This window comes from Beta vulgaris, chromosome 1, assembly GCF_026745355.1.
Source record: "Beta vulgaris subsp. vulgaris cultivar EL10 chromosome 1, EL10.2, whole genome shotgun sequence".
Classification (NCBI taxonomy): domain Eukaryota; kingdom Viridiplantae; phylum Streptophyta; class Magnoliopsida; order Caryophyllales; family Amaranthaceae; genus Beta; species Beta vulgaris.
In genome coordinates this window covers 60302283-60446461 of record NC_079202.1, presented here as the reverse complement: position 1 = coordinate 60446461, position 144179 = coordinate 60302283, and the positions used below count along the sequence as shown (strand labels likewise).

Below are 144179 nucleotides of genomic sequence, written 5' to 3'. Positions count from 1 at the left end.
GGTGGAGTGAGAGAGCTGCCATATACCTTCCTGAGCTAGGTTTTAAGTGGCTTATCTTTGCTTTCCTAATGGTGGCTTTAGGGGAAACTTCTTGTGAATACACAAGCAATAGTATGATATGGTATGATGGTCAAAGTCATAGTTCCTTCAGTGGATGAGGAGTGTGAGAGTTGGCAAATACCCTTCTAGGATAGTTTTTATGTACCCTAACTATGACCTTCTTACTATTGCACTTGTGATGGGCTGATGGCATCATATGGTATGATGGTTTTAGTCATATTTCCTTCGGAAGGAGGTAGAGTGAGCAAGTTGTCAAATACCCTCGTAAGATGGGTTTTATGCTGCCAAACCTATGCTTTTCCAATGGAGAACTAAATGGGTTCAATCTATGATTGACTAATTATGACTTCTGGAACTTTAAGAGCCTTTAATAAAATAGATATATATTGATCAATCTATTGATTATAATCTATTTGTTTTTCAGAGAATGCTCTAGTCTTTTCTGACGGAACTGTTGTAACATTGAGGTGTAAACCATGACAACTAAGTTGACGAAACTGTTCTATTGGCACTATGGAGTAAGTGGCTGCTAATGATATAGGAGAGATTAAGATGGACAGTTCAGACTTGCCACTGAAGCAGGAGGATTTCCCCGTGTTGGCTCCGCCAGTCATTTATGGTTCAGTTGGAGGTCAATTGCAGGGGACTTCAGATCAAAATTGTACAGATACAGTAGAAAGCAATAGTTCAGAGCAATGTGGGATAACACTCTCAGGTTTGGAGGCGCCTTGTGCCATTTCACTGTCAACTGAGCAAACAGGCCATGTGGTCAAGAATTTGAAATTTGAAACATTCACTGACCATGTCTTAGATGTAGCCAAATATTCATGTAGTAAAGATGTGAATTTAAGAAAGGGGCAGTGGCCACACTTGTATCAGATGGTTGGTGGCCCTAAGCATACAGGTTCTACAGGAGATCCACTCTCAAGAGCTAAGGATAAGCTTATAGTTAGCAATAGAGAGAATTCCAGGAGAAGTGATATTGATGCATGGAATATGAGGTGTGTGAAGACCAAAAATGTTGATGAGACAAGAAAATTGTGTGTTGATGCGATGCAGGGAAAGAATCTCAATCCGGAAAGTGCATTGCTTCCTCAGGATGCGAGGTTGAGAATGTTATCCACATCAAGTTTCTCTCATTTTTTTGGGAAAAAAAACACAAAGGGTAAAGGGGTCATCCATGAATTAGGAGATAAGATTCACAAGACAAACATGGATAGTGGTGGTAATTTGGAGAGTAATGGAAGGATTTTAACTACTGCAGGCATGAGTTCTGATGTTCATATGCAACATTGCAGCAGTGAAATTGTAAACCATGCTGGAGTCAACTTGAGAGAATGGCTCAAGCCTGGGCGTGTGAAGAACAAAGTTGAGAGCCTTAATATTTTCAGGCAAATCGCTGAGCTTGTAAGTTCGACACATTCGCAAGGTGTTGTTTTGCAACAATTACGGCCATCGTATATTATTATAATGCCATCAAACAAGTTGAAGTACATTGGTTCATCAACCCAGATTGACTTGCATGTTCCACAGTATTTGGCTGGATGTAAGAAAAGGCCTCCACAAGAAGATATTAATGCCTTTTGTTTCTCTGACATGAAGCAGCAGAAACTCATGAAAGACATGGAAGTCCAGAATCATTCATTGTCCGCGAATCATTCATTGTCCGCCACCTTTCTAACTGAAGTTAGGAATAATGCAGTTCGAGATACTGAAAATGATATAGGTAGCTCTTCTGGCTCTTATAATTCTGAGAACATGGCTTTGAGCACGGAAAGCTATCAGGCTAATAAATTGGAGAAGTCTCGTCTGACAGATATTAAGCTGGAGGAAATGTGGTATGCTTGTCCCGAGGAGCTTGATGAGAAGGCCTGCAAATTTTCATCTAATATTTATTGTCTTGGACTGCTGCTTTTTGAGGTGAGTGAACACAGTGACTAATGTTTCATTCAACTTTTTATTTGCATGTGTCATGCCCTTAATGTTATTTGTGTAATTGCTGTCCAGAGAGCATTTCTGTGTTATCTTTTCTATATATGTCTGTTAGTGTAAATAAGGTGAAGCCAAATATCGAACTACCACTTTATTTTTCCTTTTTCTGTACCAAATGTGGTAAGTCACTAGATCTTTTTTCTAGTGGTCTTACTCAGTCTAGGTGCTTTGCTATGACACTAATTCCATTTCTTAGCAATAACTATTGATTTATGCAGTGTGGTTTTGCAAAATCTAGTTTATACAGTTTTTGTCTTGCCTCTAGTACATTATTACCATGGTCAGATAACACATTTTGTTTCAATTTCTCTTGCGATATCTCCCTATTATGATAGGAGTACTCCAAATATCGTAATGAAGTCCTTTCCTTTTCGCAACAGTTATAAATAAACTAACATAGATCTACATTAAGTCACTTCCTCTTCGCAACAATAATAAAGTAACTAACAGGGCCTATCCAGGATGAGGTACCGTGTTGTATGTTATTTGTGATGTTATATTGGTGAAAGATACTAGAGATGGAATTTATTCTGAATCGGAGAAATGGCGGAAAATGTTAAAATCTCGTCGATTTAGGTTATGTTGGAGCAAAATTGAGTACATGGAATGCAGTTTTAGTAATGAGAGGGAGTCGAGACTCGACGATGTAATTGTATTATTGGATGGTACGGGGTTGCCGATAAGAGATCTATTAGATTATATTGGGTTGATTTTATTGAGAAATGGATATACTGACCAACTCAAATGGAGAGGAGCAATTTGGATATTTTGTGTGGTTGAAGTGTTCCTCTAAGTAAAGGAAAACTACATAGGATGTCTATTAGACCAACATAATTATATGGGTCAGTGTTGTTGTTGTTGGTGGTGTGTACTTTTTCTAGCTTTATTTGGGTGTATTAAACTCTATATGAGCCTTGTGTTTGATGCCCTAGAACGGAATTATGGCAATTCAATGGTGCATGGATTTAGGTGTATCTAACTTTGGATTCTTTAATTATGTTCACACTATAATCATCACTATCACTGAATTATTTTTCTTATTTTGGATGGTATGTAGTATAATTTGCAATGAACTAATATAAGGGAGAGGGGTATTTTAGGAAATAGCTTTATATTAATAGTAGCTTGAAGAAGAAGATAGTTAAGGAGATACCTTGTTAGGGTAGAAACTCTGCAAATAAGGCAGATTCGAGAGGGAAAACATGTGGACAATTAATGAGATTGAGTGAGCTTATAAGTGTTCAATTGGGGAGAATCAAGCTTCTCGAAAGCTTGAATATCCTCTGCGATTGCTGTATTTCCAGTTTATCAATCAAATACTCATCTTCTTCTTAATTTCTCCCATTAATGGTGTCCAAGCTATGTTAATTCATAGCATAATTAATAAGCCCTTTGGACTTGTTACCTTGTGTAGTGAAATATCAATGCTTTCTCATATTTGGCCTGGAGGTTTATCTTGTAGTTAAAGCTTGTGGATTATTACCAAGAATTGATGATAAAAGATGAGCATATTGTGTTCCTACAGTGTTTATGCAACCTACACTGTTTATGCAACCTAAATTTTCCTATATGTTGCTTATAGGAAGCTCCTAGAAATTGATTTTAGCCTCCCCCCCCCCCCAAAAAAAGAAAAAGAGAGAGAGAGAGAGAAGGCAATGTCATCCACTTGTCCTCATTTGGGTCTGTGGTCCACCAAGGAAAAGGCAGAAGTATTCGGGTGCAGGCATTTTCGCGATCTCGAATGCGATATCCGTTAGCTCATAAGACAAGACGACATTGGTTGTCGCGGCACAGTTGCTTAATTATGATTTATATAGGTCCTCGATAAATCAAACCAGAGTGAGGATAGTATGGAGTACTTTCCCTTGCCTCATGAAGTGCTTGTCACAGTCATGCATATGAGAGCATCAAGTTCGAAAAAGTAGGTCACTGTTGGCCAGACAGTGCCAACCACTGAGCGAGACTGTGCCAGAGTCCTAGTTCTGTTAGGATTCGTTCGTAGTGTCCTAGTTATGTTAGGATTCTATGAAATTTAATTATTTATTAGGCGTTTAATTTCAGTTGTGGGATGATAAAGGAATCCTATTATATTTAGGAGTCTAATTCCTTTTTCATTGAGTCAAGTTAGGAGTTCAAATAAGATAAGATATATTAATTCTTATCCTAAGTTGGTTCGGATTTTACTTAGGCGTGTGCTAGATTTTTAGTGTTTATCTTTTTAGCTTGTGTTTATCTTATTAGTATTAAGGTGATAAGATTTAGGGTGTGTTAGGCGTGTATATATAAGTACACGAGTTTCATTAATAAAGTTTTAGTTTTGGTTGTTTGCTTTGAGTAAAAGTTTGTCAAGTGCATGTTTGCATTGATTTTGGTCGTCGTACCAAGAACACATAGATCGTGGTTTATGTGCATCTCCTAATCGAGGTTAGGTAGAGATCCTCTAGTTCTTGAGGGAACATATAGAGCCTATCTTTTTATTGTTATTGTTTTCGTACATAAATTCATAAAAATCACAAAAAGAGTTCGAACTATCCACGGAATCACATCAAGTGGTATCAGAGCAGCGTGCATTGCGACGGCGCGTGAGGGCGCGTACGGGGGTCAAATTGTGCGATTTTTGGTTATGTGGAAAGCTAACATACAGGGCTACGTTGTGTCAAAATTTCAGCCTGTTCCGATCAGTAACGAAGTCACAGCTAGCCAAACAATCGGAGGTTATCATGGGAGACAGTGGAACGGATCCACCGAGGGATGTTATTTTGGAGAAACTGATCAAGTAGAACGAAAACTTGCAAGAAACGCTCGCTCAATTGACATTAGAGGTGTTTAAGAATAAGAAAGGAGATGAGTCACGTTCCCCAAGAGAAGAGGGCATCAAACTTGGAGGTCTTCCGGAGTTTAATGGACTAAAAGGCCCTGATTCGTTTTTGAATTGGGAGAGGCGTATGACTCGCCTATTTGATCATAAGAACATGGGGGACTACAAGCGTTTTGATCATGCTATATTGAGGTTGACGGAATATGCTAGTGATTGGCTTGATAGTTATCAAAATCGGCGTAGAAGGGAAGGGAAGGAGGAGTTAGTCACTTGGACCGATTTGCGTGCAAAGATGAGGAAACGCTTTGTACCTAGGACTTATAAGCAGGATCTCTTCATCAAGTTGAACTCTTTACAGCAAAATCAATTGAGTGTGGAGTCCTATATTTCGGAGTTTGAAAGGCTATGGCTTGCGTGTGATTGCAAGGATGAGGATGAGCAAAAATCCGCCAAGTTTCTAATTGGGCTCAAGAAGAAGATTGCTGATTTGGTGGAACTCCATCCATATGATACATTTGATGACTTATGCTTGTTGGCAAAGAAGGTTGAAAGGCAGCAAGAACCTAAGTCTAGAGAGGGAAGTGGAGTAGTGGCGCCAAGGGTGGAGAGCACAAAGGTGGGGGACGTTGCGTCTAGGGCTAGTAGTGAGGAGGTTGGTGCATCTAACTTCGGCACTCAAGGCTCAAAGAAGGCTCCAACTTTGACGCAAGGGCAGCAAACTATGAAGGAGAAGATGTGTTTCAAGTGTAAGGGCTTTGGTCATTTGCAACGAGAATGTCCCAATAGAGTCTTAGTTTCCATCAAGGATCACCAAGCCCTCATGGCGGCTATTGGGTTCGAGAGGGAGAAGGACGAATTGGAGGATGCTGTGGACGAGGGATTTTGGCAAGGAACTCCAATGTTTGAAGCTGAAGATATCCCTAAGAGCTTGATCTTGCGTCAGGCTTTGATGGCTACTCCACAACAAACTGACGAGCATGAGCAAAGGCAAAACTTGTTTCAAACCAGGTGCCTCGTCAATGGTAAGCTATTTTCCGTCATTGTGGATAGTGGTTCGTGTGCTAATATGTGTGCCTTATCTATGGTGGAAGAAGCGAAATTACCTACACAAGACCATCCTAGGCCTTATAAACTGAGTTGGTTGGATGAGAAGAGTGGCGTGTGGGTAAAGAAAAGAGCTCTTATTTCTTTTCGAATTGGTGGCTACATGGACAAGCTATGGTGTGACATGGTGCCGATGACTGCTTGTTCATTATTGTTGGGGCGTCCATGGCAATCGGATAGAAGCGTCATACATCATGGGAGGGACAATATCTATTCAGTTTTGAAGGATGGGGAGAGGATAGGATTGAAACCTTTGCCTCCAAAGAGTGTGGTGATGCCTACGGATAGTCCTAGTGCTAGTGCATCGCGGGAACTTTCGAGTGTGGCTGGCGTAAATAAGCCTCATGTGTGCTTGAGTTCTTGTAGGGAGGAAGTACTAGAGGTGGCTAGCAACAAGGAAAGGCGCGCAAAACTGCTTCACTTGCGCCATGATCCAGGTTTTGACGAGGGAGATTATGTGTGGTTGTCCTTGGCAGCACAAAAACTTCACGTAAACCATAAGTATGGCGAGCCTATGGACGAAGGGCCATTCCCCGTGGTGAAGAAGTTGGGCTATGATACGTACAAGGTGTTGTTGGGACACGGGATTTGTGCCACATTGCAGTTAGGGATGGCAACGGGTGGGATTTGGGTCGGATGAGCCATCACCCGCATCCATCACCCGGTTAGATTGACTCTCATCCATCCATCCGTCACCCGCTTTACTCATCACCCGATATCCATCCATCCATCACAACCGGGTGATTCGGGTGGGTCGGGTGATTAACGGGTGAAAAATCTAAATATCAAATTTAGATTATAAGTATTAAAAAAATAATGTACCCAACTTCCACCTACACTTTTCGAAATCATAAAAAAATACACCGATGTTTTTAGCATAAAGAAAAGGTGACGTCGCACCATACAAGTTTTAGGAAGTCGTCTTCACAATAATAAAGTCTCGACAACAATACTTCAACAATACGAGTTTCAACATACGAGTTTGAACAATGAATTAAACATTCAATCATTCATAATACTTCAACAAAAAGTGTTTTATAATTTGTTGGCGAGAATTTGAACAAGAATTTAAAATTTATTATAAAAAAATTAAACGGATGGATAATGGGTCGGGTGCTTAACCGGGTGATGGGTGAGAAATGGTCACCCGCATCCTACCCGGACCCGTCACCCGGTTCACCCGTCACCCGGTCTTCATACCGTTTATTACGATTTTTCACCCTTTTATTTAAACAGGATGGAGCGGGTTATTGGATATCCACTGGATATTGCCATCCATAATTGCAGTCAAGTGACTTGGTTCCATGCTTAGAAGACCCTTGAGGACAAGGATTGTTTTCAAGAGGGAGAGTATGATGCATATGAGAGCATCAAGTTCGAAAACGTAGGTCACTGTTGGCCAGACAGTGCCAACCACTGAGCGAGACTGTGCCAGAGTCCTAGTTCTGTTAGGATTCGTACGTAGTGTCCTAGTTATGTTAGGATTCTATGTAATTTAATTATTTATTAGGCGTTTAATTTCAGTTGTGTGATGATAAAAGGACTCCTATTATATTTAGGAGTCTAATTCCTTTTTCATTGAGTCAAGTTAGGAGTCCAAATAAGATAAGATATGGTAATTCTTATCCTAAGTTGGTTCGGATTTTACTTAGGCGTGTGCTAGATTTTTAGTGTTTATCTTTTTAGCTTGTGTTTATCTTATTAGTATTAAGGTGATAAGATTTAGGGTGTGTTAGGCGTGTATATATAAGTACACGAGTTTCATTAATAAAGTTTTAGTTTTGGTTGTTTGCTTTGAGTAAAAGTTTGTCAAGTGCATGTTTGCATTGATTTTGGTCGTCGTACCAAGAACACATAGATCGTGGTTTATGTGCATCTCCTAATCGAGGTTAGGTAGAGATCCTCTAGTTCTTGAGGGAACATATAGAGCCTATCTTTTTATTGTTATTGTTTTCGTACATAAATTCATAAAATCACAAAAAGAGTTCGAACCATCCACGGAATCACATCAGTCACCCACAAGAAAAGGAAAAAAATACAGGAGAACCTCTGCGTGCATTTTTGTAAGCTTCTTTGGCAGAAGCATTTAGCTAGGAGAAAAGATATTTACCATAGCATTTCCCATTGAATCTATATCAAAATTTATTTTTGTTCTGATTCCTTATTGTATTTCCTCTCTCTCAACAGTTGGTCTGCTCTTTTGATTCATTGGAGACACATTCTGCTGCGATGTTTGACATGCACCATCGGATACTGCCACCATTATTTTTGTCTGAAAGCCCAAAGGAAGCTGGATTTTGCCTGTGGCTTATCCATCCTCACCCAGCATCTCGTCCAACAATCAGGTACCTTGTCATGTAAACCTCATGTACTAAATCTGTTTTTGTTTTTAGAATGTTAACTTGGAATTGTGATTTTTCAATTCTTGATTGCAGTCCGGTGTCCTTTTTATGCTACCGAACTTAAAACGAGAATTTGCATCTATATCTTGTACTACCTTTGTCTCATAGTAGGCCAAGACTTTAGTAGTCAAATCGCCAACATTGACGAGAAATATCAAGATTCACGCTTAGCTATAATGTAAAAAGAACATTGCTAGTTTCATCTTAAATACTTTATGAGTTTGTAGGTTTTTTATTGTATGTTATTATTAAAGTGCTACATAGGGAGAGGGCACCCTATATAAAATTGATGGAGAAAGAAGGAGACCATAATGAGTGAAGCTAATCCCTTAAACCAAAAAAAAGAAGGGTCCTCACCACAATACTCTGGTATAAAATAAAGGATAGACTTCTACATACATGTTTGATCCAAAAGTAGTATGTAGTACAATTTTTGACATGTCTAATTCAAGAAAGTGTAGCATCTATTTAGAAGTGGAGGAGGTATTTAAGTAATGTAACATTATCTAATTTCAGTTTTTACTTACACATTTGTGGTAAGACTATTCATTTGTGGATGGAGGGAGTACTATAATGATAATGGTATAATATATCTGGATGGAGGGATTATCATTTTTTTTCTATAAAGGATGCTTTCCCTTCCATACTCTCTCATACATTTTCCCTCTGTTCCTTTGAGTTGGTTACATTTGTCTTTTCACGTGCTTCGATTCACATCTTTGACCATTTCAGCAAAAAAATAATTATTGTAAGCAATCGGCAATTAGCTATAATGTGGGTGGTTGCGACTTGCGAGTCTCTACATTGACGTAGAATGTCTTCTACTTCTTGTTTTATATATTGCCAGTATAACCCCAAAATGGCTTCAAAGTCCTTCATTTCCCTACCATATGCTCAATACAACTCATGGATATGCTTTTAAATAATCTCCTATGACCCTAGGATGCCTCCCATGAGTTTTATTGCTCGGATTCCGAAAAGGTCTCAAAAGCGTGTATTATAGTCTTCAAATTTGGCTATTTTGGGTTGATTTTGGAAATTTGTGGACTCAGTGATGTATATTATTACGGACCTCCCTATAGGTCTCAAACATTCTGGGGTGGTTGAGAGTTGAGACCTCTACATTGTCTTAGATCGCCTATTATAGCTTATAATATATATTCCTAGTTTAACCCTAAAACAACATCAAAGGCTACCATATCTGTTTTAGGCCATCTATGCTTTCAAATCATTTCCTATGACCCTTACGGCGCGTTTGGTAGTTGGTCATTAATGGTGGTAATGGAAATGAATTTGTGTGTAAATTTGTGAAAAATATCATTGTCCATTCCCATGGTAATGTTAATTTATCCTAAAGTGTCCACTTTCCTTCTTGAATTTTCATTCCCATCCAATACCACCTTGTAGGTGGTAATGAGTGGTAATGAAAATTGCTTCCCCTTGAAGACAAAAACACAAGTTTAGGGGTGAGATTGCTTGCCCATGCAGAAAAAATGCCTCCCCATGGAGATTTTAAGGGTGTTTCCCTAATAAAATTACACTTAAAATTCAGTCTCATTACCGCAACTTATTAACGACTACCAAACGGGCCTTTTTAGTGCATCTCATGCTGCCTGTGCCCTAGGATTGTCTGGAAGCGTAAGTTAAAGCCTTTAAATTTGGCTATATGGACGCCATGTCTAGACTTTTTCGAACCCAATGATGTTTTTTTTATGAGGGACATTTCCGAGGGATTTGGTATGCCTTGGAGTGGCCCCAGGGTGATTGGGACCCTAAAAATTAAAATGCCTTCTACAATCTCTTTTGAATATTCCAAATCAATCTCGAAGTAGCTCCAAAAGCAACTATGCCCGTTCATATGCATGGGTATGGTTTCAAATAGTCTCCCATCTGCCCCCCTGGATAGTCCTAAAAGCGTGTATTAGCCTTCAAAATTCAACAATTATGTGTATCATTTTCCTCTCTGTTTTTTCCTATTCATTTACGTGGAAGATAGAGCTTCAAATAGGTTCCTGTTCCTATCCCCTGGGCAGCTGGGCTATTTAGCTGCACGAGTTCCATATATGAGCATACAGTTCTTTTGTTGGAATAGAGAAATAAATGCTCAAGGGAAAAGACATTTTGCTTCTCAAGCTGAGTAAAGTACGTTGAGGGATGTCAACTTTCATACACAAGGACTAGTGCTAGGGGGGAACTTGAAAGGAGCAATAGAGAAGTACTTTTTGATGCATGTGCTTTTTTGATTGGTTGGAAATTGGAATTGATGTAATTTGTCTTTGCGTATTATTCACAAGGATTTTGACACTTTTGCTGTATATATAGTATGAATATGTACATAATACTGACTAGTAATTGACTTTTGTAACAGAGAAGTCCTTCTTTCTGACCTTTTATGCGAAGCCCAAGAGTTAAAATCAAGTGATGAGTTGGCAGTGTTTACTGATGATGTTGGTATGGCTGAGTCAGAGCTTCTGCTGCATTTTCTAGTTTCTTTGAAAGAGAAGAAGCAAGACCATGCAATGAAGTTAGTTGAGGAAATTAGATGCATGGAAGCTGATATAAAAAATTTACTAGGGAAGCCATCCCTTAAAGCATGCCCGCTTCATGCAAAAAGGGACTACAATCTTGAAGATTTTATTAAGTCGATTGCTAGATCGGGTACTAATGAGGATAGATTAAGAAACGATATCTCACAGCTTGAAAAGGCTTACTTTTCACTACGAAGCCAAAGTACTGTAACAACTGGCGCTGGTCGTGCTGATAGGGACTTGCTGAAGCAGAGGGAAACTTGGTCTCAGGTGCAAAAGCAGAACGAAATGTTAAGCAAAAACCAGAAATCTGCTAGTGGGCTGGATGCTTTTTTTGAAGGTCTGTGCAAATTTACTTGCTATAGCAAATTTGAGCTGCGTGGAACTTTAAGGAACGCTGATCTTCTGAACTCGGCCAATGTTATATGCTCTCTGAGCTTTGATCGTGAAGAAGAATACATTGCTGTTGCTGGAGCTTCCAAAAAAATAAAGATATTTGAGTATTCAGCTCTCGTAAATGACACTATTGATATCCATTATCCTGTGATTGAGATGGGAAATAAATCCAAGCTTAGCTCTATTTCATGGAACAGCTACATCAGGAACTATTTGGCTTCAACTGACTATGATGGTGTTGTCCAGGTGGTTATTTATTTTATAACAGTGCAAATATACTAATTAAAGCTAATAAACATCACATGAGGCTTAATTTCTTTGAAATCAAATTTAGGTGTGGGATGCAAGCACTGGGGTGGCTTATTCTCAACACATAGAACATCAGAAAAGGGCTTGGTCAATTGACTTCTCTCGAGTTGATCCAACAAAGTTCGCCAGTGGAAGTGATGATTGCTCTGTGAAACTCTGGTGCACTAATGAAGTATTGCCTCTAAATTTCTTTGTATGGTTATGCTATATCTAAGAGCCTACAAAATGTTGATAATCAGTATTTTTATGCAGAAGAGATCGACGTGTACCATCTGGAGTCCTGCCAACGTGTGCTGCGTACAGTTCTCCCCTTACTCTTCTCATCTTTTGATGTTTGGTTCTGCTGACCATAAGATTTATGGTTATGATCTTCGGCACATGAGAATCCCTTGGTGTACATTGGCTGGTCATGAGAAGACTGTTAGCTATGTCAAATTTATAGATTCTGAAACACTTGTCTCTGCTTCAACAGACAATACATTGAAGCTCTGGGATCTTAGCAAAACAAGCTTATCTGGGGTGTCCTCAGATGCTTGTCATTTAACCTTTAGTGGTCATACTAATAAGAAGGTTTGCTTCCATATCCTTTCTAGATCATTTTGGATCAACTCACTCACTTCTCCTTCATTTATATTCTGTCTTTTCAGCATTTTGTAGGTTTGTCTGTTTCGGATGGATACATAGCATGTGGTTCAGAAAGCAACGAGGTATGCTAGTCTGAGATATATGGTACTGATTAATGTCATTAATCTTTGATTATATATAATATCTTAATGTGGGACTGTATGTTATGAGGTGACTTTTATGAATGTACTTAATGCATAGGGATGACTTTGAATGAGAAACGGAAGACTTTTATTATCCCGTTGTATTTACCCTTCTTAATTTATCTAGATTATGTGAGAAAATAATTATACATTCCAAGAATATGGACTTTCTCATATCCTACGTCAGTTTCCTTGCAACGTCTTTACCAGCCCAATGCTGTCTCTGGACTGTTTATTTACTTTCAGTTGGAAAATTTAGGAGCTTTATAATAGATGGATGTCTCTTGGAACTTTGTGCATTATGTTTCCTTTTTCGAACTAATGCTGTTTTAGTCTGCCAGCAGCATAGTACCTCAATGTCTCTTTTTTGTTGCAGGTTTTTACTTACTACAGATCCCTGCCAATGCCAATCACCTCTTGCAAACTTAGTTCAATTTATCCAACTTCTCTTCATGACATCAAGGAGGATGATGGACTTTTTGTATCAAGCGTCTGTTGGAGAAGCAAATCGAACACTGTCCTTGCTGCTAACTCAAGCGGAAGCGTAAGGTTATTACAGCTGGTATGATCAACTTCTAAAGAAAACAAATTCGTCATCAGTGCCAATCCCCTATCGAGTATGATTACTGCTAGTCAATGGTGGATAAATATTGAATAAGCAGCAGCAAACAAATCAAGAGGACCTAGAGAAGCAAGATCTATTAGACAATCAATGGAAGAGACTCATAAAGGTCACAATTATTGAAAGGAATTTGTGCAGAGGAGTTAGGGGATAGAGATTGATTTCCTTTAGGTTTGGATGCTATTACAGAGTGAGTGATCTTCCATCGGATGAAAGACTTGTCACTGGAGACAAGTGAAATGGAGAAGTTTTACTGTTCTGGTGGCTCAAAGGAGACAAAAGAAGTGTTCTTGATTTAAGTTTCCTTTATGGTGATCCATCTATGATCCTTTCATCTCAGATAAGAACAGGATAGATCGGGAGTATATGGATGGAGTGAAAATCTCTCTAAAGTCTTCTCTTTTCCGTTAGATAAGAGTGTTTTGTGGGCTCTGTCTTCAGCTATCTGCTCCAGAAAGCTTCTCTGATGTCCAGCAATGTGGAAGGTCATCTCTTTTCTTTGTTGCCCACTAGATTTGTATATCGTCAGGCTCTCCTCCCTCGGAAGCCTGTTTGTGCAGACCCATTGAAGATTGATCATGATTAGGAGCGGGGTGGGGGTGGGGTGGACTTGTTGTGAACTTAGATTCAGAAAGCACTTAGAAAGCAACAATTAACAATGGCATATACGATGAGTTGATATATTGAGAAGGTTTACGATGCTCTATATTGTTCAGCTACTTACTTTTGCTGTTTTCAGGCCTACATGTAGCTGTAGCTTAGGTATGTATTTTCCCTTTCTTGGTAAGAATACATTATTTTGGTATTTCAATTTATGCCAATTCAGTATTCTTCTTCTTTGAATGAGCAGATGTTTTGGAAAAGTTATGAGATGGTGTACTACAGCTCTACTTGCTCATCTCACAATGCTGACCTGTATAGGGCCCTAGCATAGGTATGTATTGATTGGTTTTTTCCAAATAGGGAGGACAGATTCACCGGGTTTTCTTCTTCTTCATATATATATTTTATATATTCATATAGCAATTATTTTTAATAACAACTTTATCAAGGTTTATCTGCTATTAATAGTATTTTAGATTCTTAGTAGATAATCCGCATATGTTATTTCTGACTTGTCCTAGATGCAACTTTAAGGGTTTTTGAGTTTCGAGTTTTTGGACATCTTCTGGTGGAAGATTAGCAGGTTACCTCTGTCCTAATGTCAATCATATGGAAATTTTCTATGAAAAAACTATAAAAGATTGTATAAAGAACGTCCCAGTAGGTGCCCTGGACTTTTAAGCCCACTGTTGAAGCAAGATCACAAAGGTGAAATTGGACAAGGGTTGAATCATTGCTTCTATCGCTTGACATAAAAAAGTAAATTGTGCGATTATCTATCTGAATTCAGAATCACATTATATCATTTCTGCTTTTTGAACTTAATGAACAGTCATGCTACCATGAACTACTCTCTTCTTTTCCTATCTAATCCGTGCTTGTTCCAGCATAAAGAGCTAAAATTTTAGAAATGGCTTACTTTCATACTATATTTACAGTAAATGAACAACCGATGAGAACTAAAAGAGAGATGAACAAAACCAAACTATAATGTGTTACAACACTAGAAGTCGCTAATTGGGATGTGTTCTGTAGTTTGCATAAAGCTTATGATAGCTCAGAGTCTGATGCATGACCAGACTTCCTTCGGATCCGTGGTGGACTCGCAAGAAGCGCGTGGTTATCGGGTATTAAGTGCATGCTACGTGAACTGCGTAGAAGTTGAGGTGGCCTTGGAGATCGTCCTTTTGGTGTTCCTGCAATACCAAATACAATATGTGAGATTTTTTTACTTTTCTTTCCATGATGCCAACAGAAAATTTTAAGGTTCTACTGTCACAGAAGTGCTATCATTAGTTTATATACACAACAAAATCTCCAATCTAGTGGATGAACCCAACATCAATATGACCTGAACCAACCGGACCCGGTAGAAGCATTTGGCTAATATTGTTTGGTTGATATGTTAATTGACGATAGACCCCAATATGATCTAAAACCAAACTGACCCGGTCCAACTAACCCATTCACCACCTTCAGATGACACTATTCTTTTGTATTTCTTCAAAGAAATATGAGTGATTATAGTTACACCACTATTAACATATTGTAAATTGGTGTATGCATACCTGGATATTTATTTGCTCTTGCATCAAGTGATCTATTATTTAATGAAAGCCTCCTTTTCGTATACTCATCAGGTTTTGGATTCTTCTTTTCCACGACGGATATAAGAGTCTCATTTGCTGTCGTCATGTGCTCATCTCCAGACGTATAAGCTACTTCACTGCCAGATTCTGAGGTATCTTTGATGTATGATATACATTTTTCCCTTTCCATGACTCGATATGCAAATATCTGAAATGGGATTTCTGAAACAGGAGGATATGGTTCGCTGTTTATCCAAGAAGGAAATCTCTTTAGAAACCCTGACTCGATATCACAGTAATCAACGAGAGGAACAGGATTATTTGGGTGGCTGTACTCTGGGTTCATCATAAGAAACCGTTTTATATACCGGAGTATCCGGCAAATGGACGGGAAAGTGGGACGTTGATCCGGGTCAGAATGCCAACATCTTCTAGTTAAGTTTGTTACATATTTCGGGCAATGATGCGGGAAAAGTGGCCTTTCCCCGGCCCTAATGTTTCTGCTCATCTTGTCTCCTTGAAGATGTGCATCTTCAAAAGGGACTTTTCCTGTCAGAAGCTCAAAACATATCATACCAAAGCTATACACATCAGATTTTTCTGTGTACTTTGCCTCTGGTACACCTTTTAACTCCTCTTGCTCCGTTAATACTTCTGGGGAATGCCAGATGTATGAAACTTCTTCACTTAGGTTTTGATTCTTGCTCGTCAGTGTTGATAACCCAAATCTTGTAACCTTAACATGAACAAACCCCTCTGAAGAATTGTTTCTTGGTTTAGTAAGAATGTTTGACGGTTTCAAATCCCCATGATATATTTTCTTCGAGTGAAGATACTCCATCCCTCTTGCAATCTGAAGCATTACATCAACTGCAACAGGAAGCGAAAGTGGAAGTCGCTTCCTCGGGTTATAAAATTCCTTAACATGGATCCCGAGATTCCTGCTCATTTGCTCTGTAACCAAGAAACACTCTTTCTTTTCATCATCCACGAAACCACAAAGAAACTGTAGTATATTTGGGTGGGAAAGGGATAATAGTTGAGATATCTCGGGAATCAAAGACTCAATATCCCCTTTGATGTGTCGAAGAACAAAGGTTTCGCCTAACCAGGAGATTTCTTTGTATTCCCCTCCATTCTCCAGCCTCTTTCTAACTTGGTAGTCTTTTGAAGTTTGCAAGACTGAGCTTGGTAAAAGCTTTTCATTCAAGAACCCTGCCTCATCCAAGTTCTTCAAAAGAAGATTCATTAATTGTTGATCATACTTTGTTGATCCAGGTATTCTTTTTCCCCGGATTTTATCTAGTAAAATCCATCGATCTTCTTTCCATATTTCATCAGTCCGATTACATATTTCTGCTGTAATCAAATATTGTTTCCCGAATTTCCATTGGAAGAGTTTCTGGTCAACCCATTCATTCTGGTATTTCCTTGACCACACGAGTCTCCTTTTATTGATTTGATCCTCATCCCCACTGGATAACTGAGCTGCAGTTTCAATTGCTTCAATCACAATCGGAATGCAGGAAAACAGGTTATGAATATGGAATTCGACACAATCTCGATTTTGGTACAAAATTATGGCTTTGGCCCACCAATCCTTGTTTTCGAAGCAGTTTCGAACGTATGTCTCAGTTTCCTGGAATATCTTGTGGAGCTCCTGCAAGGGTTGTTCTAGAACTCTCCAATTTCTGTTCTTTTCTTCAAATTTTAAGTTGATTCTCATTTCATCAGCAATTGTCTCATAAGCCAAGGTAAGAATATCAAGGAGAAAACAGCATTGCCTTTGATTGATCTGAATATTCTGCTGGAATACCATCAATGCCTTTAAACCTCCGAGAACTTCGCCAACCTGCCGGAATTGCTCCATTCCTGTGAGATTCTGAAAAAATGGGGCGTGCTCTTACGACATCTGAAGGCTCGTGAATTGTTTGATCTTCGCGCCAGCATTAGAACTTGCATTAGAGTTCTTATGGGTAGAGGGAGCTAAATTATGGGTAGAGTTCTTCTGAGGATTTTGTTTCTGTAAAGCTGGCTTTGGGAGAAATCCAAAAATATTAACCAAAACTGCTTAATACCATGTACAGAAGTTTCCTGTATCTTTAACAAACGTCAAGTAAAACATGCAGGATAAATTGATGTTGCAACTGTCTTTCCAGAATAACAAGAAATTATCGATCCATATTGTTCAATTTTATCTAGCTTTCTGGGTTTCATGCAAGAACAATTTTTGAAGTTGAAATTGAATTAATTTGAGTTCATTGTAAATGTTCTTTTTCTCTCTATTTCTTTCTGGGTTTTTACCAAATTTTGTTTTCTTCCAATTCATGGGATCACCCCTTCTTTACTAATTTTAGCAAATGCACCAACTTCTTTCATCCTTGGAGCTGCTTTCATTGCTGAATTTCAGCCAAAGACATGGTGGGAAATAATTTCCATATACCTCTCTAAAGTGTATTTATGAACCATATTTGTTTATCTTCTGTGACAAAAAAATTGGGACAAAGTTAGAAATGTCAAAAGCTTGCAATTCAAACCCAAAATATGGAGTTTTTAAGGAACATTCAGATGTTTTAAAAAAATCTTAAGTGATGTCTTATTAACGTACTAAAATAATCTCATCTAAATTTATTTTAACGTACTGACAATTTATACTCACTCTGTCTTGAGTTACTCATATGAAGTAGTAATTCTTAATACATATAGGTATCTAGGCAAACATTGTAAGCTACAAAAGCACAAAAATATGAAATAAGAGCATACAATAATGGAAATTGATGTGGAAATCATTGAAGGTGGACTGATGGTTATCACTTAAAGTAGGAACCTTAAGGTCCCATACCAAGTTTTGTGGCTTAAATCTTTCACTTTCTTTTCATCTCCAATATATAATATATTTCAACCCAATACTCCTTCCAATTCAAACTCAAAAATTAAAAAAAAAAGGTTCTAGCTAATCTGTTGCGCACTTGCACAAATTCTATCTGACACTCGGATGTACCATGTTATTTTTAACTCGGGATTTTTAGACGGACCAAATAATTAGTTGCGTCATGTATGGCAGGTAAAATATAGGCCCAATTTTTTTTTCTCTCTAGGGTTTCTCCTTGGGAGAATTTTTTTCTCTCTAGGGTTTTTCCTTGGGAGGGTTTTTCTCAGGGTTTCTCCTTGGGAGGGTTTTTTCCTAGCCTCCGTCGCTAGGTTTTTTTTTTTTTTTGAATACCTTCATTCTTTCTTCTTTCTCTTTGTTTTTTCATCACTTTTCTTTTTGGTCTCAATTGTGAATCTTTGTAGGGGCTTCCACTGGTGTTCGTACCGGTGGTAAGCCCCAAAAACCTTTTTAATTGCTTCCAATAAGTATATCCCATCATTAAGATGGTATTTATTTTAGGATGTTCCATTTCTTTTTTTGTTCGTCTAATGAAGAAGGAAGATGTAACAATCACTAGTCTCTGTAAGAATCTAGGAGACCACGGAAGTATTTTCACCCAAACGACTATGCATCAGCGGAAGTTAAGCCGAATCAGGACGAACTCACATATTGTATTGCTTCAGATGAAGTTTTTTATTAAGGCTATTTTTTATCAAATCTGCGATGTATCTAGTTCTAAGATGTTATATACTTATGTTGGAATTTTTCGATTTTTCAGGAATTGATTGTAAGTGTCGTTTGGCCATCTCTTATGAATGAAATTATTTTTCTTCCTGTCAATATATATATATATATATATATATATATATATATATATATATATATATATATATATATATATATATATATATATATATATATATATATATATATATATATATATATATAGGTTTAAGTTCATATGAGAACACCCTTATGGTGAGAACCGTGAGAACCACTCATTTTTCCTCATTTTACGAAGATTTTGATCATTTCATAACATTTTTGCTCATTTTTTGTTTCACTTATTTTATGGTTTTGCTCATTTAACAATCTTGTGCTCATTTATCAACGTTTTTGCTCATTTTATGTTTTGCTCATTTTACTTTTTTTTCTCATTCAACTTTTTTATGCTTTTTTTACGTTTTTCTTCTTTTATATTTTTGTACATTTTACGTTTTTGATAACTTAATATTTCTGTTTATTTTATGTTTCTGCTCATTTGTTACTTTTTTTGTTCATTTTAGGAAGTTTTTGTTCATTTTAAGTGGTTCTCACGGTTCTCACCATAAGAGGGTTATCACTAGAACCCAACCCTCTCTCTATATATATATATAATATATATATATATTATATATATATATATATATATATATATATATATATATATGCCCAAAAAGTCTGGACTGTGTTACTAGGAGACTATTAAGACAAGGGATGTTAGTTGACTCCCCAATTTTTTTTAAAAATGAAAAATATATCTATCTTTTCATTAGACAATTAAATAAAAATTGATTTATTCCTTTAATCTTAAATTACTGCTCCTGAAGTTATAAAGTTATAACTAACACCAAAAGGTCCACAACACTAAAATCCTAGGTTTGTTTCAAAATATAAAGACATGTACGATGTTCGAGGTCGAACTTTGACCGTTAATTAGTCTCAATTTATGTTGATAAAAATTTAAAAAAATAATGTTATTATAGTATTTTTCAAGACGAATCCAACGACATAATTTTTATAATTTTTGTTTATCATATTATGAGAGATATTTGTGGTCAAATTAAATTTTCGTAAAACGTGAATGTCTTATATTTTGAAACAGAAGGAGTACTAGTGAGATTACTTACTCAGATTGTGGTCTGTCATACTTCTGGTGCACTGCTTTTGATCTCCTTGGTTTGAGCAACTCACCCGTTGCCTCATAAATTTGCTCATATTTTTTTTTTGACATATTATGGTCCCGCGTTTTTTTGTTTTAATGATGCAATTTTTTTTTTGGAAAACAATGCAGTTTTTATCTTTGCGAAATCACTCTTTGTTATATCTCGATTTACAAGTTAAAATGGCTTAAAAAATTAAGGTAGTACTAGTTGATACATTGGTGATCATAACAAGCGACAAATTGTCTACCATACTCAACCACCATTACAGTATTTTGATCATCTTAGCACCACAACATTTTTTAACAGTACTAATTAATAATTGCACGTCCATGGTCTAGCACTTTAGCTCTTCTATAATACTTTATCAAATATTCTCATAATAGAGGTCTTGTTTGGTAATTAGTTGTTGATCATTATCAACTTTTGACTAGCTCACTGGCTAAATTAATTAACGAATAGTATCGATTGTTTGTATATATAATCTGATTGAATCACTTGTTAGTATTAGATATTTAGTTAAAATAATTGTTAGTTGTCGTCTGATTGTGTGTAAAACACAAACAATTTTGAATAAGATAGTCAAAAATCAATAAAATAAGTTACTTACCCGTTCGGTATTACCGTGGTTTTCTGTTTTTTGGTTTTTTGATTTTCAAAGTCATATAATTTATGTTCTATAATGAATAAAAAATTAGTCAAACTTATTGAAAACATGATGATTTTGAAAACTGACAACTAAAAAGTGAAAATCACTTTTTCTAGTTTCCTGTTTTTGGTTTTTAGTTTTCAAAAAAAAACTGAAAACTGAAAACAAAAAACGATAACGAACGGGCCCTTAGTTGGATGATTCATTCTTTTATCTTCTAAACATCATTCACCAATGTTTGAAAAAACATAAAAATAAATATCATCGCCAAACATTATATTTATTATTTACTCCTCAAAAAGTTAGCTAAGGAAAAGTTCAAAAAAAAACAATTGCAAAAAAAGGCCACAAGCTCATCAAAAGAACCAAAATGTTAGTTACTCCTCAAAACTCAAAAGTTAGGTAGGAAATTAAATTACTTCTCAAAGGGGGTAGCAATAAAGTTGGACATCAAAATCAATATCACAAGCCTTGGTATCTCCACAAGAAATTAATTGTAGGGCTGCATAACATAATGTCCACAAAATACATACACATATTGCCTATAAAAACTAGACCTTATTATAACATGCATGTAAACCATATAGGAAGAAAGGGTTTAAGAGTGTCAAAGAAAGAAATGGAGCAAGTAGCTAGACAACATATAAGTAGTACTAGTAGTAGTGTAAATGGGCATCAAGGAGGGCAACAATGGCAGGTGAATCTCTTTCAAATGCCAGTGCACTATCCAAAGTATACTCGTGCCGACTACGAAAACATGCCTGAATGGAGGCTTGATTGCTTGCTTGCTCAGTATGGATTGCCTATTTCTGGTGATTTAGGTCATAAGAGAAAGTTTGCCATGGGAGCTTTCTTGTGGTAGATTTAGTTTTTATTCATATACTTCCTCCGTTTCATAATAAGTGAAACACTTCTCTATTTTACGTGAGAGCTTTTTTAGAGAAGTGTTTCACTTATTATATATCGGAGGAAGTATGATGTATGATCAATTAATGTGTACCTTGTAGTAGTAATCCATATGATACATTGAAGTGTTTGAGAGGTTCTTTAGATCTCATTTTGGTGATTATATGTAGAATTCCCTTGACATGTATTGGGTGTGATCCTACTGTAGCTTGAAGATTGTGGAAGTGGTAAATGAATATGCAACTACTATGTGTAGAATGTGTGCTATATAATCTATTATCTATGTGAACTATTTTGTTTTACCGGTTACTGTTTATTGACTTGCAAATTTGCAATAGGAATACTGAAGACATATTCACATATCTAAAGCACTTAACTTAAATACAAATTAAAAATCAAATCGACAACCCTAATCATAGAAATACATATAGGATGCAGCATATATATGTCATAGTGATCAGTAATTAAATAGTGAAACCGTAAAAGAGTGTCACTAGTGTTTTATATTTGGACATGACTATATGAGACTATCTACTTCTTTCTACCATTGGTCTAATAAAAGAACTTAAGCCCCCTCTTGCAACAAAAGTTGAACTAATTTGTTTATCGGAGTGAAATAAGAAGTAAAATCACTACTATGGCACACTTCTTCCGCTTCATAATAAGTGAAATATAGAGAAAGTACACACATATCAAGTAATGTGGAGAGAAAAAGTTGGGACCATAATAAAGTAGAGTGATGAAACTATAGGTAGTGATCCCCTCTTGCTTATTGGTGAGAAAGTATGGGCGCATATCTGATATGCGTCCATACCGAGGTATATAAGTAATTTGACATAAAAAGACAAAAATAGTAAAGTGGACCAAATATTAAAGTTGACTTAATGGCAATTTAGACAACTCAGATCATGTAGGAGAGAATTCAGATCACCTATTATATAAATGTCAGTTTTGAATATAATCAGATCAACTATAATGTGAATCATATCAACTATAATGTGAATGAGATTATGTATGTATGTATGTATGTATGTGAACTTGTATGTAATTCAATTTGTATAATTAGGCTTCTGTTTCAGGTCATGTGTCATACAATTCATATCACCTTTAATATGAATCACATCGATTACAATATAAATCATATCTTGTACAGTATGATAATAAGAGTAGATGAACTTTGATTATGTAGTATATGCATCATATCTAGAATTATATGTTTAAGATCTTGTTGTATATGAATTGGATCTTAATAATGCTCACTTTTTGTCATAAGTAAAAAACCAAAAAAAAGGGGGAAAATAAGCATTTATTTACAGCTTTGCCCGGTATGAACAACTCCTCCCATACCGGGTATGCTCTTATAAGGGCTTGCTTATTGGTGGCATATTGGTAATAAAAGTAATTTTTTTTACCATTTAAATATTGATTTTAATTATTGTGAATATGCTAAATAAAGTAAGTGTTGTGAAACAGAGGAAGTATATTATTTCACTACTAGTCGGATACAACAATCTGTTCTCACATTCTCTATTCCCCTTGTATATACTTACAAGACTGCGCTAGGATACTATCAACTATCAAGTCCCCATGAATCCATGATCATTATTAATCTCGCAAACTCCCTCTATCTTATGCGACATGTAGATCTTGTACAACTTAAACTTATCATATTTTGATTTTGTGAAGTTGCTGGAAAAGTAAAATGAGGGGAACACGTATTGTTTATGTGGGAGTAAAATGATAACATCCATACTAAATAAATAAATAAAAATAGAAGAGTGGAGCATTCTTTTGGGACAATTAGTAAGTATAAAGGGACAAAGAGAGTGAACTAGGAATGAATGATTGTCCCTTGTTGTCAGCCCTCCGTCTCTCTCATCATTCAATCTAGTATGAGAAGAAACATTGATTTGTATAATTGGTCATCCAGAAGCATCAAGGAACAATGGTCTATCAAAGATGTATTAGCCTAGTGGTTAAGATTGAGGTGTTGTGAACGATAGTTTATAGGTTCAAATCTCCCTCTCCTTCTTTGTACTTTATACTCCCTTCGTGGCTCATATGGATTAAAAGAAAAAAAATCAAGGAACCATGGTCTTAGACGATATAAATTGTCTGACCAAAAGTCCAATGATAGGCTAGAATTAGCCAAATTTGAAAGTTGTATTACACAACTTTCGACATTTTTAATGGTCATAGGAGATCATTTGGAATCACATTTGTGCCTAATAAGTAAGAACAAACATATGACGACCTTTGGAGTTAAATTCAAAAGATGCATAATACGCTCCATAAGGCATTTTAAGGCGATGAAAAGGGTCATAATCACTTGAGAGCCATTTTAAGGCATCTTAAGCTCCTTGTGAAGGTCTCGAATAAAAAAACATTATTTGGTTTTTTTTAAAAATATATAATTGGCCACATTTGACGGTTATAATACATGTTTTTGGATATTTTGGGTAACTGGACAATATATCCCATAGATGCATCTTAGGGCCATAGGTTACTATTTGAAGTCTCTTCCATGATTAAAGACGAGCATATGTTGGTCTTCGAAGCTGATTTGGAGGTGAATTGGAGAGGTGCATAATATGTCCCAATAAGGCATTTTAAAGGGTCATAACAACTTGAGTTTCATTCAAAGTAACAAAATCTAGAAGTAGCCCATAATAATCAATTTTGAAGGTTATAAATACGCATTTAAATATTCTTGGTGCATAGGCAACAAACCATATAAAATGCATTTTAGGGCCATTAAAAACTATTAAAAATCATATTCATGCCTACAAATAGCCATAAGGTGGCCTTTAAAACTCTGACAAAGTTTAATTGAAAAGATACGAAAAGAAAATCACAACTAACATTTTCTTGCAATGAATCTCATTCACTACAAAGATTAAAACTAGAGAGTTGTTAAAGGATGAAATTGAGCTTTATTATCACCCTAAAAGCTTGTGGCAACACCAATAGCAAAACCAACTATTAGGAAAAGTTGAAACCATTATGGGATAGAGGGAGTAGATGAGTAGCATTGTTTTGTACAGTACTCTTACAAACAGGGACGGATCTAGGGGGTGGCCTACCTGGGTCTCCGCCCACCTCATGATCCAAAATAACTATAAGTAACCTATATGCGATAGGGTGGAGTAGGTGGTTGGAGTGCCAATATACTAGGCATTAAGTCACGAGTTCGGCCCACCCTATATAAAAATCCTAGATCCGCCACTGCTTACAAAACTAACTATTGGGATTTGGGAGGTGTTAAATACTACTCCTTCCGTCTCATTTTATAGTTTTCCTATTCCATTTTGGGTGTCTCAATATGTTGTTCTTATTTCTCTTGTTTTCGTTTTTGCACATTACTTTTTACTCTCCCTCTCACCTTTTCACATGGGTTTTTGACACCTCCATTTAATGTTCTTCCACTCTCACTGATTGAGTATAATATAATACAACTCCTAATACAATTACAAAATCATTTTTTCCTTAATTTCCGTATCCAAAGTGAAACGAGGACTATAAAATGAAGCCAAAGGAGTAGTATATTGGGACGGAGAGAGTAGATGAGTAACGTTGCTTCGTAGATCGTATAGTGATTACTCCGTTACTCGCACAAACGTGAAATGATTGTCCCCTAGTGTCCACCCTTCCATCACTCTCAGTCATCATTTAACTTTTTCTCTCTCCGCAAAATTTCCCTCTCTTTTCAAAAGCTCTTCCGCGCCAGAGAGAGAAAGTGAGACTGAGACTAAGAAATCCCCCAAAAACCCTAGAAATTTTCCGGCAGAAAAAATGCCTCGAGAAATCATAACGCTTCAAGTTGGACAATGCGGGAATCAAATCGGCATGGAGTTCTGGAAACAGCTTTGTCTAGAACACGGCATCAGCAAAGATGGCATTCTCGAAGATTTCGCTACTCAGGTTTTTCCTTTTCCTTTTCTTTTTTTATCAGTTTCAGATCAATAGCGATTGTAACGAGAATTTGATTTCATTTTTCTGCGTTTTTCTTGAACTGAGAGCAAAATGCAGGGTTTTGTTGATTGACTGCCACTGCTATTCTTCATTTGTTGTTCAATTAAGGAATTGAAATTCATTTTTATCTAGATTAGAAAGATTTTTCGTGAATTTATATGCCGGAGATTGATTGATGTTTTGTTAGAGGTAGCGTTGGTAGGATGTACATTTCGCAAATTGACTGCCACTGCTTTTCTTCTTTTGTTGTTGAATTAAGGAATTGAAATTCATTTTTTATCTAGTTTAGAAAGATTTTTTGTGAATTTATATGCCGGAGATTGATTGATGTTTTGTTGGAGGTAGCGTTAATAGGATTTACATTCTGCAAATTGACTGCCACTGCGTTTCTTCATTTGTTGTTGAATTAAGGAATTGAAATTCGTTTCTATCTAGGTTAGGAATAATGTTTTTAGATTTATATGCCGGAGATTGATTGATGTTTTGTTGGAGTCGCAGATTGACTGCCACTGCTTTTCTTCTTTTGTTGTTGAGTTAAGGAATTGAAATTCATTTTTATCTAGGTTAGAAAGATTTCTTGTGAATTTATATGCCGCAGATTGATCGATGTTTTGTTGGAGGTACTGTTAATAGGATTTACATTTTGCAAATTGACTGCCACTGCTTTTCTTCATTTGTTGTTGAATTAAGGAATTGAAATTCATTTCTATCTAGGTTAGAATGAATTTTTGTGAATTCCTATGCCGAAGATTGATTGATCTCTCGTTCGACATTCATATGTTGGAGGTAGCTTTGATAGGATTTACATTTTGCAATAATGAAAATTAAGAATTTTGGAGTATTTTGACTGGGATAATGGAAGACGTAGAATATCTTGCTAGTTGATGGCCACTCCGGTAATGCATTTATAAAGACTGTGAGTTCTGCCTCTGGTCGTATCCTGGTCCCAAGTTGATTGTCAAATGCTCAATTTTTTTGTGTCGATGTTAAATTTTTCAATATAGGACATGGATATATGAAGTGGAATGAGAGTTCATTTAGTATAGATTGTGGGAAAAATTTCCTTTAGGTAGCCTTTGGCTGTTAAACATTATTTATATCTATGCCTAGTGTCTACCCCAACTTTCCAGCAATTCCTTATGTGCATACCTTTCCTTTCTTTTTTTTTGTTGGGCATATCCGCATATGTAAGTCACTGAATTTTCCTTTGAGAATTTTGGTGAAGTACACTAAATTCTAATTTGCAACATTTGTGGCTATTTGGAATAATCCACTGTTTTCTAAGTGATTTAAAGATGTAACTCACTTTTCTCTATGTATTGGTGTTAGTGCTCCTTCATCTATACCTCTCGTCAATTTGTCTTAGAATTTACTTCAATTTGAACTTGTTGCATCATATGATGGCAATATTAGTTCGTAGGCCTGTTTGAGTTTTTTGGTATGCTCCAAGGCCCCCCAAACCTGGCTTTTAGGAGTGTTCTCTATAATGGTACATGTCTTCGTGTTGGCTCTATAGTACAAGCAGTGGCGGATCCAGCGTGGGTTCAGAGTGAATTCAACTGAACCCACGCGGATCCGGAAAAAAAAACTGGAGAGTTGAAAAAAGAAAATGAAATATAAATGTAATATAAACAATACAGGCATATAATTTCATTGAAATGTACTTTGGCCCAGCGGCAATGTATGTAATCCTAAGTTCAATTCCGTCCAAAGGTCGTGGGTTCGAAATTCGCTGCAGCTATATTTCTCTTTTCCTCTTGTTTTTTTTTTCTCCTATTATGCTTTTGCTATATTTCTATGTTTTCTCTTTTCCTCTTGTTTTTTTTTCTCCCATTATGCTTTTGTTATATTATTGATCTTTGTCTTCTCTTTTCCCCTTTTTCCCCCATTCATGCTTATGTTATATTATTGGTTTTTTTCCCTTTCTTTTTGAATCCCCCCTTTATATTTAGCTTACCTTTTATCTATAAATCTCTCCCTCCCACCAAGTACAAATACAATATAAGCTAATGAATTTGGCTTCTTTTCCATCCTCTTCCCATTTTTCTTGCTTAAACAATCAATTAATCATGCAGTAAGTATTTAATTAGTTACTACTCAAATATTTATATGATATGCAATGAGAAATTTGTTAATATAAAAAGGACTAATGTTCATATATTCAAAAAAAAATTATGTGCATTTGTTAACTAAATGTGAATACCAATTTAAAAAATGGAAGAATTTGATACATCAATACTTTCTAAACAAATTTTTTGGCAGAGCTCATTATCACTCAAACTAACATAAAGTAACTTATTAATGGTGATTCGTTGCTAATTATTGTCATTTTAGCTAGATTTCATATTTGTGTGCTAGTTTTTCAGGTCTCATACTTTGTTTCATCATTTCATATCATATACTACCTCTCTTTTTTTTTACATACAACATTTGACTTTTAATCCACACACCAAAAATGCAAATGTTGCATCTAGAAAACACAAAGGAAGTATATATAGTTTAGTTTTTAACGCTTAATTGATAATTTGATTTAATGAAGAATTTCTTAATAATTGATAAGTTGATTTGATGAAAACTTTCTTAATAATTGATAAGTTGTTGAAAAATATAGTTGTTGAAAGTTCCCGGTTTCTTTGAAAAATTGTAACTAATTAATTTGGAATTTATATTCAAACTAAAATTGTAACTCATTAATTTGGAACTTTATATTCAAACTACTCCTAACCCACGTGACTCAATTCCTGGATCCGCCACTGAGTACAAGGAGGAGTATGCAAGTTTACATTGAAGTTTATTGGGTGTATCTACAAGTGAATGTAATGAAGTTTTTTTTGTATACCTTGATGGTTAGCTTCACACTTCTACCCATTAGTTATGGAACAAAACCTAAGCCTGAGCTATGTACTTGCTACTCCCCATTATTTTTGAGACAGAATGTTAGCTTATGTACTTGGGTTGGTACTCCCTTCTCTGCTTCTCCCCAGTATCTTTTGGTTCATTGGATTTCATCTCTTAATAATGTATACTCTTTCATGTAATACTTTTCAAAAATAAAATAAAATTTGAGCCATATAATATTTCATTGGCAACATTTGTCATTTGTCAATTTGTATGTGTTTTGATTGTTGGTCTGCAATTCATACTAGGATTTGAATTCTAAATTCAACTGTTTTTTTTAATTTGGGAATTAAACCCACTGCAATAAATGATGTACTTCATAAAGTGTATGAAAAGGGAGTTTTGATCTAACATGGAGGGTGTCTTCAAATCTGCTTGTTGGTGAAAATGCCATCTATGATTGCATGGTGAATTCATATTGTGTTCTTTATTGCAGTTTAAACTTCTACTTGGCTATCTGTGAGGAAAAGCTCCGTAATATTTTAGTGTGAAGATCCATGCAGATTATTAAAAACTTTCTGTTGGTTGACTTTAACAGGGAGGTGACAGGAAAGACGTCTTTTTCTACCAAGCTGATGACCAGCACTACATACCACGAGCATTACTCATTGACTTGGAGCCTAGAGTAATTAATGGTATACAAAACAGTGAATACCGGAATCTCTACAATCATGAAAACATTTTTGTATCAGATCATGGAGGAGGTGCTGGAAACAATTGGGCCAGTGGATATCATCAGGTTTTCCTCTTATATCCAAACCTCTTGTATTGTTTTTCATGCTACACATGAACTCCAGTTTCATTAAAATTTTCTTTTCAATAGATTACTCGAAGGCTTTTGTTCTTAGATGTTAAATTTTTAAAGTGTGCTCCTAGAACAATGTAGACATGTTAAGAGCTTCCTTTTCCCTGTCTGCAGGATTAAGATCTCTAATATGTTTTCATGAGTTGGACTTCTGTTGAAGCATCTTTAGCTGTAGCTGATATTGTGTATATTTTCTAAAGCTGGATATGTCTTAAAAGCTCCCCCCGCCGAAGTTTAAAGCATCAACCTTCTAGCAACTTCAATCACATTTCCCATTCTGAAGATCTGAAAAAACAGATTCATTTTATCAACATTGTGTCAATCTATATGGTTGAGCATCTTAACTTTAGGCACTTAAGCAAATGTATACGGCTACAATCTGCATTCAGAGTTTTCTTAATATTTTTTTCATGAGTTTGATTTCCTGATGAAGCATCTATGGCTGATTTTTGCATTGGCTTTGTTTGTTCTATTTCCTGAAACTTATGAAACAAGGTGCAAACATTGAGTCAGTTGATGTGTAGGATCTGTCATTCCTTTGGATCTATTGACGCTTGCTACTTTGCTAGTTTGTCATTACTCATTAATCTTCTCGAAAATTTATTTTTTTCTGCTTTCAAACTTCTTTTACCTTTTTCATTAGTATAATAGATTTTTCTGATCTATAGTTTTTCAATTTTGGATTAGTTAAATTACAACCATCATTTTCTAATAAGTCTTACTAAATTTACTCAAAGCCTTTTCTTGTACAGGTCATAGGTGTAAATAAAGCGCGCATGCGAAATCTTCCCTTCACTAGCTTTCCCATTACGTTGACATGATATTTTGAGATTTTCTTTTCCTTCTGAAAATTTTATTGCCACTTTAATCTACTTTTCCATGTAGCCTTTCCTGGTCTTTTCATTGTATTAGAGCTGTGAGGATTCTAATGTTTCTGCCTTCGGTAAATAAGGCAATCGCACTTGATGGAGGATATGATTAGGTTGAGGGCAAGATATCTTGCTCATAATCAGGGATATGATAAATAACATAGTATTTTAGTCAAAGCTTGAGTCTAAGATATGCCATCAAACTTGACACTAACTGGGCAGCAAATTCTAAGGTAGACGTGAGCGAGCTCAAGTGAATACTAATCATATCTTGATAATTGCTTGTAGCATATGATATTGAATTTAATGCAAAGGTTTTGTAAATTCATGTGGGAATTACATTAACTTTGTCACGTTATATTAGGTTTAGGATACGAATCCTTATGTTATTATTATCTTGGTCTTTGTTTGATGTAGACTTCTTGTACATTCAGGGAAAGAACGTTGAAGAGGACATCATGGACATGATTGATAGAGAAGCTGATGGAAGTGATAGTCTTGAAGGCTTTGTTCTTTGCCATTCAATTGCTGGAGGAACTGGGTCAGGTCAGTATTACCTAATGCTGTATTTATAGATTTGGCACTCTGCTATCTTCTGTGAGCTTTGATATAGAGATATAAATTGGAAGGTTCTTTGGATTAATTTAGAGACTAAAATACGTATAAAACAATAGTATAATGAGCATTGATGTGCTTTGAAATGTGGCTGATTGCAGATCTGATTCAGCTCATGCACATGAATGGTGTTTTGTGATTTAATCTGTTGCATGTTTGCAATACTATATTTTGCAGGTATGGGTTCATATCTCCTCGAAACCCTGAATGATCGCTACAGCAAAAAACTAGTACAGACGTATAGTGTGTTTCCTAATCAGATGGAAACAAGTGATGTTGTGGTGCAACCTTATAACTCTTTGTTGACGCTTAAGCGTTTGACCCTCAATGCGGACTGTGTTGTTGTTCTGGATAATACTGCTTTAAACAGAATTGCAGTGGAACGGCTTCATCTATCAAATCCTACTTTTGCTCAAACCAATTCACTGGTCTCTACTGTAATGTCAGCCAGCACAACCACATTGCGGTATCCAGGATATATGAACAATGATTTGGTTGGTCTTCTTGCTTCTTTGATTCCTACACCCAGATGTCATTTTCTTATGACTGGATATACTCCGCTTACGGTTGAGCGCCAGGTAATTAAGTATCTGTAGATCTGGTTTATTCTTTTTCTTCCATGGAAAAAATTATATCACGCATATATTTGTTTTTGTGGAAGTTACTAAATTTGTTGAAAGATTGGTCTTGCACTCTTGCTTGTTTCTCATCACAATTCGAACCAATATGTTGAGCTTGGAAAAACTAATACGGATGAAATACTAGTCGTTTTTTGTGGCTTCTGCAATGTGCTCTCTGTTGATTCACATTGCGACATAAGAGTGAAATATTTGTCCTTTCTGTTGCTCATGTTCTGGTTTTCAGATTTACTTTTTCTTGATACTCTTGCTGACAGTACTGTCTTATTTCTTATGACATTGTATTTGAGCCTTGCATTTTGTTTTGGAAAAATATTGCTCCGTGATGCTGTTGTTTCTGTCATCGTCTTCAAAATGAAAATATTGGAATTAGACATTCATCTACTCGGCTAGCCGGCTACGCCTGAAAATTTAATTGATGGCTTATATTATTTCTGACTTCTTGCAGGCAAATTTAATTCGAAAAACTACTGTCCTCGATGTCATGAGAAGACTTCTTCAGGCATGTGATGCTTGACATTTGTATTCAATTTCTATAGTAAATGGTGTGTTCCTGACAATAATTTGTTCTGCAGACCAAGAATATTATGGTTTCTTCTTATGCTCGAACTAAAGAAGCTAGTCAAGCAAAGTACATATCAATCTTAAACATCATCCAAGGGGAGGTGGACCCTACCCAGGTAACATTATGGTTGGCTTGGTTGCTGCTTATATATTTTGCCTGCGTTATGCAGAGTGGGTTAAGGGTTTCCTGGTCCATATTCTTCTGCTTGGTTGAGAACTTGCACAGCTTGTTCATTTGGTAATGCTGAAGTTATTGCTTTATTGTACAACTTGGGACAGTGTTGTCTAATTAGCTATCTAATTCGCCTTTTGAATTCACATTTCGCCCAAAATGTGCCTTTAATAAACTAAAATTGATCATAATTTGCTTGTCTCAATTCGCAATTCACAATTCACAATTCACAGGGGGATTAGCGAATTAAGTAACATTGACTTGGGACTGCGCATTTTTTCATAAATAAACCAAAATTTACCATAATTCGCTTGTCTTTCTTGGAATGGAAAGCTTGAGTGTTTTGAGGAATGTATGTATTCGTTCTATACCTAGTTTTGTATAGGTTTGACACCTCCTTGGTGTTACTTTTAATACAATACCTTATAAACTATCAAAAAAAATAGCACTTGGTAGAAGTTGCGATTTCTTTTTGGATGCATGTATTGATGGACGAAAAAGAGACCTATACTTTGGGGTGGGATTTATTATTAGAAACTTTCAATCAGCTGAATATAAGATAGAACTTCTGAAGTACATTGAATTCTGATTTTTGGTTTCGTCTTGATCAGGTTCATGAGAGTTTGCAGCGTATTCGTGAAAGAAAACTGGTCAATTTCATTGAGTGGGGTCCTGCTAGCATTCAGGTTTTTTTCCCCTCGTTTCTTAATAAAGAAATAACTGATTAAGCGTTGCAGTAAAACCTCCTTTATCTTTTTGTAATATTCTTATTTATTTTGTCCTGCAACTTCTTTTACTTTCAGGTTGCTCTGTCTAGGAAATCACCATACGTCCAGACTGCACACAGGGTAAGCCTACAAATTTTGTTGAATTATATGTTTTTCTGTCACCCATTTGATCCATTGCGTTTTACACACTATATTTTTCTAGCTTTGCACTGTCTCTTTTTGCTTCAGATTTGAGCAATAACAATATTATAGAAGCTTTATATATCTTCTTATGTAAGTGATAAGTAGCAATTCTCTGTATTATACTTGTAGGTTAGTGGTCTCATGTTGGCCAGTCACACTAGCATCCGTCATCTCTTTAGCAAGTGCTTAAGTCAATACGAGAAGTTGAGGAAGAAGCAAGCTTTTCTGGACAACTACCGGAAGTTCCCAATGTTTGCTGTAAGAAGCTATGGTTTACTATTAATCTGATAGAAACATTGTTGACTTACCGTGGCTTTAAATATTTTACTCTAGCTTGCCATTTTATTGTTTTTGCTTTGTGAAGTAGCATCCAGGATTGTCTGTCCGAGTCTTCATATTTTTTCATGTGTATATTAATCTTTTTCATTCTCTTTTGCAATCTATTATTTCTTTACCAAATTATTGAATTGCAAACTTATGTGATTGTTATTGTATGACAATAAACTTGTTCTTAATGACCTCATGCGGTCATGCCTTTTCTCTCCAAAACCTCTGTGCTAACTACCAGAATAAGCAACCTGGAACTTGAGGAGTCATGATTGAAACTAAATCTTGGTCATCCTGATTTCTGATACCCAGTACATGATTATTCTTATTATTTTCATTTTAAAATCTTGGTCGTCATGATTTGACACTGTTTGATTCTATCTGATACATACATGGCAACATCTTTGGCTACTGTATTTTATAGGCAATGCTTTGTGTATTGTTTTTTGTATATGAGATGGTCGTTGTTTAATTAGTTTCCGCATACTGATATGTGATAATGTGATGCTAGCATGTTTCGAAGTCATGCATTCTGCTTCCAAGTTAACCACACCCTATCAGTAAAGCGTGTTAGCTCTAAATTAACATATGCTGGAACATTAATAGGACAATGATTTATCTGAATTTGATGAATCAAGAGACATAATTGAGAGTTTGGTGGACGAGTACAAGGCCTGTGAGTCCCCAGATTACATCAAATGGGGAATGGAGGTATTGTATTAAATCCTGAGATAGTTCTTTCTCCCATTTGTTGCCCATTGTAAATTACTGACAAATGTGTTGCTTCAGGATCCGGACCACCTTATGACAGGGGAAGGCAGCGCTGCAGGACTAGCAGATCCAAACTTGGCTGGATAAAACTGACAGAATCTATACTTTCAGCGGCTCCGTCAGTTATCTCATGTTAAGTAGCTTTCATTTGAGTTTGATGTGCATCATCTACACGCTCAATTTAGCCATTATATATGTATAGAAATGTGGAAGTATACTTGACGGTTGTGGCCTCTCAAGGTTTTATCTTTATTTATTGTGTTAGCTTGTCCAGGCGCTTGTGATAGACAAGCCACATACATTCGGACATTATCAAGTGTCAAACCTCCGTTTGTAAATATGAATATCCGACATTTAGTGGTGGACGAATCTTGATACAAGTAGAGGATAACCATGAAAGATATCACACTTAGAGCCAATCAGCCAACTTGTTTGAAGGGCTAAGTTTGGCTCACTGGATTTTTAATAGAGCCAAAAAAGCTGGTGGTAAATCTTTTGAGGTTGCTTAGGTTACTGGATGACCACTAATTCACCCTAATTGAGGTCTGAATTGGCCAAAACCTTAGCAAGAGAAGGGAAGCTCCTTATGATTGGACTTCAACTTTTCATTTTTACTAAATAAATGGAAACCGTTTAAACAGCATAGAACTCGTACCAAACAAACTTCAACAGGGGAATTGCTAACAATTCTTGCCTTTAAAGCATGATCATTAAAAGGAGCGCAAAATTTATATACTTGGCCATGAGCACAACACCATATGGAAATAATTTTTGATGTCAACTAATTGTCTTTACAACTTACAACATTTTATTTACACAACTAGTATTTGGGCTTGGGCACTGCCTTGCATTGATATTGTGTTTCTGAACTTAATATGTATTTTTTTTCATTCTCACTAAAATATAATAACGTGGACACTTAAAGCATGATTAAAAGTTGGTTGAGATGGTAACTGTGTCATGTTATAATAACAAGAGATCACGTGTTCAAATCTTGATGTAAGCTAATTTTACTTTTGTTAATCGACATAGCTTAAACTATTTATTGTATTCAAAAAGTGGTACGTTCTCTCCTTAATATTGAACTTGAATAGTTGTCTAATTGAGCTTGAGGTAGTGGAGTAGTGTTATCGCCTCCCATATGTTATCCCTGAGGTATAGGGATCAAACCTCATGACTCATTTGAGTAATTTCTCATATCTCCCCCTCAAGTTAGTCCCCTTCATCTTGCAAAAAAAAAAGAGCCTAATTTTAGATTAAAATTAGACGGTCTCTTATAAGACCGAATCTTTCTGCACATAGGTCACAATTTTTTTGTTTCTATCTCTTTGTTTTCTTTAATTCCAAAGTCTCCATCAACATCTTACTTATTTTAGAATGGATGATGTATGGCAGTATTAATTGATAAAGCACTAAAGCTCCTAAAATACACATAAGTTTACATATTATAGATTCGTACATGAGACAAAATTACGATATACTTCCTCCGTTCTTTTTATATTACAATAATTACTATTTTGGTTAGTTTCACATCTATTGCAACAATTTCAATTTTGATATAAAAAGCAACTTTAATTGACAATATTGCCCTAACTTTATCTTATTAAAACCATCATTAATTACTCACTTTGCCTTAATGCTTTTATTTTCTAAGGATGATTTCTCTCCTACTCTAGTTAATTAAAGAGTTACTCTTATGCTAAACTACTCATTTGTTCCAAATCCTTAAAAATTATGTCCAAAGACATTGTTCTAATAGAAAAAGAATGGAGGTAGTATTAGTTCGGCTAAATTTTAATCGCATTGGGTCACCTTTGGTTTTTACTACTTATAAACTTCAATTTTGGTTGTTTTTGGAACATTTTTGGACTTCTCCATACGTGGTCATATTTTCTCCTGAAACGTTTCTAGGAAAGTCAACATGACTTGTGACGTTGACCGGGTGTTTGGCACCATTTGTGTTGCCTCGAAAAGCCTTTGAAAACCCCATTTGTTTATTTCTCGTGAAACCCAAAATTGTATCGAAATGAATGTAAAGGAATCCACAAATTCGTTTGAATCCACATGACTCCTTTTCCAATGACCTCCCATGTCCCTAGGAGGCATCCCGTAGTGTTCGGAGCTCGGGCCCCGGAAAAGTGCGAAAGCGTGTACTATAAACTTCATTTTTTGACTCTTTTTAGAATATTTTTGGACTTTTCCGGGCCTGGTCATATTTTCTCCCGAAACATTCCTAAGAGTGCCGACGTGACTTGTAACGTTGCGCGGGTGTTACACACCATTTGCATTGTCTCGAAAAGCCTATGAACACCCCATTTGTTAATTTCCCAAATTTGCCTCAAAATAAAGGCATCTACATATTCATTCCAAGCCTCATGACTCCTTTCAAATGACATCCCATATCTCTAGGAGGCATACCGTGGCGTCCGTAGCTCGAGCCTTGGGAAACTCCAAAAGCATGTATTATAACCTTCAATTTTGGCTGTTTTCGGGACATTTTTGGACTTCTCCGTGCCTGGTCATATTTTCTCCCGAAACGTTCCTAGGAAAGCCAACGTGAATTGTAACGTTGCGCGGCTGCTTGGCACCATTTGTGTTGCCTCGAAAAGCCTTTGAACACCCCATTTGTTTATTTCTCGTGAAACCCAAGATTGTATCGAAATGAACGTAAAGGCATCCACAAATTCGTTCCAAGCCACATGACTCCTTTTCCAATTACCTCCCATGTTCCTAGGAGGCATCCCGTGGCGTTCGGAGCTCGGTCCCCGAGAAAGTCCAAAAGCGTGTATTATATTACTTTCAATTTTGGCTATTTTTGACACTTTTTGACTTCTCCGAGTCTGGTCATCTTTACTCGCACAACATTTCTAGGAGTGCCATACGTGACTTGTAACATTGCACGGGTCCTTGCCACAATTTGCATAGCCTCGAAAAGCCTCAAACACTCCATTTGTTCATTTGTCGTGAAGCCCAAATTGCCTTGAAATGAACGTAAAGACGTCCACATATTCGTTCCAAGCCACATAACTCCTTCCCAATGACCTACAATGTCTTTAGGAGGCATCCCGTGCCATTCGAAGCTCGAACCTCGAGAAAGTCTGAAACCGTGTATTATAACCTTCAATTATAGCTGTTTTTGGAACATTTTTCGACTTTTTCGGGCCTGATCATATTATCACAAAACGTACCTAGGAAGGTCGACATGACTCGTAACATAGCGCAGGTGTTTGTTACCACTTTTGTTGCCTCGAAAAGCCTCTAAACACCTCATTTTATTTATTTCTCGTGAAACATAAAATTGCCTCGAAATGAACGTAAATGCATCCATATATACATTTCAAGCCACATGACTCCTTTCCTATGACCTCCCATGGCTCTATGAGGCATCTCGTGGCGTTCGGAGCTCGGACCCCGAGAGAGTCCGAAAACGTGTATTATAACCTTCAATTTTGGTTGTTTTTGGGACATTTTTAGGCTTTTTCAGGCCTGGTCATATTTTCGCCCGAAACATTCCTAGGAGTACCGACGTGACTTGTAACGTTGTTGAAACCTTTTGCATTGCCTTGAAAAGCCTCTGAACACCCCATTTGTTTATTTCTCGTGAAACCCAAAATTGTCATGAAATGAACATAGCATGCACATATTCGTTCCAAGCCACATGACTCCTTTCCAATGACCTCTTATGACCCTAGGAGGCATCTTGTGGCGTTCGGAGCTCAAACCCTGGAAACTCCGAAAGCGTGTATTATAACCTTCAATTTTGGTTGTTTTAGAACGTTTTTGGACTACTCCGTGCTGGTCATATTTTCTCTCGAAACGTTCCTAAGAAAGCCGACGTGACTTGTAACGTTGCGCGGGTGCTTGGTACCATTTGCATTGCCTCGAAAAATCTCTTAACACCGTATTTGTTCATTTCTCGGTAAACCCAAATTTGCTTCGAAATGAACGTAAAGGCATCTACATATTCATTCCAAGCCTCATGACTCCTTTCCAATGACCTACCATGTCCCTAGGAGGCATCCTGTGGCGTCTGTAGTTCGGCCCCGTGAAACTCCGAAATTGTGTATTTACCTTCAATTATGGCTGTTTTTTGGGACATTTGGGGACTTCTCCGGACCTGGTCACATTTTCTCCCAAAACGTTCCTAGGAAAGCCGACGTGACTTGTAACGTTGCGCGGGTGCTTGGCACCATTTGTGTTTCCTCAAAAAGCCTCTGAACACCCCATTTGTTTATTTCTCGTGAAACCCAAAATTGTCTTGAAATGAACCTAAAGGCATCACATATTCGTTCCAAGCCACATGAATCCTTTCCAATGACCTACCATGTCGCTAGGAGGCATCCCATGACGTTCGGTGCTCGGGCCCCGGGAAAGTCCAAAAGCGTGTATTATAACCTTCAATTTTGGTTGTTTTTGGAACATTTTTGGATTTTTTCGGGCCTGGTCATATTTTCTCCCGAAACATTCCTAGGAAGTCCGGCGTGACTTTTACCGTTGCGTGGGTGCTTAGCACCATTTGTGTTTCCTCGAAAAGCCTCTGAACACTCCATTTGTTTATTTCTCGTGAAACCCAAAATTGTCTTGAAATGAACGTAAAGGCATTCACATATTCGTTCCAAGCCACATGACTCCTTTCCAATGACCTACCATGTCCTTAGGAGACATCCCGTGACGTTCGGTGCTCGGACCCGGGAAAGTACAAAAGCGTGTATTATAACCTTCAATTTTGGCTGTTTTTGGGACATTATTGGACCTTTTCGGGTCTGGTCATATTTTCTCCCGAAAGGTTCCTAAGAAAGCCCACGTGACTTGTAACATTGCGCGAGTATTTGGCACCATTTGTGTTGCATCGAAAACCCTATGAACACCCAATTTGTTCATTTCTCGTGAAACTCAAAATTGCCTCGAAATGAACGTAGAAAAATCCATATATCCGTTCCAAGGCACTTGACTGCTTTCCAATAACCTCCCATGGCCCTTGGAGGCATCCTGTGGAGTTAGGAGCTCGGGCCTCGAGAAATTTCGAAAGCGTGTAGTAACCTTCAATTTTGGCTGTTTTTTGGGACAATTTTTAAATTTCTTCAGGTCTGGTCATATTTTCTCACGAGACGTTCCTAGGAGTGCCGTCATTTGCAACTTTGCGCGGGTCCTTGGCACAATTTGCATTGTCTCGAAAAGCCTCTAACACGCCATTTGTTCATTTCTCATGAAACCCCAAGTCCCTCGAAATGAACATAAAGACATCCACATATACATTCCAAGTCACATGACTTCTTTACAATGACCTACCATATCTCTAGGAGGTATCCCGGAGCGTTTGGAGCTCGGACCCCGGGAAAGTCCATAAGCGTGTATTATTACCTTCAATTTTGGTTTTTTTTGAGACAATTTTCGACTTTTTGGGGGATGGCCATATTTTCTTCCGAAACATTCCTATGAAGGCCGATGTGACTTGTAACATTGCGCGGGTCCTTGTCACGTTTTGTGTTGCCTCGAAAAGTCTCTAAACACCCTATTTTATTCATTTCTCGTGAAACCTAAAATTGCCTCGAAATGAACGTAAATGCATCCATATATGTGTTTCAAGACTCATGACTCCTTTCCTATGACCTCCCATGGCCCTACGAGGCATCACGTCGCGTTCGGAGCTCGGACCCCGAGAGAGTCCAAAAGCGTGTATTATATAACCTTCAATTTTGGCTGTTTTTGGGACATTTTTGGACTTCTCCATGCCTGGTCATATTTTATCTAGAAACAATCCTAAGATTGCCGACATGACTTGTAATGTTGTTGACACCATTTGCATTGCCTTGAAAATCCTTTGAACACCCCATTTGTTCATTTCTCGTGAAACCTAAAATTATCATGAAATGAACATAGCATGCACATATTCGTTCCAAGCAACATGACTCCTTTCCAATGACCTCTCATGAATGACTGTAGGAGGCATCTTGTGGCGTTCGGATATCGAGCCTTGGGAAACTCCAAAAGCGTTATTATAACTTTCAATTTTGGTTGTTTTTAAAAAATTTTTGGACTACTCCGGCAGGTCATATTTTCTCTCAAAACGTTACTAAAAAAGCCGACATGACTTGTAACGTTGTGCGGGGTGCCTGGCACCATTTGCATTGCCTCGAAAAATCTATGAACACCCTATTTGTTCATATCTTGGTAAACCCAAATTTCTCTCAAAATGAACGTAAAGGCATCCACATGCCAAGCCTCATGACTCCTTTCCAATGACCTCAAATGTCTCTAGAAGGCATCCTGTGGCGTCCGTAGTTCGGGCTCTGTGTAACTCCGAAAGCGTGTATTATTATCTTCAATCATGGCTTTTTTTTTGACATTTTGGGACTTCTCCGGACCAGGTCATATTTTCTCCCGAAACGTTCCAAGGAAAGTCGGCGTGACTTGTAACGTTGCGCGGGTGCTTAACCATTTGTGTTGCCTCGAAAATCCTCTAAACACCCTATTTGTTCATTTCTCGTGAAACCCAAAATTGTATCAAAATGAACGTAAAGACATCCACATATTCGTTCCAAGCCACACGACTCCATTGTAATGACCTCCCATGTCTCTAAGAGGCATCCCGTGGCGTTCAGAACTCGGGCCCGAGAAAGTCCAAAAGCGTGTATTATAAACTTCAATTTGGGTGTTCTTGGGACAGTTTTGGACTTCTCCGGGCCTGGTCATATTTTCTTCTGAAACGTTTCTAGGAAAGCCGACGTGAGTTGTAAAGTTTTGTTGATGTTTGGCCACATTTGTGTTGTCTCGAAAAGCCTGTGAATATTTCATTTGTTCATTTCTAGTGAAACTCAAAATTAACGTAAAAACATCCATATATTCGTTTCAAGCCACTTGACTCCTTTCCAATGACCTCCCATGGCCCTTGGAGGCATCCTTTGCAGTTTGGCTGTTTTTAAGATATTTTTTAAACTTCTCCGGATCTAGTCACATTTTCTCACGAAATATTCCTGGGAGTGCCAATGTGACGTGCAACGTTGCGCGGGGCCTTGTCACAATTTGCATTGCCTCGAAAACTTTCTAACACCCCATTTGTTCATTTCTCATGAAACCCAAATTGCCTCGAAATAAACGTAACGACATCCACATATACATTCAAAGACACATGACTCCTTTCTAATGACCAACTATATCCCTCGGAGGCATCCCGTAGTGTTTGGAGTTCGGACCTCGAAAAAGTACATAAACGTGTATTATAACCTTCAATTGTGCTATTTTTGGGACATAGTAGTTAATTTACGGCCATGGTAATATTTTCTCCCGAAACGTTCCTAGGAAGGCCGACGTGACTTGTAACATTGTGCGGGTCCTTGGCACGATTTTTGTTCCTCGAAAAGCCTCTAAACCCCCCATTTGTTCATTTCTCGTAAAACCTATATTTGCCTCGAAATGAACGTAAATGCATCCATATATTCGTTTCAAGCCACATGACTCATTTCCAATGACTCCCATGCCCCTAGGAGGAATCCTGTGGCGTTCGGAGCTCGAACTTCGACAAAACGAGAAAGCGTGTATTATAACCTTCATTTTTTGCTGTTTTTCGGACATTTTTGGTCTTCTCCGGGACTGGTCGTATTTTCTCCCGCTACATACATTGAAATGCCTACGTGACTTGTTACGTTGTGCGAGTGATTGGCACCATTTGTATTGCCTCAAAAAGGCTCTAAACACCCCATTTGTTCATTTCTCGTGAAACCTAAAATTGTCTCGAAATGAACGTAAAGATATTCATATATTCGCTCCAAGCCACATGACTCCTTTTCAATGACCTACCATGTCCCTAGGAGGCATCCCATGGCGTTCAATGCTTGGGGCCCGGGAAAGTCCAAAAGCGTGTATTACACTTTTGGCTGTTTTTAGGACATGTTTGGACTTCTCCGTGCCTGGTCATATTTTCTCCCGAAACTTTCCTAGGAAGGCCGACGTGACTTGTAACATTGCCCGAGTGCTTCGCAACATATGTGTTGCCTTGAAAAGCCTCTAAACTCCCCATTTGTTGATTTCTCGTGAAACCTAAAATTGCCTCGAAATGAACGTAAATGCATTCATGTATTCGTTCCAAGCCACATGACTCCTTTTCAATGAAACCTAGGAGGCATCTCTTGGAGTTCGGAGCTCGGGCCCGAAAAAGTGCGAAAGCGTGTATTATAACCTTCTATTTTGGCTGTTTTTGAGACTTTTTTGGGCTTCTTCTGGCCTTATCATATTTTCTCCCGAAACGTTCCAAGGAAAGCCGACATGACTTGTAACGTTGTGCGGGTCCTTGGCACAATTTGCATTGCCTCGAAAACTCTCTGAACACCCTATTTGTTAATTTCTCCTAGAACCCAAAATTGTCTCGAAATGAACGTAAAGGCATCCATATATTCGTTCCAAGACACATGACTTCTTTCGAATGACCTCTCATGTCCCTAGGAGGCATCCCGTGGCGTTCGGAGCTCGAGGCCCAGGAAAGTCTAAAAGCGTGTATTATAAACTTTAATTCTGCGTGTTCTTGGGACATTTTTGGACTTCTCCAGACTTGGTCATATTTTCTGCCGAAACGTTTTTAGGACGGCCGAGGTGAATTTTAGCGTTGCGCGGGTACTTGACACCAGTTGTCTTTCCTCGAAAAGCCTCCGAGCAACGCATTTGTTCATTTCTCGTGAAACCCAAAATTGCCTCAAAATGAACGTAAATGCATCCATATATTTGTTTCAAGCCACTTGTCTCCTTTCCAATGACATCCCATTTTTCTAGAAGGCACCCCGTGCCGTCCGGATCTCGGGCCACGAGAAAGTCCGAAAGCGTGTATTATAACATTTAGTTTTTGGTTGTTTATGGGACATTTTTGGAATTCTCTTGGCCTGCTCATATTTTCTCTTGAAACATTCATAGGAAAGCCGATGTGACTTGTAATATTGCGCGGGTGCTTGACACATTTGTGTCGTCTTGAAAAAGCCTTTGAACACCCTATTTATTCATTTCTCGTGAAACCCAAAATTTAGGATTAAATAACTATTGTTGCATTGAAATATGTTGTAGTTTTGTTTATTACCGACAAAAGATGTATATAATAGGGCATAGACTATAGAGTTAATTAAGAGATTTTTAGTTGGGAAAATATCATTTTGTGACTAATAAAAATTGAGGCAGGAAACTCGCTGGTGTTTCAAAGAAATTTTGCCCTCTCGAGTTTCGAAAAATGGAAAACATGATCTTCATGAGAGTTTCCATGCTAAATAGTTTTTTAGTTTTTTCTAATGTTTATTGATTTACACATCCTTACTTCCACTTCTGTAGTTCTGTAAGTGAGGTTTTATTTCTTCACGATATTTTACTATGAGGTTGATTCTCTGGTGACTTCTTATTGTATTATGTCTTTTCCTAGATGGTAATTTATATTTTTATTGTGGACGCTTAAAGTATGATTAAAAGTTGGTTGAGATGGTAATTGTGTCATGCTATAATAACAAGAGGTCTCGGGTTCAAATTTTGTTGTAAGCTAATTTTGCTTTTGTTAATCGACATGACTTAAGTACACATTAGACAATTCTAGTGGAGTAACAGAGGTGACACGTGGCGTGTATATATTGTCACACACACTTTTTAATATATCTCAACTAGTTATTAGGCCCGGGCTATGCCCCGGGTAAGATAAAGAATTCATTTATTAATATAATACTTTATGATAATAATACTAAATACAACTTAGCATAGTCGTGAAAACTTTAGTATATGTACTTGAGGTCTCGGGATCAAACCCTATACTATGCAATTTCTTAACTTTTTTATTGTACATGGATTACATGAACTAAAACTCTCTAGGGAGAGCGCCACGTGCCACAGTTTTTTGTTTTCACACGTTTTTTAATATATTTGTATAGATTATATAAGGGAAAGGCAGAGCTATGGGGTCCCGAATGAAGAGACTATTTTAGCCCCATTCCTTATCTAAATTAAAAATTCACTTACAAATGAAAGGAGCTTCAAACAAAATACTGGAAATAAAATTATAACAATCACTCACAAGTTAACTAAAATCATATAATTTCATAATTAACATTATACAAATCACTTAACTGAGGAAACTTTACAAAACTAAAAAATTCGCTTACAAACTACAACCAATAAACTACAACGTCAATACATATTCACAAAATTTTGGCTTGAATTCAAAGTCTCCACTTTCTTCACAATCTATGAAGTGCTGTACTTAATTCAAAAATCAGCTAAAAAATTATAATATTGAAAATCATAGATAAATTCAATAAAATTTCTATTTTATTCATATAATATAACTTTGAAAAGTAAAAAAAAAAAAAAAAGACTGGTGAGAAACTTAAGTGATAGAGATTAAACCAATCAAATTTTACAACTAAAAACAATTATATTTCGTATATTTAATGTTCAAATTTTAACTCTTATGTCGAAGAAAACCGAATTTCTATCTCGAAAAAAATCGAAGCATGCATCACGCTCAAAAAAATGCTAGTTTGTATAGATTGAATCAAATCATAAACATTGTTATTTTGAAAATTCAAGCTACCTACACCATGTAACAGTGTAACTTATATTGGTATGAAGTGCTATAAATGAAAACTAAAGATATAAAATCGATCAAATCTTGGTACGATCACATTTTGGAGAAAAGGAACAATCTCAATCAATAAGATTGCAGCTTTTAGAATAAAGGTTAGGCTTCTGTGACATTAAAGAATATTGTTCAATCTGTACTGGACTTCGGCCTATGCTGTGTAGAATAGAGCGAGGCATGGCTCTACTAGTAGGTTCAGTTGTCCTGGACCAAATAGAGGCATAAAGTGTACCCAGGTCATTCACCAGTTAAGTGTCTATGATACAGGGCATATTTCATAAGCTCATAGGATGAAATCACAATCCCAACTGAAGGACCAGCACGGGCTACCCGAGGACTAATTCCAGTGAATAGTCCTTTCCAACCTCCATCCCTGCAAAATCAAACCACCTTTTGAAGAATTGACACATTTATGAACGAAAACGGGCAGAGATTGAGCATATGTTGCAGTTATCAAGAGTTAGAAACTCTTGTTTGATCATGAAAAGAAAAGTATCCACTGTTGAGATCTAGTTAAAATGTAAAGACCGAGTCAGAAACAGCCTTGTCTAAACAAGCTTAGTCTAAGAAAACCTTATGACACTATAGAGTGGCAAATTATTGAAGAAATGATTTCTTGGCTTGTGCTTACTCAAGTTCTCTAAGCTGGACAGCACACCTAAGTTTTCTCTTTGTGCCATTTGATACGATCGATCCAAAGGAGAGGACAGAGACATGGAATCCCCCTACCCTCTCACCTATTTGGGCTACGTATGGAATACTTCTCTAGAGCCATGAAGTTCATTGCTCAGCAGAGAGGGTTTCAACTTTGTCCTAACTGCATAGGAGGCTTGAGACTCGATCATCATCTCTGCTTCACATATAATTTGCTGATGTTTTGCAAGGGTAATTTTAAATCAATCTACATGCTGTTTTCAACTTTCTGCAGAAACTACAGGGATCACAGTTAATAATAATATATCTGCTCTACACACTTTATGGCATCGAAGAACATGAGTTGACCAGAAAGCGGGTTAAGTTGGAATGCTCCTGTTTGATTGTCCATGAACCTAGGTGTCCCTTGCTATAAACTCCATGAAACTAACTGCTGATGACTGACAAGTTAATCATGCAAATATGTGCTAGGATCAGAATCTGAAATTCAAGACACCTATCTTTTGCTGCAAGACTACTGATGATGAGAAGTTATGTCTACTTGTCCCAAACCTTTTTTCTGCCTAATCAAATCCGAAGTAAAACAGCTCTATATGCAGATCTATCCTATACTTTAGCTCTTACGCTAGCACAAAGACCAGGATATGTGGAAGGGAACACTCTTTATCTTCCTAAAAATGCTGGAGGCCTGGGGATCAGATATCTCCTTCTGTGGAACCAAGCTGCTATTGGTAAAGACAGATCCCAAGGCAATCTTTGGGTTAAATTGGGGCATGGGTATGGAAGGATATATGTAAAGATAAGGCACTCATAGTCATAGGTGCAAGATCACAACTGCAGCAGCTTCTCACCACTATTTATTACTCTGCAAGCAAGTTTACAATCAGATTTGTGACACTGAATAATATAAAGGCCGGTGTATGACTATTTAGAACAGCTTGACTGTTCCAAAACAAGGGTTTATTATTTGGCTTGCTGTACCAAAGACACTGCAGACTAGAGAAAGATTGGCTAAATTGGGCATTTGTGACTCTAACAGACATTCTGCAGTGTGGAGCAGTAAGTCTCATGACCCCCTCTTCTTCGAATGCATCTACAATTCCAGTCTTTGTTGAAGTTTTCCTGGGAGAAGGTAAAGGAAAAAGAAGCAACATAGCTTGCTTAAACGAATACATATATCATACAGAGGATCAATCTTCAGGAAGATAGTCCTGCTGGCAGCTGTTGCTGCTGCAACTTAACAGACATGGGGGGTCAGGAATGATGATCTATGGAATAACAAAGTAATTCATGTAGATCACAGAATAAAGGACATAATATTTGTTGCTAAGCACAGAATAAAGGACATAAATTGTTGCTAAGCACAGAATTACCAGGCTATAGGACGTAGGGAAAAGATAGGACATGGTTTGCTTCTTTGTAAAGATAGCTTGATAAGCTGTTGCTTAGGCCTAGTTTCGTCCAGTTTGTGCATACTCTGGGTCTCTGGGAGAGTGGAAAGGGTCCTTCCTAGAAGGCTTGTGGGTATGTCTTTTGGACGATTAATTGTCTTACTTGTATGCTCATGTTTCTTCAAATAGAGAGCAAAACGCAGGTTAAATTTTAGGCCCTGATAAATTTCCAGAAGCAATAGTTCAAGTTGTCTCTTCAAAGGAAGTTGCAAAGAACAGCTAAGAAACTCTCCTCGGTTACAAGACAATCACGATATCAAAAGTATCAAACGTCTCAATACTCTAAATCCTATTTGATGTGATACAGGTCATTCAGCTGCCTTTTAGGATCAAGGGTCTCAACCCTCATGAGACCACCCCTCTGCAACTGTACAAGACTCAAAAAACCTCTTTCAATTTTAACATCCACACTCCATATATCTGGCCCTAAACCCTGCCTTAGGCTTTCCCTAGGCAGGAGCTGCACTAGAATAATCCTTGTAACGGTAATGGTCATGACATCAACGAGACTACCGGAAAAAACCCTGAATAACCACCAAAATAATGTTTATCAACAACTCTGTACACTATGAATCAACTCTGCTCAGTGCTGATTCTGCTGGTACAAGTATCAGTGACGATCTTAAAGCAGTCTACATCTCAGAAGACACTACGTGGAACTGCAGTCCAACAGCTTAGGTGTCCATAAAGTACTCAAAAATCATATATAACTAATTTAAAAGCTTAGCATACTCATATTCAAGCAAAAGTTGCACCTACCTCCATATTTCCATCAATGTATGCCTCGTTGTCATACTAATCTGCCTAGCTGGATCTTTCTGTAAAGCCCAAATTAACTCTTGTCAGAGCTCGAAACAAATTTTATAAATGCATCAATGTTCTGCTTACATTTACCCATAATTCCCCAACCCATTGAGGACAGTACTTTCCATCTTTTTAGCCAGATTATCTATTCTGCGTCCTAATTCCTACTCAAAGCTTTTTATTTACATGATCATTAATTTCAAGTCTAATCACGCTAGGAATGCAGAAGCAAATCATAGATGTCATGACAAAAATTTAAGGTTAACTACCTCTATCTGCCTCCGAGTTCTTGCAACATCTAGAGGGCATGTGGCTGCTGCAGCCAGAGTGCCTGCAATAAACCCACCAGCAAAATTTGCACCAAAAAGACTCGCCAGATTCATTTCATCACCCGTAAAACTGAGAATTCTTCTTCTAATCTGGAATCATTCGAGTAAAGAAGTCCTAACATTAGTTACCATATGCTGCTGGTAACCGAATCAATGTAATCTACTTTAAATGTAGATCTTACAGGCTCAAGTGTTCCCCAGCATATAGCAGAGAATGGAACATCACGAGCAAGTTGAGCTCCAAGACCCGTCCACAAGACACGATAATTTTGTACTGTAAAAAAGAATCCACGAGTTACTTAACAAGGAGTTGGTGGCATGATGGGAAAGACACCTAAGAAGATCAGGTATGAACTATTTGCTAGCATGACGGTGAGATCCAGAGTTCCTCTCCAAGAAAATAGAATGTCACAATAGGGGAAAACTAAACAGGCAATTAATGTTCAAGGAAACTTACACTTTTGAAAATGATTTGCACTTCTCACAGGGGACATTACCCCAGATAGTGTTTGCCAAACTCCTAGAGGCTTGACACCAGCCTGGGTTTCTTTAAATGCCTACAGTTTTGAGAAAGAAAATAAAGTACAATGTAACTGGCTATAGCCAGCTATTTATAGAAAGATACTGCTACTATATTACAAACAGTTTGGTTTTTAATATACATGCACCACCCTAGACTGAATGTCTGTACTCAGAGCACATGAAGCCAGCTTCATAAAATTTGTGATAATATGTTGATAAGAGGAGACTTCAGAGAAAATGCGACACCACAAATGCATCGCACAATGACGCAGATGAAGCATTTCATTTTAATTCTAATATTCAGCATGCAACAAAAATACAAACTGCAGCCGGTGAAAGAATATTAAGGATAAAGATGATACCTGCATTCGAGTTCGTGCCAGTTCTATGGGGTAACAAGTAATGCATGCCAGCATGCGAGCAGCAGATCCGGCAACTAAAGGGGAATATGGACTCAAACTGGAAGCATACTCTTCAGTAAGCTCCTCTAGATAATTCCTCAACATGTCATAACAAGGCAAGTAGATTCCCACCTGCATATCAATCACAAAGTAAGATAAGTTGCCTTTAATAGAAAAATCTCGGCCCTAGTTGATAAAAGACGCTTACGGTGGGGATGGCCAGGGCTAAGCTAGCATTTGTGCCCCTCCACAATCTAGAAAATCCTTCCTGCAGAATCATCCCTGTTAAACCTCAAAAATTATGAAGATTCGAAAAAGATTACCAAATTAGGGAAGGGATAAATGGAGGGAGAGCACGTGTGATATATAGCCAAGGCATGCGACAAATCCAGGACAAGATTGTACAAATAAATTCATAACATATCCACCACAAAGCCCAACAACTAGTTACTACATAAATTATTAGTGTCGGCAGGATTTCAAAATTCTAAAAAAATGACAAAGGCTACAGCCATCAAGCTTCAAAAGGCAGCACATTGGTAGAAGATATATTCTTGCATGATAAAGGAAAAAAACCAAGGGGACAAAGACATTAAAGAAATATAATTGCATCAAATATGGTAATGATCTTGCCCCAATCACCAAGCATCTTTACCAAAGACAAATACTCCCTCTGTTCCAATTATTTTTGAACACTTATCAAGGTAGAGAGTTTTAGGAGATAAGTAGTTGCTGGCTTGTTTATTATTCATTTAAGTGTTGATCAAAATAGATATAATACGAGATAGTGAGATGTATTTTTTTTGATGGTAAGTAGATGTAATACGCAATAGTAGGTCCAAAAGGAGAGTTAAGAAAGAACAAAAATACAAATAGAGGTATTCAATTATATTAGGGCTGATAGAGAAGGGGGAAGAGACTAAATATGGGACCGGAATAATATCCAGACCTCTTTAAAAGTACAGTAACTACATACTAATAACAAGATCCTTGCGAACCTGACGTGTGATTTTGCAGAAAACATCAAATGTTCCTTTGTATCGAGAACATTCAGGAGAGCATGTTGATCCATCAGAAAAAGCTACATTGTTGTAAGGCTGTGTAGATCTCAGGTTTGGAGGCATCTAGAAAACAGTTGATAACCTGCATTAGCTAGATGATTCACTCCAAAAGAATGCAAAAGACGGTAATATTATAAAATTATATTTGTATGACCTCCTAAAATAGCATAAATACAAAGATTAACTTTCACTTTAAACAGAGTGAATCAGAAAACTGTCATTTCTAATTATACCCAGAGCAAAATAGTCCCTAGCAGAAGTCCGTCTCATCATCTAGAACCAAGCAGAGTAGGACAACATGTTTCAGTTCAAATAAGTTTTTCACCCTATTAGACTTAACTGGACTTTATTAAGCCTCATTTCAAATCTTATTATCCCTTATCTGTACCTATCAAGGATCAGCCTTTATCAACCCTAATCGAAATTTGGAACTTATTGGCCCCTGTTGGCCCTTATCAGAACTTATATTAGCTTATTCAAGTAGTCAAACTTTTTTTCAGAAATAAGTGAAAATAAGGTGAGGAGACCAGAGCTCTATGTCCAGGGCCTAGAAGTTTAAAGAAGTTTTGATAAGTTTAATTCAAGGCTAATGAGTATACATTCAGATAAATCATTTCCAGAAGTAATCAGTGCAGTTGTGAGGTCAGGGTTCAAACATATTTACATGGGTTCAGCTCAAGGATGCTATGTTAATATAAGTTTAGTTAAGAGTACTATGTTTTAATAAGTTCAGTTCATAACTTCATATACATCCGGTGATCGGGATCACCTTAGTTCAATTTCATTTAGACAACCTCCTGGTTTTCAGGTGAAAGAAAAAGGTCATGTTTCATACAAGAGAATGATGCAATATATCATAAGGGTTGTGACATGCAGAAAAGTATACTTCGACAGACTAAATTCACATATGCCTTAAGTTGGTGGAATCTGTGCACATTTATCCTAATTTGAGTACATATAATCATATATACACATGTATCCCCTTGTGTATGATGAGTGAATGTGGTATGAGGAACTGTAAGTAGATCAAATATTCATTGTACTACCTATATTTCTTTTTAAGATCATTAACCAAAAACCATCCATAATTGGAAAATCAATCCTCAAAACCACCCCTAACTATAAAATTTGCTTAAATCACCCATAAGTGTAATGTAAATTCTCAAAGCTACCCCTAACAAAAAAAAATCGTTCAAATCCACCCTTAAGTTAATTATACCCTCAAAACCACCAGTTGGTGCCAAGAATGGGTGTGGTATAGGCAGGACATCCTTTGCACTCGCATATACATCATCGACGTCCTTACCCCTAATGAATAGGATAAGATAAGTAATCACACTTCAATATCTAGGATATCAAATACAAACATTTAACCTATTTTAGGTTTGTTTCAATTATTTAGATGAAAACAGTAGCAATTAGTTGCGATGAAATTAGAGTCTTTTTAATATGGAAAACACATAATCTTTTTGTTAAAACTGTGCAATGCACGTTTACTAACCTAGTTGTATTTGGTAGTTAGAATTTATAACAAGAATTGACCAAATAAACTGTAATACCATTACCTTATTTGTTTCAGAACATGCTGGACCACATTCACTTTGATAAGGAAACGCAGCAGCCTGTGCTTGCAATCTAGTCTGCATATTGACATAAAAATGAGGCATTTACAATCACTGCAATGTTCTTACCAAGAGTGTTTACAAGAAAATCAACATTAGAAACATGCACAAGAAGTCATTGATATACTGCTAAGGTTGAAAACCATAAGGTATTGAAAAAGAGAAAGCTATTCGAGGCTAGGAATAAGAAAGAAAAAAAGCTCAGCCACTTAACAGTAAAAACAATGTTAGGTTGCTCGTTCCCTACAGCATTGCAACTTGCAAGTTGGTACAATCAGTCTGGAAATGGAACACATATGACCTATGTACCAAATCTCTTAGGAACACCTTCAAAGTCGGTATAGATAGTGACCTAGTTCCGTACAGCATTGCAACTTGCAAGTTAGTACAATCAGTATGGAAATGGAACATATATGACCTATGTACCAAATCTCCTAGGGCCACCTTCCGAGTCGGTATAGATAGTGACCACTACCAATTTCAGATGAAGGAAACAGAAACAGAAAGCATTAAACACCTACAAAGAAAAGGAAGTACCTCAGTCTTTTCGCGAGGAAAAACAAAGGAAAGGAAAGAATAGAGGAGCAAAACCTCCAACATTCCGACTTCCTCACTTCTCTTCAAATATTCGTGAAAAACTTACATAGTTCTCCATATTCAGAAACCTTTAGAGTTTAGAGTCTCACAATTCAGCATATGCGTCTTTTTAAACTCTTTCAACATTACAACCAATGAACTTAGTTTTGATCATAAATCAAAATACTACCTATTCATAGCAGACAACAAGTTAAAAGATAACTGATTCTCAGATAAGACATACATCACAACTCTTTCGCATATGAGATTCTCAACTCACCGACATCGAATCAACAAATTGAGGAAAGCAAAATTCGACGATATATTAAGCTAGTTTCGAATTGCATATGCAACCATTCCAATGTATACATTTCAAATTTGCGACATACTTGTTTCGTACTCCATAAACTTAAGAATCGTCCATTAATCAAACTACCATCAATTCAATGGAAATCAAAACCAAAGCACAAGAAAAATAACTAATTACAGAGAAAAAAAAAAGGATTGAAATAGAAGAAAAACCTTGGCAACATCGAGAGGATTAACGATGAGAGCGGAAACAACAGCGGCAGCAGCAGCAGAAATCGCACGCTCTCCAATGCTTAATTTAACATCAGCTAGGGTTTTGGTTCTAGAATCTTCATCTTCATCTTTCACTACCATCGATTTATCGACGATTCCGTCGAATTCAACCTTTTTCGACGCCGCCGCTGCACTTAACCAATTCGGCGGAGTGTTTCTCGTCGCTCCCATTGAAATTGTGAGGAATAATTAAAGTGATTTCGATGTGTGAATTGAAGAATTGGAGAATTGCTGTGAAAAAGGAGAATAAATGCTAGGGTTTGGTGGCGTGGAATGAAGGGCGCCAAATAGTTGGAGCCATGGAAATGGGAATATGAGAGGAGAGAGAAAGAGAGATGATGTTGGCATTATGACGTGTTCGTTTGGTCATTGCAAGCGTATGCGGCGAGGCTTTGTGTAGTTGCCTCTATGATGGTCAAATGCTATCGTCACATCTCACAAGTCACAATTGATCAATAAGTAGTATTTAAACTTTTTTTGGATGTGTTTTTGTTGAATTTATTTTTGCTAATTTAAATTTTGTTTAGAGGGTTTGTTCTCTTCAACTTATTTTCAGTTCAATTCAGTTTAGTTCAGCTCTGAACAATAATTTTACAGTTTGACTCTCACATATCACTATTCATTTAAGTTCGATTAAGTTGTTTTATGCCGAAGAGAAGAGACCCTTAGACTTATCTTTGTTTATTTTTTGTTGAAATAAACTCATATCAACTTATTTGAAGTTATTAAACCTTAATTAGACCTAATATGAACTTATCTGAACTTCTGGTCAAAAATAAAGAAAAAAAACTTTTCTGAACTTATTTTAGTTTTTTCTCATAACGACTACAAATAAGGTGAACAAAATAGGACTTTTAATGGTATTTTAGGCCTTGGAAAAATTTATAAATAATAATGGGCTTTAAGAAAAAACGTTGGCCTTGTTCACTTACATTTTAAAAGGTAGAACATTCTAATATAAAGTAAAAATAAGTTTTTGCCAGATTAATTATAATAATCAATAAATTGCATAACACAATACTACTGGAGAATTAGTAAAAATCAAGTTTAATTAAGAAAGTCAAATTTTATTTCTTTAAGATTAAGGCACTATCTGGTAAAAGAAGAGATAATATATACACACAACACTATTAATGAAAAATACTTGATGATCAAATTGTATTACACATGTTTTGAGAATTAGACCCCGTTCGTTTTGGGCTGAACTGAACTACAACACTAGTAATTAAAAGCACTAGATCATCAAATGGTATTTCATATATACCGCTAATTAGATCTTATTCTTTTGGACTAAACTTAACTTAACTAAGGTGAAATTTGTGAGAGAAAAAGTAGTTAATTCAACTAAAGTGAGCTAAATTAAATTGAATTTATGCTCAAAAGAACATGATTTTAGAGACAATAAATGAGAACAACAATGAAGTTTGTAGGTAGTTATTGCATTGCATATGAACTTTTGTCGAATAATAAACCAATGGATCAATAATCATCCGCCGAGTTTAAAGTCATAGATCACTCAAATTTGATTCATTTGACAAAAGCTTATGTGTAGATATTTTAAACAAACAAATAATCAACTTTGTTTACTTGAATTTGGTTTAGTTCAAACGTGTTTTAAGTTAGTATTTCATATCAGTTTTTTCTTCGCTAAAAAATTTGTGATTCGAAGTTGTGAATCAATCATGGAAAAGGTTAGAATTGGGCTACCCACACACTCATATTTCTATTTTCGCTCCTAGTCTCTATATGATATAAAAGGCCTAAATTTTTGAAAAGATACTAACTCGAGTTCAAACCAACCTATTTGAACTAATATCACCCCTAATTGGTAGGACTGTATCTGGCTCTCTGAATATTATATTGCTCCTCCTTTTTCTATCTTGCATATTATATCACCCTTGAATGTAACGGGTCTCTCGTTTAAAACTCATACCCATTTTTATAGTATCCTATATAATGGCAAGACTTGTAAATGGACATATAAGAACTTAATTAATGTAAACATTCAAATAAAGATAGTGTTCACAACTTTAATACAACATATAAAAGGTGGGTATTAGCTATTGAATAGTTGAATCATGATGATTTTGGATCCTTCATAACCTGAATATCCACTCACAAGACTTCAATAGGTGGGTACTTATTCGAAATTGTATCTCGATGATATTGGAACATCCACAACTTGAATATAACCTTATATAGAAGTAGTATTAAACTTCGAACAATAAATCAAACATTAAAAATTAATCAAAAAAGTATATAAAGGGTGAAAAAAAACACTGTTACTACAAAACTGCGACTAGTTACATCATCACCCTTAATGGAAAACCATATATAGGTAAGCAAATCAATGTTATTATTGCACATTAGCACCCCTTATTATCCAAGAAGTGTTTATTGTTTATGAATGTAGAACTCATAGCAAAGGGAATCAAGATGTATGTACCCATGCCATGCATGCACTTATAAAGCTTGCACTAGTCTCCCAAAAAGAAGACAAAAGGAAATAGTAGTAGTTAATTTACCTGACAAAGTCATCAGTCATCACTAGTCGGGATATTCTAAGAGAGTGAATTTCATATCTCAACCAAAGAATTCCTACGTGTAGGCCTACCATTAGTTGTCAAAGAGCAGCCCCAAGAATCAAGTTGAAGATCCGCCTTGCAGCTTTTGGACCCCCCAGTGCCCACCATTTTTATTTTCTCTGCAACAAAAATGCCAAGAATTTATCTAATCTTAACTTTTAATATTTTAGTTTTATATGGTATGAAATACTTCCCCTGATCTTTATTAATTTACCTATTTTTATCGCACAAAATATTTTAGGAGAAATAGTATTGTAGGAGATAGAAGAAAAGATAAACTATTATTTTATGTTAAAGTTATTTGTCATAGAAAGTTAGTGATCTCATTACAAAAATAGAATTAAAAGAAATGGGTAACTAACAAGGGACATCCCATTACCAATAAACTAATAAACACCGAAGGTAGTACTTTATATTCATTTTTTAAACAAAAATTCTAGTAGATTTTTTTTTTTTTTTGACAAGGAGAACAAGTTTACCGAGCCAGCCTAAAACATCATTTCGTATGATAAGGGAAAAATCCATACAATAAGGAGGACTCCAATATAACAGAAAATGAAATCAGCAACATTATTAGCTTCTCGAAAGCAATGACGAAACTCACACCTAGAACCGAAGAGCATCTACACCTGCATCTTTAATAATGTTAGAAATTCCAATAGATAAAAGTGATTGGTCCCAGGAGCGTGCTTCTCTGAATATACAGCTTATGGATTACTCCAGAGGCCAAAACGCAACGTATTACTGTTTAATTATAATATTCATCATAAGAATCAACTGCTCTTTTTTTATATATATAGAATAAAAAGAGAGACAAAGACAAAGATTTTAGAAGGCGGGGGAAGAAGATCTTGGAGGCCAAGCCGACAAAAAGCGACAAAAGATGGAAGTAGCAAATTGTTTATAATAATATTAAGTTGGTTAAGAAGGACCATAATTCTCATGCACTTTTATTTGCTGACTGGGATATAGGAGTACTATCACGATCCCCTTATCATCTCTTATCTCACTTTGCTTTTTAAAGTAAACATTATGATAAACGAGCTATAAGCGTCTATAATTCATTTGGAGCATAAATATGTATAGTATTAATAAGTATAGTGTTAGTATTAGGAATGCATGTTATTAGGCTCTATTCTTTTGAATTGAACTGGACTGAATTGAATTGAACGCATTAAAAATTATGAGGGGGGAATTAATTGAAATTAATGAATTGAACTGAAAATAAGTCCAAAAGAACAAAGTCTTAGTTGAATCTCAAATAATCTAATAAGAATATACCTAAATTTTTAATTATCAAAAAAAAAAATATACCTAAATTTTTACCACTGTATATATTCGGGTTCTAATAGCACATGGACATATTCCTTCCCAAATATTGGAAGTGTGTAGGGTGTTCTCTAGTATGGTAGATGCATGCATGATTCAGATCAAAGTACCATTAAAGACTATATTTCAACGTAAAGCTGTAATAGAATATGTCGATTGTTGTAACTTTACTCCTCCATATAGTTGTATCTAGCCAATAGATTTTGAGTCAATACTTAACAAATAAACGTCATTTTTTTATGCAAAGTGGTAATCTTATTTGAACACTTGAGTAATGATAAAAAAAAATATAGCGTTAATGATGTTCTAATAATTTCACCTCGTTTTGAAAAAATTACATCATAGGAACAATTTTTCGAAATTTCTTTATTTTTCTAAATTAATTGAGTACATCTTATCGGATATCCTTTTTATGTGGTTTGCACCAAAGGTTGAGCTTTAGATTCTAACAAAGGATAATTATGATTCCATCCAACATCCAATTATAATCAACCTAAGCACAACTAGCAACTTATTATTTGTGGTACAAAACGTGCACATTGTCTAGCTAGTAAATAGGACTAATGTACAAGCCACAAATTAGTGGTAATTACACAACAGTCAACTGCATGCAGTGAGGGTGGAACTAATTACACATTGTGCATTACACAAGTAAACAAGCAAAATAACATGTGCATGAAACTTTAAATTAATTAAAGATCAGAGTGAGATATCTCAATCAAAGAATCCCAACCACTTGAAAAGGATTGGCTTTACATGGAGAAGATTTAGCCAACATTACAAAGTACCCTGCAAAGATACGGATTATGCAATTAAATCCATTAAATTAGATTGGTGCACACATTAATATATACCATATTGCATGCATAATTAATTACTCCACATATATAAACATAATATGAGACAAAAAATTATATTTTGAGGACCACCATTAAACATATGTAGGAGTTCATAATATATGATTTTAAGACCAAATAAAACCTGCAGAAAAGAATTGCAAAAACAAAAAATAAATTAGCCCTCTTTTTAAAGTGTTTTGCAACTTGATAGTGGAGATCTGATTTGCTACCCCATTTTCAACAGTAACAAGACAATGTCTTCCCTTTTTGTGGTTTATTATTAGTTTGACCAGAAGCCTTATTCTCTTTTTATAAAGGTTTTCCTTGTTTTCTGTTTGCTTTTTTATGGAATGTTTTGTATAAATGAGAAGATAGTAAAAAAAATTAGTGGGAGCATTGAAGTAATTTTAATTTTTCTATATTTATAGGTGTAGTAGCCTTAGTAAATCCAAATTTATTTTAATTGTAGGGTAAAGAGAAGTGTCCTATCATATTAGAAGTCAGTACGAGAAGTTGTTATAAAAAAAAGAAGTATGTGCAAGGAGTCAGCACCTAAGGTTTGGGAGTGGCCAAAAGGCAAGAGACTTCATGTCCTTAAATAGCACCAACTAACCTATCCATGAACTGTTAAAATATATCATGTTTTTTTAGGAGGTATATCGTGTATTCGTGTTATTCATTTATTTCAATCAACATTTTAATTTTCATTTAATTTGGTAAATGTATAATCCATAAGTATTTATTTATTATAAGGTAATTAAGAAGATAGTGTTATATTAGACTAAAACACAAAAAAAAAAAAATCGATCCACCCAAGTCCCAACTATTAAGCATAACCTCTAGTGGTGTTTGATTTACAAAGATACAACCTCTTAGCTCTTAGGCTCTTACTACTACTAAGGTCCATTCTTTTGAAATGAGACAAATTGAATTGAACTCAAAATAAGTTCAAAAAAACATGACCTAAATTAAACAATGCATTGGAGCTTAAGTAGATTACCTATGTACTTTCTATCCTAGATAGAAGTATATTACTTTTATCTTTATAGTTATTCCCGTCTTTATTAGTTTATCATTTTCTTTTCAGCAGAGTTTTAGGATAAATTATGTTGTGGGAAATAAAAAGAAAAACTATTATTTTATATTAAAGTTGGATATATGTGTGATGGAAAATTATTGGTTTCATTCTAAAAATAAAAACAAAAAAAATATGTAAACTAATAAGGAACATTTCAAAAAGAAAAACAGATAAACTAATAAAAACCAGATGGAGTATGTTATTACTAGTAATAGAGCATGGTAGCTTGAGAAGCAAGGTGATGGGATTAAATTTGATAGAGATTCAGTAAGATGTGGAAAAAAAGCAGCTATCATGTCTAGGAATTTCTGGAAAAAAGAGGAGACTAGGCTTAGGTTATGTAAGAAGAAATTTTATAGTACTACTAAAAAATGTTTCTCTGATCTGACCTTCATCCCCTTCTCTGGATTTACCTCCCATCACCAATTCCAAGGTAAATTTTTCTGATTGTTGTATAGTTTTCAATAGCTGTTATCTATAGGTTTATAGTTGTACATCCCCAGAAAGTAGGACCATGTAGAATCAGACAAGCAGATTACAAACAGTGAAAGGTTAAAAACACATCTTGATATTTTGTTATTGTTTTTTTTTACAGTTTAGTTACTGTGCTGTAAAAAATTGGTCAAAGACAGTGGCTGAAAACAGTTACTATGCTAGTACCTTGTTAGTTGTTGAGGTCTTGAGGAGTGCTGAGCTCTACTATCAAAGTGGCAGCAAAAAAACCAGAAAATACATGCAAGTTGTAAGACATTGGCCAAAAACACTTTGACAGCTTACACTACTGTTTCCAACTCATTTTTCAATTTTCAAACATCATCATCAGTACCATCCATATATGGAGTACTACTATACTCCAATTTTCTTGTTTTACTCCACTTTATTAATGCTTGGTTGCCAAGGTGGAGTAGTTTTTCACACTATGTTTTGGAAAAAAAAAACACTTCTAAGGTTAACCTTAAAAAGAACCAAAAAAAGTCATCAAATTGTAACTTCAAATTCTTTCAAAATCAGTAAGGGGCCTATTTTAGTTTTGTACTAGGAGTAAATAATTGGATGTTATTAATGAAAGTAATTTTGATTCACCAAAAATTGTATTAAAAAGATAAAATTTAGCAATAAGCGGCTACTTTTGATCTTATCAAGGCATTTACGTACAATTTGAAAATTTGTGATTTTCTTGTGTGTAATGATGGACCGATAATCAGGATATCGGATTTAATTGAACCGTTACAAACTTATTTCCATAAATGTACAACTGAAATCATCATTGAATAAGATCAAATTGTAATAGGTGTATTTATTTCCCTTGCTCAATATTAGGAGAACTCCATATATCATGAAAAGTTGTATTAAATGAATTTCACAAGACTTATAGTTTATATCTTTTATGGAGTTCTCCTAATATTGAGCAAGACTTGATATTAAATGAATTTCACGAAATTCATCTATATCTTTAATTCTATATACTTATAGTCTATATCTTTTATGGAGTTCTCCTAATAGTTGTATTAAATGAATTTCACAAGACTTATAGTTTATATCATGAAAAGTTGCTCAATACTTTTGATCTTATCAAGGCATTTAGAGTATCATGTTTCAGTAATATAAATGAATTTCACAACCTTTATAGTTTATATAGTGCAAAAACCGCTTTTTATCCATTAGTTAATGAAAGAAATGTATGCTACTAGGTAACTATATCTTTTATAAAAATGATGTCAACCAAGCTATGTATTTCGCTGTTAAGATAACAAATCACTTTCATTTAGCTAGTAAGAGAAAGTTTATATGAGGTTTTTAAGAGAAACAACTAAAGAAAGATTGATTGTATATGCGATACAGTTTAAAAATCGATATATAGAATTAAAGATATAGATATATGCGTTAAAATATTCTGAGATGAAGGAAGTCTATATAGTGCTCTTTCTGTCCTGTAAAACCTCTAATATGTTTAGATTTGATTCGTTATATCAACCTTCTAAAAGTTAGAGAGAATAGGTTAGTAATGTTAAGAATCGAGTGCTAACCAATTTCTGTAGCAATAGCATGAATCAGTTTTTGTATTTTAAAGTAGTGTTAAAAACCTACTACAAGACAGTTTAGTTGAGTACATTTCATCTTACACAAAAAGTTAAGTGCACAGATTAACTTATCCCTATTCCCTTGTTGAATTTCCAAGTCCAATTGTCGACTCTAATAATCCAAATTAGCTATGTTAATCAACTTAAACTCAGCATATACTAACAAATATTGTATCAGCGTGGCTGATCTTTTGGAGGTATAACACTAAAATTGAAGCTAATATTTTAGGATGCAATCGAGAGCATGGCTGATTTTTTAAGATGCAGTGAGAGTATCAGCAACAACATTTGAGTTTCTTCCTCTGTGGAGGATGGCAAGATCTTAAGGATGTAAATCAGCTGAAACTTTAAATTCCAAAGACCCCATAGTCATCATGGGATTGTTAAACATCGTCTCGAAATTACTTAAAATCGCCCCAATTTCCCTCTAAAAGTAACATTATAACCTTACTATATTTTTTTTTTTGATTTTTTACTCTAACTTAACTCCTCTAATTCATCTCTCTCATTTTCGCCATCACCACCGACAAACACAAAATTCCGACAAGGATTTTTTTTAACGAATTCCATGGACTACATGTTGTGTCCTGGATGTTGCATCCCTGGACACAACGTCAAGGAGAGACGTTGTGTCATGGATACAACGTGTGGCCTGCATGTTGTGTCCATGGATTTCGTTAAAAAAAAATTACTTTATCGGAAAAAAAAATTACGTCGTCGGAATACATTGTTGTCGTTGGTGGTGATCGTCGGTGGGTTGGAGGTAGCGATTGGTGGTTAGTGATTTTAGGTGGTGGTGGAGAGAGAGTTATAAAAGCAGCCAAGGGTACAATGGTATATCTACATGGTATTTGGGGCGATTTTAAGTAATTTCTGGACGGTGAATAGAAGTTTAGTCATCATTGTAACATTTGACGACGTTAGCCGAATCAGATTCTATAATCAAGGGGAGGTTCTTAACATTTTCATAGCTCATGGAAAATTAGATATGTGGAAAAATTAGTTATTACTCCTATTTCTTTTGATATTTCTAGTTTAACTTTTTTGAGTCTATAACAGATTTCAACAAGTGAAAGGAAATCGAAAAAGTAAAATTTGTATTTGTAAATTGAATTTTTTTAAAAAAATATAAAATTATAAGTTACATCGATGAGATAGTCGCAATTAAAAAATGGACATAAGGAACTAACTTTTCAAGTTTCATTAAATTATTGCCACAAATATTTAAAAATCATAAGTTACCAAATTAACAATATGTGATTTGTCAATGTCATTACCTTATTCTATGATTTCATATAAACTAAATTTTAAAATAAGTGAATAAGAAATCAGTCAATACTCAATACCTTGTTAAGTATTACTAATTGGCTAATTGCTTGTGTCCCTCGTAAACATCGGCCCCCCAAGGAAAAGCGACTTAAGCAATGAAGAAGAAAGAAAAAAAAAAATCAAACATCTCTGCTCTTCAATCTTCATGCTTGTAGACTATGTAAGTGGGTCCAAATAGAATTTGTTTACTTATTTCAACTTTGATCAAATATATAACATGGATTTACTGTAGTTTGCCCATATAAAATGGACTCACTTTTGACTTGTCTATGTGTTTTCTCATATACTTATGTCTTATATTAAGGTTGCATCAAAAAAATTGTATTTATATTAAGGTTTGAATTGTAAGTTTATTTATGGTAGGAAATATCATACAAGATTTGAGAATCGCAACTTTTACTTAAACCTTTGCTTATTTATTTGATTTTTGTTTGAAATAAGTTCATTTTATTGTTAATATTGTTTTTTCACTTTCAATTAAAATGATTGAGGACGTGTTCAACCTAAGCTTTTGAATTACCCTTTGAACGTTTCGACAATTACATTTAACTAGTGTTTGGCAAAGAAACAATCGACGATAACTTTTAGTTCTAAAGTGTTGTTTGACAAAAGCTACTAAAAATCTATTATAGTACTTGAACAACTAATTTGCCAAACAATTTTACAAACCGCATGCAAAAAAAAAAAGCCAATCACTACTATCTTCGTACAACAACTAGTTTGATCGAATAGACCCTAAAACCAATAAAGTTTCGCAGGCGAAAGGCGAAAGCTCAACTACATAGATTTTTTTCTTGGGCATATGTTCTTTCATTGTCAAACTCTAACAGGATGGATAAGGCAATGAAGGAGATAACACGTTTAACCGTATAAAAATTAGCCAAATAATGCCAACACTAGCATTTGCCACTCTCTTTGTGTTTTCTCAAGTGTGAATCTCCTATGTGTATAAATATACTAGAGGAGCATTGTTCACGTGAATATATAAACCCAACTACAATTGTTGAAACTGTACTTATGATACTTATGAGACATACCTTGTGTATTTCATAAAGATGCAATGCATAATACAATGACATAACACACAACACATAATTATTATTCATACATTTATTTGTTGCAAAATTTTAAAATAACCAAACTTTAATAAATATATATATACCAAAATCGACAGCATAGAAAGAACAATATCTTCCAAGCATTACAAACCCAACTCTCAAATCTCAATATTCACTTAGCATATAATATAATAATAATCCTACTTAATTACTTATTAATACTAGCTTAATTCTATGCACACTTAGAAAAGCTACGAAGGAGAGAAAATTAACTAGAAAAAAACCTCTCCTCTATTTACTTACTAGCTGAGTACTAACAATAATTAATTAATTAATTACCCATGTTAATGATATGAAAGGAAATGTTGTTGTTAATCATCTATTTTGGAAAAATCTTGAAAATCAATATCATTGAAATAATCATCTACTTGAGATTTATCAAGCGACGAGAAATCTTGAGCGTCAAAATCCGAATCAAATGAAGCAGGAAAAGCCTTGAAATCATCATGATCATCAAATGATAAATCAGGGAGAAGATTATCAAGAGAAAACATGGAACTATTTGCGTCGTCGTTGAAAAAGATTTCATTCAAAATCGATGAAGTATCTTCCAATAATATTCCTGGTAAACTCATCACCTGTTCTTCCGGTTTCAAGTCACCCACAAAATCACAACAACTACTACTACTATTACTCCTTGTTGTTTCTTTTTTCATCTTCTTGTGTGATTTTCCTTTTCCTGTTTCTCTCTCCTCCACGTCATCGTGTCTTAAAACAGAGGTAGGCGAACGTAGACTATGATGAGTAGTGTGTTCTTCATCTTCATCATCATCGGAAAGTGACGTCACTTCGACGGAAGGTGACGTCATAAGAGAAGGTGGTTGAATAAAGTTGGTCTGAGCGTGGGGTCCACGTAGTTTAATAGCAGCTTTATCGTAAACAAAAGCAGCTTCCTCGGCAGTCTCGAATGTTCCAAGCCAAATCCTCGTACGACGAACCGGATCTCGGATCTCCGCCGCGTATTTGCCCCATGGACGTTGTCGGACCCCACGGTATTTCCGGGTTGACCCGTTTTGTTTCTTATCACCTCTTTTGGGCTGGGCTTGGGCTTTGGTGGGTTGTTCGGGTAAGCCCACTTCAAACCGGATCTCTGATATGTGTTTGATTACACGTGTACGACAACTGGGTAGGTTGTCTTCGTCGTCGGAAGAGTCGGTAGCGTCGTCATCTCTGACGGAAATTCTGACGATTTTTGGCGACGGAATAGTAGGAGAGAGAAGGAGTGTTTTTTTTGTGATGATTTTCTGTTCTGAGTATTTCACTGCTGTTAAAGATCTCATTTTTGGTGTTGTTTGTGTTTACATTAACGGAATTTTGGAGAAGATGAAGATTAGAGGAAGATTAAGGGAGTGAAATGAGTGATTAGTGAATAAATGATAAACCCTTACGGGTTTAAGAGAGAGTAACTGATGGGGAATTTAAGGAAAATTTTAGAGGAGAGAGAAAATGAGGAGAAGTGAAGTGAGGAAGGAGAAGGTTTGGGGGGAAAAAGAGAGTAAATTAGGTGGGGAAGGGGGAGAGAAATGAGGAAGGGGAGCTGTTTTATAGGATCTTCACAGTCAAAAGTGTAGAACAGATTCACTCCTCTTTTCATTATTTTTGTTACTCCATTTGTTGATAATTTAAAATTTCAGCATTAGTAAAATGGCGGAAATCTATTGTACATAATCTATTTTTTATTATTATTTTTTAAAAAAAAAAACTACCGCAATTATTTGTAAACGGTGGGAGTATGAAATATTCATCATTATACGAATCATGCTCAAATTTGACTATTTATATCTTTGATTATTATTTTTAAAAAATTACAAAAAAATTGATATTATGGATGTGTACGTTAGTAGAAGTACTGTTACGTCAAAAATACAGTAAAGAATGTAGAATTAGTATTTAGGCCTGCAATTTGCCCTGCGTGACATTTTTTTCAAAATTTAATATGCATTTTCTTACATTCGAATTAGAATATAATAAAGAAAATATTTAAAAGATACAAGTATAATAATGTGGACATTTAATTCATGACTAAATGTTTGTTGAAATGGTAATTGTGTTGTGTATAATAGTAGGATGTCATGAGTTCAAATCTCGTTGGAGGATTTGTTGTCATACTTGAGGTACATTCGGGTGTATGGTGAGTAAACTCAATGAATATAGTTTATAACATTGGAAATCCTAATATATATGCTGAAATATATTAGAGTCGCTCGAATTAATCTTTGCGTGGATTTGGTCCACAATAATATTATTGTGGACCAAAAGCCATTTATTTAACATTGTGACCTTTTTTTTAAATACAATAACTTATAAAATCTTAAATTATAATATGTAGTTAATATATACTATAGTGATTGTTTATTTTTAATATAGTCATTTTTTCTCACATTAATTGATCATAATGAAATTTTCACTTAGTGACCTGGTAATTTTTTTTTTTCGCCGGTCAAATTTCACGATATATATCTACTCATTTTTTATATCTATTTTTTTTTTGATAAAGTGATTTTTTTTTTTAATAAATCACATGAAGTAGAATTAGGTTCACACTAATTTAGTGTCTACCAAGTCCGTATAAGTTTTGTACAATATAAGAAGAAGTGTTTTATACTGCTCCTAGTCTCCTAGCATTAGGAATGGCAACGGGTCGGACTTGGATCGGATTATGCATAATCCGACTCTGACTCTACAAGGAGTCGGATTTTAAATCCGATTCCGACATCCGACTCCGACCCCACTTAAAATCCGAACATCCGACTCCGATCTGACTTAAAATCCAAACGTTCGACTTAAAATCCGAACATCCGACTCCGAATTCGATCAGACTTATTTTTCTGCCCATTTTTATAATTGAATAGTTTTCTATTATACAATAATCTAATCATTATTATTTATTCTTATAATCATATGGAAATCTTATATAGTACAAATAATTCAAATATTACCATTATTTAAAACAATCATCTCTTCAACAGGAAAATTCTATATAATACAGTTGGCTGAAAGTCAAAGTCAGGTTATACATAAATTATACATTAACATAAATAAGAAAAAAGGATTGATTGACTCAAAGTCGGAGTCGGATGTCGGATTATTTATGAGATCCGACTCCGACCCTGCTCCGACTCGGAGTGGGACTTTTTAAACGGGATCAGAGTCGGGTTACTTTTTTGTCAGAGTCAACTCGAATTTTTTCCTTTGAATCGGAGCGAACTAGGATTGGATTCGGACTGGATTGCCATTCCTACCTGCCATATTTTTTAGTAGTACACTCCCCTTATCATCAATTCATCACGAGCCACCGCACCCAAGCCAACCCACCCCTCGCCATTCACAGAAGCATCGGCATTTACTTTCACCAGACCACCCGGAGGGGCGCACCATTTGTTACGACTAGGCAAGGACTGTTTTCGGGAGCCTGCATAGATCCGCTCGACATATACGGAGTATTCCTCGGCTTGACGAAACACTCGCTGGGCAACAACTTCGAGGGCTGTTCGTATGTTTTCAAAAACATACTTATTCCTTTCATTCCATAGATTCCACGCTAAAAAACAACCACACTGCACCATTTTAGCGTCCAACTCACCCCACTTCACCAGAAGCTCACAAAAGTTAGTAGCTTTTCGCACTCTACACATTATACCCTCCTTCCATATGTCGATATTCTACCCATTCCCCACTCTACACATTATACCCTCCTTCACCAAGCTTTTCGCACTCCAAATACTTCTCCAGGAAAAGCTATTCGAGAGCCCCAATCTTGCTTCCAAAACGTTCCCATGGGGATAGTATTTTGCACACAAGACCTGAACTAGTCGCCACACTTGTCTCCCCAGGATAGCATCATTAAAGACCTCCAGATCTTTGAAACCCAAGCCCCTTAGGCACTTGGGTTTGCACAATTTATCCCAACTCAACAAGTGCATTTTCCGTTCATCCCAACTACCACCCCACCAGAAACGAGCCATGGCAGATTTAAACTCCTGAATGATGACAACAGAAAATTTGTAGACTCCCATAAGGTACGTAGGAATGGCTTGAATAACAGCTTTTATGAAAACTTCTTTCCCTGCACGTGACAATAGTTTTTCCTTCCAGCCCCTCAACTTTTTCCACATACGATCAAGTAAACCACGAAACAACATTTTCTTAGATCTCTTATAAATTGTAGGAATGCCAAGATACTTCTGATGTTTATCCACTTTTCTCATCTAGAGAAGATTAATCAACTCCTCTTGTCGCTCCCTACAGACACCTCCACTGAAAGACACCTCCGATTTATCATAATTAATTTTCTGCCCGGATGCTTTTTCATATTGGTTGAGAATATCAGCTATTGTTAAGCATTCCTGTCGGGTGGCTCTAGTAAAAAGTAAGTTGTCATCTGCGAACAACAAGTGAGATATTTCTGGACCATTCCTGCTAGCTTTTGCACCATGAAGAAGCCTAGCATCAACTTTTTGCTGAATCATCTGAGAAAATGCATCTGCTACCAGTTTGAATAAAAAAGGGGACAAAGGGTCACCCTGTCGGAGACCCCTAGCAGGAGAAACAGAACCACAAATCCGTCAATTGATGATGAACGAATAAGACATTGTGGACACACATTTCATCACCAGGTTCACCCATCGGCCATCGAATCTCATCGTCAGAAGAAGTTTGCGAAGGAAACCCCATTCAACCCGGTCATAAGCCTTGTTCATATCTAGTTTCATTGCCATAAGGCCTGTTTTGCTTTTATTGCGCTGTTTCATAGAATGAAAAATTTGCGAAGGGGGAAAGAAATGAGGAAGGGGAGCTGTTTTATACGATCTTCGCACAGTCAAAAGTGTAGAACAGATTCACTCCTTTTTTATGATTTTTGTTACTCTATTTGTTGATAATTTAAAATTTCAGCATTAGTAAAATGGCGGAAATCTATTGTACATAATCTATTTTTTATTATTATTTTTTTTAAAAAAACTAAGGCAATTATTTGTAAACGGAGGGAGTATGAAATATTCATCATTGTACGTATCATGCTCAAATTTGACCATTTATATCTTTGATTATTATTTTGTAAAAATTATAAAAAAAATTAATACTATGGATATGTACGTTAACATAAGTACTACTACATGAAAATTACGATTAGTAATGTAGAACTAGTATGTAGGCCTGCGACTTACCCTGCATGACATTTTTTTGAAAATTTAATATGTATTTTCTTACATTCGTATTAGAATATAATAAAGAAAATTTTAAAAGATACAAATATAATAATGTGGATGTTTAATTCATGACTAAAAGTTTGTTGAAATGGTAATTGTGTTGTGTATAATAGTAAGATGTCATGAGTTCAAACTCGTTGTAAGCCAATTTCCTCGACATGATTTTTTTTATTAAGATAATTGGTCCTGTTCATGTGATCGAATAAAGTTGTAGGATTTGTTGTCATACCTTAGATACATTCGGGTGTATGGTGAGTAAACTCGATGAATATAGTTTATAACATTGGAAATCCTAATATATATGCTGAAATATATTAGAGTCGCTAGAATTAATCTTTGCGTGGATTTGGTCCACAATAATATTATTGTGGACCAAAATCCATTTATTTAACATTGTGACCTTTTTAAAAAATACAATAACCTTTTAAAATCTTAAATTATAATGTATAGTTAATATATACTATAGTGATTGTTTATTTTTAATATTGTCATTCTTTCTCACATTAATTTATCATAATGAAATTTTTACTTAGTGACCTGGTATTTTTGTTTTCACCGGTCAAATTTCACAATATATATCTAGTCATTTTTTATATCTATTTTTTGATAAAGTGATTTTTTTTAATAAATCACACGAACTAGAATTAGGTTCACACTAATTTAGTGTCTACCAAGTCCGTATAAGTTTTGTACAATATAAAAAGAAGTATTTTATACCGCTCCTAGTCTCCTGCCATTAGGAATGGCAACGAGTCGGACTTGGATCGGATTATGCATAATCCGACTCCGGCCCTACAAGAAGTCGGATTTTAAACCCGAGTCCGACCCGACTTAAAATCCGAACATCCGACTTTGACCCGACTTAAAATCCGAACATCCGACTCCGAATCCAATCAGACTTATTTTTCTGCCCATTTTTATAATTGAATAGTCTTCTATTATACAATAATCTAATCATTATAATTTATTCTTATAATCATATGGAAATCTTATATAGTACAAATAATTCAAATATTACCATTATTTAAAACAATCATTTCTTCTGTGGGAAAATTCTATATAATACCGTTGGTTGAAAGCCAAAGTCAGGTTATACATAAATTATACATGAACATAAATAAGAAAAAAAGATTAATTGACTCAAAGTCAGAGTCGGATTATTTTATGAGATCCGACTCCGATCCTCCTTCGACTTGGAGTGGGACTTTTTAAACGGAGTCGGATTACTTTTTTTGTCGGAGTCAACTCGGATTTTTTTCCTTCGAATCGGAGCGGATTAGGATTGGATTCGGACTGGATTGCCATTCCTACCTGCCATATTTTCTTCCGTATTTTCTAAATTAATGCTTTTCAATTTCTAAAAGTGGTTGTAAAATGATAAGATTATTTTAAAAAACAAAAAGGAAATTAAATTTAAATTCAAGGGAAGGAGAAATATGTAGAATTTAGAAAGAAACGGATAGGATTGAGAGGATAGAAGGGGTTGAGATTTGATTTTTTTTACTTTACAAGTTGCCGCATATAATTGGTAATATAAGACTACAAGTGCCAGAAATCTAGGTTGAGTTGAGTTCTTGCGCACCAAGGCTCTCTGACTATCAAATATGGTTATGAATATTTTCAAAGTAAAATTAAAATTATTGTTATATTAATTGACTCATTTGACATAATTATTCTTTAGATAAACCTAAATTATGTTTCTTGGCGGTCAAGGGGAATTCATTTTTTTTACAAAAAATTAAAGATATAATTATAGGTAGAAGACTTACTTGTTGTTAGTTGTTACAATTGGAGAAGTACTTTTTCTTATTGAATTAGTTTTGGCACTCTAACGAATTTTTTTTTCTTTCCAATCCATGTTTCTAGAAAATTATAAATAAGAAAATAAATACAAAAATTTAAAGCCTGTTTTTTTAGATGAAAATAATAGAAATTAATTTCATTTCAGACAAATTCAATTCATATACTTCCTCCGTTTCTTTTTAGATGTTACACTTTCCTTAAATTGTATGTTTCTAAATAGATTTTACACTTTTTTTTTTTTTTTGAGGGGAAACAGAGCTGGAAAATTATATTAAGTCTAATTCCGCCAAAGTTTGCAAGCTTTGGGGGGAACAAATTCATACAAATAGTCTCAGAGTTAACAACAGCATCCCATCTAGCTATAGAATGAGCAACTGTGTTCCCAGCTCTTTTAACATGCACACATTCAAACAACGAAAAAGAAGAACTAATTTCAGCAATATCATCAAACAACGAAAAAGAAGAACATGCACACATTCAAACAACAAAAGTTACCAATTTACAAAATTGATGAATAATAATATATTTGATAATTGTAACTGACCGAGAGCATCGCACGTGCCTAATTACTAGTAAATCTGTTAAAAGACGTGTCTAAACAAGGAACGTGTCACGTGACTCTCTCTAAGGGTGTTTTACTTCATTAATCCATGAACAATAAAAAAGCAGAATTGCAAAGTACAAAATTTGCTACCGTGACCTCAGTTTAATATACTAAACCACTAGACCAAGTGGCATTTAGTGTTATCATTTCAAAGTACAACATCAATAAATGAAAAACTCCTTTCCAAGAATATAACTCGGACCTAATTAATAACTACTATTCCTTCCACTCTATTTTGTTTTCTTTAATTTGAATTTTATGATCAACATTAAAAACCTTGACCTTTATAATCTTACGTATATACTACTTAGCTTCCTCCGTCACATAATATAATTTTTGTTTCCTTTTTTTGCAATATTCAAGATATACCTTTGACATTCAATATTTTTAATTTAATATTAATAAAAAATATAAATTGTTGATATTGAACAAGTCACATTAAGATGAACCTAATACGATCCTACATGATCGAGTATGTTTTATTTGTATATATTTATGAGAATATTTGGTCAAAGATTTCAAAGTTTGACCTTAAAGTAGGACAAAGGGAGTAAGATAGTTTATAACTTCATTAATAATTAATGCTTGCAAGCTGCAGCTAAGCCAACTACCTTAGCTTCTGTCCTTTTGAAATTTGCCTCTGCATTGTATAGCAGTGCCAACTTAAAATTTACTTGACAGTTGCACATGCATGTAGTTTGACTTTCAATAAATGATAACTTCTATGAGTTCTATCATTCTATGTTAATATGCTTTTCCTTTTTCTAAACATATAAACACATGTATCAAAGAGATACTAATGTATTATCATATACAATTATACAAAAAACATAATTATATGCAAGTTATTCTTACTAACATATTAATGTAGAAGACTAGAAGTAATTACTATATTTTCAGGGGAATGTTATTTTAACATTCACCAATTTAAAAAATTATTTTAGCACATAGCCACATACTAAAAATACAATATATATTGTGGTATCACAACGAAACATCATATAGTAGTCAGAGTTTGATGATTGATGAGTGAGTAGTTTGACGGGTCCGAGGTTCATGGAATATTTGGCACAAATAAAGATATTTTAAGATTTTAATTGTTTATAAGATGATACAAAGCTAGTACTGATATATGCAAGTTAGATTTGATTTAAATAATTGGTTAGCACTTTTAAGAAAATATATCTACTAAGTTTTAGTGATTCCTACGTAAAAAAATTACTTGTAACATTTTATAGAAATTGTGAGAGTTTTTTTTGTTCAAAGTATTGCAATTAATTTGAAACAGGTTAAGATTTTAAAGTAACTAAAATAAGATGTAGGTATTGCATTAATAATTTGAAATTGGTATCAAAGAGATCTTGGCCTAATGGTTAAGATTGAGGTACTGTGAACGATTATCTCTCGATAAATAATTCTAGATAGATATGTCTAAGTAAACACTTATAGATAGATAAATCCTAAATCTATCCTAACAGTCACAGGTTTGAATCCCCTTTCCACTTCTTTGTAGTGCTTTCGTGGCTCATATCGATAAAGAAAAATAGTAATTGGTTCCATATGTAGACTAGATTATCAATTGAGCTTAGCTCATGTGGCATCTACGCCACCTTTCATTTGGAAGGCATCAAGTTTGTGACAAGAGTTAATGCAACTTGAAGATCTTGATGTCCTACTATGCCATTTTCCTTATAATCTATACAAATATATTAAACGGCGTGCATAAACATCTATGTACAATAAAAAAATTAGAAATTGCATAGTATAGGGTTTGATCTCGAGACCTCAAGTACATATACTAAAGTCTTAACCACTAGGCTAAATTGTATTTAATGTTATTATAATAAAGTATTATACTAACAAATAATTTTTTTTTTCTTACCCGAGGCATAGCCCGGGCCTAATAACTAGTTGCGGAATTATTTTGTGGTAAAATTATAGTACTCCATAACACCCAAAATGCTTAAATCACATGTGTTTATGCTTAGGAAGCAAAGAAGTTTTTTGTTCCAGTAATATTGACGATTCTAGTACTCTAATACTACAGCTAGCTAGCTGTTATATGAAGTACTTCCATATTAGATTCAGAGGATTATTATTATTACTCATGTTCAAGATTGACCCACCATTTTCATGGTGTCTTCCAAGTAAAGCAAGCATTGTGTTGTTTGTTTTCACTAATTCATATGATTAGGAGTGGCACTTATCTTTTAAGAATTTCTCAAGTCTCCTTTATTTAGGGGAAATTCTTTATTCACCAACAAATTTTTAAGAATGTAGGCGCATGTATGTTTTATTGGAGCATGTTAGTGATCAATGATATACCATAATTTATCTTCAAATTGTTAGTGCTGTTGCGCCAACATTTTATATTTTAATCAAATATTAAATTAAGGTACCTTCAAACATTTAGTTTTATTATATGTTATCTCAATCCACGCAGAACATGAATATCAGTTGGTTCCTCTGTCTCATTACCAGTTACCACCCCATTCTCAGTTCACACAAAAATGTTGCATTGACAGATTGACTCATGCATAAGTTACATTGTTATGCCTTGTTGCTCTTTCAAAGTTATAAAACACCGACTTTAAAGGGTAAGTACTCATGCAGAAGTGAGCATAGTTAACATTAGAGGGTGGTTTGTTTCAAAGCGGCGGCGGATTCAGAATATGTATAAAGTGGGGTCAAAATAAAATTATTATTCTTTAAAGGGTTCAAACAATCAATTTTACCATAAAATTTACAAAAAATTCAAATTATATAAGGAAAAAAATCCAAAATTTTCAGATTTAAGTGGGATCAACTGACCCACTAAGTCCAACATGCCTCCGCCCCTGGTTCAAAGTATGGAATGGAACGGGAATGGAAACAAATAGAGGAGAGGAATGGTAACAATAACGGTTACCTTTATTAGGTGTTTGGTTTAAGCTGTGGAATGGAAATGGAATGATAACCATTACCATCAAATAATGCATTTTGTTACTTGAGGGGAGGAAAAGGTAATAATTTGGGAGAGTCTATTACCACCAAGTAATGATAATAGATTGATGAGGGTTTGAACCAAACAAAAAGAAAGAGAATCGGTAATTGATTCTATTTCTTGGAGCCCGAAAATCATGAACCAAACATGATCTAAACTTATCTTGAGTTCGACTAGCTCATACTAGCTAGATTGCTTTCTATATAGCTAAGTTCACTTGTAATTACTTTATGCTAATCCATAAGGGAAGTATGATAGATCTTTAATGGATCTATAGACACAAGCATTTGTCTGAATATATACTCCATCCGTTTCATATTAATCTACACACTTTGACATTTTACACTATTCACAAATTACACTTTGACTCTTGTTTGTGATTTATACGTGAATAAAAATATAGTCATGTGGGATCTTGTTAGATTCGTCTTATTATGTATTTTATTAATATGTACTTTTTATAATTTTTACAAATACAAAACTAAAGATATATGTCTTCAAAGTTTTACATTGGCATGCGTGAAAAGTGTAAGTGTGTAGATTAAAATGAAACGGAGGGAGTACAAGCTAAGTTTAATGAGGATTGATGGTAAAACTGATTGGTAATAGCCTAACAAGTAGAGTAGTCTACAAGTATGGAGTACATGCTTTCACTAAAAGAAGTTTGACTACAAACAAATGTGGAGAGTAGTAAGGTTACATCATAAAACCAATTGGTAATATGTAAGTATATTTCTTGTTCTGATCAACCTAATCATCAATGTATGCTAATAAGTTTCGAATTACATGTGAATTTTTGTTTGAAAAGTGAGTCCTATCATTTAATACTATTTATCACATTAATATAACTTTCATATCCAAACAAAAAACGCTAGTAAAACTCCCAAGTCTTATATAAACATGTGTATCTTGCGAACTCACTTAGTAAAACCATGCTCCATTTCATAAAAAGGAAATATATATTGATACCTTCTTATCAAAAGATTTAAACAAAAAAGAGGCACTATACAATGTCAATTTTCTCAAAGTGGTAAAGACAAGGCACATTTCTAATATAGTTCATAGACATCCAACCAAAGGGGAAAATGCACTTTCTTTGGATTTTTTAGCGACAAGAAAGTTGAAGCAAGTACAAGACACAAGTATGTCCCCTAGGTAAGATTACCTCCCAATTTGCACTTGCCAATTTCAGAGTAGTGCAATGAACGTGAACCCATTTGGCATTTGCATTTGCTATGACTTATGACTTATGAGTGGAGTAACAAATGATACTTCCATGTCAACTCATCTCAACTTTTTGATTGATCATATAGAAGCTAAGGGACCCTTTTTTTAAGTATCAATGTTGTTACTGTTAGCTCATACCATATTGTATGTACTTGAATCTTATTTTCTACTTTTAGCACAACATTGATGGTATGTGGTTCAATGATTTTTGTTCATCGTATCGTGTATAACATTTGATGAGTGTCTCGAACTTTACACTAGAATCTCGAACAATAGAATATGGTTTTATAAGAATGTGTGTGAAAAATAAAATATTTAAATTTACTAATATGACGTATTTTTGATGTATGATAAGGATGAACGCTCTGTCTCTAACGTTGAAGTATATTTAAGGTTTATCTTGCTGAAACAGGGTAATTTTGATAATCTTTTTGGTAAAATAGGCAAAAAACCCATAAATTTTCAATAGTTTTTTTTTTTATTGCAGTTAATTGAAAGTTCTGGAAAGAAAAAAAAAAGTTAACACAAACCAAAATATTCATTAATATATCAAAGTGTGAAGTTTGGCCTTTGTTGACATTTGTATGGTATGGGTAGTGTAATGTCATTTAGTGATTACCATCATAAAAGACACTTATATTTCTCAGTCCATACTGATATTTATAACTCCCTTGATGGGAAGTGTACTTCCATTTATAAGCTATTTCTAAAACTAGGAAGTCTTGAGTCTTGACACAATAAACACGGCCACCAAAATTTGAAAGCTACTTGCACGTTTTACAATTTTACAATTTACATTGAGCCTTTAGGTTTTGTTTCCTCACCAAGATAATGCTAGCTTAGTATTTCCTCAACTTAGGCCCTATTCTTCTGGACTTATTTTCAGCTCAGTTCAATTTGTATTCAGTCAGATTCGTTAGATTCAGTTCAATTAAAAAATTCTCTCATGTATGTTCAATTCAGTTCAGTCTCTCTAAATACAGAATACAACATTTACACCCGTAAATTTACTCATATGAAGACAATCACTTGATAATTAATATAATATTGATAGATTTCCAATTCATGCATGGTTATGCATCCTTTTGAATCAAGTTTTTAGTTTTCCATAGATTGCTTGCAACAAGCAATCATCTAATATGCTGAGTTTGCGCCCTCCATTCTTAGTAATATTGAATTTGAAGCCTACTATATACTAGTGCCTCTAACAAGCAGTCCATATTGAGTGACACAACTGATGTTTCATGCAGATTTCTTGTACTTAGTTGGTTGTTTAGCACTCTCAATTAAGAAAACAATCTGGCCGACTTTCCCACGAGACACAACCTTTTCACGTACAACATGCCTGTTATCTATGACCAAAAAAAATGTCATTTGCTTATTATGAGGAATATAGTATATAGTTGCTAATGTGAAAGAAGCAAATCAACAATAACAGTCAAATTTTGTCTATAACGTACCTAGCTATATCAAAGAGCGCGCACTCGATCAAGTAGACATTGGTAATATGCATAGCCAACTAGAGCTCATCTAAGGGTCTGTGTTACATGGGTCATGCCCGATTTCGACCCAAGCTTAGCCCGACCTTGACCGAATCAAGTCAATTCACCCTAATTTATTAGTTTGGTTGGCTTGATTACTTTTAGATTTTAAACGTAGTTGACAATTTTTTGACAAGCTCAAGTCACCATTGGTCCACAACTCGATACCTCCACACAAGAGGGTATTATTAAATTTGCGTGTTACATTAATAACTTTTTGGATATATCAAATGTGAAGCTTTATGGTTCCATCATTTCTAATTTTTTTTGCTTTGACTAATATGGTTATATTTTTTAACTTTTGATTATGAGACATACTTCATCATTTTTTTTAAAAATTTTCTTTTATGTGAGAGGTTTTCGTGAAAAAGTGTGTAAAGAAACAGGAGAAGTATATATTTATGATTAAGCTACGAACTTTCAATTGATCTATGTTAGGATAATGTAGATTAAGATAATATTTTAAAAAGTATTCTATTAAGTTAAGGAGTATCTCCGTATCTCCTATTTTTACCTTAATTAAATTTATTGATGTACTATAACTATATCTTTATGTTAATAATATATACTTCATAAATCCTAAATTTTTATGCCTTGTATAACCTATACTTAGGGTCTGTTCTCTTCGGCATAAAATAGCTGAACTGAACTGGTCTGATCTGAAATGAATAGAGATATGTGAGAGTAAAAGTATTGTGAAGAGCTGAGCTGAGCTGAATTGAACTGAACTGAAAATAAGCTGGGGAGAACAGACCCTTAACAAAAAAATTTTAAAGCCAAGAAGAAGGCGCCCCAACCGGACCGGAACCCCGCATAGGTCAACCCGATCCAAGTTTGCAGACAAGGCCCCTTGGGAGTAAGGGGAATAGCAAGGAGAAATCTCCATCCTCAAAGTGCCTCTAATGGGATTTAATCCCACAACCTCAAAGTTGTCAGATACAAACCAAACCACTAGATCAAGTACTACTTGATCTATACTTAACAAACTATTTATGTCTCAACATCACACAAATATGATTGAACTTTACCCAACTACTTGTCTATACAGATGATTCTATGCCTAAAACCAAAATAGAATGATTATGAGGTCACTAAGATCTTGACAAAATCCAGATTGAAGAGTCAAGTTTTGTTTGGATTAAATTAAAGAAAGCAATGAGACAATCCAATAATAATAATGAATTAATGAATGAATTGTAAGTTGGGCATTTTCCTTGTTCAATTTGTCTATGTTGGAGGCTTGGGGTCCAAGCAAGTGGGAGTGAAGTACACGTAGATCAATCCGACAGTTATTGGTTCATTTCATTTTCTTTCTTTGCATTCATTAAATTTTTTAATCTACTTTATATCTACTCTACCAAATTTAGTGAAACGTGAGAAGACTTTGTGCTTAGAATTTACTCACTATAGCTTCTACCAATTTACTATGAGAGTTGAACCTTGACTTGACCAATTTCTTAACACTATATATGTCAATTAGATGGAGACAACAGACAACAAGTGTGCTTATACATTGAAACTCCATTCTGAATCGTCAAGTATATATATATATATATATATATAGAGGCAAGATCACATGAGAATGCTCCTTACATGAGAAATGAGAATGAATCTCAATCACACGATTGGTTTAGAGTTACAACACTTATTCATTAGAGTTATATCCCTCTAAAACATTTTGAATTTTAAAAAAAAATTGTTTTTTTTTTGAATTTTTTTTTCAAATATTTTGTTTTTGGAGTTACATCACTTTTTCATTAGAGTTACATCACTTATTCATAAGAGTTATAGCGTGTAAAATTCATTCTCATTTCTCATATAAGTATGCATTCTCATATGAACTCACTTCTATATATATATATATATATATATATATATATATGATGTTTTCATGGGTATCAATTAGTTTGACTATTAAAATAAATCATCTTTTGTAATATCAGCTACTCCCTCCGTCCCATAATATAAGTCCTGATTCTGTTTTTACACGGGAATTAAGGTAAACTAGAATCTTGTTTTATTTAAATAAAAAGATTCATTTTTATTGGAAAACACTTACATTGTTTTTTTCTTTTTAACAAAAAATAAAAACTTAACATTAAATTGCATAGTTTAATGTGTAGAGGAGTTTAATGGGTTATGAGATTCTATTTTATCATTAATAATGGTGCATTGGAAGCTGAAATTATGAGGACTTTTTGGGAGTTAAATTATTTTCATGAGGGTATTTTGGGTATAATTATTGATTGAAAATAGAAACAAGACTTATATTTTGGGACACTTTAAAAGGAAATGGGACTTATATTATAGGACGGAGGGAGTAGTTTTTAGGCCCCATATTTATATTTTTCATCTCGTAATAATTTAATTTTAAAATAATTACACTATATATTATTTGATGTAGCGGTAAATAATATATTTTAATACTTATAAATAGGTCACGGGGTCGATTTAAGATATCATTATATTTTTTCCAAAAAATATGAGGACCATCTATTGTTGGTTCATTGCACGCACGATAAAATTATAGTTCAAGAGGAAAGGTTCCACATGGCACATAAAAGCACACCTGAAATAAATTATATACGCAATCAAGGAATTTGTGCTATGATTAACAATTTCACTGACCTTGTTTATGAGAGTTACCCTCTAACCTTTAAACTCCATCTCCTGATTTGTATTCTTGAACAACAACAATAAGATTTGATTAGCATCAAGAATAATTTGTAAAACTACCCCATTAGTTACGAAGTCTCACACACATTCATGGTGAATTTTGAAAGGGGAGATGAAGCAAGGGGATGACTGCAAAAACAAGAAATAAAATAAGAAAAATAATTTTTATAGCTGGAAGTAGGAATTTATTGCCACATTACTAATTACAACACATATCTATAAATTTGTGAAATATGAATCAGTAAAATATGTTAGATGAGATGGTGAGTATTTGGAAATCCTTACTTGAGGTTTGGGGTTCGAGCTCAAGCTTTATCATATATATTTTTTAAAATAATGATCACCTAACTTATTGTTGATTAATAGACACGTGACAACATTCTAGTAGCAGAATGAGGGTGTCACGTGGCACATAGACACTATTATGCACACCTTTTGATATATTTGTATGGATGATAGAAAGTGATGATAATATGTTCTATATGATAATAATAATAATTAATAACGACGGAACTAGAAGTATATTTTTTTTTTAGAGAGGACCAAAACTATGTTTTGTAATTTTAAAGTGGGTCAAATATAAAAACTAACCTATATCAATTTTTCAAAAAATCATTTTTAGTTTATAGGAAAATTCAGAATTTGGTCGAAAACGAGGTTTCCACCCGTCCCATGATGTTCCGCCACTGAATTAATAGTCAAAAGATTAATGATAAAAATTAGCACTCGTATATATTATTTTAACGTATGGGAATTGTTGTAAATTTTCATTATATGATAATGATATCTCACTGTTTGTTAATATGTTATGACTTAAAATAAGTAATCTAGAAAACTTATTCAAGAAAACTTAATAGACTAAAATATTGTTATTTAATCCCATAACCTAAGCATTTTGCAAGGTCCTACTCGAAATTTGGATTCATCTTGTCATAAAGACTTAGTCATGTGGTTCACCCACCAATTTGCTTGTAATTTGCTTTTTTGGTTGTTTATTTATGGGCCTTAGATGTGAGATGACCAAATAGCAAAACTCACAAACATAAAATTATATAACAAATCTTAATTTGAAAAAAATATTATATCTTACTCCCTCCGTCCCAAAATATAGTTCCCATTTCTATTTTGAGAGTCAAATTTTAAAAATTTTGACCAAATATTCTTACTAATGTATACAAAAAAAACATATTCATGAGGGGTATTGTTAGTTTCGTCTCAATGTATAAATTCGTAATATCAACTTTTTATATTTTTTACTAATAAGAAATAGAAGATATCGTAGGCCAAAGGTACGTCTTGGAGACTGTACAAAATGAAATGGGAACTATATTTTGGAACAGAGGGAGTATATTTTATTATGATGCGTTGGAATAATATGCTAACAAGGTGAGTTTACCCCCTCAGATTCAACTCCAAATTCCAGACTGTACCACATCAACTTTTTACTATTTTTTAATTTTGCAGACTCACTTCAAGCTCGTTCCAATTTTATACTTTACCTCTCAAACTCTCTACATACTATGTTTTAAATGAATTTTACAAAAAATAACAAAATAAAAGACAAATGTCAAGTTTTAAGTGGCTTAGAAATATAACCTCTTGTATGTCATAGTGTTGGATGGAGTCTTGAATTATCAAACCCACTCCAAGACTCACAACTTTTTCTTTCAACATTATTGTATAGTCTTTGCTCAAGACTCTCCTTTCAGACTCTCGAATCCCGATATTAGTCTTTAGATATTTTAATGTAAGAACTAATAAACTTTTGAGAATTAATTATTGAAAATTAATCTGAATTGACAAGTCCCTTTCTTATAAGTTGTCAAAACCCCTTCATATCAAACAGGGTTAGTACTTCTAAAGATATAGTCTCATAATTGGGAGTCATTTAGTGAGTTCCTATTGGTGCCCTTATCATTTAGACCATGTTGTCAGCTAATTGCATACTTAAGGTAAAAGCTGAATTCTACTATGATTAATTAATGTAATTTACCTTAGCTTTGTACTATAATTTATCAAAAAATTAGCTTTTCAACTATATATGATTAAGAAAATGAAGAGATCATATCATTATCAGCTACAGTTTAGATGCACAAATTAAAAGTGGAAGTGTACCGAAAGAAGATTGACATAGAAAAATATTGGCTAGGTCGTCATTTACATTTACTATTGCCTATTGGAGCTTCAAGTCAAAAGCGTCTTTCATTTCGATTTCGTTTCTTTTCATTGTGCTTTTCCTCCATGGCTGATCATGAGGATTTTTTTATTGCGGTGACGAATATATATCTATTCTCCCTCACCCCGTTCCTTACCTATAAAGTTATAGTTATATCAAATGGGGTTGGCGTGAGTTGGTTTAGGGTCTCTCACTCCTTAACTAAAGTTTTGGATTCGAGTTTTGAGTATGGAAAAAATCCAAGCTGAAAGGGATACTATCCTTTAAGGTACTCATACAAACTCTCGCAGGAGATTAGTCCACTCGCCGAAGGCGGTGGGAAACTCCTCGTAGTAGGACCAAAAAATAGAGTTATAGTTATAGTATGATTTTTATGTTAACAAACTCAACAGTTTTGATAAAATCAATATTATGAAAATACTTCCACGTTTTTTTCTTGCTCACTTGAAATCTTGGCATTATTATAAGAGGAAATCTTCTCAATTCTTCTCAATATATAAGAAAAAGATATAGTCAAGTGAGGTTTGTTGATTCGTTTCAGTGAGTAATTTAATAATATTCAATCATTATAATATTTTACTAATATGTAATAAAAGATATTTAAGGTTAAGAATTATATATATTAAAAAACGCGCACACAAAAGTAAGAATGTTAAAAAAACAAGAGGAGTATAATTCAAGCCAAATCCAATAGTATATAAAGGAAGTACTTGGTAGAATCGAACTCAACTATAAGAGTTATTTTTTTCAATTTGTCTATTTTAATAGTTTAATTATCCATTTGGTGGATGCGACATGTTAAATTTAGAAACAATACGAAACGGGTCTGGGTGACCCGAACAAGGAGGAGAAGATTTTGGTCCACTTTATAAGCCCAAAGGAGGTTCCATACTAAAACCAATTGGTTTTGGGATGGAACGTTCTTGGGTTTGTATTGTAAGTGGGCTAAACTCTCCTCTTTGTCCAATGTGGAACACTCACATGTGATGATCAATAGAATTCAACACAACACTATCCTGATTCCTGACACTTGGAGTAGGGGTGTAAATTGTTAGCTAGCCAACTTGAGTTTGAACTTAGAATTGCTCATCTCTTCTTGCAAGTATTGCACTCAAACCCGAGTCAAGTCTCAAACATAACTTGCCTTTAACTCAAGCTTGTCTCGAACTAAGTCCAAGCTTTGAAAATTCAGTTATATATTTTCATACTTAAATTTCTGCTACTTCTCTTGAACGTGTGTTGCTCGCTTTAGTTTCCAATATAAATTCTATAATAATATGTAAAATAAAATAGATAAAAGATATTCAAGCCTGTTCAACAAGAACTTCGATTTGAATTACCTATGCTTCACTTACTAAAATTTCGAACTGAACTCATATAATTCACGAGCCAACTAGACTATCGTACTTGGTGGGTATGTATCGCAATGTCTAAAACCGCGATTCTTGTAACATGACACAATGAAGATGTCGGTACCCTAGTCCTGTTATCCTGCTGCGATGGAAACTTTCTAGCTCAGGTTACCAAGAAATAACAGACTCTCGTTAGTCATTACACCAATTGTTGTTGGGTTTTGAGTATTGAGAGTAGTATTATATCTTGATTCTTGATAGGTACACTGATAACTAGTACTAATGATGCTAATGCCAATATGTATTGGAGAGACAAAGACATAGTGTTTCGTTTAGTGTGTTGAGCCTTCTGATTGAAAAAAACACCAAACTTTGATCAATACTAAAACCGACAATATTGACCATTATTTATTAGTGGTTGGGTTCTAGAGTGGAGGTTTCTATGTATTTGCATTACCTATTTTGAAAAATTGTCTTTTTATATGGAACAGCATTTCAAATTTAAAGGTTTGGAAGCTTCCTTAGGCTTTGTTGTTGTGATATCGAAATCTGAATTTTTACCCAAAAATAAGTTGATTGATAATATCCACTTCTCTCAAGTCTCAAAGAGCACCCTACCAAGGTCATTGCGGAGGGCCCCACCTTAAGGAGTAATTAAAATCACTAATCAAGACAATTGAGTCTTGACCAGAAAACAAAAAGAATTGAGGAAAGAAGGTTCATATGGGCACCTGAAATGACACTTTTAAGCAATGAAACCACAATAATAGGTAGTTAGGTACCCAAAGTTGAAAAGTTTTAGTACCCTATACCATATGATCTAGTATTCTAGTAGCACAGCACAATATCAGTATATTGGAAGTGTTTGATGTATATTAGTCCCTACTCTTTGTCTATATATCATGCTTTTCAAAAATTGGGATTAACTCAAGTGGTGAATTTTCTCATCTTCTCTAAGAAGATCTAGGGTTCAATTCTTACCCAAATATTAGAGGAGAGGAAAGTTGGAAGTATCTGGCTTGTAATGGACCTCTGGAATCTGGATGAGAGCCCTGTGCGAGACAGCATAGAGGAATTCTTCTTACCAATTTTTTTTAAAAAAAATATATCATGCCTTCTAATTTAAGATTTTTGTTTTCCTATTTTCCCTCTTGCGAAAGATCTCCTGAATTTCTTTTCTTCTTATCTTAAAAAAAAATTAATATTTTTTGTTAATAGAGCCATAATTTTATTTTCATGATTCAAAATTTACATATCTATAATAATTCTTTAGAATTCATTATCATGGATATCAGTAGGAAACTAGGAATCTAATCTAAAAAAATTCAAAATCAAAATACTATTTTGGAAGTTGAATAATCAAAACTGACCTCGTAGATGAGATTGTATCAACTTTTTTTGAAATTAAAATCAATAATAAAGACACACTAGGAAAGAAGGTTCATATGGGCACCTGAAACTTACACAATAATACGCATCAAAAAAAAATTAAAGAAATAGAAACTGCTTCATTAATTAAAAAAGTAAAAAAAAAAAGGATAAAAAAGGCATTACAAAAATAAAACAATCAACAATTCAAAAATTCCTAATTTATTAGATATAATTACCAATTAATTTTTAATTTTCTACATCCTCTAAAAGAAATTAATTTTCTACTTATTTTCACACGCATCGCGTGCATATATTCGTCTCTAGGTCAATTTCTAGAATTCCTGCCTCAATTTTAGGTCAATTTCTGAATGCAGCAGAGCCAGAACATAAACATGCACCTGGGATTCAATTCCAGCAGACGAGAACTTCCCAGGAAACATGGCAAGAAACAAAAAACTTGAAAAGCAGTTATTATTACTCCCTCATTAGAGCAGCACATACTAAGATAAATTCAACAGATTGAAATTAACATAATGGTTCCAACAGACAAATGTAAAGCGTTTGCTTTGACCTGTAGTAGCAAGGAATTCAATTTTCATTGTCTGCTGCAACGGTTAAACATTGAAGAATGATTTGTATACACAATTGAGGGATATCCTTATCTCCAGCTACACGGCCAGACTAACCCATAGCATACTTCTGTGTCCAGCTCCTTGCGGTTGCCTCGTATTTTGATCGGTCTGTCTTGTACATGTGAGCGATCTCTGGCACAAGAGGGTCATCGGGGTTCGGATCCGTCAACAGGGAGCAGATTGAGAGCAATACCTGAAAACCACGCACAAAAAAGCTTCAGCCCAATTACATGAGAAGTAACCAAAATCAGATGGGACAAATCAAAAGCAGTTAGCCTATGTTTGGGACGGAGAGCACAATTTTGAATCAGTTTTCCTTTGTTCAATAACTTACACGAAAATTAAGAGGAAGATTGTAAATGGAGGGGAGAGCATGGGCAGGAGAAGCAAACGAGGAAGGTAAGGTACAAGAAAGAAAATGGGGCATTCCTTCCTCTAGAAAGAAAGAGGAGAGATATTTTCCATCCTAACTAGTTTCCAAACATTACAAACCAAAAAAGGGGAAACGAGAAAACCACTTTCTGGAATATAATTTCCTCCCAACCAGAACTCTGAGCTCATTTCTATAGACTAAAGTATTATCACGTTTCCAGGAGTCATCTACTATAACGTTTCTAGAATACTATATATACAAAATTAAAACAGCACCTTAGATATGGTCAATGCAGGACTCCACTGCTCCTTTAGGATGTCAAGACATATACTGCCATTGCTGTTGATATTTGGGTGGAAAACTTTTGTCCTGAATGCAACCTACACAGGTCAAAGGATACATATAGTTTTAGCACACGTGAACAAAGATATAAGCACAATCGTAAGGCAAACAGACATGAATAGAGCAAGTGATATATTAACAGACATACTTCACACTTTAAGCTCGACACAAAATCACAGCTATTTCACATCTAACCAACTCGACCAACACAGCTAATATCAACTTCTTACAGTTGATAAGGATCAATCAAGCATGATGATCATTTACATCCCCCTATGTTCCACCCAGGCATGTATTTTAAGACCTTGGGTTACAACATCAAGTTTGCCCAAGTCAAACAGCTGACTAAAAACTTAATTCCCAAATCAATTAGAATCATCAAGGAGAAGCCTCTGGCAAAGGAGTTGCAAACACCACTCACCATGTACCTGTGATGAAAGTGTGCTGGATAGATAAGAGCCAGGTGCAGAAAATTACCTTGGGTGGTTTGAACGGATAGTCTGGAGGGAAATGGATTGTCACTAGAAACACACCCCCAGCATATGGGCTATCTGCAGGACCCATTATTGTTGCTTGCCAATGGAACATGTCTTCAGCAACAGGGCCTGTGAAATAACAAAAAAAAAATTACACAAGTTGCTGGAGAACACATCTTGAATATGAATGAAATCAGCTCCTTGTCACAAAGAAACCTTGCAGACTAAAACATGCCCTTCTAAATTCTCACTCACGCTAAAAAGGACATAAGCGAAAGCTTTCTCGTACAGATGGTATTTTAATTAGAAACAATCTATTCATCAACGCCATCTAGAGGTTAAGGCTTCATCAGTTATATATACTCAGTTAAACCACACACATAATCACACCTAAAATTCATGAGTGAGCTATGCAACTACACACGTCATAGCATCTATAACAACCCCCTCTCTTGGGTGTTAGAGTGGTGTGTGATATGCTTAGAATTTCCAATATTTTTCAAAACCCACACATGTGAAAGACAGTGTCTATAGCTACCGACATCAAACTACATGCTAGTATGCCACAGCATTTTCAACCCATTCCACCTCCAAATAAGGGCTGTCTCTCAGTGGAGAATATTTGGGGGTTACAAGCAATCAACAACTGCCCCAAACATATGAGATATATCCAAATATGTAACCACTGGCCAGGAAACAGAAAGACATTGTTCAGGCATCATGACAAACAAGTAACACGTCCCCAATGCCAAATCTGAACCCAAACAATTTCCATTTACTTTCAATTTCTAATGGCAAAAATAAAGTTCCAAGACAATTTGACATTTGCATTTACATATAAGTTTTACTATCAAGGGGAAAAACCTGAAGCACAATGGTTATGATGGGAGGCAATTATGGGTTCTACTTGATTCCAATCAGCTATAATTAATATCCTAAACTAGTCAATAGATATAGAATTCAAAACCTTCAAATGGGGCAATTTACAATGTTCTTTATAACAATTAAGACTAATAATTGGAATTTGGAAGACATGGTACAACAAGACAGCATCAAATCAAAAAGATGTAATGGAAGTTAACAACGAAAATCCAAATGGTCCGTTGAACCCAATATTCGAAACTAACTTTGCTAAAACGGTCATGAAATGGTAAATTGACCCAGCACCAAGAGGTGACTGTTGATTGAATAACACTCATATTCAGCATGTTGACAGATCACAGAAAGAAACTTTAGAGCATAAACAAGATCCTAATAGCACATAATAGCATTTACAAAGTATAAACACAATTTTTTTTTAAATTGTAGTGATCAATCTATGTCCCATGAGATAAGATGAACCAACAAGTTGGCAGCACATATATTGAGCTGCACTTTCAGCAGAGATTAACAACCTTTGTCATGGAACTTTATAGACAAACCAAAAACTCCAATGCTGTCAAGACACCTTGCATGTTGCAAGCACATACACAGTTGACAAAACGTCACCACTAGTGGCTAAGCTTTCTATAATATCACATGCAGGCGTGGAGAGGCATTATGGTGACATCATGCTTAAAAGTAGCATTGTTGTAAATAGAGAAGGTCAAGCATTAGCTACACCGAATGCTGCCAAACTTTCTCCCTCCCAGGCAGAAGCAGCAAACTTTTGAAAATCATGAGCAAACAGGATGTAACAACAACTGTCATGAGGTAGATACTTCCTAGATGACCACTTTATAACCACAAAATTTGACTTCCAATGTAAATATGTTTCATCTATGATAAGTAGATACTTTCTAGAGAATTTCTCATCAAAAACTTGTCTGGTTATCTCCAAAAGGGGAAGAGTAATTATATATTTCCAACTCAACGATTTCAAACTTTTTTAGGCAAGATCCTATATTTTCTTACCGAGAAATCCAGAAGTAATGGATGAAGGGAAAATTGTGCAAATTCTTGTTCAGTCACTCTATTTTTCCCACCTTCTTAACTCACCACCCCTTCTTTCTCTAGATCTGCCTAAAAGAGCCTGTATTTCGCTCATTATACCAGGAGAAGAGGAAAAATATAAACCCAATAAAAACATATATCTAAAGATAACATCCATCCATGCTTGCAAATCATAAACCCTGCTTTCGTCCTACCTAAACAAGTTTCTAGTAACGACCACTAAGGATGATACTTTAGAAAATTGTAATTTCTCTAGCTATTGTCATTCTTACACCTGCCAAATTAATCAAGATGTGATGTTATTCCTCATATTTCCTTTGCAGTCTGCACCACATCAATCATACTTTACAGTTTACAATGAGATCGATGAACTTCGACAACTTTAGGTCATTCAAGAAAACATCTGAAACATCCCACACTAAGTTCCTCCAAGATTTTAACTATACAGCTGCAAAATGCAATCATTCCCCAATCAACTTTATCTCAATCTCATAAAACTCTACTCATACTTTCCCCTATCTTTCTTGTCCTTAAAGTCTCTCGCACATACACTCCAAAAATTAAGATTTCAATCTTCTATGTCTATTTTGTCAACGATAAGTTTTAATTTTATATTTTTTTTTTACAAAAGGACATATATTTCCACAACATCTAAAAATAGAGTTCTGATATCACTAACATCACAACTTTTTGTCTGTTCTTTCCACATATAGAAAGAAGTCAAAAATTGAATAAAACCTAACATGCACATCGATAAACAAAAAAAAACAACATAAACACTGTCAAAAAAAATAAAAAAATATTTTCAGCAGATCTTAATTCTTACACCAACTCAACCAAATCGCGAAAATTCTAACAACTAATTTTCATAAACAGACAACAACAAAACAATTAAGAAACAGTGTAAAGATAACAACAAGAAGAAGAAGTACGATTTCGTCAGAGAAATTTTAAAAAAATACCAGCGCTACAAGAAGTAGGAGGATCTTTCTGAAGATCCTTGAGCTCCTTAAGAATTCGCTTGGACGCCATTGATGAAGAAAGAAACCCTAATTTAGCTAAAAAATGCAGAAAATGAAGGTTTGGAAGAAGAAGAGTTGAATGAGGGTTGAAAAATGGGGAGATTAGATTTGGGGCTTAAATTGTGAGGAGGCTGCTGCTTCTTCACGCGTACCTGATTTTGGGGCCCTACTTTTGGGATTCCATATTCTTTCCTCATTCCATTTGCGGTCAATTTACTTTTCTTTTTTTACTATAATCGTATTTTAATATTTGGAATCTATTTTTATTTTTCTTGTCCGAATACCGTGTACAATTGTAGATGTATTAGCTCTTTATTTTATTTCATGTGGGTATACTATTGAGGGGAACAGCTATTGTGCATTGTGATTTGTGAATCCAAAGATTATCGTATCATATTATATTATCTTCTTGTCCGAATATCGTCGCATGTCGACGGTCGATCCATAAGGTCGAGTTCGAACTACTTCCTCTGTAACGAAATAGATGTTATACTTTTTTAAACAGATGTTTCTTTTCTTGAAGAGGAGAGAGAAAGATTATTGTTTTAAAAAAAAGTGTAACATCTATTCAATTACAACCATATTTAAAAAGTGTGACATCTATTTTGTTACGGAGGAAACACTAATTGGAGGAAAAGTCGAGTACTAATTTATGTAAAATGGCATATTGTATGATTTTGGCCCACTTTAGGCAATAGGCCAAGTTAGCTAGGGGCTCCTTCATATGTTTTATGAAGGATTTATTTTGTTCACCTTATTTTCAATCCTTATAAGGAAAAAAAAAATCATAAGTTTATATAAGTTTAAATAAGGTCTAATAAGTTTATATAAGTAAAGAAATAAGATCTAATAAGTTTATATAAATAAATAAATAAAAGGTTTAATAAGTTTTAGTAAATTCTGATAAGTTGAGTTATTCAAGTAAACACGATTGGTTTAACCTTTCTTATTGTTATCCATACCATGATATGAAGTTATTTTGTAACAAGTTGAATTCGGTGCTCAATGGAAGATATTATCTTGCTTGAAACTGGGATTTTTCCTAGTTTTTTTTTTTTTTTTGAATAGTAAAATTAATTCATTAATAAAAAGTCATACGACATCTACATAAGCAATCGAATCATACAATATGCCATAAAGGATCTTCAAGGGGGTCCGAATCATACATAAACTGGGATTTTTCCTAGTTATTAAAGCTGAAACAACATGATATTGAGGGGTCCGAATCCTCTATAGTTTTATGAATCCTGACCATATATTATAAAATCAAGGGTTCATGAATAGTGATAAAGGAAAAGATATGGGCAGGATATTCAGGGGGGAAAATAGGGGGAATTTTTAGGAAAGAAAATACAAGCCTTTGATTTCTTAATCAATGACTGATATTTAACGAACTCTACCCTGTAGAGTTGTTTTGAAACTATAAAGGATCTCAACACGTAGACAATAAGAAAATACTCTTAAGAAATCTCTGTTATGGAGATCTTCTTCTCCCCTATGGGAGTTGTGAGTCTATAGGAAAATAAGATTGTTGATTGTTGGGATCCTGTTAATAGATAACTCTTATAAGATCCAATAAGATAGCATTTTCTTCAAAGATTGTTGGGATCCTGTTATGTCTACACGTAGAAATCTCTGTTATGGAGAACTTCTTCTCCCCTATGAGAGTTGTGAGTCTAGTTTGTTTGTCTTTATGTATGGAAAATTGTTCTCATTGGCTGAAGTTCAAGACTATATGAACATGAAGGCATTGGAAAAACTCATATGCAGTCAACATGACTCGATCAAGAATGTTTTTCCCAAAATTATGTCAGAATTATATACTTCTTCATCAATAGTGGGTTGATTCAGCAAATATAAGAGGGGGATGCGCTAATTACTCTATCTGGTTCATTGTAGTTTATTCGAAAACGAAGTTGATTGGATCTTTTTAAAGTGTATCTAAACAAAGAAAACTTCATCAAACAACGATAAAGAAATATATAAAAACAAAATTATCTATCGAAACATTATGAATTGGTAATATTTCTAGTTATAATATACATTTTAGTAGTAACACATACCTAAGGTATAAATTTTAATAGTAACACATATACCTAGCATATGTGTGGCCCGCATTTCATTGGCTTAGTTTTTGCCTTTCTGGTGCTAAATAAAGTAAATTCTAATCGACTTATTAAACCCAAAATCTTACCAGACTTAAAATTCATTTTTGCAATGACTCGTTTAGAACCCAAAAAAAACTTGCTACTTCAAAGAATTGGGTCAATTTCAACAATTTCAAACTGCAAACTTTTACTCCTTTTGTTCAGACACTCTATTTTCTTTATATGGATGTTTTTATATAATAAATCTTATTTTATTCTTTTTCTACTTTCCCCCTCTTCCAAAGCTTGCATTCAAAGAAGGGATTAAAGAGACATGTTTTGGAAGAGTAAAGAGACATCTCAATATTTTTCATTGTCGGAAGCAATAAACAGAACCTTTGTGTCATCAACTCCCATAGATGATAATTTTCATGCTACACCATCAACATTTGAGATGGTCATGTACATCGCTTTTCCAGTTTCACCATGGTATTCGGAAGAAAAAACCAGTGGCGAACTTCACAGCTAACCCAGATCACATTATTTCAGCTATTTCTTATATCAAACTTAACTATAGTGTTGTGTTGACATATTCTCATTGATCATCCATCAAGAATGAGTTGAAACACGAGAGTGATGGTCTGAAAAATCAGATCTCTAAATGAATATAAATACTCTCTTACTTTTCCAAATGGTTAAGCCAAAGTAATACAAAATATGGTAAATCATTCTGTAAATAGCGAGAGAATGAACAAGAACGCTTAACATATCGTATAAATAACAATTAGAAACAAGGTACCAATTTCGAATGTAGCTCAATACACAGGCAGTGAATGCACGAAGGAGATGTCAGAAACAAATAAACATACAAAGTATAAGATATTCCTACCACATCTAACAAAATTTCCAGCAACGATGCCTCAATGCTTTGCACGAGAGTAATGGTTGTCATTGGGATTTCTTTTACCACTAAAGACAGCTAATGCTTGTCTCACAGGAGGCCTGTGAGAAGCTTTCTTTTCAGCATGGTGACTGAGGAAGATGCTGTCCACAGCACAAAAATCATCGTCCTAAACAATTTTAAACTTGCGTGAGTTAATTATACAGAATAAATTTATATGGAACGAAGAGCGAAGGGAAAAAGAGGAGAAGTAGTAACTCGAAAGAGCTCTGATGTTAAAAACACAAACTAACCTTATTTGATTTCTTCTTTGTCTTGGGGTACAAGAACTTCTGTGGGAGCTGGTCTTCCCTTAAAACAGGATTCTTGGATATGGCATCTCTTCCACCTTGGGGTAAAGGTAGTGAAAACTGCAAGAGATGAAGAGTTAGCCAAATGTAGAATTGTGCAGAATGCTTGACAAGACACAGATAAAAGATTCCATCACAGCCACACATATTGAACTTTTCTATAGATTCAAACAGCGGAGGATCCATGGCTGCAAAGTCCGTACTGCACAAATGCAGACAAACAGAAAGGAATACTTGGGAAGTAGAGCAATAGCAACATTTGCAGTTGGAGATTGTAATAATTCCTGTTTTTCATTAGTTGCAATGCTTTGACTTTCATGTTTGCCAATGCACAACCTTTGACCATTAGCATCTTTTTTTTTTAACAGGACCATTAACATCTTTAGTTCTCCGTTGGTGAAAATTACAGAAAGTTAAAGCGTTCCAACTTAGTAATAATGAGACAGTATTAATCAACAAATAATGGTCACAAGTCTCACAACAATTACATACTTGCAAGAATAAAAACATAGCCAACAGTTTAAAGAGAGCACGAAAAAATTATGTACCTTTGTGCCACGCAAGGATATACGATGCCTTCGAGCTTGAAGCACAACCCCGTTCTCCCCTACTGTAACAGCCACCTTTCTTAACGTACCACCATTTCCACACTTTGGGCAAAAGAGCCGACCAACTTCAGCAGTTACATTTTGGCAAGCGTGACATTTTAGCACCCACCTACAAATTTAGCTTAAGTCAGAACATCTAATAATCATACTGCAGAAACACTATAATGTAATAGGAAGTTAGGAACGGAAACACATATAATGATTGACCTCCACAAAACCCATTGATAGCACTTAGCAGGCAGGAGTTACACCCTCTTTAAACAAAGTACGGTTGGTGTTCAGCGTGCATAAAAAGGGAAAGTTGACTGGAAAATGTCTGATAGGTCGCTATTAAGCATCATTAACTGTAGTTCGTAAACTTCGGAGCTTACAGTAATGTATGCAAGTTACGGTAAAGTACCTATCTGAACAATGAAATGGAAATGGAAATGTTCAAGTCATTGAGTGTTACATTACCTGTGCAACTCGCGTATCTGCATCCCTCCAGGGGCTACTAAACGTAAACCCATCTGCAGGATAACATTTTGCATAGCAAAGTCTCCAGTGATGCAAGCAACGCTTGAATCAGATAAAGACCTCAGCATCCAGCTCTGTTCACTACCATCATCCTCTGCATATGAGGTGTCAACGCTTCCATTTTCTAAGTGATCCAATGCTGCATCATTATCCCCTTCACCCCCGGAATGAGCATTTTCGCAGTGCGCATCTATTGATGCAACCTCTGGATGAGAATCAGTTTTCTCATCTTGTTCCTTGTGATTCAAAGCATCTTCTTCAAGTCTGATCTGTTCCAAAATAGATGAGATCTCTCCAGCAGCATTTTCCCTATCAATGTCCTTTTTCACCTCAGAAACCCCTTGATCAACAAGCCTATCATCAGAAGTTTGAACATTACACTCAGCTTCCATAATTACTCCTCCTTCAGTATTGACATCATTTTGCTGCTCATCATCTTTCAAGGATGCTTCATATGTTTCACGACGAGCTTTCCTTCTAAGAAACCTTCTATGGGTGCTTCGACTGACAGCAGGACGCCAATCACCAACATTATCATCATCATCTTGTCCTTGAGATGCATCAATCCCATCTGCCACCATCTTCCCTTCAATTTTTACCTCTCTCTTTTTGGGTGGATATCTCCTATGTCTCCTCGAAGTAAGTTTGGCACCATCATTACCTTCAGCACCGTTTTCAACAGAACCATCTTGCAAACTCAATTGGTCCTCGACAGGGATATTTAAGGTTAAATCCATCAACGGGAGAATTCTAGAATTAGGATCTGGACCACTATCTGGTACAGATTCCAATGCCTCCCACTCCTCAAGGTTGGGAACATTGGAGCCCCAACCTGGCAACTCTTTCTCAGGCAATCTCCTTACATTCAACACATGGATAGGGGGAGGGATGTCTCTAAGATGACTAGTACCATGAATTTGAGCCTCTAATGTGTAAGTTAGAGCAATGAGCTTCAAATCAACATCGGAAAGTGTCTGCAAATCACCAGTAGCTCTCGCGAAACTCACAACTGTCACAAGTACATAAACACAGGTCATAATCAACACTCATACATACCATTTTGCTATAAAATTAAACAAGATCAAAGTGGAGAGAGTATGTAATATCTTCATCTCTCCTCTCGACTACATGATGATGCATATTTCGGCAGCAAATACAACCATAGATCAATACTTATACCAAATTAGCAAATCAGAGTTCTAATAAACAATCAATTTAAACGTTCAAACTATAATATTATGGTAGTACTTGAAATAGCAATAGTGAGTTAGCAGCAATACAATGTAATAATGCAAAATCAGGAACAAAAACAAAACCTAACTTAAATTATTTCAATTGAATCGAAAGAGGAGAGAGAGAGAGGCACCTTTCTTGAGGGCGTCGGAAGAAGGTTCAGAGGTTTGGATAGAGAAAGGAAGAACAGAAAGACGGTGACGAGAAGTAGGGTCACGAATTTCATTGATAACATCAGATACAGAGACGAATTTGTCGGCTAGAGAAGAAATTCTCTCTCCTCCATGGATGATGACGCCGGCGTCAACAACTGCTAAAGATATGGGCTTGGTGGTGGAATTGCATGATTCGAAGAGTGTAGTTGAAGGTTGAGATTGTGGAGGGGGTTTATCAGGGATTTTCTTCACGATGTTCGACCAACATGATACTGGTTCTTGTGCTTGGGACTCCATTGAGAGTTGAGTTCTGATAAACCCTAGGAGGTTAATAGGAGGAGGAGAAAGAGGAAGGGGAAGAGAGGGACCGTCAATCTCTAATATACTCCGCTGATTGTGTTATGAATTACTAGTATGACACAGGAGGAGTATGGGGGAGAAGAAAGTTTTCGACATATATCCATAACTATAGCAGGCAAAATAGACCCGTATTCGTTGATTCGACAAAAAATACAATCGAAACTTGAAAGGACCCGGCCCGAATTAAAAAAGACTCGAATATGACCCGACCATGACCCTAAATTGATGTGACAATGATGACTACAATTTGAACCCGACCCGAAAAGTTGTTACATTAGTTACTTTTTATACAAATTTAAGGAAAATATTGTCATGAAATACTAATATATGATTTAGTCACTGCCATTGATTATTTATTTACTCTCATTAGTCTTATATGTGTTTTATTTATATGTGAGATTAAAACCCGATCTAACCCGACTTGATATGAACCTATACTCGACCCGATTGCAACATGAATACAAAGTTGACCCGATTATGACCCGACCCGATTATTTATATGTGAGATTATATTTAGTTTTGTTAAATCATCTTTCTATCATATGTGTACTTACATGCGGCTTTGGTATGTTCCATTTGAAAATGCTATTTTGTTAAACTCATATATTATATATAAATGGTCTAAATATAATAATTTGTCACTTTAATAGTCTAAAGAAGATTGAAGATTCAATTGCAAATTAGATGAATAACATGGGGGAATATAGTCATACGAAGTGAAAAATGTGGAAGGGGGGGAATGATTTTTTTTTTTGGGTTGAAACTAAAAGTAGCAACATAAGGAGTACTGGATTAAGAAAATGAAGTTACTAGAAAAAAATGTGTGCTTTTCGTTTTAAAAAAATCAATAGTTCTTATAATAACAAGAAATTATGGGCCATTTGATCGATATTGGTACCAATCTAGCTACTGCTAGCCATTCGTGCGAGGCCAAACCACTAGTATATATAAAATTGAGTTTACGTGAGATATTATTTTATATGAGAAGTGAGGAAAAATACCAACCCTTAGATTATAGTTCATTAAATGGCCGAGATTTTAAAAAATAAAAGAAACTAATTTTGCAAAGAATCTCCTAGCTCTCTTCTCACATTGTTTCTCTCTCCTCACATTCTTTCTCCTTTCTCCTGTTCCTTTCGGTTGTGCGCAAAACCTTATTCATCCCATTTTTTTGCGACAAATTAAGATCAGTTCGAGACACTCAAGCAACATGGCAGGAGGAGGTTAGTGTTTGAGAATTTTTTTCGATTTTTTACCAAGTATTCTTCTTCCCGTAGAAGATCTGATGTTTTCTATTAATTTTTTCCAGGTTGTGCTTCAAAGGGGATTTCAATGAAGCATGGTAAGAGACATATCGTGCTTCATGAAAATAGGCGTAATTTAATGATGCACATAACGTATCCTTATGTTATTATATCAAACCTTAATGTAAATCAAAGCTGAAAGCAAGGTTGGAGGAACAATTGCATTGAATTCTATGGTAAATAGTACTCCCTCTGTTTCAAAATATAAGGCATTCACGCTTCACGAAAATTTGCTTTGACCACAAATATCTCTCAAATACGATAAATAAAAATTATACCATTGAATTTGTCTTGAAAAATATTATAATAATATTATTTTTAAATTTTTTTTATCATCATAAATTGAGAGTAATTAACGGTCAAAGTTCGACCTCGAACCTCGTGCGTGCCTTATATTGTGAAACGGAGGGAGTATGAAAGCAAGGCTGATGAGTGTGCATAGATTTTCAAGAAAGTTAGTTAAAGTCAACAAAAAAGTAGTTAGAAATGCAATTTCATTATTTATACTTATTTAAGATATTAAAATTCATTTTATGGTTGTTTACTACTTAGTAATAGTTATGCATAAAAATATCATCGCTCGCATCACATACATAAAAAGCTAATTAATATAAATAGAGAGCGAAAACTTATTGTAAGATCAATTCTCTCTCAAACCAAAGTAAGTCAACATTTGTGATGAATCGAAATAATAAAAAGTCAAAAGTAACCCAAGTACCTCAAGGAAAACTAATTGATCCTATATAATAAATTAAAGGGATAGCTGAAAACATGTTATCAAATAAAGATAATATAACAACTCTAGTGATGAATACAAAGCAGTAACTTCCTAAATACTGATCCAGAAAAATGAAAGATATGAAATTATACAATGGTGTGTTGTTGAATTTTGTTACTTTACGTTGATCCTGCAATCAAACCAAAATAGAACACATTAGAGTTAATTTTCAATCACGTATTCATTAATAAAGAGTAGGTATATGAGTACTCACACATCCATAAAAGAGAGTACTTTAGTAGGAAATATGAATAAGCAAACTATTTGTAGTATACTAGTATCACAAGAAGAATTACAATAGAGAAAGCTAATGCATCATCTTACGCAACTTGCCATGTTTATATAAAATGCCAAATTGCCAATATGGCAATAAGAGGACAATAACGCGATTACGCGAAGCTAGGATTCCAAATTGTTGCTACATATGCACTTTCCATGCACCCTTTAACCCTTATAGCTCTCATGCATTGCCGGTTGCCCTAACAACTAACCAGCTAAGATATTTTCATTATACGAATTGTTATTAAAAAAAAGTACTTCCTCCGTTTCATTTTAAATACAACAATTGGAGTGACACAGACTCATAGTTAAAGGGTGACTAGAAAAATGTGAAGATATGTGATTAAGTTTAAATGGAGAGAGAAAGTGAAACCAAGCACCACTAGTACCACTATTTACTACCACTACCACCGCGGAGCAGGACCACCACCAGGCACCAGTTCCACCTAAACACCACCACTACCAGTACCAGCCACAAAAAACACCGAAATTCACCGCCCAAATCAAAATCACCAAAATTCACCACCAAAAAACACTACTCAAATTATTAATTGGACATATCTTAGACCATTTATTATGAGACATCAACAATTGTAAATCGCCCAAAGTTGAAATTATTAAGAGCAAAATTCACCAATTTTGAGCACGATTATTCAAATTTACTCAGTGGCCTCTGTAAAACTCCACCTAGAATAAGGTAGAAGAATATGTTGGCTTAAACAATACTTACAATCTTTTGTTTTACTAAGATAAGTAATTAAATACAGTATTTAAAAGCACTCTTACTTTGCCTACGTTATTATAATGAGTGCATTTATCATACACCTGAGTGTATCATGTGCATGGTACACCCAAGACTTTTTTTTTTTTTCTCATTTGCACATTTGGACTTCCCTATTATGTGATTATGCTCATTTGGAGGATTAAAATGAGCAATGAGCAATGATGATTAAAATGAACAATGAGCAAAAAAAAAAAAAAAAAACCTTAGGTGTATCATAACACTCGGAATTATGATAAAAATTCCCTTATTATACCTATTCAATTTAGTTTTCAAAACATACATAGTTGGATTAGTATAGTAATTGAACAAAATTATCATATCATCAACATTTATTTTTTATATTAATTAGGAATTTAGGATACTTTCCAAACCAACATACGTAGGTCTGTTTAATTCAACTTATCTTATCTTATCTTATCTAAACTAATCTCATCTAATTTTTTCCTAAAATGAGTGAAGCTAACTTAAATAGAAAATCTTATTTATCTGATCTAAGTTGATCTTATCTAGTCTTATAAGATCTTAAATAATTTAAAATAAGTCAAACTAAACAAAGTCGTAATGTCCTAATATCAAATACTCACATGATTTTAAGTTGAAAATTGGCGTGATTCCCTTTTAAAAGTGTCATATTTTAATATTTTAGACCAAAAACTTAAGAAGGTCAAGTTTTGTGCTTCTGAACATTACTATTAAAGTTGAATTCTTAATCCGCTAGTTTTTTTAAAATATTTAATAAATATGTGTATTATATTCAATAACTAATATGTCAAAAAAATTATCATGGGTCAGGTTCCTACCAACCCTGCATAAATCATTTCTCATAATTACAATAATAATCATTAATTTTAGAGGTGGTCATTGGTCGGGCCAGCACCGACCCATCACAAGCCCGCTCAAGGTCCGGCTCGTTGCCCACTACGTGAGCGACGGACCTGTAAATTTTATTTTAGGCGCGCATCGGCATGAGCCTGCCTAGATGGCCTGTGGACCGGCCCACGGACGAACAACGTTCATTTCCTTTGTTTTTTAGCCTAAAACCGTCAAAAATCCAAAATAATAACATAAAACACGAGCTAGGTTCGCAAGTTGGGCCGGGTCGTGGACAAAATCTAGAAATTTAAGGCTCGGCACGGCCCGGCACTCACGAGCTCAAGCCTAACCTGGCTCGCCATTTCCCCAAGCCCACGTCGATCCCGTGAACAGGCCCATGTCCAGGTCTAAATTCATTATCAATTTTATCTTAGCATATAATAATTATTAATTAATAGCAATACAAAACTGCAAAAAAATAAAAAAATTCTTACCATCTCAAAGTATTAAACGAGCACTTAGGAGAAGTTTTCCCATCATTAATTTGCTTCAAAGTAATACCTCCACAATTTACATTTACCGGAAGCATACCAAATTTCGTATTAAACACCCCAACACCAACCTTAGTTTTTACCGCAGCATTCACCACAACTTGCTCGTTTTTTACCCTATCTTTTAACTTTAACCCTGTCGTCGAATCCACCACTTTTTTACCCGTCTCCGCGGTAAATTTTAACAACGTTACATTATTCGCAGGCTGTTTAAACGCAGGCAAACTCGCTGATCCCAACTCAATCTCTTCATCAGCCATCAAAGTTACCTCAGTAACATCATAGTAAATCTTAATTTTACTGTTTGGGTTTTTTACCTCAACCCGGATTATAATTTTGGAGTCTAATAACGCGGTTCCATCCGGTTTAGCGGTGATATTAAACCGGTTTAGTTCGACCGGTCTGAACTTGAAAATTGGAAGTTTTGGTTGATACCAAGCGTAGAAAATCCCGAAGAATGCGATAAATAAAAGGAAGAGAATAAAAAGAATGCATATGAAACAACAGCAACAACGACAGCAACAACTACGTCGTTTTTGTTTGGGTTGGTAATATGATGGAACCGGCGGTTTTCTTGGACCGGCGGTTTGAGGTGGTGGTCTATATTGTGGTGGACCGTTTGAGTCTCTGAATCCTGGTGGTTTTTTTAATGCACCATCCGCCATTGTTGATCAAATTCTTCTTTTTCTGCTTATATCAAAAAAATATTTATCCCAAGAGAAAAAATATATTAAGATGAATAGAAAAATTGAAGGATGAAATTTAAAGGAAAAAAAAAAGGATGAAGATAAAGATTTTTTTGGGGAATGTATGAAAGAAGAGAGAGAATTGGAGGATTCTAGAGAGAGAGAGGAGTAGAGGGAATCAAAGAGCGAAGAAATTGTGGGGATTATAAATTGTGCTAATGAAATTTAAGAGTTGGCGGGTATGCATGATTTTGCTATCCTATATTTTTGTAAATCTTGTTTAAGGATTTTATTTTATTATAAGGGTTTTTTTTTTTACCATTATGGGGGAAAGTTATGATATATGAAGGGAAGATAATTCAAATATTATTAAAAGTGATGGTCGAAAGAAATTAACCAATCATTATCGGGCTAATTCTTTTTTAATATTGCTCTTATAGCTGCCTAATTTTAATTTAAAAGTAGGTGGTCTTTTACAAGGCTAACTCTATATGATTATCTTGGGATCTCCCTTTCAAAATAGTAACTAATATTTGGACCTCGGCCCTCGACATTATCCTGAGTGGTATTTTTTCAGTAAGATATAATAAAGAAAAGTCAACATTAAAAAGGTATAAATATAATATGTGGACATTTAAAGCATGATTAAAGTTGGATGAGATGATATTTGAGTTATGTATAATAGTAAGATGTTACGGGTTGAAATCTTGTTGCAAGTCAATTTATGTTTGTTAGTTGAAATAATATATGTACACATTGGACAATTATAGTGGAGTGAGAGATGTGTCATGTGGCGTGTATAGTAGTGAAATGCTTAATACTATTTAACTATTAAGTTTGCTCACTTTTATGTTGGTAGGATCATTAAAAAAAAAAAGTGGCTTAATGAATACTCCCTTTGTCTCATAATATAATGCTCACTTTTTTTAAACGAGAATTAAGAAAAATGAAAGGAATAGTAGTAGAATTAGGAGGTGATGATTGGTATATTTTAAAAAGGTAAAGGCAATTGTTGAGGCTCTTTTTTATTCGTAGTGTTCGATTCTTAAGGAGAAGCGTGGGGTTTTCGGGAAGGGATGAAAGCAACTTGATTTCTTAGTTTGAATTCTATTGTCATTAAAGGGGATAATTTGGTGTTGACTAATTTAATTCGGCTGTTGAAAGGTTCCCTAAAAAATTCATTCATTGATGACAGGTATAGCGGAAGATCTCAAATATTTTCAGTCGGTCTCTATTAACCATTGTTATCGGAAAGCTAATCAATAACGGTGGATTTAATGGCTCATATGTGGTCATGATGCTCCTTCTCTTTTGTATTAGTTTTCTTCTTCTAACATTGTTTTTTCTTCCATCCTCAATAAGAATGCTATAGGATGGTCTTGTATTATAAGTTAAACCTAGTTTGTTTTTCCTTACCAAAAGAAAAAAGGGAAAGAAAATCAAAAAGACTTTCATAGATAATAACTTTGTCCCCCGGCCCCCTTCCCTCTTTCCAATTTTGACCAACCCTAAATTTCTTAATCTTGAATCGTGATCCCCATCCTCTAATTCAATTACGTCAAGAAACACAATTTAAATAAGAAAATCGACCAGTGCGAATCCACTTTACATAGCTAATTATTAACTTTTCACTCGTTATCAAAACTAATCAAATTTTTTAGTGGGACTAAATTCATATTTCATTCATTTTAATTTTTGAAAAAGCAAACCTTCGAAAAAAAATAGTTTTCAAAAAGTAACATATATATGAATTTTATCCCAAGTGATTAATATTTAGTTATATTATACTATGTAAAAAAACTAGTAATTTTAGATGTAACAAGTCCTTGACAAAACAAACAAAACAAACCAAGCTTGCTTGGTGGAGGTGGTGAGAACTCTTCAAAGGTCACATGTTCGAACCCCACTATCTACTTATGCTTGGGAGTAGGGATTCTCTTATATTCCCCTACTCTCAAGCGTTGATATGTGTAGCTAGGCTGACTGACCTGAATAAGGTGTTGGTTCAATTTTTTTTCTTACCAGCGGGTCTCTAGTGACACCCCTCCCCCAATATCTACTTATATTTGGGAGTAAGGATTCGCTTATATCCCCTACTCTTAAACATTTTTTTTTATGCAACCTACCCTTAAACATTGACATGTGCAAATAAGATGTTGGTTCAATAGGATCCTTCTTCTTACCAGCGGGTGTCCAGTGATCCCCCAACCCAAAAAAGTCCTTGACAAAACATATCGATGAATGCAAACGCAACTGAAAGGCGAAACTTCAAAATATGGATATCGGCCGTTGAGCACAAAATCATGCTCCCCACACCGTGTCATCATCAAAGTTTATCATTCCAGTACATACAAGCTATATTTTGGGTTACAGACTACAGTTGTCTAAGTTATCAAAAATAATTACGAACCAATAAGAAAAATCATTTCATATAATATATACGTGATTGCCTGCAGATTGACATATATATATGGTTGCAGGCCACATTAGAACATATCAACAGAGTGACAGACAACATACTTCAAGTTTATTAAATTTCTTCTAAGTTTATGGGAGACCACATTTTTTAGATCAATCGTGACAGAGTTTTTTTATGTGGTAGTCTAATTATTATTGTTTGTTTAATGAGATCATAAGGTTACTCTTTCTCTATCTTAGAGTGTTGGTTTGTCCTTGAATCATGATTCATGGCCGTCATTTTTTGTATTTACGACATTGATTTTGCAACTTTGGTTTGGATGAAAGCTTCTTTTCATCTATCATTTTATTCTTCACATGTGAATTGTTGTTAAAGAAACCCATCTATCATATTTTAGACACTTAATGCATACGAAACCCTATTTAAATAAAGACACCCCTGTTTGGAAATGCATTTTAGGTGACTAAAATGACAAGTTTCAAAAATATTTAAGTGTTAAAATGAATTATAACTTATAAGTTTAGTTAGAGGAGAAATATAATATTACTTCCTTTGTTATATAATACTTTTTTTATATATGCTTATTTCCAAGTCAAAACTCATAAAGTTTGACCATTAAAACACACTAGTACACTACTAAATGAAAGAAATAGTTTTGTGGGTTATCACTTATCAGATTATCTCAATAACATCAAGTTCTTTTTAAATAATTGTTTTACCTTGTAATCAAGCATATTAATAGCGAAAAGTGTGTAATGGTAATGAAAAATGCAAGTACAAATATTACTAAGGGGGGAAGTTGGGAGGATATGTAACACAATTTTGAATTTTCCCTTACAACATCAACGACCTACCATATACTTCTACCTTATGACAAATCATATTAGAAGAAAATAAGTTTAGACTATATCTGATTAGAAAAAATTAAGTTCAATTCAGATTAATTAAGAATAACAATTTTGAGTTAGACCATATCAGAAAAAATAAGTTCACATCAACCCATAACAAAAAAAAAAAATCTATATCATATAACCCATAACAAAAAAACATAAATTAAGTTTTTTTTTTTTCAAATAAACAACTATAAGTAGATTAATGAAGCCGGAGGATCGTCCATCATGAACCAAATCAGTAAACAAAACTATTCCCTCCATCCTAAAATATAGTTCTTGTTTTATTTTTCATTAGCATACTTTCAAAGCTTCGACCAAATATTAAATTTTAAACTATTCATCAACTCTACTTAGTTTATCTTTAGTGATTTATAGGTAAGGAAGAACATATTCAAGTGTGATATTGTTAGATTTGTCTCAATATACGAATATAAATCTGAATATCTCCTTTTTTAAATAACAATATAATAATTAAAGATATTGGCCCCGTTTGGCAATTAATGGATAGTTGTTAGTTGTTAGTTGCTAACTGATTGTATTAGCTGATAGCTGATTGCACAAGTTTATTTAACTAGCTGATTTGTAATAGACTAATACCTGCTTGTATAAATGTGTTTGGTAAGTTGTCGATAGCTAATTGATACATAATTGTGTAAAATGACTAATAAGGACACGTGCGTAATCTATTGTTGTATTTTTTATTGTTTATTAGTGTAATTTTCAAAAACTTTATGACATAAATGTAATTGGTCCATTCATTCCCAAACCTTTATGGCCCGTTTGGTAAGAGGTTATAAATGGTGGGAATGGTAATGAAATATAGTGTAAATTTGTACTAGAAATCCAATGTCATTACCAATGGTAATGCTACTTAATCACAAAATATCCCATTTCTTCCTAAAATCTCATTACTATCCATTACCACTTGGAAAGGTGGTATTAAGTGGTAATGAAAATTTATAAAGGAAAACCCATGTTTTGTGATAAAGTTTCATTCCCATAATTATGGACATGTGAATTTTTTTACAAATTTACACTAAATTTCATTACCATTACCACTATTTATAATCACTAACCAAACGGGCCGTTAATGTAAAAGGTTCCTCCTTTCAATATTCTAAAAAACGACTTTTTAGACCCAATTAATCAAATAAAACCTCTCCGTACCAAACACTCAAATTAGAGGATTGACTAGTCAAATCTTCTAATATGAGTTAAAACCTCTAGATTATCTCCAAACCTCTCTTTACCAAATAAGACCATTAATAGTTGGAGTTATGTATTGGAAGTGTGAAAGTCAAACTATTGCAAGTAAAATAAAAAATATTAAAAAAAACATACTCATGTAGGATCTTGTTATATTTTTCCAATATGTAATTTTATAATATCAATTAATCTATATTTTTTATAATACGTGATTAAAAATATCAATAGTCAAAAATACGTATTAAAAATTATACAAAAAGAAACATATACTATATAATAATCGCATGACAATGAGGAGTATTCCTTATAACCCAAGCTTATCTCTCCTTATTAAAATAACAATCGCATTAAATTTAGAAAGATTAGGTCATTGGGCCGTTGATAGTTGGGTCATAGAGAGTTAGTAATATTGGGTATTGGACCAAAATGAAACCGGAGCTTTTACAAACCAACACAAATCCACAAAATTGAGCAGAAACTTAAAACCCCTCACTTCGTCTTCTTTCTCAGTCGTCTGCAACTGCAAGTAAACACACTTGGTTAGTCCAGAAATTAAACAGCAAAAATGGAGTTCGTCAGCCCTGAAGGCCTCCGCTTAGACGGTCGTCGTCCCATGGAGGTATTCTCTCTCTTCTCTTTTTGTTGTTACTGCTGTTGCTGCTGTTGTTGTTGTTGCTGTTGTTGTTTTTGTTGTTATTGCTTTGTTGTTGTTGTTGTTGTTGCTGTTTGTTGTTATTGATGTTGTTTTTGTTGCTGATGTTGTTGTTGTTGTTGACGTTGTTGACGTTGTTGTTTTTTATGTTGTTGTTGTTGCTGTTGTTGTTGTTGATGATGATGATGTTGTTGCTGTTGTTGATGTTGTTTTTGTTGTTGTTGCTGCTTCTGTTGTTGTTGTTTGTTTGTTGTTGTTGTTGATGTTGTTGTTTTTGTTGTTGTTGTTGCTGCTTCTGTTGTTGTTGTTTGGTTGTTGTTGTTTCAATTCAAGCAATTTTGGTGATACGAAATTCAATTTCTGTCTCTTTGTAAAACAGATGAGGCAGCTTCGCGCAGAAATTGGTGCCGTATCTAAGGCTGACGGGTAATTTTCTCTCTCATCTTCGATTTTGTTTTCGAATTGTATTAATTTAAGGAAAGAGCAGTATAAACAATCTTGATAATGTGAAACTTGTTAATTATGTAGTTCAGCTGTTTTTGAGATGGGTAACACCAAAGTTATTGCTGCTGTTTATGGTCCTAGAGAGGTATATGTCTTTTTTGTCATCTTTATGTATCTGAAGAAGATGCTGCTTAATTTCATGAATTTTTCATTGTTACAGAAAAATGTTTGGATTAACTTAGTTAGGCTTACCTAGTTTAATTCGAAATGAAATATCAGTTCAGATAATGTGAAAAAAACAAAACTATAGTCTTCTACATTCCATTTGTTCTCTATAGACTCGGCTATGCTACAACTTGGTCTCGGGTTTGCTCTTATGGTGAATTCTGCTTATTATAATAGATCATAGCTATTAGTTAATCTTTGGAAACTCTACCTCACATATGGCATTTGCGATTATTCACCTTCATGGAAGAAGAGAGGGGGGGGGGGGTAAATAATTGCTATTATGCTTATGCGGGTGATCATTTCGTTAAGCTCGACATATTGATTTACGGATGTCTAATGTAACTATGTAAGATGATCTATTGTAGGTTGAAAATAAATCGCAGCAGATGAATGATCAGGCATTGGTAATAATCTCTTCCTACTCATTAGCTAAGTTTTTTTTCTTTGCTAACTTTGTTGGATTGGAGTAATTTATGTTGACATTGCTTTTTAGGTGCGCTGTGAGTATACCATGGCTAATTTTAGTACTGGAGATCGTGTGAGGAAACCGAAGGGAGACAGGTTAGTCTCGTTAAGGCTTGACCTCTTGTTTGTCATCTTGTTATGTAATTTATTCTCCTTGTTCAATATCTTTAAGAGCAAGCATAGATATGAAACATCTTATCTAGAGGTACGCGCTTTATAGCCATTTATGTTGAGGTTGCTGTTTTTTCTTGATTCTATAGCTAAGAAATGTCACGTGTCAATACAACTTCTATATTTTAGATCTATGAGGCAAACTAGAGCTCCTCTTGTGGCTAAATAGTCAAAGAGATTTGCAGTAACTTTATTTAAGCTTATTCCGGAGACAAGATGAATTTACTCATCAAGTTATGTAGAACAGTATAAATACTTAAAGGTAGATTGGAGCTTGAGAAGGGGGTTACGTTTTGGGTGACCCTAGAACCCAGTTCAGTTAGTTAAATAGGTATTATTCTAATTCATTAGCTCCTCTGGGACTTTTTGTTGCCAAAAACCAGGGCACGTTATCTTGCTTATTGTCTGCATATATTGGACTTTGGGTTTTCTCTCTGCTGTTTTCTGTTGTAACAACTAACAACAGTTACCCCACTGAAGCTAAATACATTTGATGTGTGCCAAATACCAGAGCCCTTTGTCTTTGTTGCTCCCTGAACGTCCTCCATGGCTGTGTAGAAGTATATTCCGACTGTTTCCTGCTTTATGTTCTTAGAAATTCTTTCCATATTTGGTGGTTTGGAACTTTGGATAGTCTAAAATGATTGTGTTTCTAGTGGCTCATCACTTCTTCGATTCTCAAATAGTTCTTCTTAATCGTTTCATGTAAGGTAATAGCTATCAAGAATGTTCCGATGAGCAATACATTTATCAAGAATGCCACAATTCATTTTTCATTTCTTACTTCGGTGCTATTGAATCGAGCAATACGCTCGCCAATGACTTATTCATTTAACTAGTAATGAATTGAGCATTTGTCAACAATATTGTCTTTTAGGAGAAGAACTGGACGATTATCTTTGGCTTTAGAAAAAGTGGCACAAATTTGATTTTGGTGACCAAAAAAGGATTGTTAGGCATTTTATAAGTAGAGATCCATATATGAATTTTGTGTTATTAGCTCTTAAATCAAATGATGTCTACTTGCCAGGCGGTCCACAGAAATATCTATGGTCATTCGACAAACCATGGAGGCTTGCATATTGACAAATCTGATGCCTCGGTCACAGGTTGTATGCTCTGATGTTATATAAGCTTATACCTACTTACTGCCAAGTTTCTATATTGAGTAATGTAGTTGACATATTTTGCAGATTGACATCTTTGTCCAAGTTCTCCAAGCTGATGGAGGTAACTATGGCTCCAACAATTTCTAAAATTATTGTTACTCATTCTCACGCCTTTGTTAGTTCTGTTTGGAAATACTTATGTAATAAGCACTTTTCTGATTTTCCTTTGTCGGTGAAATAGTTATCCCTAGGGTATTTCGTATTTAAAGGAAGGAATGCGTCGTTGTCCTCTCCTCCCATTCATCCTCCCATCCTCACCCCTCCTCCTCCCACCCATACACCATTTTTCCTTTTCTCTCCAATATTTCTTTTAAAGAACTGAACAAAGCAAATATAATCTACAACAGTTCATTTCTTTTAAAAATGTATTTCTTGTAAAATCATTGACAGTTGCAAATCTTCTTTTTAAAACCAAATAAAAAAAGCATTTAAAAAAGGAAGGTTTTGGCTTCTGCTAATTGTTGTCCTGATAACCGGAAGCTTAAAAGCAGATATTATCAATTTATCACTTTTTGCTCTCTCAATTTGACATCTGTTTGTTATGATGATACCATGAGTTTATATGAGTATGTGATACGTTGGATTTTTATTGAATGTCTTTGGCATCGGCAACGTTGTATCTGGCTTAACTATTCAATGTTTTCCCGCAGGAACTAGATCTGCATGCATTAATGCAGCTACCCTGGCTCTAGCAGATGCTGGCATTCCAATGCGTGATCTGGTTACGTCATGTAGTTCAGGGTATCTTAATACCACTCCACTCCTTGGTACTTTCTCTTTAATGCCCCAAAATGAATTTGCATCATATTCCTTTGATTTATGTTAACTAAGTATTTTCCATTGGCAGATCTAAACTATGTGGAAGATAGTGCTGGAGGCCCTGATGTTACTGTAGGATATTTACCTAAATTGGAAAAAGTTACACTTCTTCAGGTTTATTTCTTGCTCATATTCTTTTCTTTGCCAGGTTTGATCAAGATCTCAGCATTATCTACTGTCATTTTCCTTGCACACATTGATAATGTTATTGCCATGAACCTCGACATACCAAAGCTCAAAAGGGAGTTGGTCTATTGATTCTAATTTTGAGTCTTCTCCCATCGTATGTCTCCTTATATATTGGTGCATGGGACTGTTGCTAAGACTTGGAAATTCTTGTATTATTGTTCTTGTCAATTAGGTTTCTACTTTCTAAATTATCCTCCCTCATCTCAAATATCCCGTTTTGCCTGTTGCTCAATTGATGCAGATGGACGCTAAGTTGCCAGTGGATACGTTTGAAACTGTAATGCAGCTTGCTATAGAGGGCTGCAAGGCAGTTGCCAATTACATCCGAGAAGTAAGATGTTATGGCTTTACTTATCTGATCTTGTTCATAAATGGTTATTGCAGGATTTTTTATTGTATACATTCTTATGCCTAGCTAAGTGATTCTCTTACTCATAATTGCTTTTTGGTGGATAGGTATTGCTCGAGAACACTAAGCAATTGGAGTATCGACGAGGCGTATAGTTAATGAGCAGCAAGCATTGAGCTACAGATTTGTAGAGGCCTGAATTGGTTTTGGGTAGTTTGGATTGTGCTTGGCCAGTAAAATGATGTGAATCATGGAATTGTTGCACAAATGTTGTATAAGTGAATCATGACCATCCTTTTCACACCAAAAGAAAAAGTGAATCATGACCATGTTTGCAACTTCTGGGATTATTCTTGATATTACCTGAAACTTAAGATTTTTTACATCAAGCATGACATTTTTGTACATCAATGAGCTTTGGTCCCATATCTTGTGAAAGGTTTCCAGATCTATCAGAGGTTAAGGTTACCATGAAATCACACATAGGAATCAGGATTTCTTCCCCTCGTTTGCACCACAAAAGATAATGAAATATTGAAATGTCTACATAGGTGAGTGGTGACTATGATAGTGATAAGTACAAACTCTTGACAAAAACAACGTTAACACTTGATGTCATCTTGTCCCCATAATTTCAATGTCTTGGTAAATATTGAGGAGAGATTGACAAAAAATTTATCATACGCTTGTATGTACCTGTATAGTATGAGTATGGTACAATCAAAATTATTTTCTGCTCTTGTTCATTTGTAATCATTCAAATGAGCAAAATGTACTAAAAAAATAGAGAGTTTTGAATGAGCAAATAAGCAAAAATTGTTTTTAGGGTGTATCATGCACATGGATTCCGGATCTTATGGTAGGGTATGCACGATTAGAATTTAGAAGAAGTGTAGAATATCTATTTATCTACATTATGAGTTTGTTCCTTTCACCTTATTTTTAGTTTTATAAGAAAAAACAAATTTAGAGAAGTGCAACAATTTTAGATTAGGTCTAAAAAGGCCGGTTCAACAAAAATAAATAAATATGGAGTTTGACACATTTGTAAAATAAGGTTTGATAAGTTCAGATAAAAAAAAGGTCTAATAGCTTCTGATAAGTTGAGATAAGTTCAATTAAGTTTAAATAAACAAAGAAGGTAAAATGGATTCTATATGCTACTCTCTCACTTCCAAAAAATAGGTGTTTGATTATATTTTTCTATAGGAATTAAGGTAAGTAGCATCTTGTGGAGAAAAAGCTGTTTTTAGAATAGAGTGGAGAGTAATTGTTGAAAAAACATTGAATGCATGACTAATTCAACCATTGGAACAAATAAATGAAGCCAAAAATTAATCTCAAGAAACAAATAAATGATGGTGACACGATCTTTTTTGATAAATCAGGTAAAAATGTAGAATTAAAAAAAAGGAAAAGCACTATATTTTCTAGAAACCAAAGAAGAAGCAAATACTATATATCATAAAAACGAAATGAGTAAAACAAAATGCACCCACCTTTTTCCTTCTGGAGTTCCCACCTAAACATTTACGAAAATTAATTTCATTTTAATAGGATTTAGATAGAGGTCTGATAGAACATGAAAATACGCTCTATCAAACGGAGCCCGAATATGAAATTTAGTGAAATAATTGGATTCTAGAAATTACTAAAACTCCCAAACACTCTTTTAGACTTTTACACATTATTAAGAAAAAAATGAGCATAACTTTTGCATTACCTAGTGAAACAAATGAAAATAGCAACAATTTAATTAATTAAAGACGTCAAATTGATACATAGGTAATTCATTCTTGAAGGTTGATTTGGAGAGACCATTAAATTAAAGTTGATCAATCATTAATATGAATGTTAAAATATTTAACATAGATAAAGACCAATCAAAGAGATTTGAGCCTCAATATTCTTTTCAGTGCGCCTCCTTCTAAGGTATGTAAAACATTTTACAATATATCATCAACAAATCAGAGTGGCGCAGCGGAAGCGTGGTGGGCCCATAACCCACAGGTCCCAGGATCGAAACCTGGCTCTGATATTGTAGAGAAAGCTTCCTGCCATTTTTTTTGCTACATTTTTCATATCTTTTTTGCTACATTTTTGATATCCTTTTTTGCTACATTTTTGTTCCAGAAAACAATGTACATAATAACTCTTTGCAACATAAGTTAATGTAGATAAACAGTTAAAATCTGTTGAAACAAAGATTGATAATATGAAAGTTGTTTTATATATTTGAATAGTTTATCTTTACTAACACATTTCCTGCTGAAAGTAAAAAATGATTCCAGCATATTGCTCTAATCTCCTATCTATTTTGTAGACATCAAGATTCTTACACAATGAACTGCAGCATAAAGTAAAACTACAACTGTGGACTAGGAATAACTACATTGCATTCCTTCCCCTTTGCACTTCTGAAGTGCCTTATTTATGTATACGAAAATCGTCTTTCTTAGAAATATGCTCTGTGCAGATCGAGATGGTCGCTACAGAAGCTTGAAGGCACCACCAGAAGCTCTAATCGACCCATCCATTCTTCCCCTGGCTTCAGTGTAATGGGATTCTCGACTACTGCCCCGTCAACACAAAGCATCTGTTTGTATTCCTCGTCCCCAAAATCAAGCATTGCCTTTGATTTCTTATCCCATGGATTCCATACAACTATAGATATTAGGAAACAAATAGAAAACATCACAAAACATGAATAGATCCAATATCAAGCTTGAATAGATGCTTAAAACATGTACAACATAATACAAACAGCTTCTGTGCTTGTGAATCTTACCAACATCGGGTAAGCCTTCCTTGCGGATCACAAACGTCCTCTTCTTTCCATGGTCGATAACAGCAATAGCATTTGGACAACTCAGATATACTCGATCCACCTAAAAATACACAAGTGGATATGAAAATTACCACAAATTACAATCCCTTGGCTACAAAGAGAGAGCCGAGTAGTTCTCATTTCACAAGAAAGCCATGAACACTAATGACTAAATTATCTTTAGCTCAAGGTGAGAAGATGAGAAAGTTGTTTGGTTGAGTAAAGGTTGCAGAAATTCATGGAAACTTCCACTTGCCTTGGGGGGATAAATAAGTTAAATGCTTGGCACTTCATGTGTTTATGTCAACCAAACAGCTTTACTTTTTTCCACTTCCATGTATTTTGATGTCAGCAAAAATAAACAATTAACTAGTACTCTCTCCTTTTCAAAATATAAGGCACGCACGATATCAAAGCCGAACTTTGACAGTTAATTACTCCCAATTCATGTTGATAAAAAAATATATATATAATTATAGTATTTTTCAAGACTAATCCAATGGTATAATTTTTATTTGTCATATTATAAGATATATTTGTGGTCAAAGCAAATATTCGTAAAGCGTAAATGCCCTATGTTTTGAAACGGAGAGAGTAGGTGATTGTAGATTTTTGGGTAAACATTGTAGAAGGTAAAAATAATGGAGAGGGGATAGTTTAGTGGAGAGTCCCACATCACATGGATATGACGAAAAGTAGTGTGAGAGATAGTTAATGGAAGGGCTCACATCACATGAATTGAGTGGGTTGGGTGGGGTAAGATTTCCTTTAAAAGTACTCACCAAAATTGTAAACATGACAATTATAGAGTAGGAAGGGAGTATTAGTTTATTATGTTTGCTTATTACAGAATCTAATTTGCTTAATTGCTGAAAGAACATTCATGGTGTTAATAATAGAGGTTCTCAAGATTTTATAAATATATAATCCAAGTACAAGAGCAAGCAGATTTAAGAAGCTAGTACCTCAGATTCAAATGTCAACGCGTCTCCTTGCTCAGTACAACGTTCTCTTTGAAATAGATTGTCAAAATAATCTAGTGTTTCCAATCCTTCTATCCTGACCTCGCTGCAGAGAAACCAACAGGACCAAGGACAGAAATAAGTAGAAGCTACATATATGTCACCGTTCATTAGAAAAAACGTGTCCATGTTAGAATCGCATAAAAAGAGTCCGGAGATTCGCAAAAAGGAATGCAAGCAACATAGTAAAAAATGATACCTGATATCAGAAACTGACATATAAGTATGGTAAGCAAATGAGAAAGTAAATGGCTTTCCATTAACGTTCCTTATGCGAGATATCAATGACAACCGTCCATCGGTCCCAAGAGCAACCCTCAAGCGATACTCAAAACTGCAATAAGCAGTCTAATTCAATTATTAATTTGCAAACAGTCCTGAGACGCATAGTGGTCAATGACAATATAGTAACGACAGGAAGACAGTATTATCATAATCAGGCCAGAAGGTAAAAAAGCGGTTTAGTAACCAACTAAAGCATAAACAATCGAACTTTTCTGAACATCAACCATATGACATCGAATCAGTTTGAAGACACGTGTATCAAAATTAACGCTAGGCGGTCATAAATGATGCAGCGATAACGAATTTTAGTGTTATCTGGAGATCTGCATCCATGGTAATAAAAGTCGATCCTCACCCCCCCCACCCCCCCACCCCCCCCCCCCCCCCCCCCCCCCACCCCCCAAAAAAAACGTGTTTCTTCATCAGTTCCCAATACGACCTTTCCAATGTCAATGGATGGTAATGAGATGTTGTGAAGAAACAAGATGTTTGGGGTGGACATACATAGCCAAGGATATTGACATGAACTTACAAGATGAGGCTAATTTTTTTACACCATTTATTAGCCGTAGAGATAAGACAAAGGGGGGAAAGTATTTCATGCATATGTATGAATACCTGTGTGGCCAACCCTTGAGATCCTCTGAAGACGGTTTAAGAATCAAGTCAACAAAAGATTTCCCATTGGAATCATTTGGTGGAAGAGGAGGGGGATTTTCTTCAATGGTCCAGACTTTATTCCGAGCAAACCCATGTTGTTCAAGCGATCCACGATTCCCAAACTTCAACGAAAGTCAATTGGAAGTCAAAAACTGATCGCACAGATGGACTCTCATAGAATCATGGATGAAAAGTTAATGTACCTGAGGGAAACAAATTGGAATTCCTCCTCTCATAGCTTTAGGTGGCTTAAAAATGGCCTGTTCATCACCACAAAAGTGACATGAGTCAACCATTGATTAAAAAAAGCTTATAATAGAGACTTCTCACTGCCCATGAGAAGATACATGAAATGTAGTTCACAACTTCACATTTTCGTGGAGTTCCATTTGATGTTCATAATTGTTAGAACATATACCCAAATCATTTTCCATAACAAGAACAAAAAGAAAAAGTAGATAATCTCGATACAACTAATATCTCTTCGGATCATAAATGGAAGGAAATAAGCTACTACCTCTAATTCTCAAAAAGCTGAACACTTGCAAAACTGAGATGTTTCACAATAAACTCATCATTTGCATCTTTATTATAAATAGTTTCAACTTTTACCTCTTCCAATCGCACAGATCTACCTTTTCATTAAACACATCTCTCTCCTTTTTCGTGTCAAGAAAAATGTTCATATTAAGGCTATTGTGAAACAAAGGAATTAAAAAGGAAACTAATCATAACTCCAATACTTCACACCAAAAAATCTGATAAAACACAGATCGAGATGATGTTGAACATCAAGATATTGAATAATACAGATTCTACTATACACTTATCTTGATCTGGAAGAAACAGTGAATTCAATCAAATCATCACTTACAGATTGCTAAATTAAGAAAAATTAGTAGCTTACTAATCAGAAGATTACGACTTATGCGCAAAAATTTATAAAATAAGTTGTATTCGGTAAAAGAGGCAGAAACCATCTTAAAGATCAAACACCACATGATATGATACCTTACTGCTGGTAAATAAGAGTTCTTCCCCTTGTTCATTCTTCCATGACATAACCTGTCCCCCATGCAAACTGATCTGGAAAATAGAAAGCAAACAAATCAATCAATGAAACTTCATATCCTCAAAATAACTATAATTAAAAAAAAAAAAAAAAGTGGAAAAAGAAAAAGGATGACAAATAAAAAAATTTACAGACATTGGATAAAAATGAGATGCCTTCCTTTATGAAAAGAGAGAACTAATCAAAGCCAAGTGAAACATTTACCATTGATGTTACTAAAAGCTAGGAACTTTTAAATGTAGTCATTAATACTTCACTAAATAACATTATCTAAAAAGAATTTATCTTGTAAAACATCATCCCACAAACAAAATTTAAGGGTACTAAAACATCAACATCAAAAAAGATTGCACAAGAAAATTCAAATTCAAAATCAACAAAGACAATCTCATACAACAACAATAACAACAAAGCCTTAGTTCCAAAACGATTTACAAATCGGATAACATAAGAATGATCGTTCCATTTATTTCAGAACGGAGGAAGTAATAAGCCGAAATTTTCTAATAAGGTAAAACATTTTGTTAATGTTACCTTAGCTGAAGCTCCTTGAGGACTCCTAAGAACAACCTGTGGATTACCACTCCAGTCAGTTGTGACTTCATTAGCAGCTCTGTAATCCCAAACTGCTGCAGAATGTCCCATTATTCAACAATGGTGTTTTCTCTCTCCTCTTTCCCCCCTTTTAATGACACAACTGGATTACACAAACAACCCTAGTAGGTCAGGATTCTAAGCTACCTCAGCACCTTTCTTGTGACAAAAACTTATGAATTCTGTGACCAAATTGAAAAAATCCCAACTACCAAATCCCACTTTTTCTGAACTTAATCTTGAACTACCCAGATCCAGGAAACCCTAATCTCACCTCAAAAAATTGCTAAACTTCTAAAACAAAAAGTTGAATTTTAACCTACAAAAAAGAAAACATTTGGCATGAACCCAGAAACTGATTTCCAGCACTTATCTTCAAATTTCTGCTGTTAAATTGCCAGATGTTGGCAAACATGCATATACTTCACAAGAAGACAATCAAAGATTTAATTTTTATAGGGGTTAAAAGGATTAGAATAATAAAACAAAAAATGTATAACTATCTCATTAATGTGCTCTTAACTTTTTCTACTACTATATGAAACTTCCCATCACAAGAATTTAGCTCTAATTTTTTCTTTTTGCTATTAGCTTAGAGAATCTAGAAAAAACCCAGTTCCCAATTTGGGATCTAAATCTCCCAAATTTAGAAAAAAAGTTGTGCAAATGGTAACTCAAGAAAGAAAGAAATTACAACAGAACTTCCAACAACCCACTACAATTAGGCAAAAATTTCTAAAAACAACAGTAAAAATTTTGTCTAAAATTTCCACAAAGAATTATAAACCACCCAGAAAAATTAACCCTTTACCAAATTTTATGTGTCAAAAGTTGAAAATATGCAATGTGTATACTAATCATTATTGAAACTAAAAACCCAGAAAACCAACCCAAAAAGAAATGCCAATCTAAAGCAAGAAAAACCAGGTACAACGCACCAAAAGATAGTAGTAGTGAAAATTCAGCAAATTTCGCATTTCAAGGTGCTAAAACTTGAAGGTGCATTAATTATAAGTAAGAGATTAATGTATTATTAGTTGCTAATCTTCACAAATACAGCTGGATTAAGAGTCAAGATTTAAGAAAATGGGATTATGTATAATAAAGAAAAAATGAAAATAAATTTTTATACTTCCTCCGTTTCAAAATAGATGCTACATTGTTGACTTTTCCACTATTCATGAATGAGGTTTGACCATGTATTATTTACTATTAGGTAAAATCAAATGTTATAATGTAATATGTTGTTGGATTTGTCTTAATGTATATTTTCAGAAAATCAAAATTTTATACTTTACTCTAATACATAATTAAAGATATTAGTAGTCAAAGTAGTGCCTCGACAAGCGTTTTAGTCAACAATGTACCATCTATTTTGAAACGGCACAAATTATTAAAAGAGACGGTCTAATTTTAATATAAAAGTAGACCTAGTAACTAAATGGATTAAACTAGTGACCGAAATAAATTAACCTAGTCACTATTGGGCTTTAGTATTGGGTTTAGCTTTGCCTAATTTTAATTTAAAAGTAGGCGGTCTCTTACAAGACAAACTATTGAAACGGAGGAAGTATTTGAAAGAGGATTATGTGCTTGAAAGATTGAGGGAGTTGTAGAGAGTGATTAGTACAAAAACGGTCAATATTTTGTAAAACGCTTTTGATTAAGACGTGTGGTGGGATGTCACCTGGGTGGGTCCATCTGGTTTTTTTTGGGTTAGATTCACTTTGAACGGTGTCGTCTAGTTTACAAGCTTAAAGAATATTCATATAAGTACTTCATATAGTTTTTCTGGTGAAAATTTAAAAATTTGCTGTTGGAAAGTGATGAGATCTATGGTGTAGTACTAGTACTATAGTACTATTGTTTTTTTTAATAGATAAAAATCATAGCAAATTAGCAATAATTCAAACTATATGGCCCCTCCTAGACTTGGGGATCGCCTGGACCGGGACTGTTCTTGGGCTCGACCCGCAGGCTGGGTTGGACTCGAGCTCGTGAGTGGCGTGCTTGGCTCATGCATCCTGCGGGTTGTAGATCCGTTTTTTTGGATTCTAGATAGTTTTATACTAAAAAAATAAAGAAAATAGATCTTTGACCCGTGGTCCGTATATAAAGGTTAGTGTCGGGCCGAACATGAAATAAAATTTCATAACCGTGGTAGGCCCGCGAACCAGGTTGTGGACAACAAGCCCGGATCGGGACTCAAACGAGCTCGTAGTGAGCCCTACCCATGCCCATTTGTATCCCCTTTGTTTTTTCGTTGTTATACTTTAATTTCTACATTATATTTGTTAACGTATAACATTGATTACTATAATTTAATATCTAATTATTGAATATTATAATAAATTGATATTATGAGAGTTTACATCGAAACAAATCTATAATGTTTTATATTGTAACTTTTTTATTTGTATATATTAGTAAACAAAGAAAGTTGAAAGATAAAGCGAATAGTACAAAACTCAAAGTGGAACAACTAATATAAAAACAAAAGGGAATGTCAAATTCGTAGTTATCCTAACTAAGGGGAAAGACCTTTCAAAAAGATCCATCGGCTTTACAAAATCGACTTGAAGTGTTAAATAATGATGCATGAGAATGTCGCTAGCTATATAAGAGTATGAAACTCCATTTAGAAATAGTTGCACCATTTGCATATATAGTTTTTACTATTTACATCTTACGCTTTGATTATCTTTAATGATTTATATTTTAGGAAAAACATAATCATATGGGATCTTGTTAGATCCGTCTCAAAGTATATTTTTTAATATTAACTTTTTATAGTTTTTACTCTTTGATAATTGAAGATAATAACGTTTGAAATCATGCATCAACAAGCGTGAAAACATAAAACGGTGCAACTATTTCTAAACGGAGGAAATAATAAATAGTAAATATATGTGATCATTGATATGCATTGGATAATCTGCAATATGTATATTGGGGTTTGTTAAACGGCGCCCCAAAATTACTTAAAAATCGCCCAAAATTCATTTTTATAGACCATTTTACCCTTCCTTTTTTTCGCACCACCGGCCACCCCCTGCAACCACCCGTCAGCACCTACCTCCCCACTGCCACCCGCCACCTCCTCCACCACCCATCTGGAAGCAGTCGAATTTATTTTAGGACGATGGACGGACATTCGTCCCATGGCCCAAACGTCCAAGCCATACGTTCGGGCCGTGGGGCGAAAGTCCATGGCAGACGTTCGCCCTTCATCCTAAAAATTTTTTGACTCCTTCTAGGTGGTTGATGGGTGGTTGTGGCAATGGGGTGGTGGTGGCAGAAAAGGTGGATGGTGGTGGAGTGAGGTGGCTGGTGGTGGGAGTGGTTGTGCTGGTTTAGAGAAAAAGAAGGAAAATGTTAGAGATGTAATTTTAATTTTTTTTTTGGGACGATTTTAAATATTTTTAAAGGGATGAATAGAAGTTCAAATACTAAATCGGCATAACCAAATTATTCCAAAAGGGGTGCAACTGTATGAGAACAGATATATAATTAAATAGTACTATATGTGATCAATTCAACGGTATGCATTGTATAATGTGCATATTCTAAATGGGCCTAACCAAAGTAGTCCATAAGAGGTGCAATTGAGCAATGAGCATCATGTCCATTAATGCTTAAGTTACTCCTTATATGCAGTAATGTATTTCAACTGATTTAAACTTTATGGTTAGGAGTTACGTGTTTAAATTTATTACTTTAATATGCAAAAAGGTTATAACATTGTCACTTGGAAACATAAAGAAAAAAATTGCGTATAAGTGATGCATAATACTTCATACAATTTATGTACTAAAAAATATACGTTAAAGACACATTTTTTTTTTTAATAACGCAAGATGATCAAATTGTTTTTAGTGGAGTCCTAATTGATCAATATGTATTTTGATTTCAAATGATTAAGGCTAACAATATTATGCATATTTTTTTATAGAAGCGGTATGAAAGACCAAAGTTTATATCATACACCTATAAACCTACATGTATAGTACACTTAAGATTTCTTTTTTCTCCTACATCACTTGTTGCTCATGTGGAACTCTAAAGATGATAAATAAGTAAAATAGTATATAATTGAATGTACAGTATATCCTATATTACCCTCGATTTTTTTAGATGATCTGTTTTGACTTTTAACACTATTCACATGTGTAACTTTGACTATCTTTTGTGATTTATACTTAAGAAAAAATATAGTCGTGTGAATCTTGTTAGATTCGTCTCAAATGTATATTTTCATAATATCAACTTTTTGTTATTTTTGTTTATTAATAATTGATATAAATGTTTAAAATAGTGCATTGACTTGTGTGCCCAAGAAAAACGGATCCATTAAATAAAACTATTATAATAAAGGACTCTTGCAAAAAAAACATTTGGCATGTAAATAGGTAGGATTGTAAGAAGCATCCCCAACCAAGAGGTCTTGACATAGTGGTTGCTCACTTTATTCCTTAACCAATTAGTCGGGGTTCGATCCTCAACCTTTGGGAATGGAAAGAGATTCTTGGTCAGTCCTTTATCCTTAAGTGGAGCATCCGGAATGAAAGGATTAGTCACTGCTATCGACGGTGGAGACCTTGTTAAAAAAAAAAAAGTATCCCCATTAACTCAATTAGGCAGAGTTTGCCGAGGCAAAAGCTAACAAACAAAAATATATTGATCCATGATTCAGTAGAGGCATGTGTGGAACAATAATTTGTGCTGGGTCTGGGTGTTGCATTATGCACACTCCTCCTTATGCGGCGCCACCCCTCCGTACACAGTGTACTTTGCATGTTTTTTCTTACCCTCTAGACATAAATCAATGAAGCAAGATCCAGTTCAATTTTTTTTCTTTTGGAAAGAAACATAGGATGATCTAGATCTATCCTATTAAAAAGCCTAATCAGTAAATCTAGTCCTAACAATCAACATATATATTAAATCGTGACTCCTAATCATACAACTGTAAATTAGTCAAGATTCGAACCTTTGTCTTTTTCGATGAAAATGAAAAATATTAGAGATAAATGTATATTTTTTTATATATTGGTAATATCTCATGTCTTTAACAACTAAGAAAATCATTAAAATAGCTCAAATGGCACAAAGGTTTAGGTTTATCCACATAAGAGTGTAAAATAGACGGTAAAATAAAAAAAATTCGATCTTAGATTATAGATACCATTTTACTAATTAAACTCATCATTGACATCTATATCAAAGTTTTACGTGTGAGAGGCAAGGATTAATTTTCATGAGGTAAAGATATAAATTTTGTTACTCACTCTTTTAATAAGCCCACATCAATATAAGAAAATATGTATTCTTCATCTTTAGTTGGCCTTGGTCATATTCTTAAATTTGTAAATAACTTGTTTTCAACAACCATGTACTCTATATTCAAATGAGTTATTTAACCTTTTGGAGAGGACAAACAATAATAAAAAATCGTACTTCATTGTTGAAAAGAGATTTTCCATCTTTATATATTAGCTTGTCCTACTTTGTTGACCTTTTTGAAATGCATGTGTATTGTATTAATGTGCTCTAGCCTTTGTTTTTATACCAACTTACTATTGGCTAAATGTTAATGTCCTTTTGTTAAATGCATGATTTGCTCTTGATAATTACCTTATATATTCACTTATTTTTTTTAAAAAAAATAATGAGAATGGATAAACCATAGGTTCAAGGTTAATAAGTTGGATGAATAAAGTTCAAGACGAATAAGATTAAATAAGTTCACTTTAAAAAGCCATTAATTTGAGCTAGGTTTACAATGATTAAAGTATATTAAATAGAAATTTATCAATTATGTTTAGATAGTTGAAATTTCAAACTTGAAGCACTTTAAAAACAACAACAGTAGCAACAACAACAACAGTAACACCACAACAATAATGATAATTTATGATTTACTATACATATTTTTTTATAATTTGTAAATTGAGCGTAACATAAATTGGCTAAAAGTGGCTTTAGAATCAAATTTTACACTTAAATAAACGACTACGTAAATACTACCTGTGTATATCTTTTTAATCTATACAGTTTGACTTTACGTTTGTCAATGTATAACTTCGACAAAAAAATATATTGTTTATAAACAAATAAAGATTGTAAAAGTTGATCTTTGAAAAAGAAATATTAAAGACAAATCTATCAAGATCTATTTTGATTAGATTTTTTCTTATTTATAAGTGATGAACGATGTGTCACAATTCACAACGAAAATTATAAACGATTTTAAAGTACAAAATATGTAGATTAAAAAGAAACGAATATTTATTTTGAATGCGAGAAGGTCCTTGTCAATCATAATTATGACAAAAAGTCAAAAAGATGGGAAGGGAACAGATTGGGTCGCTTTGGTCACGAGTTTTGCCAGTTGAAACCAATCAAGTAGTACCACTTAAATGTTACCCTTGTTTTTCTTTACCGGTTTTTTGGATTTATTATTTTACTGTACGAGTTTTTGAAATCGCATGGAGCATGGGCCTTTGTCTTTATAAATTAAGATGTCTTTACGCGGGCTATACTCTAGGCTGGTGGGCCCAATTCCTTAGAAACATATTGTCACTAGTCTAGCATAGGCCGTACAGATAAGTGGGCCTTGTCTATTTATTACTTCATGGATCATGTGTTTTACTATTTTCTTTCTCAATATTCTCTAGAGCAACAGTTTTCAAGAACACAATACATTGGTTAGTACTTTGTTTTGAAGGTGAGGAGAATTCTCTTATAAAAAATAAGAGAAATTGAGAATTTTTCTTATAAGGGATGAGAATCGAACCTCTATCACAGGAAGTGAAACGAGAGCATTACAAATTTACAATTATTATGCCAACTTTGATCCTAGTCCTCACTTCATTAGTTAACACTTGTTAGCTAATACTTAGTACTATAATACTTACGAGCATATCATCCATTTTTAACGACATGTGTATGTTGACTTACCAAGGATCCTTGGGTTCAATAACATCACTTTTTATTTTCCACATGGGAGACCAAGGTTCAAATCTTGGTGGGAGCAAATTTCAATGGAGTTAGGGTGCTTGTTGGGCCTATGAGTGAGTGTCCTATACGAGGGCAAGGTAGAGGAAATTCTTCTTCCCCAACAAAACGTATATGTTGACTTTCACATAGGTCAATGTATTGCTATGATTATTTATATATGTAATTATTGATTACTAAAACTTATTAAAAATTATTTTTTTTAAAAAACATTTTAAAACGAATCCAACAATATATTACATGATATCATATATATATATATATATATATATATATATATATATATATACTTCCTCCGTTCCATAATAAGTGAAACATAGGGATTTGGCACAAGATTTAATAAACATCACTTTCAAAAAGCAAAAAGTCATAAAATACCCTTTCTATTATCAAAAGGAGGAGAGAGAAAAGCAAACCACACTAGTTTGTGATGGGTATTCTTGTCATTTTATAACTTTCTTTTTTCCATTTAAGGTATGTTTCACTTATTTTGAAACGTTCTAAAATAGTAAGTGTTTCACTTATTGTGGAACGGAGGAAGTATATATATATATATATATATATATATATATATATACTAGTTTTATAATGCGGTCAAATAACATATTTAAATACTGCAAAATTTGAAGTATGTATTTAGAGACACACAGACACAGTGCAAGTGAATTTACCATGGAAAAATAGGTTGATGAATTGTTTCCATTAAATGATCCATGTCAGATGTTTCCCAATTTTCTCCCCCCTATTTCTTATGATTCTATATTTTATTTTATTTTATGAGTATTGTTAAAAGAAGAACCTACTTTGAATGAAGGTTGCAAATAAACAGAGGAAGTATATTTTTGGAGGTTATTTAGGGAGAAAGGAAGTGCTGGGTTACTATTAAAGATGCTCCAAGTCAACACTGATGAAATATTATTTTTAGTAATGATAATTTTTGTCTAGTTATTATTATTCTTCTACTTTATATACTTGCAAAATACTTTCTCCGTTTTTCAGATTATCCGTTTTGACCTTTAACGCTATTCACGTGTGTAACTTTAATTATTTTCTGTGATTTATATTTAAGAAAAAATATAATCATGTGAAATCTTATTAGATTTATCTCAATGTATATTTTTCAACTTTTTGTAATTTTTGCTTATTAATAATTAGAGATATAGTAAAAGTTTAAAATACTACATTTACCTGTGTATCCAAGGAAAATGGGTCTAACTAAAAAACACAGAGGTGGTAGCTTCTTATGAAAAGTTTATGGGGAGAAAATTCAACAGGCCTCCAAACCTGAAACAACTGCAAGGACCATTGGCCCAAATCTGACATGAAAACAAGAGAGAAAAAAGGAAAACAGAAAAGGGGTCAACTAGGAATAACAAGATCTAGCTGCTTCACCTTCACGTGAGACTTTCTGAATATTATCAATAGTGTTGCGTTGTTACAACACCAGGTAACAGGAGTACAGGACAGCGTAGACTACAATATTGGATGCTGAGTAGTAGTAATATCTACTAAATCTAAGATCAAATCTCGTCTACATCACAACGCTTCGTCAGTTCATCTAGCCAAAAGAAACAACACTAAACCTTTTATGAAAGTTAACACAAGCTCGGAAAATAAACAGAATTCCATTTCAGATGATTCATAGGCATCATTAATAACACTCTTGCATGACTTTAACTGGTCATAACTCATAACTCATAACTCATAAGGACAATAATGTAAAAAGACTTTAATCCCAAGTGATTCACCCCATCCTCACATGATTCTACTTGCTAAGAGCATTTCCAATGGTGATGGGTTTGATCACCAAATTTTCCTACTTACTCATGTTTTGATCATTTCATGATCAAATGTATCACCTCCATCCTACTTATAAACAAAAAAACCATCAAACTCCACATTATCTCTCTTACTTTTCACTACCCCACCTCAACTTTCTCTCTCCTATTTCTCTTTCCTACTTCAATAAATAATATAATTTACATATTAAAAATAAAAATGAATCATCTTATGATTACTTAAAATTATAATAATTAATTACCAAAATTAATTATCATTATTGGGTTATTAGTAAAATAATAATTATAGAGAAAAATGATGTATAAATATTTTTAGAGAGAAAAAGGTGAGGAGGAGAAGTGTTTTTTTTTTGTTCTGAAATATATCAATATGGGTATCATTTTATAGAGGAGAAAAAAAATATGAATTTTGGTATTTTCTTTTTTGGAAATAGGAATTTTCTGGGAAATTCGGTGGAAATTTCCCAAAAAAACACAGCAGCAGCCACGTGGCAGCTTGCCACTGACTGGCTGTGTGTGACAATGCTCCTTTTGTCTTCAATTTGCACGATTCACATGGTGATGAGTTTTTTCACATGGTGAGCAATGACATGATATGTCACTTGGTGATGGGTTGTGTATCACCAATGGGATGCTTGTTTTTTTTGTTCAACCCAAAATTTCTGATTTTGGTGATGGATTACATCACCATTGGGAGTGCTCTAAGTTAATTGAAATTTACCAAAAGATTTGTACGGTTAACTTCGTATCTAGCTAAATATTCTTCTCTTTGTATAAGAGGGGCAATAAATTTCCCTATATAGCAATTGCACCACGTTAATGGCGTAATGCTCTTTGTTTGAGTACATTCTTGCACCACAACTATGGGTGGCATTGACTAAAGATCATCAAAAGAACTCCCAACTCCCAAGTGATTACGACGTAATTGGTTGCGCCGTGCGAAACATACAACAATTGCAATCGATACATTGTGTTCTAGGAATTGATTGACAAAGAGAGTTTCAGAGTTCAGACACATAAAAACCATACTTTATATTATCAGAAGATAATGAAAACGAAAAGAAGTTTATGGTAGAAAATGTCTATTACAGTAAAGTATGTGATAAAATCACCCCACTAGTAAATAGTAATTCAACTAATACATGAACAAAAGTCCTTTATAGATGTATAAGCGTCCAATAAAGCTGACTGGAACACAAAGACTCCCTCTTCTAAATCTCTAAAACTCTTCAATATACATTTTTTTAGTGGCCAAATCTCGGCACCCTGAATTCTAATTAAAAACACATCAGTTCTGCCATTGAGAAAGGCTTTTAACTAACAATTACAAAGTTTTATGAAAATTATATCTATCTGCCTAACTCCAAATTAGGACACTGTTAGCAGTAATTTTGGGCGTTTAATTAATGCCAAAATTACATGATAGTCCTATATCTTTATGACTTACATGTTTTTTCGTCCGCAGCTCAGCCAGCTGCCACAGCATCAGCCCTCGGGTTATCCAGTAATTGATGAAACTTGGCACCTGACTTTGCACCTTTTCCGTACATGTCTGCACTTTCATCTGCAATTCTACCAACAGAACCCGAATTGTTGACCCTTGATAACAAGTTTTCGGTGCTGTCTGTGGGATTACGTTTGGTATCAACATTAGGTAAACCGTTCTCATTTCCTTGTCCCGACTGCACGCTTTTCAATTTTGCCTGCATTGTGTGATCACTTTGTAAGAAACAATGCAAGACTTATTTTAGAAAAATGTTGGCGGAAGAAGGATCCTAATGGACAGACATCTCTCCTAGGTCAAACTAGTCCAGCTTGGCATGTCAAGCTCTCCCTTGGAAAGGGATAAGTGAATCCCCACCCCAAAAGAACCCTTAATAGGGTTTGTTCCCATGACTTTGAGGTTGTAAGAAAAAAATCATTAGCACATTTCCGCTGGGCCAACTGCTACTTGTAGAAACAATGAACAACCAGAATATATGGATTATGGGGGTGAAGACGAGTTAGATAATCATTAAAATTACCGTTAATGTATCATTTTCAAGACGAAGTTTCTGTGAGTTTTCTACCACTTGATTGATTTCTGACTTCAGTGCGATGTTTTCAGCGCTGAGGGCTTCCACTTTTCTGGCAAGTTCCTCAGTTTCAGCCTGCATTATTGGTTAAGGAAAGAAGAACAAAGTTCAATCCTAAGTGAAGCTGCTTTCATTTACAACAAGTAATGAAGTAAACTAAAAATATCTTACCTGTTTCCTCAGTCTTGACCTTCTTGCAGATTCTCGATTAGATTGTTTTCTCCTCTCGCGTTTTATCTCCCTCTCATTCTGTGCCAGGTTATGATGAGGAAAAAATTAGAGAAAGGCACAACTTTTGACCTCAAACATCTTGGCTGTTGGGCATGACATTCACAAGAGAACGCGAATATAAAAAATCACCAGATAACAGGGTCATACCTGTACCTGTAACCAAGGTTCAGAAGACATTACTGTGTTAGAGGGAGAAACATTAGCTGAATTGGCTTTCACACTGACCCCAGGATTCCTCAGCTCCAATGTGGTGGCCACACCAGACGAAACAACAGTTCCCACTACTTGTCCTGCTGCTACATTTGCCGGAGTAAGGGGAATTCCCAACGCATTATCAGAAGGAGGAAGAACAGCCTTGATCTCAGTTTTTTCATCTTCGACTGTTTGTCAAATAAAAGGTTTAAGTTATTCCTTTCACCCTAGCATGTCTTGACAGGCCAGAACAATCTCTGACTCGGATTGATAAACAGGTATAAGCTTCATAGTCAATTAAGGTACACGAAATACGCATTCAAACAAGTGACAGGACGGTTGTGGGCCCAAGAGAGAGTGAAGTTCCGAAAATTCACCCACTAGACTTATGGGATATAGATTAAGCTACCTAAAATTTAGGCAAATAGCCACACTCATGATACAACCACAGAAGACAAACCTGACTGAATGTAACAAGGAACAGATATACAGAATGAGAATATCATACCATCTGTTGGGGTTCCTTCACGGCTTCTCTTCCTTTTATTATGATCAGCCTGGCATAAGTGTATGAAATCAAAATTCAAGCAATCACAGAAATTCATGCATGTAGAAGGCATGAATAACCACAAGCAAGAATGTGACCAGATTTCTTACTTCTTCAGTGTTTCCAACACTTCCATTACTGGAACCCTCAGTTTCAGCACTATTAAACCATCATAAATGTCAACATTAGTCCAATATGCTCATTTCAAATACCGAAACAGATATCTCCTCAGTTTATATCAATGTATAAATGGGAAATAAGAAAAATCGGGTTAACAAACCTATGCGACAGCCTATTCTCATCATCACCCTCCTTCTCAGTATTGCCATTTCCAATTGACATTGCAAGGCCATCAAACCCCTTTAGCTTTTTTATTAAACCTTTCTCGCCATCTCGAGGTGTTTTAACAGGTGTGTCCATGCTCAAAGGTGTAGCAACCTGGAAACCCCATAAACCATACTCATGTTAAAGCCACTTCATTGAACCTTATTAAACACATAGATCAAAATTTTGAAATACCAATGGTTCAGTCACAGCAATAGGAGCAGCTGCTTGATCAGGTGCTTGTGAACCCTACACAGAAGAAAGACAGACAAGCATACAAATGTTAAAGCCTTTTTCTATGCCATTAAAATTCTTTGGCCAAATTTCCAGTTTCAAAGTACTGCTAAACCAGCAATGTTCTTTTTTTCTTTCTTTTATTAGATGCAAGAAAACACTTACAAGAGGAATTGCAGGGTGCGCATAAACTCCCCCTGGTGCATAGATTGCGGCATAAGGAGCCCCATATGGTGGCACCATAGGCTGGAAAATAAAAACATATTTATCAAGAAGAGAACCACAGAGAAAATCATCAAACATAAAATTATTTAAGATAGCAAGATGTATTAATTAATACTTCCTCCGTTCCATAATAAATGAAACACTTCTCTAAAAAAGCTCTCACATAAAAGAGAGAAGTGTTTCACTTATTATGTAACGGAGGAAGTATATCCTAATCATGATATTTACCTGTGGAGGTCCCCACATATAAGGGTGAGGCGGATGCCCAGGTGCAACAGCTGAGTTGAAATATGGTGGCAAAGCAACCCTTGGACCATAATATGCCTAAAGAAATCCTCCAACATTGTTAGTAATTGTTCAAATTTGATAATAGTGTACGATTTGAAATTGAGATCCAGAAGTGGATGCTGGATATAGTTGAAGTATGGAACTCAAAAATCATTTACCGAGCAACTAACCTGCATGGCTGCCCAATCAGGATAAACATGGACAGTATTCTGCTCCTGTAAAAAGCACAAGATAAATACTCAAAAACCAGTCCTAAGTTTTAGTAAATAGAGACAGCAAAATTGATGTCCTTTAGTTTCATGGTGCACCGAAAAAAACTATTTCCACTACTCTTCGTGAAGAGAACATACAAAACCAGATAAGCAAAAGATCATAATTTATCGAGTGAACTATGATTCATAAATTATCCTCTTACAGTTGCAACTGGAGATGATTTTTCTGACTTGGAAGACTTCCCATCTTCACTGCTTCCCATAATCACTCAGCAACACCGAATTTCGAACCTAATATCAATCTGGCACACTAGATATTAGTTAATCGGCACCAGTATTTTAAATGCAAAAAGGTCGCAGCATGAAAAAATCCAGTTCTAAAAAAGCAAACATGACTCCTCAACCAGTTCTAATTCCATATTTGGAAATCCAATAATGGGACTTTGTGAGGAACAACAATTAGTGGTACATCTAGAAATCCAAAAATATGCAAAATTGACATAAACAACTTATGCAATTTTAAAATCCAACTTTAAATTTTTGGAAGATTTGACATAACAATCCATAACTTTCAACTATCTTCTCAAAATAATCCCAACTTCCGTTCATTTTGGAATAATCACGAGTTCTATAGACAATCTCAAAATAATCCGAACTGTTAATTGTAATAAACCATAAGCTAAAGTCCTGAAGCAATTAAGCTCGCGATACGCCATAAACCCCATATATCCCAAAAAGAAAGTTCTACAGTTAACATGATTGTATTTCCATAATAATTCCATCCAATATAAAATCAGTTCATGAAATCACCCAATCAAAACCCATATAATACAGATCATCCAATCAATCTAATAATTGGACCATCATTATTTACCAGCTCAATTCTGATTGTAAACTTGTAAAAATTTCAAGCATAACCATTTTTTTGTGTGTAACTGTGTAAGTGGGTGAACCAAAAATTACCAAGTTTTACCATTAATAGTATGTTCATCATCCTAACAAAAACATACCCAATAACTGAAAAAATTAAACTTGACGATTTCACCATCTTAAAAATTATCAATCATTAATATTCCATAGTTCTTCTTTATGTATAGATCACATGATCATCATCATATCATCATAAATGAAATAGATCTGCATCTGCATGCAGATTATTACAGCATAAATTCTGTCTAATTCTAGGTTTAGCTTTATTTTAATTTTTTTAAAAAAAATTCTTAGAAAATTTTAGGAAAAAAGAAAAAGGAACAGGGGTATTATTGTCTTTACACAACCTTACCGACCACACAAAAGTAATGGACTCTTGAAAAGCAGGAATGACACGGCAGTTACACCTCTAAACTGAAATGACAAAATTACCCCTAACCTTCTCTTCTTGCACACATCATTCGCTTTCATCATAAAAACATTTTAACAAAATAAATTTTAGCTGTTTCTAAAATTCAACTCCCTAATAAAAAAAAACCACAATACGACGTCGTATTCGTTTATTTTCACTCTCAAATTGAATCACTAATTAATCAGAAGTATAAAAATTAAGGCAATTGAATTCAGCAAAAGAATTACAAAAATAGAAAGCAGCATGATTTTTTAATTTTAATAAATAAAAAAAAAAAAAAACTAACCTTGGAATAAAATTGAAGAAATATGTTGAATGATGATGAATAAGCCCTAGAAATCGGCCTAAAACCTCAGCATTGTATTTAGAAAGGAGAATAAGTATGGAGGAGAGAGAAAATAAAAAAGTAGAAGAGAGAGAAAGAGAAGAAGGTGAAGAGGAAGGAAGAATGGGGGAGTTGAGGGAGGAGAGAGAGAGATTATGGGGGCGCCAAGCCAACATTCCACGTCATAATACACGTGTTAGTAGGTGTGAGTTGAGTAAGGGGTACTTCCGTCTTTTTCTATGGCGTGCTACATGAACTCGAGTTTCGTAGATACAAACATACAATACTCCATCTGTCACATAATAGACCGTTCCGTTTTGAGTTTATTCCAAATTAGGCTATGTTTAGTTCACCTGAAATTTTCTGATCTGAACTTATTTTTTCTGATCTGAACTGATCTGATTACAAGATCTTATCTTTTAGATATTTCTCAATATATAAGAAAAAATATAGTCATGTGGGATCTTGTTTGATTCGTCCCGATGAGTACTTTATTAATATTCAATTATTATGATTTTTACTAATATGTAATGAAAGATATAATGATTTTTAAATATAAGCATGATCTGAACTGATCTGATCTGAACTTATTTTTTCTGATCTGATCTGATTAGATCTGAAATAAGCAAAAATAAGGTGAACTGAACATAGCCTTAGTTTAAACACTTTCAATATTGGACCGTTTTTATTATTATTTTTTTGGACTATTTTAAATAAAATGTAGTATTAACACGGGAATTGAGGAGAAAATAGATAGAGAGAACTAGAGAAGTATCAATAGAATAAGGATAATTTTGTCTTTTACTACAAAATGCTACATGAACTCGAGTTTCAAAAATACTTCCTCCATTCTATGATTATTGTAATATGTCCTATTGGTATATTTTTTAAGAAACTCAAATGAAGAAGGAGAGATATAAATAGATAAAAGTAGGACTCATGCGATAGGATATGGATAGAGAGAATATAAACCAGTAAGGAAATATTATAATTAATATGAAACTTTCAAATAAAGAAAACGTTGCAATTAAAGGAAAATGGAGAAAGTATAAGTTACCTTCGATAGACTTCTCGTTTATCCTTTTTACATTTGTCAATGCACATTTTGTATCATTGATATATTTAGTTACATATTAGTAAAAGTCGTAAAAGCTTGATTTGTAAGGTACATAATTAGACAAATCAAATAAAATTCTGCATAATTATATATATTTTTATTTATTGGAGTTTTTTTGGAAGATTCTTCTTTTACTTTTGACTAGTGTAAAAAAATTAGAAGTGAAACGTCTAATATGGAACAGAAGGAATATTTGTTACAAAATTCTTTTTTTTTTTTTCCCGCAGAGTCTTACATGTAGTTGATAATTGTATTTTAAGGTTACTAATTGCTCCTTTTGTCTCTAATTACTTGTTACAATATTGTAAGCACAAGTAATTAGGAAAAGAAAAAAAAATAATTAAAGTTGGTATAGTTGGTTGCAGACCCTCATTTTCCCTTCTACGACAAAAAGGTTCGATTATTGGCCCTTGGAAAAAAATTCTTAGGAAGGAAAAAAAAAGTTATGGTGAAAACTATAATTTTATGTAAAACGCATATCTTGGAGTTGTCGATAGGAAGATGACAAATATAAAACAAAATATTAGTATTATTTGTGGATCACGGTCTCCAATACAGATTTGTAGCGAGTAAGTAAATACAATCCTTTATCGAAGATGTAACAATTGAATAAAACACATGGTTAATATACTAGGTGTTAATTATAATTGTTGGGGTTACTTATTACTATAGTATGGATGATTGATAATTGTTGAGGTTACATATGTCCTCTATTGAGGTCATTTATTATAGTGGTTATTGATCAATGTAATAGGGATTACTTATAGGGTTATTTATCTTTATTTGGAGTTATTTGTGTATAAATGTAGTTAGCTTATTTTTGATGTGCACGATCACATAATTATAACTCGTACTACTAGCTACACGATCAATTATGTTAATAGGTGCTGGAATGTTCCGTTGAAAGTTTCTACTTCGATATCTGGTTAGGTTGAGGACTTGAAGAGTGTTACTAAGGTCTCGTTCAACCATTATTTTAGGAAAGTAAATCAAGTGGCGGATTTCATGGCTCATAGGGGGTTACGAGGCTTCGTCTTTATTGTATTGATTTTCTTTTTCTAATTTGGTTTTTTATTCCATCATCTGAAAGGATGTTGTAGGCTGGTCCTGTATTAAGGATCAGACCTAGTTTTTCTTTTATGTAACAAAAAAAAATATTATAAGACTTGTATTTGAATAAAAAAAAATATTCTTTTGAAAATATCTAATAAAAAAAATTCTACTTATGCAAAATGGGTTTGATGAGTTGGCCTTATTGGTGGGGTCAAGAAGTGTCTAGGTAAGTGAGAAGTGGTATTTGTTTATTCACACCCATGTTCACCGTACACGTGGTGGCTTCTGACTCGATCTACGCGTCCATCCTTCTTGGTTTCTGTAAGAAGGTGGTGATGGTGAGGGGCCAACGCAACAAAGTCCACCCATGTCATGTGGCTTACTTGGAATTATGTCTTCTCAATTTCTTTTTACCATATTTTTTAATGACAAGGATAATTTGGAAAAAAAATAATTTTGGAAAAAAGTAATGATTTAACTATATTGGATTGGGTCCTTTGACATCCGGGATTGGCCACATATCAAACGGCTTTCCTTGGCTTCATATGCGTTTCCTTCATTTTTTTTAAGGTTTTTAAAGCCAACGGTGCATGTTGATTGTTGGCAAAGCTAACTTCATTTAACCACTTCTATTATATTTCAATCCAAAAAGATCTCCTTAAAAGAGATTAATCAGTATTCATATTAGAGGAATATCCTACTAAGCATATAATTATAAGTTGATATCAAGCTGAACTTGATTTAGTAGTAAGTAAAGAACATTCCAACCTCAAAGTTAAAGGTTCGATCTTCATTAGGGGCATTTTAAGAGAAGGGTTCCCCTTACCATCCCCTCGCTCTCAAAGTGTATGTCAGCGAACTCAAGTCGGATTAACGTGCAAGAGGTTCCGGTCTGATGTGGCCATTCATCTTACCATGTGGTCTATAGCGAGGGCCAAAAAGAATTTATAAGTTCATTAGAGCATAAACTTGTGAAATTTGAAGGTTGCAGCAAAGTCTACAATCGTAAAAGAATTTAATCCTTACTTTTTTGAAGCTTGAATATAGTTTTATAGGCGTTAATGGAGTCATTAACAATCAGAATTAGCTTGACAATCTTGTAAATTATGGCGATGACGGAAGGCGTTGGCGCATATGGCAAGTAATTTCATGATACGACATGATCTAACACGCGACACAAATTATGAATTTCTATAGTATCAACCAATGATTCTTAATAAAGGGGATTAATTAGAAGCGGCAAATTACATATTAAGCTTGTGATGTGAAATTAAGAGGTTTAGGGAGGAAGAAAGGAGAATAAAGTGAAATTAGCCATTGTTGGCTTAGTTGAGAGCTCGAAGAGCTAGAGAGAGAATTGAGTAAAATGACTACATTTTTATCATTGATAAGTGGTTAATGAATTATTACATCAACTAAGCTATATATACTACAAGCTAATAACAAGATACAAAGTACTTCCTATATAACAAAACACTTGCTAAACCATAATCTCCAATATGATGATAAGCTTATACAAATTGTAGAGAAGTTGGGTATTGAATTAATTCATAAAATTTGCAATGATTATAAAATTATACCCTCCCAGGATTGAAAAACATTTGTAATCAACCATGATGTCTTAAGAATAGATGTTGCTACTTGCTAGTAAGAGTTGCCTTGACAACCTTGCTAAATATAGCGATGACTGATACATGGTGCATTAGTGCATATGATAGCCATTTCCATGATACAATCATACAACCACGACCATTTCTAACATCTCAACACAAATGGTTATACATTTATTTTATCTTTAAAAGTTAATCACTATGTTTGAATATGGTAGGCATCATTTCACTTGTATAAAATCACTCAATCGTGTCATGCGTAAAGTTTTGTGCTTACACATTAAATTTAGAAAATTCACTTGTGTGAAATCACTCAATCGTGCCGTGTGTTTCAACACTTATTACTATAGTAATACTCATTTGTTACATTTAAAACGAAAAGAAAGAAGTATATATAATTATAAATATCTCTTATGGTCATACATAACTTTTAACATTTAGCATTGAGCAATGCTTATACAATAACGTGATATTTGGAATCCGGTTACATTTATACAATAAATTTCCAACAACTTCAATTCTTCTCTTTTTTATACACCTAAACTATTGATACTATTCCCTATGCTCCCATCTATTTTCGCCAATAATTAACCAAATGCGGACCACTTATCTTTGCACATATTATGCCTCATATGCCTTATTGCGTTACATGAAGGGATAAAACGTCACCATTACTATTTTCCTATGAAAGTAGTATTCCCTCCGTCCCAAAATATAGTTCCCATTTCATTTTATACAGTCTCCAAGACGTACCTTTGACCTACGATATTTTCTATTTTTTATTAGCAAAAAATATAAAAAGTTGATATTACGAATTTATACATTGAGACGAATCTAACAAAACCCCTCATGAATATGTTTTTTTGTATACATTAGTAAGAATATTTGGTCAAAGTTTTTAAAATTTGACTCCCAAAATAGAAATAGAAACTATATTTTGGAACAGAGGGAGTATTATTAAACCGCGAATGAAGGGAATAATATCTAACTATCTAAGCCATAAATTATTGTTCTTAAGCATGAATTGACGTCATAAATGTAATAAAGTATCTAAAATATTTACTTATTATTGTTGCGATGTTGAAGTGGCCATAAAGTGATTAATATCTTGAAACTTGAGATGTTATATCACCCACGGTTGCAAAGTTAAAGGACATATGTGTACATTGACGTACATCTCTTTATTTGTTACAAGACTTACAAGTTACAACTAATAATTGTACTGTTTTTTCTTGACACATCTTAACTATCAAATTATGGATGATGGCATAGTTTTAAATGGAGGAGATAGAAAGATCAAATCAACGGGTGAAAAAGGATTCATATGATAAAAAGATGGGTAATGTTATATGAAGGGCTACATATAAGCATTAAATACATTTCTTTAAATGGGAACAGTTTAAGAATTCAAGACACATTTTCACATCAACAGAGGTAATAAATGCTTGATTTAATATTTTATTTCCATTTTAAGCACCTTATACATAGCCCTAAGGGATATGTATATCATTTTCCTAAAAAGATATATATATATATATATATATATAATATATATATATATATAATATATATATATATATAAGGTGAAGTTATGATATAAAATAAATGTTGGATTCAGTATGTCATTGAGATGTGTGACTTTCGAGTTATGTGACAATAATTGCAGAAAAGGAAATATAATTTATATTATCTCCAATTGTCGAGATCAATACTTAAAACATGTTATGATGTCAAGAAAAAAATAACTACTCCCTCCGTCCCATAATATAGTGCCTACTTCATTTTTGGTGGTCAAACTTTAAAATCTTTGACCGAATATTCTCATTTGTATATATAAAAAAACATATTCATGTAGGATCTTGTTAGATTCGTCTCAATGTGTAGTTTCATAATATCAACTTTTTATATTTTTATTAATAAGGAATTGAAGATATTAAAGGTCAAAGTTACGTTTTGGAGACCGTGAAAAAAGAAACAAGCACTATATTATGAGACGGAGGGAGTATTTACATTGTCAATAATTTAATTTTTTGATAAGAATTTGTTATTGTTTATTGTGACTTGTGATTATCCATAATTGTAATTGATAATTAGAATTTTAGGAGTGATATCTAATATTAGATTTTGATTTTTTTTCTGCTATCACAATCATTTGGGTTCTCTTACATTAGTTAAGGCCTGTTCTCCTCAACTTATTTTCAGTTCAGTTCAATTCAATTCAGTTCAGATCGGATCAGTTCAATTTCAGTTCAGCTGTTTTATGCCGAGGAGAACATGCCCTTAATTATGATTTTTTCTACAATTTAAATTTAATAATTATATTAAATTAACAATTAGGGTCTGTTCTCCCCAGCTTATTTTCAGTTCAGCTCCAATAAGTTCAGTTCAGCTCCATCAGTTCAGTTCAGTTCAGATCAATTCAATTCAGTTCAGCTCCATTATTTTATAACCATTTTGTTAAATATTATTATTATGTTGGTATAATTTATAATTACTCTTATTATTATTATTATTATTATTATTATTATTATTATTATTATTGTTTCTATATATTATTTTGTTTATTATAGCTTTACTCATTATTATTACTATTATTATTAGGAGGAACATGGTTTAGGTCAAAGCACAAATATACCCACTTTTTTTAGCCTATAAACCAATCAAATCGCGTCAAGACGGTTTATGATGTAATTTTTGCGGTCCAACCCAATCATTATTTTTATTACTAAATATTTTTATATTATCAAATCTAATTATTAAAATAGTAATATTATTTACTTCTTAGATATTATTGTTATTATATATCATCATCAAGTATTAATATATTAATACAAATAATATAAAATAATTATTAATCATCATTATTATCATTAATTATTATTATTATTAATAATTTATGATTATTAATATTATTTATTTATAACTATTATTTAAAACTATCCAAAATACTATTATTATTCATTATTATTACTTATCATTATAATTATTATTTAATATTCATATTATTATTGTTTAAAATATTATTTATATATTCATTACATTCAGTTTAATTCAATTTAATAATTTAATTTAATTTAATTTAATTTAATTTAATTTAATTTAATTTAATTTAATTCAATTTAATTCAATTCAATTCAATTCAATTCAATTCAATTCAATTCAATTCAATTCAATTCAATTCAATTCAATTCAATTCAATTCAATTCAATTCAATTCAGTTCAGTTCAGTTCAGTTCAGTTCAGTTCAGTTCAATTCAGTTCAATTCAGTTCAACTCCAATAAGTTCAGTTCAGTTTAGCTGTTTTATGCCGAAGAGAACATGCCCTTAGGGTCTGTTCTCTTCGGCATAAAAGAGCTGGACTGAACTGATCTGAATTGAACTGAACTGAACTGAATAGTGATATGTGAGAGTAAAAGTATTGTCAAGAGCTGAATTGAACTGAACCGATATGAATCGAACTGATATGATTTGATCTAAACTGAACTAAACTGAACTGAACTGAACTGAACTGAACTACTGAACTGAACTGAACTGAAAATAAGGTGGGGAGAACATGCCCTTAGTTAGATGTTCTCGTATTCCACTAAAAAAATCATATAACTGATATAAGGACTCTAAGGCAAATATATTATAGCAATATATATATATTTATAATATTTATAGTATGAAATATATCTTTTTCTCGAGAAGTTGAAAATGGAAAATAATTAAGAAGTATATAAAGGAGAGATCAATCTTACTATTGTTGTGTACAAAAAAGAAAAAATAAGGTAGAATCATTAAAATTTGCATTGTTTTCCAAAAGTTCCCGATAGATGTTAATGTAGAAAAAGATAAAATCACTCAAACCCTCAAATCAAAATTTCATATGAATTATTTTAGTGCCGACACTTCCTTTAATCCTTAACGTAAGTATATACTTCATTATCAAATCTATATGAATCATATACTTTTGAGTTCTCTCTCTCAGTACTCTCATAGTCTCAATATATGACAAGGCTCCCTCTTTTATATATTCGCTCATCATAAATAATAAGGCCTTGTTTGGTTGTATATAGGAAGTCATATTTCCTAGGAAGTTATTTTTTCCATGTATTTGAAATTCCTAGGAAGTGTAAAATTGTGTTTGGTTGATAATGGGAAGTAGAACTTCCTATGGGAAGCTCTACTTACTTAGGGGGACCTAAGTAAGTAACTTTTTCCATTTTGGAGGAAGCAGAACTTCCTAAGAAGTGCAAATTCCCATGGTTTTGCCAACCAAACAACTTCATATACTTCTACTTCCTAGAAATTTGTACTTCCCATGATTTGTTTTGTCAACCAAACAAGGCCTAAAATGAGCACCTTATTCAACCCTATTCCACCTCAGGTAATTCTATAACGCCTTACTATAAAACAAAACTAGTACTTTGGCCCATGTGATATCCCGTATAAGTTACAATTATCAAATATATTAATATTCATAAGTTTCATGATTAATTTTGTTAATGGAATTATAAAACTTTATTATGTTTTATTTTGAAACATTAAACATTGAAATTGAAGTGGATTGGTGGTTAAACTCTTATATTTCATTTCAAAGGTCGTGGTTCAATTCATAGTAGTTACACATTGTTAATGGGATCATAAACATGTGACGCATACATTGGAGAGTGTCACATGGCACCGTTTCTTTGATAGGAACGCCTTTTAATATATTTGTATAGGCTAATATCACCCGGGTGATGTCTTGGGTTGTAGGCTAATGATCACCCCGGGTGATATATTGGGTTAATTTTCACAACTTTTTGTTAAGTGAGGAAAAATTGACGCAATGACATGATAATTAAGTAATTGCATGATTTTTGAAGAATAAACCCTTAAAAGTTTGGGGATGAAAATAATAGTGTAATTCTTTATACAACGAATGTGAATAAGAGTTTATGTCTTTAATAGTCTCTTGTTATTATTATAAAAAGATTAGATATCTAACTCCTTGCAGAAATCTTGTAACCAGATATAATTACAGGACCTTATGATATTTTATATTGACATACTAAACAATGATGTTAGGGTGGATTAATGGTTAACTTTTACTTTTCGTTTCACAAGTCACGTATTCAATACCTTGTACAACAATGATTTTTGATTGAGGGTTTTACTTGAAAATAAAGGTGGCACACAAACTTTCTTATGAACACTTTTTAATATATAGTCTAGATAGATTGTTGTGATATATGCAATTAACAAAACAAACAATTGAAGAACAATCGACACAAGCAGGATTTAACGTACTTCACTAACAATGTGTTAGCTATGTCCACACAATCAAAAGAATTAGCTTTTATTAGGTTTAGGAGAAAAAGTACATATTACAAAATATGAAGGTACAAGTGAATTATAAAGTTCATATATTACCTTACTATTTAACCTAAACAACTTATATCGAAAAATGTCGAGGGCGTTGATTAATCCTAGCGTTAGATAATTCAAGTCATATATCAACAACAATGAAGCGTTTGGTTATGCTTGAAGTGGAACGAAAAAAAGGCGAAAGCAGTGACTCAGTGAGGTGCTTTTATTATTTAACTAGTTTTCCACCCGTGCAAAAATGCACGGGAAGTTTATGTTTTTGATTTAATTTTGTATATCAAATAAGAATATGTATATATTATGTTATACATGGTAAAACACTGCAAGTCTGCATGTAGCATTTATTGAAGAGGAAACACGAAAAAACCCTGTATCTCAACGAAGTGAATGAACATCACAAATGAATTATTAAATGACAATAATAATAAGAGTATTTTAAAAACATTTTGAACCACTTCTTTGTACTATACATTTGTGGTAATATTTGAGTTTTCACGTTCTTTATCAGCTACTAATGTTTTTCAAACCCTTTTTGCTAATAATCTTGATATGACAATATATATTTAAAATTATATAATACGTCCCTTGAAATCATGGTGTATCTATATTTATATAAATATGTAATGAAATAGTATAAACATAAAAGTAGAGTAGGCAACCAACATTTAATAAACAGGTTGAAATACTCAACCCTGACCCGACCTATTTGATAAACGAATTACCCGTTTAACCCATTTAATCATAATTATTATTATACAAAAAATTAATTATTTTCTTAAAAGTATATATGAGAGAGTTCATTGTTGAAAGTATACATGTTTAATATTTCTTATAATAATTGTGACCAATTTTAGCAATATTTATTTTTTAAACCAAATTTTAGATTTATCAATATATTTTTCGAAAATTTTCTACATATATGAAAGTTAATAAAGTCAAAGCATGTCAATTTCGAGTCAAAAATGTCAACCTTAACCTACTTGTTTAATCAATGGGTTAGAAAATCGGTCAAAGTTTCAACCCTAACCTGCTTATTTTGGGTTAGGTTCGGATCGTATTTCATATTGAGTTAGCTTTTGCAAACCCTACATAAAGTAGTGACATTATAATTTACCCTGTATAGTAAATGTAAATTAACAAAAAAATTAAAGAGAAAATACATTTTTCAATTTAATTTATTAAAAAAATAACCTGCAACTCATCTTATCAAATAGACAATAAATTTCATTTATATTGTAATATATAAATGAAATATATATTGTAATGTATAAATTTTTCTTCTAATATATACCTAAAAAATGAATATAGAAATATCAGTTATTAATATTCTTCAAACCCTTTTTGCTAATAACACTTGATATGACAATATATATTTAAAGTTATATAATACGTCCCTTGAAATCATGGTGTATATATTTATATAAATATGTAATGAAATAGTATAAAAATATAGTAGAGTAGGCAACCAAGTTGGGCTGGCAATCAGTTCATGTTTGGTTGGATTTGCATTTGGGTTTACTAAACATTTAATAAAGAGGTTGAAATACTCAACCCTGACCCGACCTATTTGACAAACGAATTACCCGTTTAACCCATTTAATCATATTTATTATTATACAAAAAATTAATTATTTTCTTAAAAGTATATATGAGAGAGTTCATTGTAGAGGTGATCATGGGCCGGGCCGGGTTCGGGCCGGGCCGCGGCCAAAAAAAATTGCCCATTGGCCGGGCCGGGCCGGGCCTAAATTTCGGGCCGAATATTTGTGTCCAAAGCCCGCTATTTTGGGCCGGGCTTTGCGGGCTTTTGCGGGCCAAAAAATAGACTAAAAAGTCGTTTTTAGCTTGCCCAAAGCCCGCCCAAAAATATAAAAAAAACGACCGGGCCCGGCCCGGCCCGCGGGCCGCAAAACCCGGCCCAAAAGCGGGCCGGGCCAGCGGGCCGGGCCAAAATGATCACCTCTAGTTCATTGTTGAAAGTATACATGTTTAATATTTCTTATAATAATTGTGACCAATTTTAGCAATATTTATTTTTTAAACCAAATTTTAGATTTATCAATATATTTTTCGAAAATTTTCTACATATATGAAAGTTAATAAAGTCAAAGCATGTCAATTTCAGGTCAAAAATGTCAACCTTAACCTACTTGTTTAATCAATGGGTTAGAAAATCGGTCAAAGTTTCAACCCTTACCTGCTTATTTTGGGTTAGGTTCGGATCGTATTTCGTATTGAGTTAGCTTTTGCAAACCCTACATAAAGTAGTGACATTATAATTTACCCTGTATAGTAAATGTAAATTAACAAAAAAATTAAAGAGAAAATACATTTTTCAATTTAATTTATTAAAAAATAACCTGTAACTCATCTTATCAAATAGACAATAAATTTCATTTATATTGTAATATATAAATGAAATATATATTGTAATGTATACATTTTTCTTCTAATATATACCTAAAAAATGAATATAGAAATATCAGTTATTAATATTCTTCAAACCCTTTTTGCTAATAACACTTGATATGACAATATATATTTAAAGTTATATAATACGTCCCTTGAAATCATGGTGTATATATTTATATAAATATGTAATGAAATAGTATTAAAAATATAGTAGAGTAGGCAACCAAGTTGGGCTGGCAATCAGTTCATGTTTGGTTGGATTTGCATTTGGGTTTACTAAACATTTAATAAAGAGGTTGAAATACTCAACCCTGACCCGACCTATTTGACAAACGAATTACCCGTTTAACCCATTTAATCATAATTATTATTATACAAAAAATTAATTATTTTCTTAAAAGTATATATGAGAGAGTTCATTGTTGAAAGTATACATGTTTAATATTTCTTATAATAATTGTGACCAATTTTAGCAATATTTATTTTTTAAGCCAAATTTTAGATTTATCAATATATTTTTCGAAAATTTTCTACATATATGAAAGTTAATAAAGTCAAAGCATGTCAATTTCGAGTCAAAAATGTCAACCTTAACCTACTTGTTTAATCAATGGGTTAGAAAATCGGTCAAAGTTTCAACCCTAACCTGCTTATTTTGGGTTAGGTTCGGATCGTATTTCGTATTGAGTTAGCTTTTGCAAACCCTACATAAAGTAGTGACATTATAATTTACCCTGTATAGTAAATGTAAATTAACAAAAAATTAAAGAGAAAATACATTTTTCAATTTAATTTATTAAAAAAATAACCTGCAACTCATCTTATCAAATAGACAATAAATTTCATTTATATCGTAATATATAAATGAAATATATATTGTAATGTATAAATTTTTCTTCTAATATATACCTAAAAAATGAATATAGAAATATCAGTTATTAATTCTTCAAACCTTTTTGCTAATAACACTTGATATGACAATATATATTTAAAGTTATATAATACGTCCCTTGAAATCATGGTGTATATATTTATATAAATATGTAATGAAATAGTATAAAAATAAAAGTAGAGTAGGCAACCAAGTTGGGCTGGCAATCAGTTCATGTTTGGTTGGATTTGCGTTTGGGTTTACTAAACATTTAATAAAGAGGTTGAAATACTCAACCCTGACCCGACCTATTTGATAAACGAATTACCCGTTTAACCCATTTAATCATAATTATTATTATACAAAAATTTCATGTATATTGTAATATATAAATGAAATATATATTGTAATGTATAAATTTTCTTCTAATATATACCTAGAAATGAATATAGAAATATCCTACACGATATTATGATCTTGTAATGAGAATTGTATAAAATTAAAATGGGTTTAACCTTAAACAAAAAATTAAATGGGCTTGTTATCTAAAATGATATATATTGTATTGAGAATAGTCTAAAATTGGCTTACAACCCGTGCGATGCACTACACTGAAATATAAATTATCTATAATAATCAGTATATTTTATATTATCCATAAAATGATTAAATGGTACTAAGTTAAAGCACATACATTGCTTAGGTTAATTTAATTAACTTAAAGTCATTTAGTGGTCAAACTTGTTCAAACTGCTTTAAGCTCACATAAATTTTCTTACAATGAATCTAATTGTTTATATCAATATTGTTACATATTAAAAAAAATATCTATTCCCCTAGATAGCATGGTTTTCATTTGCGGGTCAGCAAAATATGTGCTGATAATTAATATTAAACATATATCTAAGAAAAAATATGAAAACCCAAAATTTTCAATTTAGAAATTGAAATTTTGTGATATTTACATAGAATCATGAAGTGATCATACACAACTAAATATTGAAATAATTTAAGAAAGATATAAATGAGAAATAAAAGATTAGATGGCTTTTAAAATTTGTTACTATTGACTTGTGAAATAATTTACATCTTGACTATTTGAGAAATAATTTATATTAAGATTATCGGACCCGTGCATAATGCACATGAATTTTTTTTAGTTCTCAAATAGTTTTTTTAATTCCAAAATTATTGGAATGACTACATTTAAAATTGAAAGATTATAAATTGTAAATTTATATTTCATGTATAATCTTTTCATTAGGACTGTCAAAATTAAAGCTGATCCAATATGATAACCTGACTTGAATCTAACCTGAAAATT

General features: G+C 34.2%; 12 protein-coding genes and 1 non-coding gene across 26 annotated transcripts in view; 4 read left to right on the top strand and 9 right to left on the bottom strand.

Moving 5' to 3' along the window:
• LOC104886596 (protein SUPPRESSOR OF PHYA-105 1) overlaps positions 1-17391 on the top strand; it is an 18592-nt gene extending 1201 nt beyond the window's left edge. The window contains exons 2-13 of one of the 5 annotated variants that reach the window (XM_057395530.1): positions 485-1786; positions 1877-1980; positions 8162-8319; positions 10745-11546; positions 11635-11781; positions 11862-12179; positions 12257-12316; positions 12753-13760; positions 13849-13932; positions 14637-14818; positions 15242-15342; positions 15422-17391. In XM_057395530.1, coding sequence (XP_057251513.1) covers positions 613-1786; positions 1877-1980; positions 8162-8319; positions 10745-11546; positions 11635-11781; positions 11862-12179; positions 12257-12316; positions 12753-12944 — 2955 coding nt within the window. In that variant the 5' untranslated portion in view covers positions 485-612 and the 3' untranslated portion in view covers positions 12945-13760; positions 13849-13932; positions 14637-14818; positions 15242-15342; positions 15422-17391. Of the gene's footprint in view, positions 1-484; positions 1981-8161; positions 8320-10744; positions 11547-11634; positions 11782-11861; positions 12180-12256; positions 12317-12752; positions 13761-13848; positions 13933-14636; positions 14819-15241; positions 15343-15421 lie in introns of those variants that run through there. The other 4 variants (XM_019247896.3, XM_057395522.1, XM_057395524.1 and 1 more) reach the window with 4 other exon arrangements.
• LOC104890305 (uncharacterized) lies at positions 14827-17060 on the bottom strand. The gene has a single exon (XM_010675738.4). It carries the CDS (start codon positions 17058-17060, stop codon positions 15129-15131), a length of 1932 nt encoding a protein of 643 aa, XP_010674040.2. The 3' UTR covers positions 14827-15128.
• Positions 17392-25173: 7782 nt separating the features above from the next.
• Positions 25174-34450, top strand: LOC104886621 (tubulin gamma-2 chain). The gene is made up of 11 exons (XM_010671092.4): positions 25174-25460; positions 28948-29148; positions 30518-30629; positions 30876-31276; positions 31785-31838; positions 31912-32016; positions 32684-32758; positions 32876-32920; positions 33113-33241; positions 33917-34021; positions 34100-34450. Exons 1-11 carry the CDS (start codon positions 25332-25334, stop codon positions 34166-34168), a joined length of 1425 nt encoding a protein of 474 aa, XP_010669394.1. The 5' UTR covers positions 25174-25331; the 3' UTR covers positions 34169-34450.
• A 10114-nt stretch (positions 34451-44564) lies between these two features.
• On the bottom strand, positions 44565-53064 carry LOC104886629 (mitochondrial carrier protein MTM1). 5 transcript variants are annotated; one of them, XR_007270140.2, is made up of 11 exons: positions 52624-53064; positions 51469-51543; positions 49841-49966; positions 49051-49110; positions 48804-48974; positions 48377-48476; positions 48102-48193; positions 47860-48009; positions 47546-47604; positions 45313-45612; positions 44914-45054 (listed from the first exon to the last, which is right to left on the bottom strand). XR_007270140.2 is itself a non-coding variant. In XM_010671101.3 (10 exons), exons 1-10 carry the CDS (start codon positions 52852-52854, stop codon positions 44919-44921), a joined length of 1200 nt encoding a protein of 399 aa, XP_010669403.1. In that variant the 5' UTR covers positions 52855-53063; the 3' UTR covers positions 44565-44918. The 5 variants fall into 5 exon arrangements, 3 of the variants coding, with proteins under 3 accessions (XP_010669403.1, XP_048493269.1, XP_019103475.1); XR_007270141.2 differs by having other exon boundaries at positions 45313-45603; XM_010671101.3 differs by lacking the exon at positions 45313-45612 and having other exon boundaries at positions 44565-45054; positions 52624-53063.
• Positions 53065-63057: 9993 nt separating this feature from the next.
• LOC104886648 (ethylene-responsive transcription factor CRF6) lies at positions 63058-64767 on the bottom strand. Its single transcript, XM_010671117.4, has one exon. The coding sequence runs from the start codon at positions 64320-64322 to the stop codon at positions 63354-63356; it is 969 nt and encodes a 322-aa protein (XP_010669419.1). The 5' UTR covers positions 64323-64767; the 3' UTR covers positions 63058-63353.
• Positions 64768-66704: 1937 nt separating this feature from the next.
• LOC109135312 (uncharacterized mitochondrial protein AtMg00310-like) lies at positions 66705-67250 on the bottom strand. The gene has a single exon (XM_019250077.2). The coding sequence runs from the start codon at positions 67248-67250 to the stop codon at positions 66705-66707; it is 546 nt and encodes a 181-aa protein (XP_019105622.2).
• Positions 67251-84439: 17189 nt separating this feature from the next.
• On the bottom strand, positions 84440-88898 carry LOC104886653 (ubiquitin-conjugating enzyme E2 28). The gene is made up of 4 exons (XM_010671120.3): positions 88700-88898; positions 85807-85934; positions 85263-85367; positions 84440-84807 (listed from the first exon to the last, which is right to left on the bottom strand). Exons 1-4 carry the CDS (start codon positions 88767-88769, stop codon positions 84664-84666), a joined length of 447 nt encoding a protein of 148 aa, XP_010669422.1. The 5' UTR covers positions 88770-88898; the 3' UTR covers positions 84440-84663.
• A 2585-nt stretch (positions 88899-91483) lies between these two features.
• On the bottom strand, positions 91484-95040 carry LOC104886658 (RNA-binding NOB1-like protein). The gene is made up of 5 exons (XM_010671126.4): positions 94588-95040; positions 93162-94230; positions 92646-92814; positions 92041-92157; positions 91484-91916 (listed from the first exon to the last, which is right to left on the bottom strand). The coding sequence occupies exons 1-5, from the start codon at positions 94904-94906 to the stop codon at positions 91767-91769; spliced, it is 1824 nt and encodes a 607-aa protein (XP_010669428.2). The 5' UTR covers positions 94907-95040; the 3' UTR covers positions 91484-91766.
• A 1958-nt stretch (positions 95041-96998) lies between these two features.
• LOC104886662 (NDR1/HIN1-like protein 6) lies at positions 96999-100849 on the bottom strand. The gene is made up of 2 exons (XM_010671130.4): positions 99422-100849; positions 96999-97181 (listed from the first exon to the last, which is right to left on the bottom strand). Exons 1-2 carry the CDS (start codon positions 100141-100143, stop codon positions 97166-97168), a joined length of 738 nt encoding a protein of 245 aa, XP_010669432.2. The 5' UTR covers positions 100144-100849; the 3' UTR covers positions 96999-97165.
• A 4254-nt stretch (positions 100850-105103) lies between these two features.
• Positions 105104-109594, top strand: LOC104886666 (exosome complex component RRP41 homolog). 2 transcript variants are annotated; one of them, XM_010671134.4, is made up of 11 exons: positions 105104-105301; positions 105714-105760; positions 105863-105923; positions 106372-106410; positions 106500-106567; positions 107673-107751; positions 107836-107872; positions 108462-108578; positions 108659-108744; positions 109061-109150; positions 109276-109594. In XM_010671134.4, the coding sequence occupies exons 1-11, from the start codon at positions 105248-105250 to the stop codon at positions 109321-109323; spliced, it is 726 nt and encodes a 241-aa protein (XP_010669436.1). In that variant the 5' UTR covers positions 105104-105247; the 3' UTR covers positions 109324-109594. The 2 variants fall into 2 exon arrangements, with proteins under 2 accessions (XP_010669436.1, XP_048493442.1); XM_048637485.2 differs by having other exon boundaries at positions 105194-105301; positions 105868-105923.
• Positions 109595-111134: 1540 nt separating this feature from the next.
• TRNAM-CAU (transfer RNA methionine (anticodon CAU)) lies at positions 111135-111206 on the top strand. The gene has a single exon. It is a non-coding gene; the product is annotated as a tRNA-Met (tRNA).
• Positions 111207-111375: 169 nt separating this feature from the next.
• Positions 111376-116743, bottom strand: LOC104886671 (putative glucose-6-phosphate 1-epimerase). 2 transcript variants are annotated; one of them, XM_019247934.3, is made up of 8 exons: positions 115569-116743; positions 114974-115048; positions 114166-114222; positions 113921-114084; positions 113235-113351; positions 112961-113063; positions 111957-112056; positions 111376-111832 (listed from the first exon to the last, which is right to left on the bottom strand). In XM_019247934.3, the coding sequence occupies exons 1-8, from the start codon at positions 115677-115679 to the stop codon at positions 111624-111626; spliced, it is 936 nt and encodes a 311-aa protein (XP_019103479.2). In that variant the 5' UTR covers positions 115680-116743; the 3' UTR covers positions 111376-111623. The 2 variants fall into 2 exon arrangements, with proteins under 2 accessions (XP_019103479.2, XP_057251493.1); XM_057395510.1 differs by having other exon boundaries at positions 113217-113351; positions 115569-116740.
• Positions 116744-125451: 8708 nt separating this feature from the next.
• Positions 125452-130589, bottom strand: LOC104886686 (common plant regulatory factor 1). 4 transcript variants are annotated; one of them, XM_048637625.2, is made up of 13 exons: positions 130401-130589; positions 128976-129074; positions 128719-128775; positions 128501-128596; positions 128213-128293; positions 128009-128062; positions 127770-127927; positions 127600-127648; positions 127451-127499; positions 126931-127130; positions 126691-126768; positions 126469-126594; positions 125452-126147 (listed from the first exon to the last, which is right to left on the bottom strand). In XM_048637625.2, the coding sequence occupies exons 2-13, from the start codon at positions 129033-129035 to the stop codon at positions 125911-125913; spliced, it is 1245 nt and encodes a 414-aa protein (XP_048493582.1). In that variant the 5' UTR covers positions 129036-129074; positions 130401-130589; the 3' UTR covers positions 125452-125910. The 4 variants fall into 4 exon arrangements, with proteins under 4 accessions (XP_048493582.1, XP_048493541.1, XP_048493522.1 ...); XM_048637584.2 differs by having other exon boundaries at positions 126904-127130; positions 130401-130588; XM_048637565.2 differs by having other exon boundaries at positions 126898-127130; positions 130401-130587.
• Between the last annotated feature and the right edge of the window lie 13590 nt (positions 130590-144179).

What these genes read in the sequence shown, in the direction of transcription:
- LOC104890305 (XM_010675738.4), bottom strand. Translation starts at nt 17,060, where the DNA reads ATGGAGCAATTCCGGCAGGTTGGCGAAGTTCTCGGAGGTTTAAAGGCA.
- LOC104886621 (XM_010671092.4), top strand. Translation starts at nt 25,332, where the DNA reads ATGCCTCGAGAAATCATAACGCTTCAAGTTGGACAATGCGGGAATCAA. An exon ending in GGGCCAGTGGATATCATCAG is followed by an intron (nt 29,149 to 30,517) that starts GTTTTCCTCTTA and finishes TTGTACATTCAG; the next exon opens with GGAAAGAACGTTGAAGAGGA. An exon ending in GGGGTCCTGCTAGCATTCAG is followed by an intron (nt 32,759 to 32,875) that starts GTTTTTTTCCCC and finishes TTTTACTTTCAG; the next exon opens with GTTGCTCTGTCTAGGAAATC.
- LOC104886629 (XM_010671101.3), bottom strand. Translation starts at nt 52,854, where the DNA reads ATGGGAGCGACGAGAAACACTCCGCCGAATTGGTTAAGTGCAGCGGCG. An exon ending in TGGCACGAACTCGAATGCAG is followed by an intron (nt 48,477 to 48,803) that starts GTATCATCTTTA and finishes TCAAAACTGTAG; the next exon opens with GCATTTAAAGAAACCCAGGC. An exon ending in ACATTGATGGAAATATGGAG is followed by an intron (nt 45,055 to 47,545) that starts GTAGGTGCAACT and finishes TTGATTTTGCAG; the next exon opens with GGATGGAGGTTGGAAAGGAC.
- LOC104886648 (XM_010671117.4), bottom strand. Translation starts at nt 64,322, where the DNA reads ATGAGATCTTTAACAGCAGTGAAATACTCAGAACAGAAAATCATCACA.
- LOC109135312 (XM_019250077.2), bottom strand. Translation starts at nt 67,250, where the DNA reads ATGAGAAAAGTGGATAAACATCAGAAGTATCTTGGCATTCCTACAATT.
- LOC104886653 (XM_010671120.3), bottom strand. Translation starts at nt 88,769, where the DNA reads ATGGCGTCCAAGCGAATTCTTAAGGAGCTCAAGGATCTTCAGAAAGAT. An exon ending in ATCCGTTCAAACCACCCAAG is followed by an intron (nt 85,368 to 85,806) that starts GTAATTTTCTGC and finishes TGACCTGTGTAG; the next exon opens with GTTGCATTCAGGACAAAAGT. An exon ending in CTGCATTGACCATATCTAAG is followed by an intron (nt 84,808 to 85,262) that starts GTGCTGTTTTAA and finishes CGTGGTTTTCAG; the next exon opens with GTATTGCTCTCAATCTGCTC.
- LOC104886658 (XM_010671126.4), bottom strand. Translation starts at nt 94,906, where the DNA reads ATGGAGTCCCAAGCACAAGAACCAGTATCATGTTGGTCGAACATCGTG. An exon ending in TATCCTTGCGTGGCACAAAG is followed by an intron (nt 92,158 to 92,645) that starts GTACATAATTTT and finishes CATCTCTTGCAG; the next exon opens with TTTTCACTACCTTTACCCCA. An exon ending in CAAAGAAGAAATCAAATAAG is followed by an intron (nt 91,917 to 92,040) that starts GTTAGTTTGTGT and finishes AAAATTGTTTAG; the next exon opens with GACGATGATTTTTGTGCTGT.
- LOC104886662 (XM_010671130.4), bottom strand. Translation starts at nt 100,143, where the DNA reads ATGGCGGATGGTGCATTAAAAAAACCACCAGGATTCAGAGACTCAAAC.
- LOC104886666 (XM_010671134.4), top strand. Translation starts at nt 105,248, where the DNA reads ATGGAGTTCGTCAGCCCTGAAGGCCTCCGCTTAGACGGTCGTCGTCCC. An exon ending in AGATGAATGATCAGGCATTG is followed by an intron (nt 106,411 to 106,499) that starts GTAATAATCTCT and finishes ATTGCTTTTTAG; the next exon opens with GTGCGCTGTGAGTATACCAT. An exon ending in AGTTCTCCAAGCTGATGGAG is followed by an intron (nt 107,873 to 108,461) that starts GTAACTATGGCT and finishes GTTTTCCCGCAG; the next exon opens with GAACTAGATCTGCATGCATT.
- LOC104886671 (XM_057395510.1), bottom strand. Translation starts at nt 115,679, where the DNA reads ATGGGACATTCTGCAGCAGTTTGGGATTACAGAGCTGCTAATGAAGTC. An exon ending in CTCAAGGAGCTTCAGCTAAG is followed by an intron (nt 115,049 to 115,568) that starts GTAACATTAACA and finishes TCTATTTTCCAG; the next exon opens with ATCAGTTTGCATGGGGGACA. An exon ending in CGTTGACATTTGAATCTGAG is followed by an intron (nt 112,057 to 112,960) that starts GTACTAGCTTCT and finishes GTGTATTTTTAG; the next exon opens with GTGGATCGAGTATATCTGAG.
- LOC104886686 (XM_048637565.2), bottom strand. Translation starts at nt 129,035, where the DNA reads ATGGGAAGCAGTGAAGATGGGAAGTCTTCCAAGTCAGAAAAATCATCT. An exon ending in TGAAGGAACCCCAACAGATG is followed by an intron (nt 127,131 to 127,450) that starts GTATGATATTCT and finishes TTTGACAAACAG; the next exon opens with TCGAAGATGAAAAAACTGAG. An exon ending in TTGAAAATGATACATTAACG is followed by an intron (nt 126,148 to 126,468) that starts GTAATTTTAATG and finishes CACACAATGCAG; the next exon opens with GCAAAATTGAAAAGCGTGCA.